We start from the raw sequence: 143,342 nt of genomic DNA on the forward strand, positions 1-143,342 counted from the left end.
ATTATATCATCCATAATTTTGTTTCGCAGTAGTTAAACACTAAATAAATAATCTATTACCCATCAAGAGAAAGAACTAAATACCAGAACCAAGAATCTCCGTTATCAAACTCAGAAAGAACGCATGATAGGTAGCTTCTTTTTTTTGTATATTATACTCTAAGGCAATAGTGCTATCCTCACTCTAATCCACCGGAATCTCTACTTCCATCTTCAAACCCGAATTGCCAAGAATCTATCAGCAAAAGGGATGATGGTCAAGAATTTTCATATGAAAGAAGGCACGCTAACAAATATCGAACTAAGAGCAGTTTTCAGTATGCACGGTGTAAACCAGCATGAGTATGAGGATGTATGACCCTCAAACAATCATGAGCTAGAATTCTGTTGTATGACCCTCAGACAGTCATGAGCATGAAAATGCAATATCCAGTGACCAAGAGACAAGCACGAGTTTTATGCTAATTGTAACCTATGAACCAAAAGAAGATACTAAGTTGGTTTAACATATTGGCAGGTTAAAGTAAGAGACCTTTACCACTACAAGCTAATATATATGTATCATATGGACAACTGTGCCTTCTAATTTACAGGATAAATCAATAAAATAGAACTCTCATTTGACATTATCAGTTCATCATTGCATTGCTACTTAATTTCCTTCTTTAAATCTTTGTTCAGGCCCTAACAAGCGTTAAAATCATATTAAGGTGAAGGCTTTCCATATGTTTGAAGTTAATGGTAAGATCACAATAGATATGAAGGAGAAACAACAAAAATAATAAAAGACTCGGTGCTTAGTGTGTAGCCTATTAAACGATTGTATAAATTAAACTTAAGATTTCTAGTGAAGCAAGTCATGCTAATATCAGTACCTTCACGAAGTCAGACAAGACTAATGAAGAATCCTTTGCATAGCCAGCTTCCTCAAGGACCTGTGTAAGAACTTCCTGTATGTACAAAGGAAAGAGAATACATTATGCTGTTATAAGCAGATCACATCATCCTTTTATATATTTGGCAACTGAGATATTACAGGACATACATGGAAGATACACTTCATATAAAATACTTTTCTTGGTTAATAAATGATTGTGCTTCTATGTTTTTCATAAAAGAAATATAAAGATGTTTTTCACCTGGTAACATATACACGGATACAACTTGAAAGCTAAGAAACGCTCTTATCTTAAAAGGATGAAAAGTGCAATTAGAACTACAAGTTGAGAGCCTTGTAAAAGATAACAAGCTTTCAAAGAAAGGTTTATCTCATCTCTTAGGCTACATATTGTCTTTTGCTTAGTTTGCAGCTTACGTGGCTCATACTCTTGTATACAAGGAATATTGTTATTGGCACTGCTAATTGCTTGAAACATCCAATTCCAAAACTTTATTTCAAAGGAACAAAGGTGAGAAGTAACCGGTAAAGTGTTTCCCCTCATATTACGTGGGCCAAAATAATTACTGAACACAAGCACTGGTTTGGTAGAAAACTAGGAAGGTGACCCGTGAAAGGTCAATACCGCTATGATCTGAGAAATGTTTTCACCACACATTAATAATACAAATAATTACCAAAGTATCATGTTTTGTTTTGATTTCCTATACAATCTTTAACACTGGAAAATAAAAGAGCAAATAGCATCTTTACGGATAGATTGTATAAAGACTTTTTGCAGTGTTATTTATATCACAAACGGCCATATATAATAATTTGGTGATTTTTATATTTAGAAGTTTTTTATTGTTTACAAGAATGGAAAACACACTGAAGAGTTTATAAGTCAATCAACACTCCCTAAAACTATTTTAAAAGTCATATCAATAAGAATTTGTAATTGATAACAGAGCACTTTCTATACTCAGTGGATAAAAACTAAATTCAACACAAAGTGAAAACAACTTTTTAATTATGTATAACCAACTTTTATCGAATAAAATAAACAATAAATTGTAATATAGTATATGAAGAGAAGAAAAGAAAAATTAAACAGCATGAAGCAGCAAAAGAAAGTAGTAATTATATAAAGTGACCTCTCTCTGTTGCTCAGAGATGAAGGATCCAGACAAATCCCTTAAAGCCCTGAGCATGTCATGGAAGGTCACTTTTCCATTGCAGTCGGTATCATACACCTTGAAAATGACTGCAAAAAGAATAAGCAAAATTAAAACAATGATTTGATCTATCCGTGTCTATGGTTGAAAATAGGGAAAATAAATTGATAATGTTGATAATATTATTTACATTGAATTTTGTGTTGGAGAGTGGCGCGGGGACTGAAGGCAGACAAGAAGGCAACGAATTCTTTGAAGTTCAATCCGTCCAGCATCCTCAACAAACTCTGCAATGTTATAAATGTTAACACCGCAATTGAATTGAATGGAAAAACTGAATCGAGAGAGAGAAACCTGAGAGAGAGGATTGACGGCGAATTCGGGAATGGAGAGGAACTCATCGGAGGAGATGAAACCGCAGTTGTTGCGATCGAGCTGACAGAAGCGTTGGTACAGAGAAACAATCTCCTGCTGCGTAACTACACACGCGGAAAATCAAAGACAAGTAAATGAAAATGAAATTAAAATTAAAATTGAAGGATTTGTAGTTAGTTAGTTAGTTAGTTAGTTACAAGCGTGTTTGCAATGTTGCTGAACCTCTTCGATGTCGTATTGGGTGAGCATGGAAGATGTGTTGCCCATGGCTTCTTGGGAAAGTGTGTGTATGTGAGAGAGAGAGAGAGAGAGAGAGGGAAGAAATGAGCACTGCATGATGATTTTCCAACTGCCCCAACTACTTTCTTCTGCTATGCATCAATGAATTTGAAAAGGTCTATTTTCGCCATGTGGAAGCCCAACACCTCCACACTGCACATTTTTCCCCTTTTTCTCCACTGTATCAAACTACATCTTTAATCACTTAAATCTTACCAGGTGTTTGTTAAGATCAATTTTTAGATTTTTCAGAATCGAATTTTTAATTTTATATTTGGTTTTATTTTTGTAATAATAATAGTGCCCTCTGAAAATAATTTTTAGTTATATTTTCCACACAATTTTTTTGTTAGAAATAAAATCTAACTTTTCTAAAATAAAATATATCATATTATTTTTACTATTCCGTGAAATAAATAACTAAGTTTGTTCATGTTACTCTTGGTTTAAACAAAGTTATACAAATATTTCTAAAAGTAATATGAACAACGAAATTTTCTAGTAACTTTAAATAATCATTAATTATGAACATTCATACTTTTATTCCCTACAATAAAAAAATCTTACAGTAGACACCCTCTGTCTAAAATTAAGTTACATTTCTTCAAATGCGTATATTATGGTATAAAATTATTGGTAGGTTAAAATCATGTTCTGGCCTATATATATGCCCCAATATTTGAAGCATATTAGTATTTAACTAAGTTTGTTAGAAATTGAGATGATTAAAGGAATGAGAAAAATTAAGTTATTTGAATTAAGATAAATAGGGTAAAAGATGAAAAAAAATGAAAGAAAAGTTTTCCAATGATAAATGTGATTGAAATTTTAATTATTTTAATTGATAACAAAAATAAAATTATAAATTTACTCATATTTATTTGTGTATTTCAGTTGTTTATAATTAAAATATTATTTTTTATATTGTTGAATAAATGATTTTGAAAAAATATAAATTATGTAACATTGTCAAAACATACAAAATTATCGGATATTTAATCTATTATGGTACAATACATAGTACCAATAGAAAGAAAAAAACATATTCATAATAATAGATAAAAATATATATCATTCAAAATTTTCCCTAAAGTTATTAATTTGATGTTAAGTAGAAGTAGTCAATTATTTTATTAATTTGAGATTGAGAGTGTGCTCTACCATCAAATTTAATGTATTCATTTGATAAAGTTGTAAAAAACAATTATTTAATATTAGCATATACTCACACCGATCATGACACTCGATATCTCAATTAAAAGATATGAACTATTAACTATCAATACATAAAGATTTCTTAAATAAAAATAATTTTTATTTAAATATTTATAATTATAAAAACTTTAATTAAAAATAATTTTTATATTAAGTTTAAATAATAATATTTTTATAATTAATATTATTATATAAATTTTTGTTATTATAATAATTATATGCATTTATTATTATTTTATTTTATTTATTAAATATTATATTATATAATCGATTATATATATAATTAATTATATGTTATAAACTTAACATATATAATCAATTATATATATATATATAATTATAAGTTAATATTATAAAAAATTTAATCGATTATAATCTTAACATATAATTAATTATATCTATATATATAATAAATAAATATTTAATTATTATATTTTAAAATTAATTTAATATTTAATCAGTTTTAAGTAAAATTATTATATTTAAAAAATATTATAAAATTTGATTCAATAATATAAATTATTTATTTTATATATTTATAAATAATTAATTTAATTAGAAAAAAAAATTGAAAAATATTAAATACAAACATAAATTAAAAAATAATTAATTATGTGTAAGAAATAATCGAATTATCTAATAAAAAATAGTGATATAATCGATCATGTAGTTACACTAATCGATTATATCAACTTATTTTGGTAAATTGAACAACACACTAATATACATACGAGAACAAATAAGATAATTTTAAATATGTCATCTAATTTTATTTTATTTTATAGTTGAAAAAGAATTCATCGTTATATATCTATTATATTTTGTTGCTCATAAATCATTAAAGTGTTTGATTTAAACAAAATCGATTCACTTTAATACATTGTTCTCTATTGTAAATGCAATATAAATTATCAAAAGTTAAAATCTTGATAATATTATTTAAACTATAAATAATTTATATTAGTACTATATTATTAAATAGACCACCCTTCTTCCACTCTAACCATTCCTCTCCCACCCTAATACAGTTTATGTCTAGAAAGATTTACTAATTATGCATTGTAGCTTCTTACATGAACAAAACAAGTGTCTATTATTTGAGACATTTTTGTGAATACAATTAATACCTATGTCAGGGAATTTTAATACCAAATAGAGGGATAAAAGTAGCAGGTTCTTACTCGCAGTTATATCTATGGTGGGGTATTTGGGTTGCGACCTTCTTCATCATTCATTTAACTCGTAGATTAAGCATCTTATATAAATTAAAGTTTCAATTATTTTAAACTCACACTTACAAAACAATAAATTTAAATTATTTATAAATATATTTCTATATTTAGATTTCGTATTTAACTTTAAAATAGTTATTATTTAGAAATATATAAAAGGAATTTCTTCCTTTTTTTTGGTATTGATATTGTACTTCTAAATATACCATTTAATCTATATAAAATAATTTTATTTTGTTCTCAACCACGGCCTTGTTCGATTTATTTTTTTATAGCTTTTAAGTTTTCTATTTTCTCAGTTGTTCTCTTTAACTAATAACTTAAATTTCTTTAATATTAAATTTCAATATTTTAAATAATATCTGAAATTTAAACAAAACAACATACAAATAAATAAAATTTAAAATATTAAATTTAAAATTTAAAACATATATTTATATGTAAAATAGTCAAAATTATTTCAGCTAGATGTGAAGTTGCATAGTGATACTTAACATGAAAAATTTTATAAAAAAAAAATAGTCAAAATTATTATATTAATTAAATTGTAACTAAATAATATCACAAAAATGCGGAGACTCATTAGCATATGTATTTTTGGTGGTTTACATAAATAAAGATATATAAAATTCGAAATATTAATTACTCGTTTGCTAAAATTTTAATTAAATAATCATTTTTTACTTTAAATAAATTAATAAATAATTTTTAAATATTATTTATATTATTAATTATTCTTAATTTTATATTTTTTAAATATTATTATATTCCGTTACATTAATATATTAATATTATATAGTTCAATTAAGGTGAAACAAAAATTTCCACACGCACACAAAAATCTTACAAATAACTTACATAATTAACTTCATCATATTTTTTATTTTTTTTTAGTATTTACACATTAATGACAATCTTTTATACAACACATTATGATACTGTAAATATGGTAGTGCAAATGGTACAGTGTTTTAAATACTACAATATATAAAATCAAGGTACAACTACAAAAATTCAGCGTAGTAAGGGAACACCGTTAAAGAATCCTTTCTAATCTGCCACTTTATTAAAATTTAAATGAAAATTTATTTTAAAAAATCTATAAGATATACCATTTATTAAATTAAGCAACATGATGTTTCAATCTTAATTCCTATGAGCATTAATAGTTATTTTATTTTATCAATTATTTTTTTAAAAATGACTAAATTTTAAAAATAAAAATATTGGAGTGTAAATTAAATTTCAACTTACTAATTTATATATATAATATTATTATTTTATTCAACGAATTAAATTATGAATTATTATATTTTTAAAATGTAATTATAATTATATTATTAATTTTATATAACAAAAATTTAAAATATTATTTTTAGAAAAAAATTAGAATTCAGTTTCTGCTTACCTGTTACAAAATTAGGTCGACTTTTGAATCTATTTGCTAAAGAATTATGTTTTTGTAAATTTTTTTGGAAAAGAAGATTCTGGTATTAAATAGTATTATAATACCAATACATTTCTCTTTGTTGAACGGAGAGGACAGAGGGGTATCTATTTTTCCGCGTTTGGATAAATTTTTACAGGAACATCTTTTTGTTTATATCCATTAACATGCAAAGAGAAACAAACGCAAAAAAGCAAGAAATACGAGATTGTTTTCTTCACTGTTAAGTTAGAAATACACGTTATAAACTTACATTTTATTTTTTATAATATTTTTTATTGACAATTATCACATACATGAACACGTTTAAATAAAGAATGTTAAATATGTTTTTTTTTTCTATACTATAATATAAAATTAGTTTTTGTTTTTTGTCCAAAATTTAAATCATTCAAGTGTTTGTAGTATGAAAGTAACTCAAATAGGTCATTTTGTATATAAATTTGGTTCAATTTGAGGTTCAACTTCATGAACCCATTGGAAGTAGTTGTAGTGAATATTAGTTTACAATCAAAACAATGAATCTTGAAAGAAAAAAAAAAAACTATCAATCTTTGAAAAACTAACAATCATTTTTCTTAGAGAATGATCTATTTCAATTATTTTCATACTATATGAATGGTCTAAAATTTGAATCAGGAATAAAAACTAATTTTGTGTTAAAAAAATATTTAACTCAATAAAAAATAAATAATCAATCACCATATTAACTAAATTATACATTATCATACAGATTAAGAAAATTATGTTTAGTATCTAAAAGAGTTTCTATTATTAATAAAATTTATAAACAATTTTATAAATTGATATTTAATTAGCTACTAAGATTTTAACTATTAATTACTTTAGATTTTAAAGTTGGTAGGTAAGACGTTAATAACTAATTAAATACCAATTTATAAATTAATTTATAAATTTTATTAATAATAGAAATTATTTTAGATAATAATATAAATCTCACACATTTTAAGGCAACAAAGAGAGCATACTTTCACACATTTCCACACAAAAAATCTCAAATATAAAATAAAATAAAATAACTTCTACTTCCAATCAGTCTCTGCATTCCATTTTTTGCTTTTTATTTTTATATGTATGTTACATTTTTATCTTTGTGAAAATTGAGTAAAAGAGGAAAATGTGATACACAAGCACAATCACGCCTGTATTTCTACTAGTATAAATAATAATTATTCATCTACCACCATTAAACACTCTTAAACTTCAATAAAATTTCGTTACAAATTTACTCCAAACATACCAAAATCCAAAGAACTTCCTCATTTTTTTCACACTTTTCTTTCAATTAACTTCAAATTCACTCTCTCAAATCCTCTTTCCAATCCAAATACATCCTAAAAATAAGGAAAGAAAATAAAAGAGCAAATGAAATTTTTCCATAAAAGAAAAAAAATACTGCCTATAAAATATAATTGATTATATATGTTGTTTAAACAAAAACAAAAGAGTATTTTTTTAATGACGATAATTAAATATGTAATATTTATCTTTGGGTAAATATCTATACCTTTTAAAAAAATTATTATAATAATGAATAACTAAAAAAAATATTAAATATTAGTAAATGATAAATAAAATATTATTTTTCTATTATTTTTTCATAAAATATTTTCTCCCTCTATTTATTTTCATCGTGCATTACATTGTCGGAGTGAACAAGTGTCTAGTGCAACCTTCACCATATCATAAAATACCCATAATCAAATAAGTGTCTATGACCCTAATTTCCATTTTACATGCTCATGGTAATATATTTATTACTAATATTTTAAACATTAAACCCTAAATAATAAACTTTATTTTGATTGAAGAATGGATTCATGGATGAAGTTAACAAGAAAGTTCATATCATTGCGTGTTTGTATAGCTGTGTTTTTCATCCTGTTATACTTTTCCAGAAAATAGAGCTAAAGTTTGGTGAATTCACGTAACAGAGTTGACTTGAACATGTTGATAATATTGTAAATAGAAGATGATGGATTTGAGTAATAATAAATGGTGCAGGCGAGTTGGTGATGGTCACGTGAAGAAAGAATGGTGAAACAGAACCCATGTATACAAATGTTATGGCTTATTGTCAGTAATCCACTAGGTCAGTTTCTCTTTTCCTGCTTTTGAAATGTAGATAAGTGATGGTCACCCCATGCGTGAAAGCCGACAACTCATGACTGGTCTCTCTCATGTCCCATCTCACGCCTCTCACTGCCTCAAAAAACCTTTTAATTATTATTATTATTATTTTTTCAACAATTACTATCTCTTCTCAACCTATGTTATTCACCATTCATAATTGCAATCCCTTACACCACTTAAGCTAACAAGAACGAGAGCCAGGTGCTTCAACCTTTCAACAATGGAAGCTTATGAGAACGAATCTAAGAAGGGGTTCTGAGAACACATACTTCTGACTAATCACGTAGGCATTGTCTTTACGTAACTCCTTTTACATTTCGTTTTTTTCATTCCGTCATATTTTATCCTACCTCTCACTAAATATTAATATTTTAATATTTTTTAATTTTTTAATTTTTTCGATTTTTTTTATATTTTTTTTATTATAAATATTAATATTTTATTATGTGTGTAAAGTGGAGCAGAGTGTCAAAATATCATCATCCTACTATATTCTTCTATCACTATTAATATCTTATTTGTAATGCACTCAATATATGAATAAAGTGTTTTTCATTCTCATCCTTTTCTTTTCTCTCTCCTCTCATTCTCTTTCCTTACATAGTTATCATGAGCTCGTGATTTTTTTTTTCATCATGACTTTGTCTTCCTCCTTTGTTTCAACCTCCATCCTAACTTCGTCTTCCTCTTCCAATTCTTCCACACAACTCCACACTTTCGCCACACCTCTCACTTTGAAACTCACTAATGAGAATTTTCTTGTTTGGCGCCAACAAATTCTTGCTCATATTGAAGACCTTGATCTTCTACATTTCTTGACTTCCTCCTCTATGTCTCCTAAAACTCTTTCCACTGATTTGGATTCTGTTAATCCTGCTTTTCTTATGCACAAACAACAAGATCATCTTCTCGTTACCTGGCTCCTTGCGTCCATGTCTACATCCATGTTAACCCAGATTGTCACATCTCATATGGGACAAATTGAATGTTTATTATGCATCTCATACTCGTGCCAAGGTGTGTCAACTCAAACTTCAACTTAAATCCAAGAAAAAGGTGATCGCACTATCTCTGCTTACATTCTTGTTATCAAACAAGTCGTGGACTCTCTCACTACCATTGGTTCTCCCATCTCATCGGAGGACCATATCAATGCCATTCTTGACAGTCTGCCTAAGGAATATGACAATTTCATCACCTCTATCACCTCGCGGCTCGATCCATATACGGTACATGATGTTGAATCTTTTCTTTTAGCTCAAGAAGATCGTTTTGATAAACATAAGTTTCTTGATTCATCTTCTACACAAGCCAACCTTACCTCTACAAATTGGGTTCCTTCGCCAACTTCTAAGCATTCTTCTCGCGGTGGACGTGTCCCATTCCGACTGCCTTACAATTCCAAACGACATAACTTCTCTCGTCCTCCTCAACCAAATTCTTGGTGGGCCTCTGTTCCTGTTTCAAATCAGCACCAGCGTGTTCAATGTCATTGTGTTTCAAGTTTGGGCACACTGCTTTAACTTGCTGGACAAGGTTTGACTATGTTATTTCTTCACCTATTTCTTCTAATACCTCTTTTTTTTTTCAGCCTGTTCTTCATGACCTTGAACCATCAATCTTGGGCACCCCCTCCACCATGAGTGATCCTCTATGATACCCGGACACTGGAGCTACTCATCATATCACGCATGATTCTACTGTTTTCAACAAGAAAAAAAATTACACTGGCCTTGATGTTGTTCAACTTGGTAATGGTTCAAATATGCCCATTTATAATGTTGGTTCTACTTCTCTTTACAATGCTTCTTCTAATCATATTTTTACTCTTAATAATCTTCTACATGTTCCATCTGTTGACAAAAATCTTCTAAGTGTTTCTCAGTTTGCTTGTGACAATGGTGTCTTTTTTGAGTTCTTTCCTAATCATTGTTATGTCAAACATCAGGTTACAAAGCAGATTATTCTTCAAGGAAGGATTCATGATGATCTTTATTTTTTCCATCATTACAACGCTCTTTATGTCCTTTTGTTAATGTTACTTCCTATAATTCCACTGTAAACAATTTTGAACTTTGTGCTTGCTTCTGTGGATGGTTTTTTAGTGCGGATGGACGAGCGAGTGAGTAACATGTTTGGTTCTAGTGAGTTGAGGGTATGTGTGAGAATGGACGAGCGGATGAGATGAATATTGATTTCTTCTCTCATGTGCGAGGATTAGCGATGATGGAGAGTAGAACAAATGTTATTTTACATACAGACCCTCATTGTCATCTCATGTTTTCGTGGTTCAAAAAGAGCAACCTTGTCATAAAAAAATAAGATTAGAATCATTTTCTATTTCCAAGAAACCCAACGAAAATCAATTTTATATTATTTATTTTTTCGAATAAAATCGATTTTCTTTCATATTGTTTTTTTTTTAGAGAATCGATTTCAGGCCCACTATATTTTGTTTAAATGTTTGAACCAAAATCGATTCTTCCATATTTTGGGTAAGAAAGAATCGATTTAGTATTTTTTGTGTTCTTCACCTTAAAAATCTTTCAATTCTCTCACACCACCAACTTCAATTCATTCCATTTTCCATTTTCGAGTGCTGCTTCTTCTTCTTCAATGCAAATTAAATAATCATAACAATTTTATTTTTAACTAAATTTATACATTAAAATAATTTTAAAATATATTGACTTCTTTATAATATTAATATTACTATATATAAATTATTTTTATTACTATTATCATTATTAATATAATTATATATATACAATATACAAAATTAATATATTAAATATTACATAAATTTATGTAACAAATATATTTAATTATACTATTAATAATAACATATAATTATAAATAATAAATTTATATAAATACTTTATTTTAAAAACACATGTCATAATTCATTATTCAAAATATTTTTTAATAGCAAAGATAAATTTGTAAATTTATATTTTACACATTTAAAATAATTTATAAATTCCCACTCAACTATCAAATCATTCACAAACTTCAATAAATCATCATCATAATTCACTCTAACATCCCTAATCCAAACAACCTCACACACCCTCATAAATCCTCTTAAATCTTCACCTATCCACTCCTTGATCAAATCCTCACAAATCCTCTCCTCAATCCAAACACACTAGTTAATAAGCATGGAATGAACTGGAATCGGATTCCTAAAGTAACAAGTATATATGTACATTCATATATATATATATATATATATATATATATATATATATATATATATATATATATTTGATCTCGTTTTGAAGAAATTGTGTTTACGAAACACACAAGAAAAGTAATTAAATAAAAAATAATTTGAAAAATTAAAATATTAGTAATTAAAATTAAAGTAATTAATTTATATAGTAATTTAAAAGCTATTTTATAAAAATTATATTAATGATAAAAATCACTGTAAAATCAAGTGTTATATAAAGACAGTTCTGGAACCGTTGTTATTACGGGTGTCGTTATAAACCCACATTAACGTACAAAATTAAAAAAAAAATACACTTATAATGACGGTTTTAGTCTGCAATCGTCGTTATAAGTGTCTAAGGGCTTTTAAAGACGGTTTTAGTGAGAACCGTCGTTATAAGTACATTTTTTTAAAATAATTTTTTTATTATATAATGTCTTTAATCCTCCATAAAATATCAAATTCACAAAACATCCAGAACATATCAAATTCCCAAAACAATAATACACGTAATATCATAATTTAAATATGAAAGTGTACAAAAACTTCTATAACTATATGAAAAATATTCATGTCATTCTAAAGTGTTATATATGTGATAAGTGCCTAACTTCAGTAATGTTTCATATTAAAATATAGGCACTTATGAATTTATACCTTTTTACATTTTTATGAGCTTTATTTGAATAAGAACATTTTATTCCTAAATTTGGTGTTAATTGCAGATTTCTAGGGAAGATTGAAGATTTGAAATAAAGGAGAATAATTTGAGCTAAAAAGATAAAGCCGGGAAGGTCCCAGAATGGAAAAAGATGCAAAGAAAGATTGGGTCTTTTTTATGTTTTATTATTTAGTCCATTAGCGCGACACATGAAGCAACCTAACCCTAGAAAACTAGGATAAATAGAGGGCTAAAGGCTTAACCCTAGGGTGCCAGATTGAGAGGAAAACACCATAGAGTGAATTGTAACCAATTGGGAGAATGGAAGGTGCTAGAAGTATGCGTAACTAATTCTACCATTTGGGATTGAGAGTAATCTGCTCAAACTCTTATGTATTGAGGTGATATCTTATATATTAATATTCAGTTCTTGATTGATTATTGGTATTGTTGTTTTACTTTTAACTTTCCGTGACAAATTGAGAATCTTAAATCTGACCGAGAGGTATTTTTAGGGTTTGGACCTAAACATCAATACTTAGCATATTTGAGTGTTAGGGATAGACTTGAAATGTTAATTGTCATTAACGTCTGAGTGTGATTCTAAGTTGTTTTTATAAATATGCGAGGGATCGATATTTAGGAAACATTCTTAAGGATTTTATATGCGAGAGGTCGATATAAATGATTTTTCTACGGGCATCAATTTCAATCAAAGAACTCAATATTAACATGTTAATCAAAATACATGAGAGTGGGAGAGATGAAACCTAATCCCTATTTTTCCAATTGAAGCAACTAATTCTTTGTTTGTTTTCTTATTGATCAGTAGCAACACAATCACTTATAAACTCTTTTTATTGTTATGTTGTTATATTTAGCGAATATTGTACTTGATAATTTACTGTTCCTTGTGGGATCGATATCCGTCCTTAGGGACAATTATTACTTCTGACAAACGCGGTGCACTTGCCGTAAAAAGTCATCAATATGGAACCCTAAAACCTAAATTTATCACTTTTCTCCTCAATTTCAATACTCCTTAAACTATTAACTAATCAACACATACATTCAAATATTTATTAAAAAATTTAGAACTCTAAACCCTAAAAATACTAACCCTTTGGAGCCAAGTTCGTGGTGGCAGCGTGTGGTGGAAGTGTTAGCGATGCGAAAGGTGTTGCCGACGTGCGGTGGATAAGGGTTGGCACGCAGAGGCAGAGAAGTCGCTTAACGTGTTGGCGAGTCCTGGACAGCTGGACAAGGAGCAACGGGGCGGGGTTGTGGCTAGAGTTGGAGGCGCAGAGCAGCGGAACTGAAGGACGACGCAACGTGCAAGGAGATGACAAGAATAGGAGAAGAAGAGTGAATGGAGGAGGGGTCATGAGATGAGAGGTGAGAATGGGAGAAGAGGAATAATGGAGGAGGAGGGCTTTGACAAAATGATAGGCGCGAATGGGAAGATGAGTGAAAAAGTGTGGTTTATGTAGCGAGATTTTGAAAATTTAAAGCAAACAAAGACAGTTCATTATGGAACCGTCATTATATGTGCCTCTGAATGACTTATAAAGACGTTTCCTTAGGGAACCATCATTATACGTGTCTCTTAATTACGAAATTGCCACCACGCATTTTATATGGTTATTTTTAAACTTTATATGGTGTCATTGATGTATGTTTTTGTACTAGTGACTCGTGTATTGAACTTAGCATCCAGAGACCTGCACCTGTCATACTACTTGTTGTGAAATCCACACAGTCATGCGCATACTCATCTCAATGTCTCGTCATCTCATATGACAGGGTAAATCTATTTGATCTACTCTGATAAGATCTTTAAAACTTCAGACTCAGCCAAATGGACCTCATTCGACTCTCACCAACTGAATAAATTCATTTATGTGATTTCATTATATCAGTAGAGTCAGTATCGTCTCATTCACAGAGTACTCACAGATCAATACACCCTAATAAAAGTGAAAAAACCTAGATACTAAAAAAACAAAAATGACTTCATTCACGATTAAACCCTAAAAAATCCTACAATGAAAAATCGATGCGCATAAAAGAAGGAAAAGATCTTACCTTGGAGCTTAAACATATAGGGGATTCAGTTTCACAAAGATGGAAATGAAGAAAAACCTATGGGAGTAGAGGTGGCTGTGAAAGAATATAGAAAGCCAAAATGAAATAAGAGAGAGAAAGGAAAAAAGTAATAAAAAGAGGGAGACGCAGTGAAGGAATTCAAAATGAGAGATGTGCCACGTGTAGACTATAGAGAGTGCCACTTATCAATCACAAAATGCATTTGAGATTCCTATTTTTGGTAAAATTTGCATTGTTTTAATTTGGATTTATTTTGAACTTTTTTTTCTGGTGCTGCCATTTGTCAAAAGTTTACCTGAAAGTCCCTTCCATTTGTATTATAGATAGATTAGAACTTACATATGGAAAATTGTTATATGTAACTTTATGGTGGAATTACATAGGATAAATTTGTATGTAATTACATACAGATTTATCAATATGTAACAGTTACCTACGACAGTTTTATATATGGATTTTTTTTTCCGTATATAACTATATTTTACATACAGATTTTGTCTCTTACATACGGATTGACGTTGTATGTAATATCAAATTTTCTTATAATTCAGATGAAGTATGCATCAAATTTAAGTATAAACATATTTTTGAAAACCAAAAGAACTAAAAAAAATATAGAAAATAAAAAATCTAGGTGTTACAAGAAACATAAAAGGAAAGGATTTGGAAAGACATCACATATTTCTGAAATCAAAAAAATATTTAAGTTTATAAGGGTAATCTTCAATCTTTTCACCCTTCTTCAAAGGAAATACTTTTGTATTAAAATGCTTTTATTCTTTGATAAAATCTTGAAAGGTAAAAATATGTATTAATTATTAAAAAACTTCATTTCTAATTTTCAGATAAAGCATATAATATTCATAAAACAAAGTTAATGAATTGTTGTAAATGATGAGTAATTATTGTGATATTAATGTGAAAACTCATTGGAAAACAATATATTAATTATATCAAGTGAATATTGATTATCTTTGAAAGCAATATTATGAGTTTTACTCGAATTTATCTTAAGATAATCAATTATTGAATGTTAATAAATGCTGAAAAGTGTAAAAGATTATCAAACCAAACTATGCTTCCAAGAAGGGTGATCTTAGATGTTTTTAGGATGGTTAAAGGTGATGGATGGTTTGTACTAGGGTAAGTAAAAAAGTTGTCTTTATTATTAGTTATAGTTTTTTACTTTAAGGTAAACTTTAAAATTGAATCCACTAACATTAAAGTTAAGTTCACCGGTTGCATTCTAAATTATACAATTATTGAAGTTGTAAAATGACGAGAATCAAATAAACAAAATTATATAAAACGTGTTCCATTTTTAAGGAGACTATTAATAAAGCTTTTGGTCTAAGTAATTTTTTCTTAATTGAATGTAACCAAAAGTTTTTATAAATACTACATTAGGAAAACAGTATTCATTATTAAAAAAATATACCTTTTACACAATATAAAAACTTAGAAATACATTTCACTTCATTTTTTATATTTTTTATTACTTATATATATTCATGCGAAAGAAAGGAAATGAGAACGAGCAGAGAGCAATGGATACAGACAAAAGAGAAAAAAAATCAGTGTTGGATGTGAGGGACATGTTGCTTGCTATCTTTCTTCTGTCCACAAAACAAACCATACAATTTCTTCTGTCACTGCACATAACGACACTTCTAAGCCCTGTTCTTGTTTCTTGCCTATTTTGTATATGTTTTTATTTTTTTATCTTTTATATCTCATTCAATTTTTTATTTCTTTCTCTTTAACTAAATATATTTAGTCTTCAAATTCTTTTCATTGTTTTCACCTGAGCCAATTGCTCACTACTATTGCATGCTTGAAGCCTCAAAGATGATACATCTTTGTGTTATATCCTGTGATTGATGTATTTATCGATGAAGATTTCAAATAACATAAAAATATTTTATACTAAGGTGTAGGTAAATTTCACTTTATAAATTATATATATTTATATATATATATATATATATATTTATAAATATATAGTCTCATGTACAAGTTAATAGGTTTAGGTATAAAATGGTGTTGGAGATTGTACATCAATTAAAAATAAAAATATTTCATGATAGTTTATAAATAATGAGAATCTCACTTTATAAATTAATATTATAATATGATTAGAGTTAAACTTCACTTATTAAATCTTCTTAATATTTAATAACAAGAAAAGTGTGTGTTTAGAGATTAAAGGGATTATTGAGGAATGAAAGTTTAACTTGTGGGGTTTGTGATCAATATAGAATTTAGATTGTATATTATGAAAAATTAATTATTTATGTGATCTACATAGAATTTTTAATAGGAACATTTAACTTGTGGGGTTTGTGATGGTGAGCACACATGGAGTGGTCTCCAATGTCCCATCTCATGTTCCTCGTTGCCTTTTATTATTATCAATAATGTCTCTATGATCATATTTGAACCTATATTGTTCATCATTAATTGCTTGTTTTATCTACATGGCTGCATATTAGAAAAGGTCCTTTTTAGAATCAGATGTTTTACCCACTCTCATTCCAAATCTAATAGTAGGACATTAATGGTCGATTGGTAGAGGAAAAAAAATTAGAAAAAGTGAAAAGAAAAAAAAAAAGACAAAACGTGAATAATGAGTGAAAATATAAATTATCTAATTAAAAAATGAAAATAAAGATATTTTATTAAATAAAGTAATATAAAAACGACCACAATAAGTATGTTATAACTTTATTTTTAAATATAGTTTTTTATTATGCTGCTATCATAATCTTTACTTTTAAACATAATTATTTTTAAAGAATACATGGATCTTGCTTGAAAATAAAGGTATAATTGAATAAGATCATTTTTTTCTCAACTTTTAGCATTTTTCTAAGCTTTTCTCTTTTACATAATCTCCATTGTTTGAAACTTTATAATTTTCACTCAATTAAATTCTCCGCATTCTTTCTTCTTCTTCTTTTTTTCTCGTACAAAACTTAACAGTAAAAGAAAAGGAATATAAGAGAAGGACTAAACTTTCTAGACAAATGTAATTTTGTTTTTGTATATTAATAATAATAATAATATTAATAAAAATAATAATATATTTCTTGTCAAATAAATAAATATTTTTACTATCTTTTTTGTATATTTATTTTACCTGTTTTTTCTATCTAGTGAAGGTTTTATTTCACTGTATCCATTTCTTCCTTTTATTTTCTTCTTTCTTTTTCTTTCTACCAAACGGAGGTGAGACAAACAGTGGTTTGCCTCAATTTTTTGTTTTTCTTTTGAGTTTCCCAATAAATTTAAACTTTTTTTTATAATATTGACATAATATATATAAAAAAAAATATTTGAAATTATATTTTTTATGTGTAATTAGTGCATTGGTAAATAGTACATTTATTTTTTAATTCTCCTAAATAGATGAGTGTGAATTTTTTTTCACTTTAATTTCATACCACAACTCCTTACTGTATATTAAATATATCTCGGAAGTTTGTTTTTATAATTATTTTTAATATGTTTTTTAAAGTACAATAACACGTTTATGCTAGAATAATTTGCTAAAAATAATTACAAATAATAAAGTTCCTGAAAAATAAAAAAAATAAAAAAATATATCACGTTGGGATTTACGGGCCTAAAGAATTCACCCAACAACGACACAACCTGGAGCTAGTTAAGGTTCGGCCCAGAACATGGTTTAAGTTAATGATATTGTTACACATAGAAAATGTGCATCAGATTTTGCCTTCAAATATTAAAAACCATTCATTTTAGTTTTTTATTGTTGTTATTTTCTGACTTAATATGATTTTCGTAAGATATATGACTCTCGTATGATGGTAAAATTATTAAATTGTATTTATTCTTATAATATTTATAAAATATCAAAATAATTTTTAAGACAATAAATTATAAACTATTTTAGTATTGTTTTTAGTGAGGTCTTCAAAAATTGTAGTGAAAGTCAATAAAATTATTTTCAAAATAGGTCCATAAAAAAAAGTAATGAATTGTGATCACTAACAATATCATAGAATTGTTGAATGCAAATGAGTGTTCATCTCATTGAATTTTTGGATTCAACCGTTCATTTTTATTATTTTTTTAACCTACGCATTAGAGAATTTTTTTTGTTTCACTTTGTATTTTTTTCTTTTTTTATTTAAACTCGTAATAAAGTTGCTTAAGTTAGAATTTTTGTATTTTTTTTTACATAAATTTGGTCTATTCCCCTTTTTTTTTTAATTTTAGACTATTTTTCATACGACGGCATATGTTTGACATGAGTTTTTCTAATATATAACTGAAAATAAAATTAATCTCAAACTTCAAATGACTTAAAATATGTAGTAAGTTATTTTGTTTCAAATAACTTAAAATCTGTAATAAGTTATCTTGTTTTGAAATGACTTAAGATCTGTAATAAGTTAAATTTAACAGAACTTAAGGAAAATTTAAACACACGTATTATCTTCGAAACGTACAACTACGTCAACCATGCATGAAGAAGCAACGAATGCTATAATATGATGTGAAATGGTTTATTTAATCGTTTCTGCACTCAAGTGGTAGTTTTACAAGTGCATATGTGGAGAATGATGAATTAATAGAAAATTATGAGCATAATGGAGACCCTTTGGCTTAATTTGAGAGATGGTAGATTCTGAAAACTTTGATTGATGTTTATGGACACACTGCAAAAAACAAAAGTAGATAACTTAGCTGAGAGGAAGAGAAATTTCACTGTTGCAGACAGTGACCCATTTCGATCACCAATCATTTCTTCTGTACAAGAGAAAAATGGCAACAACTCTCATATCTAACATATACTCATCAATAGTGTAATTTGAATGAGAGAACTTATATAAAAACAATGAAACAAGTGATCATAATAGATTAACACCACACTTGTAATACTTTCTAAATTAGAACAATAAATAGATAAGTGTGGTGTCTCTTATGTGTGATTTACATGAAATGTTAAGAAATGAGGTGTTGTTCATCACTCATTGTCCAACCTCATAGGTGTTATACTTTTATATATATATATATATATATATATAGATGTAATAAGTGTTATATGTTAATTAGTGTATGATTACTTTTTAGTCTCTTCATGCTTAAAATTGAGTATTATGTGAGTATAATTCCTATAAATTTATACAAATCCACATAATTTTAATAAAGTTATAGACATATATAATTCTTAATTACATAGAGATAAATTAGACCACCATAACTAATATTTATGTAATTTGTGAATCAAAATCTAGAACTTGATTTCAAATTAAAAAATAGTATAATCTCTCGCCTTGGAGTCCAAATACAAAAAAGAGAAAGGTAATTAACATGAATCTTGGTTTAAGATATGTCATTGGAAATGAAGTTGAAGTCTTGGACTTATTATTTGTAGTACATATTTTTAAATTAAATAAAATAAATTAAAGAAATTAATATATTTTTAATACAACAAGAAAAGTTTTATTAAATAAAATTTTGAAGAAGAACGAGTTAAAAACTTAAAAAACAGTATCAAAAAGTGGTTAAAACAAAAAATAATCCTAATTAAAGTTTAAAACGGTTGTAATTTTTAAAAATTTGTAACTTACAACTAAAAATTATTGCATATACATGGCTTTAAGTAGTAAAAGTAACGCGTTTAATAGATATGTATAGCTACTGTGAAATAAGATCTCATCAGTTTAGGTTTAACTGATTATGATTATATCCTTAAATTTGAGTTACATCGCTTAAAAATATACTCTCATTTTAGAACTTATTATATTATTATTTTAATCATAACTTTTCTTAATATATATTATTATATTATTAAAATTGTAAATTCAGAATGTTTTGCTTTATATGGTGTGGAATATATATATATATATATATATATATATATATATATATATATATATATATATATATATATATATATATATATATATAGAGAGAGAGAGAGAGAGAGAGAGAGAATGAATGTTAAACACTCTGAAAAATTTGTAATTTTCATTATATGATATTTTAAATTAAGAAAAACTCGTGAGATTTTTTTTTTATCAGTAGTAGAAATTTATTGATACTCCACCGTATTGGTGATGAAACTTTATTTAAAGTTAATAACTTTTGATGACACGATAATGTGCTGGATTACAACGAAAACGTATTAAATAACTTGCCAAAAAATTTAGCATTTTTTTTTTATGGAATTCAACTAAGGATTAGCAATTAGATTTCTATTGGTGAATAATAGTGATAAATTAGAAACCCAAATTTGGCGACGAAACATTCCCTCACTGATACTAATGTCTAAGATATCGCAGTGTAATTTCTTTTAAAAAACACAGAATATTAGGTTTTATTTTCGTATTTTATTTTTCTAATTATTTATTAAAATATTCATCAAAACAAGACCTTAGTGGCTGTTCCTTTTATTGTAAGAACTGACTTTTTTTTTTGTTTGCAACATAAGTCTACTATATTAAGCAAATACATTGGAAGCAATTAGTTTGAAAATTTTGAAAATTTCCTGATGTCAAAACGTGTTATTAAATTTTGAAAATTTCCTGATATCAAAACGTGTTATTATGACCGTTTTGGTTCATCTACCATTGGCTCACTAAGGTGATTGAAATTAGTATTTTGTCCTATTAAGAATTTTATTGTAAGAAAGATCATAAAATTAATTCAAACTTTAATATTTGAATAAAGAAATGTTTGATGTTTAACAAAATAAAATAAATATTAATAATACTTTAATAAATTAAATAATTTATAAATAAAGTTGTATATAAAACATTGATACCACCCATTTAATTTTAAAAATATGAGATTTATCTTTAAAAGTACAAAAAAAATAAAGAAAGGTGGGTTGACGGCTTATCCCGCTTCGCCTTTGATCCATCAGATTGGTGAGTTAAGCTAATTGGACCAATATAGGTTGACGGATTCAAAAAATTTAACTCATCTAGTCCAAATGAGAGCAACCGAATATGTTAGACTCGCCTAACTTTATCATTTCTTTTGTTGAATATAAAATGTCAAAAAATAGAACACGAATTAAAAAGCGTTTTATATTATAATTTTTATTCTTGATCATATTAAAAACATAATAATATAAATTTGAGAGATTTCATAAATATATAAATGAACTCACTTTATTAGTTTATTAGTTGATTTTGTAAAATTATGATAAACTTAAAATTTATTTATTAAAATGATATAATAACCATTTAAAGTCTATGATAATAACAATTTTTTATCTTAACAAGTTATTATTGAACTACCTATAAATTTATAATTTCACACAAATCAATCAAATAAAAATATTTTATAATATATAAATATTACATTAAAATTCAAATTCAGTTGTCAATAAAATGTTTAGAAGGTCCAAATGTTCCATATATCAGAACCTGTTTTTTCATTTGTATGGTTGGAAGTGGAAGTTTTATCTAAAAACATTAATTAACACTTATGTTGCATTTACCGACACAGGTGACCGTTTTATTTGGTGATAAGCCACAAATTTATTTATCAAAAAACAAAAGAAAATGTTATACTAAATGAATACAACATGACAAGTTATATATTTCATATTGGACAAATTAAAAAAGATGATGTACACTTGAAAATACCTAGACGGCATAATGCGCCGAAATATGTTGTTTTTATACGTCATGTCATTACACAGAATTATTGTCACCTAGTAATATTTATATCCAATGAAAGCTAAGTGAACAATTAAAATTAAAAGCAAACCCTTTTTTTTAATAAAAAAGGTCGTTGGTGAAACAAGTAATTGATTAAATCGTATAAATAAAGAACGTACATAAAATAAGAAGAAATTAATGAAATTATTATATTAAATATTTATCCGTAGTTTTGATCGAGATCTTAAAGACTAATTAATCGAAACTAACTCATTATATTATACTTTGGAAATAAATAATATTTAAAAAAAGGAAAATGATAACAAGGATATTTGCAATTTTTTATCATAAAATAATAGTCAATTTTTGGATAGTGATGTAATTGACAACGCGTCCTTAGAATGGTTAACAATGTAAGCAATTTGACAGAACATGTTCGTACCTTTTATTTAAAGAATAAAATAATAGAAGATTAGTTATATAAAAATATTATTAAAATAAATAATAATTACGGCATAAGGAGCAAGATGCAAGAACAATCAAAAGTAGGTGGCGCGAAAACAACCGTCCCCACTTCTCCCTCCTTTTTCCTAACTGAAACCGTTTTCTAGTATTCTCTTTAATTCCTAATTTTATTTTAATTAAAACCTTTTCTGGTAACGTGAATTCGTTGTTTCTATTTATTTTTTAACTCACTTTCTCTCTCTGCTTCAAAATCACGAAACTGCCATCTCCGGCGACCGGAATCTGAGTCCTCTTCGTAACCGGATTTTGTTTACAGGTAGGAAGAAGGTGTGTAAGTCGTTGTAAATTGTAGAAATAGAATAAGTTAGGTTATGACTAGATTTTGCATTATTCGGTTTGAAATTTGTTTACGATGAGTAAATTTAACTTTTGGTATACTTTAATGCTGTTGGATTTTGTGGGAACTTGAAACTCGTTTTTGTAGATTGAAGGAGGAATTTGGGAATAAGAATCATTGAATGCACTGTAGTACTAGCATTGTTTCTGTGCGGTTACATGAACAGTGAAACACTTAAACGTGTCTTCAGTGAGCGAGACATGAACCTGCCAATCCACACATCTGTCATGGATCTCTGTTCAGAACTGTTTGTTTCTTTCAGGTAAAAAGGGTTTTTCTTTCCCTCCTTGGATTTTATCAGAGATATTCCTTCACGTCAGTCAAAATCCCAATTACTACTACTACTACTACTCTATATCATAATTTATTTATTTAATGAAATTGCAGGAAACAATGTCTCTGAATCATGTTAGGTTTTCACAATAGTTTTATGGGGATGGACAATGATCGTCCCTGCACGTGGACCTCCTTGTCTTTACCCATCTCCCAAACAACAATACCACCATTGAATTCAAACTTTAGTTAAAGTAAGGTAATATATATTATATTCTGCGTAGCATACAAAACAAAAGAGGCTCCATTGAAAATTATGTCTGCATATTTTAATAGAGGAAACTCATGACGACCCAGTTGTGTTAGTATTATTGTATGTTATGGTAATTAAGCCTTCTATTTAAGTTTAATTGTTCTGTCTGTGTGTCTTTGGGAAGAGGAGAGAGTGTTGTACTGTAAGAGATATATTAGATACCTTTTTTCTTCTTTTTGGGCATGCAGGTTATGGCATCACTTTCATTGAATTCCCTTTCATGAAAAGGAGTTGAGAGAGAGGAAGTTATAGGACAGAGTGGGTTTATGTGGAGGGAACCCATTGCCAGCCCACTCGACCATGGCATTCTCGTGAGAGAGACAAAAGGGGGAAAATTAAAGCCTCTCTTCTTCTCTTAGCCTACGCACTTACGCTCTCTTATCCTGCGCCCTCTATTATTCATTGCATTGACTCCACTTCCCAGTATCCCCAATTTCCGAGGGACCCCCTTCCCCGCCAATTCAACCTTTTTTTTTTCTTCAGTTAACCGTAAACTAACAACGTTTTCATGATAAACGTTAAATGTACGTTGAGACAGTTTCCGCGAGTTTCTCTCACCCGTTACACCAAATGTTGTTTCCCCTCTCTATATTCTTCTTCTTCTTGCTCTGTCATGATCTTGTTGGATTCTGGCCTTTTTGTGTGAATAAAACATACCCACTTGCGTTTATTGCCTGTGATTCTCAGATTCCTTCTCTAACAGATCTGAGTTTCTACAAAGATGTGCGCTTTTCTTATTCTCCCTTTACCTTTTTTGATTGGGGTGGGTTTATTCTTTGCTTTTCTTTAGTTTCTCACTCTGTAGTATCTTTACTTTATTTTCATTTGCTGGCAGATTTATTGCAGGGAAAAGGATCTTCTTTCTTTCTGGATAACCTGTGCATTACACTTATTCTATTGAGTGCACACATGATTGCTGAAGAACCAAAGCCACTGAATTTGGTTTAGCTTTATGGAAACTTCGATCAATGTGGTCTAATTGGAATAGAGTGGATGGATGTATGCGAAGCTGAGCAGACATTAAGGAAACACAGAACAAGAACAAGACAACCCTTGGTTATTGCTGAAAAAAACAATGCAATCACCACCAGACGCTTGGCAACAAGAGAAATTACTTCACGGTATAGGTCACCTTCTCCTACTCGGGCAACCCCATCTGGTTCTCGGCGATGTCCCTCTCCAAGCCTCACAAGGCCAACGACACATGCATCATCCAAATTGTTACCCAAAAGAGCTCAATCAACGGAGAGGAAGAGGCCAGCAACTCCACCTTCCCCATCACGTCCTTATACACCTGTCGAAGACTCATCGATAGATGTGAATTTATCAACGAGAAGGGTGGCTGGTAGCGGAATGCCAGAGGCCCTTTGGCCATCCACAATGCGAAGTTTGAGTGTTTCTTTCCAGTCGGACACTATTTCCATACCTGTTATCAAGAAGGAAAAGCCCGTGACCAGTGCCGTTGATCGTACACTGCGGCCCAATTCAAACGTGACTCACAAGCAGGTTCAAACACCAAATGTAAGAAAGCCGACACCTGAGAGAAGGAGGAGTCCTCTCAAAGGGAAGAATGCTTCTGATCAGACTGAGAATTCGAAACCTGATGATGGTTTGCATTCCCGATTGATAGATCAGCATCGGTGGCCAAGCAGAATCAGTGGGAAGGTATGTTCTAGTGCATCAAGTAGAGGTATTGATCATACTGATAAGACAACCAGAACGTTGAACTCTTCAGTTCCAGGAACTAGTGTGTCTTCACTGAGAAGATTGTCTTTACCGGGTGAAGCTAGTAAGCCCTTGCGGAAAGCTTCTAGTGATGCTTCAAGACTAATGTTGCTCGTTGAAAGTGGTAGACTGGGAAGCGAGGTGAGACCAGTTGATGACTGCTTTCGAGTGTTAAGATCTCATAAATTTGTTCCCGCAATTACATTGGATAAAATGGGATTAGTCAGATCTCAGTTCTCGCCTAATCCAGGATCGAGGCTCCCATCACCAAGTAAAACTTCAGTGTTATCCTCTTGTAGTTCAAGAGGTGTTGTTAGTCCATCTCGGTCAAGGCCTTCGACTCCTCCTAGAGGAGTTAGTCCTTCTAGAGTGAGGCCAGCCAATTCATCCAACCAATCCAACAATGCAATTTCAGTACTCAGCTTTATTGCTGATTTTAAAAAGGGGAAAAAGGGTGCAGCCCTGGTAGAAGATGCTCACCAGTTGAGACTTCTCTACAATAGGTACTTGCAATGGAGATTTATCAATGCGCAAGCAGAGGATGTATTTTACATCCAAAATGCAAAAGCGGAGGTATTTCTTACTGTCTTTCAAGCTGGCTTATTCTTTTGGTGTAATTCTTTTGCTTTGCAGAAGATTGTGTATAGCAAATAATTTCCCTACATCATTTTACAAGAACTTGTCCAATGGTTCAGAAATCACTATACAATGTATGGCACACTACTCTGTCTATACGGGAAACAATTATTAGGAAGAGGATCAACCTCCAGCAGCTGCAGCTTCAGCTGAAGCTGAATTTTATTTTGAATGATCAAGTAATACTTCTCTCTTGCCTAAAATAGTTATCATTTTTATGTGCCCTATATTATTGTTGATGATAAATTACAATTTTTTCTGGATTTATGGTTTTGGTTATTAAACTTGAGATAGTTATTGTGGAGTTTATTAATGACGCTAATATACTGAGCAAGATGTTGGCCCTACACCACATTGAAAAGTTAAGTTTAATTGTCTATGCTAGTCTGTCATAACAGGTTATTCATAATTCATATTAATGGCTGATTTTAATGATTACAATACATATGCAATGCTATTTCCCTATTTAAATGTTTCGACTTTCTTTAGATACTTTATGATACTTTTTTTGATCGTGGTCCTTTTACAATTAATGAAGCAGATGACCTACCTTGATGACTGGGCTGTACTTGAAAGGGGCCATATTGATGCTTTATCAGGAACTGTAGAAGACTTGGAGGCAAGTACTCTTCGTCTTCCTCTAACTGGAGGGGCAAAGGTATGTATGGTTTTTGTCTTTTGGTTTGATGCCTACAAAGAGACACTAGCATTCATTGCTATGTTTACACTTTTACAGGCAGATATTGAACATTTGAAGCTTGCAATTTGTTCGGCTGTTGATGCCATGCAAGCAATGGGATCTGCTATTTGCCCTTTGCTCTCACGGGTGAGTTAATTGTTTAGGAGTTCTACTGGTTTGATTCACTTTTATCACCTAAATAATTGTTTAGGAGTTCTGCTTCTGATTTCATGTTTTCCTTCCTAAATAATTTTCATTTTGGACTCAATGGTAAATCCATAATGCATAAAGGTTGACTCCATGTTATTTTTTGTCTGTATAGGTGGACAGCATGAACAATTTAATTTCTGAAGTTGCTGTTGTGTCAGCACAGGAAAAAGCGATGCTCGAGGAATGTGAAGCGCTACTGAATTTTGCAACAGCTATGCAGGTAAGAGTCATGATATATGGCTTAAGAATTATGCACAACAAATCTCTTGATTATTTTTTATGTTAAGAACGAGCTTAAATTAGTTGAAAATAAATTTCACTTGCATGTATCACAATGTACATTATGTTTGATTTTATTTTATCACTTACGGGAATTCAACCTCAGGAACCACATGTGTGATTAGAGAACCATTCTAGCATTCTTGATCTACAAGAATCTAGGCTGATCGTAAATTAGTGCAATTTTTGCTACTTAGTCGCTGCTTTTTATATGCTGGGGCCTTCCTTGTATATCTTTATTATTACATGGTCTAGCGGATGATAGTGTCACTTTCAGCAGCATAAGGACAGTGGGAATTGCGGCCGTAGGGTTTTCCTGTTTTTGAGCTGTAGTCCCTTATATCCACTGAATTGACTGAAGTAATGAATTAGTCGTTGAGGAAAGTTGAGCATGTCATCATGTGACATGATGCATCTGAAGGTCAAAAGTTTATCTCTTTTCTATTTTGGTATAACTTCGAAGGAACTTTTTGCTTCCGACATGAAAAGGTGAAGTTTTGTAGGTCTTCTGCTCCTCTGCCGTTAATATCAGAAAATTATCAATTTAATTATCTGGTAAAAGTTGTTGGTAATGCAAACGCAAATTTTGCCACCAGCTGTTGTATATCTTATAAAAGAAAATAACAAATATCAACAATGAATCTTAGTTTGCCAGTAGCATTAGTGCATTTATCTGTAGATGTTTTGGTAAGGGAACAACGATATCTTCAGTTGAATATCGCCTCAAGTATAACATGTTTTAATTTCATTATTATTTTGGAGTAAACAGGTTGAGGAATATAGCCTTCGGACGCATCTCATGCAGATAAAGCAAGCTTTTGTGGTGCATAAGTAACCAATCTCGGAAATTCAAACACGCCAGACCTTGCCTGCTTCTATGCTAACAAGAAGTCTCTTATGATTTCTGAGACGTTACAAGAATGTTTAAAAGATTCTTTGGAATGTAGTCAACACACCAGGGATTCTTTACCATTGTAAATTTTTGTATTAGGCTTCTCCCCCTCCCCCTGCAATTTATATTCTTCCATCCTCTTCATTTTTTCCTTTCTTGTCAACACTATCAAGCAAATCAAAAGAAATTCCAGATTTAATTTTACTGCATCCCAATGAGCCAATAATTAGAGATTAATCTCTGGACCTACAAAAACTCATTAGTTAACAAAACAAAATCAAATCTACAAGTTCTTACAAGAAACTAACAAGTTTTATTTTATTTTAAATGAGTCTATCTATATCATATCATTTTTAATAAGACTTCAAGTCTTCAACTTAAGATATAATTTTAAAATGAGACATTCCATATTAGTATATTCTAATTATTATTTTTTATAAAATTTAAACTTGAATTTTTAATTTTTTAAACCACTACATGTGAATTAAAGTGTCACAATTTCAATTTAATTTTTTTCAAATTAAAAAATATTTTTAATGAAATATTGACTAATTTATTCAAAATTTATGCTCAAATAAATTACATTAATATTCATATTTGTAACATATAAATGAATATATTATTAAAAATTATATTAATTTAATAAAAGTAATTAAATAGATAATTTATCTGCTGTTATTTGTAATTTATGCCAAGGAAATTTTAAATTCATTTAGATTTAATTTAGTTAGCAAACCAACCGTATGTATGATGTTGTGGTGAAGATCAAAGGTAGAAGCGGTGGTGTGTTGCATTCAGATGATTCGTGGGGACATTAGCCGCAACACGCTCTTGGCCCTCATCAACAAAGCCTGCACCTTCCCTCACCTTGCCGAAACCCACGCACAACTCATCCGCAACGGTTACCACCACGACCTCGCCACCGTTACCAAGCTCACCCAGAAGCTCTTCGACGTGGGCGCCGCGCACCACGCACGTGCCCTCTTCTTCTCGGTTCCCAAACCCGACATCTTTCTCTTCAACGTCGTCATCAAAGGCTTCTCCTTCTTCCCTAACGCCTCCTCCGTTTCCCTCTACACCCATCTCCGCAAAAACACCAGCCTCTCCCCCGATAACTTCACATATGCCTTCGCCGTCGCCGCCTCCCCCGACGACAAGCTCGGCATGTGCTTGCACACGCATGCCGTCATCGATGGCTTCGACTCCAACCTCTTTGTGGCCTCCGCGCTCGTTGACTTGTACTGCAAGTTTTCCCGCGTGGGGTATGCCAGGAAGGTGTTTGATAAAATGCTGGAAAGAGACACCGTGTTGTGGAACACCATGATTACCGGACTGGTGAGGAACTGTTGTTATGATGATTCTGTTCAAGTGTTTCGGGACATGGTGGCGCAAGGGGTGCAGTTGGATTCCACCACGGTGGCGACTGTGCTTCCGGCTGTTGCAGAGATGGAAGAGGGGAAAGTTGGGATGGGGATTCAGTGTTTGGCTTTGAAACTTGGATTTCATTTTGATGACTACGTGTTAACGGGTTTAATTTCGGTGTTTTCAAAATGTGGGGACGTTGACACGGCCAAGTTGTTGTTTGGGATGATTAAGAAGCCGGATTTGGTTTCTTACAATGCCATGATTTCTGGGTTTAGTTGTAACGGTGAGACTGAGAGTGGGGTGAAGCTTTTTAGAGAATTGCTTGTTTCTGGGGAGAGAGTGAGTTCTAGCACAATGGTTGGGTTGATTCCTGTGTCTTCTCCCTTTGGGCATTTGCATTTGGCTTGCTGTATTCATGGGTTTTGTGTGAAGTTAGGTATTATTTTGCATCCTTCGCTTTCAACTGCACTCACGACTATATACAGCAGGCTCAATGAAATAGATTTGGCACGGCGGTTATTTGATGAATCATCGGAGAAAACCGTGGCTGCTTGGAATGCTATGATTTCAGGTTATACACAGAATGGTTTAACGGAGACGGCTATCGCTCTTTTTCAGGAAATGATGGCGACTGAATTTATTCCGAATCCAGTTACCATCACGAGTATTCTTTCAGCTTGTGCTCAATTAGGAGCACTAAGTTTTGGTAAATGGGTTCATCAGTTGATTAGAAGCAAAAACCTTGAGCCAAACATTTATGTTTTGACTGCTCTGATTGACATGTATGCCAAGTGTGGGAATATTTTGGAGGCTTGGCAATTATTTGACTCAATGAGTGAAAAGAATACCGTCACTTGGAACACTATGATTTTTGGTTATGGGCTCCATGGATATGGGCATGAAGCACTTCAGCTTTTTAACGAGATGCTGGAATTGGGGTTTCAGCCATCAAGTGTTACTTTTCTTTCGATCTTATATGCTTGCAGTCATTCTGGCTTGGTAAGAGAAGGGGATGAAATATTCAATGCTATGGTTAATAAATACAGGATTGTGCCCTTAGCTGAGCACTATGCATGCATGGTGGACATTCTGGGACGAGCTGGACAGTTAGAGAAAGCCTTGGAATTTATAAGGAGAATGCCTGTTGAACCAGGACCTGCTGTGTGGGGTACATTGCTTGGTGCTTGCATGATTCATAAAGACACGAAAATAGCCCGTATGGCTTCAGAAAGGCTATTTGAACTGGATCCAGGGAGTGTAGGATACTATGTCTTACTTTCTAATATATACTCTGTAGAGAGAAACTTCCCAAAGGCTGCTTCAGTACGGGAAGTAGTTAAAAAAAGAAAACTATCAAAGACTCCAGGGTGCACTCTAATTGAGGTTAATGGGTCCCCACATGTCTTCGTATCTGGTGATCGTTCTCATTCTCAAACAGTGGCTATCTATGCAAAGCTGGAGAAGTTAACAAGCAAGATGAGGGAGATGGGGTATAAGTCAGAGACAGTTACTGCTTTGCATGATGTGGAAGAAGAAGAAAAGGAGCTCATGTTTAATGTTCATAGTGAGAAATTAGCCATTGCTTTTGGCCTTATTACCACTGAACCTGGAACTGAGATCAGGATCATCAAGAATCTTCGAGTTTGTTTAGATTGTCACACTGCAACTAAGTTTATTTCAAAGATCACAGAAAGAGTAATTGTAGTTAGGGATGCCAACAGATTCCACCATTTCAAAGATGGGTCTTGTTCTTGTGGCGATTATTGGTGAAGCTGAGCATTTTTTTTAAGTTATATTTGACAGATGCATCATAATCCAACCTTTTGGTTTCATATTCTTTACCTTACAACAATATATGATCTGGAGTCTGGACCCTCTTGTGGCCGTCCAATTGAAAAGCAGAAAACATCAAGAATTGGTTGAATAGAGCTTTCTATAGTAAGTCAAACCAAATGGGATCCAAATTCTAGCATTCTTTAAATAAGATGCATGTTTGTCTATGGTCCTTCACTCACTTCAACATCACACAAAACAGTGAATTCAAATCAAGTAACCTTCTCGAATTACATTCTTTTGTCCAGCAGAAGGTGACGTTCTCTTTTGCCAATTTTTGTAACAGCTGTTCATTAACCTTTTCAAATTTAAATTCTTTCCACAAGTGAGAAAGTTACTTTGTATCTCATATATAATCATCAAGTTCTCTCAGTATGTTTGTTATTCTTTTCCTTTTTGTGGTGCTTTACGAAGTAGTAGATAGTAGTCATTCTAATTACTGTATTGCTATTTAAAGCGTTGACTGAATAAATGTGAAGTAATATTGAACTAATGTATGTGTTTGGCTCAAAGGAAAACAAAGGGGAAGGAAGGAGGAGTTGGGGGTATTTTTTTAATTTTAGAGATGACGGGGCTAAAATCCCACATTTCCCATTTTGTCTCCCCCTTTTAGTGTCAGAGGGAAAGTGATTTATAATTTTAATGTGTTGATTATATTAAGAAGTGAACTTTAAGTCTAGAGTGAGATTTATCTTCTCCTTTCCATTAATACTTACAAATGCACAACTTGTGCAATTATTTTCTCTCTCCTCCCCTGGCCAACGAAGGAAACTCTCCGCCCCTTCATCCAAACCAAGCAAGAGGGAAGCTCTACTTCCTTTCTCTGCTCGCCTTTGAATCAAACATCAAAGTATCACATGTAGCACTTTTGTTCCCAAATTTGTTTATTATCCCAAGATATTTTGCATTAGGTATCAAATATGAAAGTTCTTTTTTATCGGCAAATGTTAGTTGTTAATATGTTAGCTTTTGTTAATAGGAGAGCTTAAATCCATGCTATCACTCCCTCCCTTCCACTTTTACCACCTAGCCTATTATAACTTTCATTAAACATGAAAGTAACTGCTTTTGGATCACTGTTGGTAGAGAAAAGACCTGAATGCAATCCAGTCGTTTTCATCCAATTTTGCACTGTCTGTTTCATGGAGAATATGCTTCTTATAATAAGGAAGTGCTCGTACATTTCTCTCTCTCCTTTTCATGTTATTTACTTCTTGTAGCAAGAGAATGTTGATGCTCTTGCTTCCTGGTTCAAGACTATCAATGATTTAAATTAGCTAGCATATTGTCGTTCAGTAGGTCAATTTATGCAGTTTTTATGCATCATTTTGTATTAGACGTAATGTGCTAGATGCCCGTGATAGAACATTCTAAATATGCTAACTTGCAAGAATGTACAGGTAAACCTATAACTTTGATTTACTTTCCAATCTGCTGCGGGCAACTTGAGCCAAAACAATCGCTAGCAAGCATCCAATACTTTGCATCATTTTGGTGTATTTTTATGGTTTTGTAGCTGCAGTATGCAGTGCTTATAGCAGTCCAATACCAGCAGGGTGCTAGCTGGTATAAGGTGTTTAGCTTATGCAACAAACATCATCTATCTACTGCTTCTAGGGTGTTTGTTCATCTCTTTATATTTGAAGATTTCCTAATGTGGTTTGGTTTATGTAAAAGGGTTGAGATATCCCTTTTATACCCCTCTTAATTTAATTTCATTTTTTTTCTGATAAAAAAAAGTTTCTACCTCCAAAACTAATACCAAAAGTATTTATAGTTTAAACGGCACCCTTAAACCATCTAGGCAAATATGCATACCACTGAATATTAGCACTGGTCGTATATGATTATAGTTATTTTATTAAGAGAAAAAAAAGACACGTTTTCCTGATTCACTGAGATCAAGACATTGTTTTCTGCAGTAAAAGTGTACAGAAAAGTTAGACCCTGAAATGCTGCATGACATGCAGGCTGGGCGATGCTTTTGTTTGTATAACACATTACATCCACCATAACATATTTGTTTTCAATCTGAACTATTTATATTTTCCCACTTGTTTATTTGATTGAAGGGATAAAGTTCATTTTTATTCACCAAAATTAAAACATCAACTTAGGATATTCTACTTTAGTCCCTAAACTTTGTAAATTGAAATGAATATGTATTATCAAACTGCCCAGAAGGCGACAGACAGTCGACAACAATTTTGGTCTTTCAGACATGACTTACAAAAAATCCTAACACGTCATTAATTTAGAACATGTCAAATTATATGTAAAGCATGATTAAAGTGTAATGAGTTTTTTTGACCTTATGGGAGTCCATAACACCAAAGGTATAGCCAGAAGGTACAAATAGGAGAGGACAATTACTTCCTCCACCATATTACTGCAATTTCACTAGAAAAGACGAAAATGTCTTGGATAAAATGGAGGTATGTATAAAAATACATTTCGGATTCCCTTTTATAGAATATAATAATTATTTTACTAAACAAATTTTTGTATTACGGATTTTTTTACTAAAATGTGATTTTGATTTTTGTTTACGATTTTTTATTTTTGGAATACAATAATTTGTTTGGATCTATTTTTTTAAATGTATTATTTTCAATTCCAGAATTTTATTTCTGGAATAAAGAACATTTTCGAAAATTTAAAATTATACAGGTTCAGGTTCAAAATTAAATATAGGAAGAATTTGTCATAGAAAAAACACTCAAAAAAACAAAGATAATGATCAACTCCATAAATTAAGTTTAAATTATATTTATCGCTTATATTTAAGATTTAAATATTTGATTGGACGTATAAGTGTAATATTTTAGTTTATAACTTTTTTAATCCTTTGACATGATACATATGTGATATTATTACTATGTGATATTATTACTGACATACTTTCATTATATTGATGACGTGATGGTATATAAATATTGATGGCAATGAACATTTTTAAGAGAAAAAAAATAAAAGTTAAACAATAAGATATGTTTAATTTTTTATGTAAATGTAAAAGAAAAGCAGTTAATAATTTATTAATATTTATATTACATTACATGTTTTACGTGTTTAGTATAATTGATTACATAGTTAATATTTTATCACTATTTATATTTTCAGTATAATAAATAAATGTATTGCTTTCTATATATCTAATATTTTTTTCTACTTCAAAATATGTTTTTTTTCATATTTTTACTTTTTCATTTTTCATCCTCCATTTAAACAAAGGACGAAAGAAAATTATAGAAAACTAAAAATAAAGAGACAATAAATTTTATCAACACTAGAGGGAACACAGGCGCTCGCGCCTCTATATCCGATTTCTTATTTTTTCATTTATATATATATATATATTTATGTTTAATATTAAAATTTGAATAAATAATATTATTATTTGCACATTTATTTTAACAATATAAATTTATAGTATATTATAAATAAAAAATGACATTATCATTATTATGTAAAATTATTATATTTTGGGTGAATTGGCTTAACCAATGTATTTCAGACTTAAATTTCACATTATTATTGAATTTATTGAAAGAATACCAAAATTGAATTTGCGCGCACTTGGGACTCTGTATAAAGAATATCAAATAGCATCAGACAATAGATAGTTTTTAAGATGTTTCTATATTCTTCCTCTCTCATAGTTTTCTTATATATAATTTGTTTTGCCTAAAAAAAAGTAACCGTGCATAAACCCACATTTCACCCCTCTCTCTCCACTATTCTCTAATAAAACGTATCAATCTCTCCACTCTCCTGCCCATTAAGTGAGAACAAATAAAATAAAATTTTAAAATTAAAAAACGTTTATTTAATAAAGAAGAATATTAGTTTTAAAACAGAAAAGTAACCAATTTCTCCAGCCCATGAGAACAAATAAAATAAAATTTTAAAATTAAAAAATGCTTATTTAATAAAGAAGAATATTAGTTTAAAACAGAAAAGTAATCAATTTCTCCTGAGAACAAAAATAAATTAACATACAAATCTCTCCACTCTCCTGTCAGTGAACAAATAAAATAAAATTAAAAAATTAAAAAACTGTTTATTAACTTCTAAAATTATAAAATGTCCAAATAACCAAAATAAATCGATAAAACAAAATATTAAGTAAGGATAAAATAGGAAAACAATTTAGAGCAGTTAAAGTGGAGAATCTAAAATATTCAAATAACCAAAATAAATTGATAAAACAAAATATTAAGCAAGAATAAAATAGAAAAAAATTAAGAGCAGTTAAGAGGGAAATCCCCTTTATATATAGATATAGATTACAAGAATATAAAGATATAGCCCCTATGTCGAAACTCACACTAAGGAAACACAAAATAAAATAGAAAAATTTAAGTGCATTGAGCGGATACTAATGTGACATTAAAAATAAAACAAAAATAAAATAAAATAGGTTATAGGTACATAAAAACAACATTAAAATAATACTTTTATTAATTAATGAGAGAATAACGTTGACCTAACCGATATGATGATTTATTTAAAAAAAACAATAAAAGATCGAGTAGGATGAATCCACGTAAAATAACAAATTTTTAATATGATGAAATCCCTAACCTACATAGATATTAATTTAAAGTAAAAAAATGATAAAAAGTTGAATGACACACAAAGTTAATTTTTTTGACTAATTCTCCCTGCACCATTTTACTTCTGACCTGCACCTAATATAATCTCCGAAATTCCACATTTGTCCTCCATCATTTAAAATACATAATTAGGTTAGAATTTGGTTAAGACAGCTTATGTGGAGATTGAGGCAGCGACGAACGACGAGTGTTGGGCGAGCGGCGGTGGTGCACAGTGGACGAGCGGCGGTGGTGCACGGTGGATGAGCGGCGATGGTGCACGGTGGACGAGCGCTTCGTTCTTGGGTTTTGAGTGGCTGTAGTGGGTGATAGCATTGGACATTGAATTGGAGTGGTAAAGCGGCGGTGGACTTTGATCGGTTCAACAGTGATTCTAAGAGGCACAGTCGTCGTTGTCGAAGAAGAATGTGAGTTTTTGCTTCCTATGTACTCGTCCAAATATCGTTGTTTGGTTTGTATTTTTGCGAGGATGCTTTCTGGATATCCATATCCGAAACTTTATTCGTAACACAATAACACATCCGGATATGAATATCGGTAATGCATCTGAATAAATTTATTTGTAACGAGATAACACTGCCGGATATAAATATTCGTAAGTGTTCCGGATATTCAAATCCGCAAATATGAGTTGAAAACTTTTGTGCAAACCACCGACAATGTCGTCGGCGCCACCACCGAAAATGTACACCACAGCTTCACAACCCAGCCACTTCGCGCGCGCACTGCTTCAGTTTTTTTTTTCCGAATATCAAATAATTATGTGGAGGGAAAATGTGGAATTTCTAAAATTATGTTGGGTGCAGGTCATAAGTGATATGGGCAGGTCAATGAATTTTATTTAAGTGAGTTTTAGAATTGATCATGATCAATATATACAAAGACTTATTTAGTTGTCATTAGTATTAAATTTGGTTAGTTATGATGAATTAGAACCAGTAAAGTTATGGAATTAAAGATGCTGAGAAAGAGAAACGAAGTCCAGAGTTTCAATTTATCTACTGAAACAACCTTTTGTAATTACATAAGCCTACAAGAATGAATTGGCTATGTCAATTGTAGTTTAATTTTCTTTGAAAAAAAAGAGATCAATCACAGTTTAAAAGAAAATACAATGTTAAGTACTGTGGCCTTTTCATGTAATCTTGTAGTTTATCTTAAAATTATTATCTTCATAACTTGCACATTAATTAAAAACTGGACAATTATTCTGGTGCTATTTTAGCTATTGCAGCTGAAGTAAATTCTGTTTTGGTGGGAATGATGGTCAGCTCTTTAGTATACGGTGACTAGTATAATGTTGTTTTGTTGTGAATCACAGTTTCTTTTTCCTTTAGATTCTCCTGCTAGGATGATGATTTTGACATAACTAGTTAAGTAGAATGCAGTAGCTTCAAGGTTTAAAATCCTAAAAAATGACCTTAACTTTCCAATTTGCCTTTTGTTAATTGACATAGAGAACATTTTATGTGTGCAATACAATTATGTCGAGAAGTGCTAGTTGTGAAAATGCATGCGTGAGTTAATTGATAAGCTGAAAAGGATAGAGACCTGGTGCACTTTCTATTTGTTTGTTGTTAGTACAGGTGACTTTATCTTGTGGTCAAAATTAAAATTGCTTTAACTATGTTATGGTGCTTATGAATTTGTAGTTGTTTAACTCTTTAGATACTTTGTTTGCAAAAGTATAGTCACTCAACCAGATTTTAGTTAATTAGGGTTACTTGAGAAACTTGTAGTCATAGATATCTTTGTTATCCATTGTAGACAGAGAATGACGTGGAAGGATTAGAAGTAAAATGTTTGATTAGCTCTCTGCATGTGACCTATCTTAACACATTCCTTTAGGTGAAGCCTACTAGACTTGAAATATGGATAAAATACAAACTTCTATCTTCTACAGAAGCTACACAGTAGTCAATCACGTGATTAGAAAAGTTGGGGGCAGTAATACAAACAATAGTAACTCTATAGGGTTATCCAATGATAAAAACATGGTTGAGGAACCAACCACCTCACTCAAAAAACAACAATGAAAGTGGTGGGAATAATGGTAGTGTGAAGACTCTATCACTCTCTATCCTGTTTCAAACAGTCTAACTGAATTCGTGACATTGAAAATTAACATATAATGCGAGAGAAAAATGTTCATAAGTCAAACAGTCTTGTGCCTTGTTTCTTCTATTTCTTATTTGTAGTGGGATTAAATTCATATTTAATTATTATTATTATGTAAACCAAATATTTTGTGTGTGTTGTGGCTCATGTATTTTTAATTTGAGTTAGGATGAAGGATGTTTAGAGTATAATCCATCTTTTAAAATAATTTAAAATGTTTTATAGTAAAATATTTTGTTTGAATAAAAAAACTAACAAAGGAAATTCTAAGAATTTATAAAAGTAATTTGAATATTTTTTATATTAGGGAATTTTAAATTTTATATAAAAGGTATAAATTTGAAATTCTTTCCACTCTTTTTTTCTCTTAATTTTATATTCTCGTTTTGGTTGAACTTTGATTGAGATTGAGATGTCGTTAATTCAACTTTGATTAAGAGAGATAAATTTTCAACACATCCTTCACGTTGTGATCTACTAATTCGTACTTGAAACTTTTTATATTTATGAGTGGTGACAGCCCCACAATCTACATTATTTTAATTTTTTATTGTTGTATATTTGTGTGTTGAATATGACCCAATATTTTTCATTAATATAATATATTTATAAATTTAAATTTAGTTTATATATAGTTCATATTAATATAATTTTTCATAGTATATTATCTTATACGAAAGAGCGTTAGATCTATTAAAACGGAAATCTTATATGCAGTTCTAAAGATAGGAAAACAGTTGATCATACTCTGAACTACTTAAAGCAAATAAAATCCCTGTAATCATCCAAATTAAGGTGACTCAATAAGGGGTGTTTAGGTATTTACAGAACTTCACGTAAACATAAATCACTAAAAGATATATACACGCTTACAGTGTGATATGATCCGTTAAGAAGCAGCATAGGAGAGGGTTCCACTGCCACAATGTGTCTATTGGACCTTGCTTTGAATGTGATGTGCCATATTCGTATCCCTTAGTAGCATACAACCCAATCTTTTTTTGTTTCGGTTCAGTCAGTGGTACTAAATTGTCGGTGTATAATACCCACTCAACTTGCCTTTGTTTTTTTTTTTTTTTTTTACCCAATGTCATGATCAAACATACTCACAAAATGTTTTTCTTCCATTCTACTAATAAGGGTGTGAGCAAATTGATTTTGGCTGGGGATATTTTTCCGTGCCGAAATCCAAGTCTGACTAATGTAGAATACAATACATATTATTCACAGTCACTGCCCTGCGTCTCTACCACTAAATTTCAAAATTGGTTTTCTGTGATCTGAAGCTTGATTATATCAGTGAGAAGGAGGAATGGAATGTTCAATTCCGGAGGTAGCAGAATGCGATCTCTCCATTCCAATTCCAAGGGGTGGACCCATTTATGTTCCCAACATGGTCGGCCCCTCCACTAGGGTTTCTCACTTTCAGACTTCTCTTCTTTCTGAACTTCAGGTTAGCTCATTATCTCTCATCTCTCCCCTCCCTTTCATCTTTTTTTTCTTCTAATTTATGCATTTTCTTGCAGGATCTTGAGGCCGAGTTGTCTGAAGATTTCTCTCACCTTGATATCTCGTATGGATTGTTCCTCTTTACCACTACTATCTTTCTGGGGTCATCATTAATTTATGATGATTGTCTTTGCAGGGTGGATGACCTTAAAATATTCACGGAGGACCAGTTGATGGATATGGCTCTCAAAGAAGTATTTAAGGTATTATACACATGCACAGTCTCTACTGTTTTTTTTATTTCATTGGTGTAGTTCTTTAGGTTTCACTGTTTGGGTTTATTACTTTAGTAATGGAAGTGATATTACAGGGTAGGGAGAACGATGAAAATCATCCTCCTCTTCTGGACCAATCCAGTTCAAGGTCACTCTTTTTTCTTATTTTTTTTGTTTCTTGTTTTTCTGTCGTTGCTGCTGCTGCTCTTGTTGCAAGGATGGCTAAGTTTGATTAGTGGGGAATAAAAATAGTACATTGAGAGAAAGTAGAAAATGTTTTAGATCTCAATTGGAAATTGTCATCTTTTGGGATGGGGAAAAGATCTAGCTAGTCACAAGGTGTGCCCAGTCTTATGTCATCTTGCACCTAATCGCATTGATGTTACACTAAGTTTACCCATCTTTTCTTGAAAAATTAATTATGATATGTGTCTAAGTTTGTCCATCATGTATGCATACTCGGTACATGGCCATTATGGGTGCGACTCAATGAAATCCTGACACTCCAGAGGAAAAAGTCTAGTATTATAAGACATACACTTTCCATTATGCAGCACTTTTTTTCCCGTGTTCTATTCTATTCTTTCTTCCTTCTATAAACTTCCTAGTTCACATTTTGGTATTTTTTATATAATTTGTAATGTGTTTTTTCCCATTAATTTCACGATAATCTTTCATTGTTATGCCCTTATTGCTCCCATAATGACTGTGATTATGTGTGTAAACTGACTTATTTATTATTCATCAGGGATTTCTTTCTTTATTTTTGTTTTTGAGTATTTGTATTTGTAATATAAATTTAGTTTGTATTACAATATTTAAAATAGTGACCTGCTTTACTGTAGCCTGCTATAGCAGTTTTAGAATTGACCTGTCAATCAATACTGCTATCTAATATTGGTAACTTAGCCTATTCTGTCTGCAATTTCCTGCAGATATGGTTGCAACTTTATGTATTTGTGATCTTTTATCAAGTGATGGAGATTAGGTAGTTTTGTTATATACTTGTATTGAATCTCTTAAAGTGCTATGCTGGAAATAATGACAAAGAGTGTGCATCCCATTCATTCCATTCTCTGTCTGAACTTCTCTCAGTTAAGATTTATTGTTGAATTTGGCTGCAGGTGTGGTGAAAAGAAATCAAAACGAAAGAGAAGTGGAACAAATAATTCTGGTCTTGATGTATGCTAATTCTCTAAAAACATTTGTTTCCCTATAACTATTTGATACTTATATTATATTGCTCTTGTCAGTTTAATGTCTGAGATAAGATAAATGTTTATTACATGTATTAGAAGTTGAGAAATAGTCATTCAAACTTGTGAATTTAAGTTTTTAACAGTTTATTTTGGTTTATGAAGAAAACTATATCATTCAGTTTCAATTGTTATTCTTTTGCCCCTACCAAAATGTCAAAAAACTTAAATTGCTCCTAAATAATTGAGACAAATAAAATGTGGTATTGTCCAACATTCTTTTCATAATGCCTGCTACACCAGAAATACATGGTGAAAACTAAGAAAATTATAGAGATTCCCCTTCACAAACCACCAAAACTCCAGAAATGATATATAGTCTCTGATACCATGTCAAAGATAAAGTGATATCATGACAAAACTGAAGAAAGGTTTTGGGTATGCTTCTCTGGCCTTTTTGTCATTAAATTAACAAATCCAGTTCTTTATTATTATTATTATTATTATTATTATTATTATTATTATTATATGTCAGTAAATCCAGTTCTTTATAAATAAATACAAGAGCGATCACAAGATATTTTGTCCTAAAGTTTAGCCTAGAGAATATTCTGTTAGTTACAGTCTATTCATGGTAAGAATGTAGGGGAACATTAGTGCTATAATATGCTATATACAAGTTATAAACACGTGACAATACTTATTACAACTTGGCCTAGTTGATGGTGTCACATGTCTGCTGAAAACAAAGTGTCCTAATTTAGGATAACTGGATAAGCATAAGTGTGTTCATGATTCATACACCATAACCATAACCATTTTCAATTTATATTTATGATGTCATAATTTTGATTATGTTTGCTGTTAGAATAGTTTAGTTAGATTATGCAAATTGTTTGAAACTATTTCATACACTAGGAGATGAATGTGTCCCAGATCTCTGGGCTAGTTAGCTAAAAATTCCAAAATCATGTTTAGCGTCAAGTCTATTATACAGTCTTAACAAATCATGTATCTCTTCTTATGTATGATCAATTTTCAGAATGACTGTATTGAAAAAGTGGAGCAAGTGGTGAGAATTAAACAGAAGCAGGAAGAAGACAAAGCAGCAGTCAAACTTCATTCATTCAAGTTGGTATTGCTAATAGTTTGGTGATTATTCTATTTTGTATATAAGATCTGATTTTATGTATCCTGTCTTTGTTTAGTCCTGATTTCAAGATCAATGAAGCTGCACATAAATCAACTAAAACAGAAAGGATGAGGACCCTTAGGTCTACGAGTTCTTCTAGAAAGGTTACTTGAAATTCTTATATGATTATTGTTGCTAATGAGATTGTTTGTTCAATTTGAAACATTTTACTGATGAATCCAACTTTCAGATGAGTTAAAGCAGTTAGTTAAAGACGTATAAAGCATAAGAGTTCGTGAGAAATTATATTCAATTAAAACATGAAAGTCAATGAGAAATTATATCAGGAGTTACTATGGGTTCCTTCTATTGGGTGTTACACAAGTTGGTTTTGCCATGTCTGAATGGCTGCAAGTGCCAAGTTGATATTTATAAACATGTCCAAACAAGAATGAGTTTTATGCATTTCCCACATATTTTCTTATTTAAATTCCCCATTATATTTTAGATTAATGTTTGGCAGGTCAACACAGTCAAGGAACACATACCTGTGCAGTATCCTGAAGTTATTTTGTCTGTGGAGGTTTACCATAATGTTAGAAAGGGTACCAAGGTATTTCTCAAATTTATTGTATAAATTATGATACTTTATTGTATAAATTATGAGGTCATTGGACCTATAAATACATGACTCTCCTGATTAATTTAGGAAACATGGACAACTAATTCTAAGGAGACAAATTAAATCCCTGTGATTATGGGATTGTTTCTGAATTCATAAACCTAGAATTAATAGTTAGTACCGCTGTTATAAAGAATAAAATTACAGCAAGGATAAGATATAAAACTTCCTAAAATACACAATGAGCACCACAGTTCTGACAGTATTGAATACCGATGCTGATATCAATGAAAATGAAATTTTATATGTGATTTGCTGAAGGAATCATGAATGGCCATTATGAAATAGCTGTCTAACTAGTAGGATATCTGTTCTTTAATTTTTGAGTAGATCCAGGAGTTATTAGTTCTTGGAGGACAGATGTTAACTGCACTAAGGGACAAGATCTTTTGCTCAACAGACCAGGTGATGCACAAAGCTGGGCAGCATGATCCTTCTGGTTATTTTCTCATCGAAGTATGCATGACCACTTATTCTTATTTTCTTATGATGCTAGTATGTTAATTATTTCTTCTTTGAATCTGACAAGAAGCTATTTCTTTGTAGGATGTATTCTGCCCTGATATGAGGGATCCATCTGCTATTGATCTTGCAAGACCTATACTGGATTGGCTCCGAAACTCTAAGGAGGAGGCACAAAAAAAATGGGAATATATTATAACTGGGGAGCTGCAGAAGAAACAAAAGGCAATCATGGGTGAACAATCTGCATCACAGTTGCCTCACTTTAGATCCATTGAGATGCAGAAGTTACGTTTTTGTGACTTAAGCTTTCGACTTGGTGCCGGATATCTCTATTGTCATCAGGTACATTCTTTTTTCTGTCTTATATTAATAGGTATGGAAATGGGGATTTTTTAAAATGTCAAATAGCATGTTTCACCTTTGTCTCTTGATGGATGTAGTCTGTTGATTTTATTGAGTAAAAAACATGTTTTTTAAATAAGTAGCCAAACAGACCATGCAAAAGATGGATTAAGGTGACACAAGGAAGACCATATATGCAAGTCCTTTTCTGGGGTTTAGGGTGGAAAAAGAATTTCTAAAACCACTACCTATTTTCTGAACTTATAAGTGGCTGCTATTGCTTTCAATATTGGTTAAATGACAAAGGGGCAGGTCGCCGTAAGTTTTACCTTTTAAAGGGAAACGTATTATATTCGTATGGGAGCTAATTGATTCAATTAAACATGGCCATAAATGCTGATATATAAATCAAAAGTGGAGATGGTTTATTAAGCTTTGTCAGGGAGGAAACGTGACCTTTTGTTGAGTCCCAATTAAGATACTTGAATAAATAAGTTGGAGAAAATACAGCGTATTCAACTTACACTGTTTTACCTTTTATTGATGTGTATATATATGGTTACAAAAAGAGGCAAGGCACTTTACCTTAAACCCTAACAATTGAAAGAAAAAGATTGAATATATTTACAAATGTGATTACAATCTAAATTTATAGACTATTTACAACCTAATTAAGAAAAGAAATAATAGATAATTAAAGTTATACAAATCAAATCATCAAAAGATATCAAATCCGTCATAATAAATAGAAAACGGAATCTACACTAATTGTGGAATAATTATCTCCTAATTACGCAACACTCCACTTAAGCTGGTGAATGTATATCTATCATTCCCAGCTTGCAAGTAAGATCTTTGAATTGTTTTGTGGGAAGTCTCTTAGTGAACTTATCTGCCAATTGGTTGTACTCGGTGGCTATAAGACCATCATCCAACTTCTCCTTAATGAAATGTCGGTCTATCTCTCCGTGCTTTGTTCAGTCATGTTGAACTGGATTGTGTGTAATACTGATGGCGAACTTATTATCACACATCAGTTTCATAGGAGCTTCATATTTTACTTTGAGGTCAATAGTTCACAAACCCCTCGAGCCATGACTCTAAATTCTTTTTTTGCACTTGATCTTGCAACTACATTTTGTTTCTTGCTCCTCCATTGATATGATTCCAAATAGAACTAACAATAGAATTGGGAATTTAGGGTTAGAGAATGAAATCAATTAAAAACAGTAACAATGAAACCTTGGAAAGAGGGAGGCGCCACAAACAAGGTTTAATAAGCCTAAGGATGATCGCCACAAGAATTGGTGAATTCTTGATTAGATCGCTAGATGCATGGAAGAAGCCTAGCAGAGATATGTTCTCTCTATTAAATTGCCAAAACATTCATCCTCATTATGAATTCCAAAAGTGTATAAATACAAATTTAGTTATAGGTCTTGTCTCGTTTGTATGTAAATAAAATAAAAATACAATCCTTATATTTCAAGAAAGAATCATTTGTCTCAGTGGTTAAGTTGATACTTTCTAACTAGTTTTGGGTTCAAATTCTAACTCCAAGCAAAATAATAATATTATTTTATTCTAATACTCCAAGTATGCTGTGCATGTAATCAGCTTAGTCTTTTTAAACTGTGGGCCATTCAACAATATTGTTTCCCAAAATATTTGTCCAAATTATTCTTCTTTAGTAATGATGTTGTGTAGGGTCTTTGTCATCCTCCATAAGAGTGAAATCCTACAAACAAGGATAAGGTGACAACTCAAGGACTTCGACTTCTTGAATACTCTCCCTCTGAAGTTTGAGAACTAGGAAAGAAGGATCAGTTTCATGAAAGGTGACATCCTTGAAAACATTAACTTTACAACTTTGAGGGTGATAACATTTGTACCCTTTTTGTTGGAGGCATAACCGATGGACACTTCAGAATACCCCCAAGTAACCCGAGTACAATCATCAATAAATGAAACAAACCATTTTGCACCTGAGATATTAGGAATAGGCAAGGTTGTCAAACTCGAGAGTCTACGTAGACTTGTGAGAGTCCAGTAGACTCGACTCGTAAACTTGTAAGAGTTTACTTTTACATGAAAAAAAATATTTACATCAAATTTTCCTAACTAAAAAAAAAGCACTGCAAACAAAAAAAATAATTTGCACCTCATCTAAATAAAAAAAATCCAATTTAGTGCAGCCCAGTAAAAAAACCCAATTTAGTGCAACCCATCAAAAGAAAAAACCCTAATTCCCTAAATCACACCATAGAGGAATGCAACCCTAATTCCAGCACCACCTATAATCTTATATGATGAAGGCACCACAGTTGACCTACCACCCGTGACCACCACAACTGCACGAACCGCCACCACCGCGCGACCTCTTCTACACAATCGCCACCACTACCGCACTTGTTCAAAGAAGACCGCACGACCTCCGCACTTCAGAGAAGATGTAACACCACCAAAACGAACGTCAAACAAAACGAAACGTGAACCCACCATTTTGGGTTAAAACAAAAATCCAGTTGAACTCGCCAACTCGGAGCAGACTCGCGAGTTTGAACGATTTCACCGAATTCACTCTGAGTCTACCGAGTTTACTCAAAAATCAAGTCTACTATCGAGTTAACTCGGTAAGGGTATGTGGACACGTAAACTCGGACTAGTCAACGAGTTGACTCGTGAGTTTGACAACCTTGGGAATAGGTGAAGGTCCCATACATCTGAATGAATAAGATCAAAAGGTTTAGAATTTCTATTATTCTTGGGAAGAAAGATTGTTCGATGGTGTTTAGCAAACTGACAAACATCACAACGAAAAGACTCAACAAACACTTTTGTAAATAAAATAGGAAATAAAGACTTTAGGGTACTAAATGGAGGATGACCAAGATTTAGCATGTGAGACAGATTAGGGGGTGGCACTGTAGCGTAGACGAATTTGAGGGTGCCACCCCCGTTTGGTTCTGTGAGAGGGGGAGGGTGAGGGTGAGATTGAGTGGAAACATGGGTGGTTTTCGGTTGCTCTCAAATATGAAGAGAAAGGAGAGTGGTTAGAGAGGAAAGTCGCGTAGGATGTAATGAAATACCATCGTGCCCTTATTTTCCTTCACTGATTTTGTTCTCACGCGTCTCATGCTTCTTCTTCCTTTGTTGTGGCTTCTCTTCTCTCTGTCTCTTCTCTCAGAACTCTTCCTTCAAATTTAGGTTTTCATATTGACTTGGGCTTTTTTTTCACTATGGGCTTCAACTTTTCAAAAAAAAAAATTACATTACTTTGTTTCTTCCAGTACCCCTTTATATTCTTATATCACCCTTATAATTTAAAAATAAATAAGATTTATATTATATATTTAACTACTTCTAAATGTCCATTTACTTTTTAAAATATATTAATTTTGTTAATAATAGTTTTATAAATATATATAACATAATTTAAAGAATCATAAATAATATTAAAATTATCTAAATAAATTAACTTAAGTAACAAAATTAATTTAAATTAATAAAATGAAAACAATATAATTATATTTAATTATTTCTTTGAATTTTACATTTTTTTCTTTTATTTATAAATGAAACTTTAAATTATTTTAATATGCACAAAATTAATAATTATTTATTCTTTTCTTATATACAAGGGTAAATTTGTAATCTTACAATTTATATTATTCAAAATAATTTAAAATACTTTTACAACCATCATATCACTCACGTATTTTAATAAACTTTTCTCACACATCCACTCTAACATATCCAAATCCAAACAACCTCAACTTTCTTCACACCACTCTCCCACAACCTCTAATCCAAACAAAGCTTTAGGGCCTGATTGAAGATTAGAAGTGAGTGCCTGCAGTCTGGCACACTCGTTATTTTCTTCATGCTATAAGTAGTATAACTCGCCCTACTCTTTAGCAATTTCAATCGTCTTCCCCCTGGTAAGATCATGGAAAACACAATGGGAATGAAAAGATACCACTACACAGTTTAAATCTTAAGTAACCTTATGAATAGACAAGAGATTATTAAATAGTTTAGGAACATGAAGCAATTTTTTAAAAGAAAGGAAGGTTGAAGGCGGATGTCATACTAAGGGAGTCCATGAGTGCTCAAAACCGACTAAGCTTTGCAAATCAGCGAAATCGATTCTAATGGTAGTGGTCCCGAACACAAAACTTGTTGGAAAATTTTCCTCGATGGCAGTCAACGATCGTCGTCAACGATGGCGGTTGGCGGTCAACAGTGCAAAGTAGCGGTCAACGGAAAAAAGATTGCAGCAATGAAGGCTGCCCAAAAAAATGCAGAAGCGGAGTTTCTCATAATGGGGAACTTTGATACCAAGTTGAAAGAAAAAGATTGAAATTGAATGTCTTTACAAATGTGAATAGAGTCTAAATTTATAGACTATTTACAACTTAATTGAGGAAAGAAATAATAGGTAATTAAAATTATACAAATCAAATCACCAAAAGATATCAAATTTGTCCTAATAAATAGAAAATGAAATATGCACTAATTATGAAATAATTATCTCCTAATTATGCAAAGATGATAACCCTAAAGCTAGGCGCATACAAAAGAATAAATAATTAAATAACATTACATTTCAACAAAGATGATTTTCATACCAAATTGAGAGTATTATTTATATATATATGGTGTGTGTGTGTGTGTATATTTATAAAATTTGTATGCGATACACTTTGTAGTTTTTCTTTTAAGTTGCTTTAACTTAGAAGACATTTAATGTGGTTTGTTCTCTGCGTGAAACCTGCAGGGTAACTGCACCCATACCTTAGTGATACGAGATATGAGATTAATTCATCCCGATGACGTTTATAATCGAGCTCTATATCCTATAATCACGTTTCAACTGAAGTTACGTTTTCAGAAGTGTACTGTTTGCAAAATATTCAGAGCTACAAAAATCACTGTGGATGACAAATGGACACCACAAAACCCTTGTTATTTTTGTGATGAATGTTTTTCCCTACTTCACCAGGCAGAAGATGGTACTGCATTATATACTGACTTTGTAGAGTATGATTACAACCATGATTGATTGCTGTTAGGACAAACACCAACAGGCGATTAAAGTTACATACAAAAAGCTCTTTCAAAATTGCTTCTTTCATTCTGTATTGAATTTTGTATCTTTGAAAGTAAAATCTATAATGTGGTGTACAGGGTAGGAGAAAATTGCCAGATGCTTACTTGAAGATGCTTATGTACAAATGTTATTTACGATAATGTTTTTCGGATCAACAGAAAGTTGAACTAGAGAAAAAAGTGGGTATGCTACACAAAAATATAAAATACTCTTCAGTTTCTACCTCTAAAGCTAATGCTAATGTATTCAGTTTCTACCTCCAAAACTAATACCAAAAGTATTTATAGTTTAAACGGCACCCTTAAACCATCTAGGCAAATTTGCATACATTTGAATAATAGCACTGGTCGTATATGATTATAGTTATTTTATTAAGAGAAAAAAAAAACACGTTTTCCTTATTCACTGAGATCAAAACATTGTTTTCTGCAGTAAAAGTGTGCATAAAAGTTAGACCCTTAAATGCTGAATGACATGCAGGCTGGGCGATGCTTTTGTTTGTATAACACATTACCTTCACCATAACATTTGTTTTCAATCTGAACTATTTATATTTTCCCACTTGTTTATTTGATTGAAGGGATAAAGTTCATTTTTATTCACTAAAATTAAAACATCAACTTAGGATATTCTACTTTAGTCCCTAAACCTTGTAAATTGAAATGAATATGTATTATCGTACTGTCGAGAAGGCGACAGTCAGTTGGCAATGTTCATGGTCTCTCGGCATGACTTACAAAGCATGATTAAAGTGTAGCAAGAGAATGTTGATGCTCTTGTTTCTTGGTTCAAAGACTATCAATGATTTAAATTAGCTAGCATATTGTCGTTCAGTAGGTCAATCTATGCAGTTTTTATGCATCATTTTGTATTATACGTAATGTGCTAGAGGCCCGTGACAGAACATTCTAAATATGCTAACTGCAAGAATGTATAGGTAAATTTATAACTTTGATTTACTTTACAATCCGCAGGCAACTTTAGCCAAAACAATCGCTAGCAAGCATCCAATACATTACACCAGTGAGAAAATTGCATTTGCACTAGCCAATTTTCTCTCCTTTTTTTTCATCCTTCTACATGTAAACTTTGTAGATTCACGCATCATAGAGCACAGCAAAGAATTTACATTCATCTTCAAAAGATGCCCACAAAAGGATAGTGTAGGAAAAACAGTCTTTCAACAGTTGATTCCACATAGCTTGGTATCAGGTCCCTTAGTTTTTAATACGAATGGGTCAATTCTTACCCAAAGCAAAGAAAAAATGGAAGCCAGTAGTACCGACCATATAACAACTATGGTCGGTGTGCGGTTTTGGCGACCCATCAAACCTTTAAGGAATGGATACAGATGGACAATCACCCAAAATGAAAAGAACAGTTTTCCAAATAGAGGTCCCCAAGATTGGTACCCATTGTTTATGGCATCTGAGATTCCAGCAACAACACCAACAATATTGATTATTAGGATAGTGGTTGGAGGAATCAGGAGAGTAGTCCACTTAAAGGTGTATAATTCTGAAAATTCTTCATCATCTGTTGCCTTTGATGTAACAGTGAAGTTAGTGTCAATTCCAGCCAAAACCTTCAGAAGACCTTGTATGACTGCAAAGAGGTGAGCTGACACACCACCAATGACCCAGAATTGCTCATTTCTCCACCATTCCTCAATGCTCACTCCACTCCATTTCAACTCAAGAAGGCCAGTTGCAATGATTGAAGAGAATAGAGCAACGAAATACAAACCCGCAAAAGTGCTTATCTGTATCATCGGCAACCAAAAATTATTTTTATAAGCAAATAAGCTTGGCATCCATTCTATAATTATGGATTTAAATCCTTTTCTACATACCAAAGTCATGAGAATTCATATTAAGGTAACATTAAGGAAATTTGGAATGTTATAATTTCAAAAGCATGTCATGTCTAACTAATTTTTCAACATATGAGAATTAGAATGATGTTGTTACCGGTGGCATGATGAATTTATCAGTGAGTAAACAGACAGCAGGAAGAATACAGTAGGCAACTAGAGGTATGGAGGTGAAGGGGTAGACAGTTGTGTTTGCATAGGCAAATCGCTCAAGCCACTTCAAATTTCCTTCCTTAAAGCCATACCATAGAGGACAATGGCGACTGAAGAAGATTTCAATGGAGCCAAGTGCCCAACGAAGCACCTGGTTAAGCCTATCAGACAAGTTGATAGGAGCAGTACCCTTGAATGCAGGACGCTTTGGCATGCAATAAATGGACCTCCAACCACGGCAATGCATCTTAAAACCTGTTAGAATGTCCTCTGTGATAGACCCATAAATCCAACCCAGCTTCATAATGGGAAAGCAAAAATAGCATGGATGAGCTGATTTTCATAGTGTGAACAATATGTGGTAAGATATCAAGGAGTCTCTAGGCTTTTGGTGTTACCTCAATTCCCCATTCAGTTTTATCTTCATATCCACAGCTGATTACGTGAATGGCTTCTTTAAGCTGGCTAGCTGGACTTGAAGAAGGAGGCACACCACCCTCTTCCATCAAGGTTGAAGTCACAAAGATAGATGACTGGCCAAATTTCTTCTCAAAATTCATCTGGGACATCAACATCTGTTTATCATCGTCCGGTCCTATTTAGACATGGGATAGGACGTGGGTTAGAAAAGGTTAAAGAGAAATATATTTTAATTGAAGTTACTGTCAACATTAGTGATCAGAAATATTAGAACCTCTTAGGCTTGCAGCCTCTCCATCTGCACCATTCCCTTCATACTTGACCTTCTTGCGCTTTCCAAAACATGGGCAGCAGTCACAGCTTATCATTTTTGGACGTTTGGCATCCTTGGGAGGATTATAACCGTATAAAGCTTGCCTCCTAAATACACACCCAGTGCCAACATATGCAGGACCCTGAATTCCATCTAGACCCTTCATATTTATCTGCACAGAAACAGAAAGAAGTGGAAATGGTTAATACTAGCTTACACTACTTAACAAAAAAGTAAAAATGAAAAAAACCAAATGTTCAAGAAAAGACCAAGCCATGCATGATGTTATGTTTCTTGCAGGACTTACATCAAAGAAAACTGTGTTCCTATTGGCATAACGATCGTGCGTATCAATACCATCAAATCTTTGAGGAAACTGGACATAGCAGACCTTCTTCCCAGTTTGGGGGTCCATTAAGAAACACATGGCCTCTCGAGCAGCTTTGCTGTTATTGACATAATGATCACAATCCAAGTTCAGCATGAAAGGAGCATTTGTAAGCACAGCAGAGACCCGAATCTGTGAATTACAACATTAATTTTAAAAGTCAAGTGTTTGTGGCTCATAAAGGTGGATGAACATCATAAGAACAGAAAAAACTGCTAAAAAAGCTCTACCAAAGCATTCATAGCCCCCGCTTTCTTGTGGTGTTGGAATCCTGGCCTTTTCTCTCGGGAAACATAAACAAGACGAGGAAGCTCGTTTCCTTCAGTATCATGACCTCCACTGTGACCAAGAAAGACTTGAATCATACCAGGATGATCCTTAGTATTATTTCCTGGCCATGGTGTCCCATCCTGCATAATCCATCCTCCTTGTGGAACCTTCTGAGCTTTCGCTACAAGTGCATTGATCCTAACCTTAAACTCTTCATATTCTCTCTGTCAAACACCCAAATACTAGTGAATAAACTTTAAACTAACTTCTAAACCCATATTTTCAAGTACCAGATAGATATGATACAAACCTTCATAGCTCGACGCTCCTTAACAAAGGTGGGCTGCACCTTGTCCTTGAGGTAATCAATTTTCTCACAGAAGTACATCTCTGGTGCACGAGGTTCGATAGAAAATTTCTTGCAGAATGGTACCCACTTCCTAGCAAACTCTGCAGTTTCTGACAGGGCCTCAAAGGTACACATTGAAGCTCCGTCATCAGAAATGTAACATGATATCTTCTCAACCGGGTAATCCATGGCCAAGATTGAGAGAACAGTGTTTGCTGTAACCAATGGAGGTTCCTTCATGGGATCCACAGTACTAACAAAAACATCTACAGGAGCAAGCATGTTTGGTTCACCTTCACGCTCATACCTAATAAACAACTTTTTAGTCAGCAATGTAAGTTGGAGGTTTTGGATTTCAAGTTGACTTCAGAATGATACTAAAGCAAGAGTGAAGGAAGGTGCATTCTTTTACCTTAATGAAAGACGATCAAGGTAGGTCTCTCGATCAATGGGAAACCATTTGGGAAACTGATCAAGGATCCATGAAAAAGCAAACCAGATTTCACATATAATAGAAGTTAGCCACAGCCCCAGTGCATCAGGTACAGGATTCATCAGTCTATAACGGAGGAAGAAGGCAAGGATAACAAGCCGCGCCACGATCACCATCCTATATGGATTCACTTTGCTGGATGCTATTGGTATCTTCCTTGACAGTGGTTGCCTTGCTTCATCCAACCTGCACAGTTAATTTGTTCCCATCATTACTATTAATCAAAGTTAACCACATAAAATGCATCCCAGTTTCCTATTTATTGCACTGTAAACATACATGGCTGCATCTGGATCTTCATCAGGTTCAGGCCCCAAATTTCCTTGTTGCAACTTCCAGTCATCCATTCTATCCTCTTTGTTTTCATCCCATTTTCCATTTCCTGCTTCGGTAACAGCAGGCCACAAAATGTAAATAAAAATTTAATCGTGTTGAAGTATACTAAGAAAAACATTTCAGAGTTGTACTTAAACAAGTTCCAAAAGTGAAAGTCTCTATAGGTAGTAGCAGCCTGAAACTAACACCAGCATAATCCGTTTTCAAGTGTACCAAGAAAATTCTAAGAGAAGGCTATTAAATTCTTTCAATCACTCTCATCAATATATAAAAGCTAAGACTATAAGCTACATCTTACTAGGATCAGATGCCAGATATGGGTGCACACGATTATGCAGTGAAGGGTTCTCCCCATAATGAGATGATATTGGCAACTCTCCACTAACCTGCATGCATACAAAGTTAATATACGATTTTTTTTGGCAAATACATGCAAAATTATTCTAAGTCTATTGAACAAGGAAGTTTTGTTGAGTAAAATGAAGTAATGATTTGCAAATCTTACAGGCCGAGAACGACCACCGGCAATAACAGCTGGGAACTGAGAATTCTCATCATCTTCAGTACCTCTTCCATAGCTCATCTTCCCATGCAGCATGGCCTCAGCAGAGTGATTATGCTTGTTCATTTGGTCATCAATGTTGAATTCATGTTCGATATCATCCACGTCTTCCTCATCATCATCTCCCTCAACCCGCGCGCTCCCTTAATTAGCAAAATCAGAACACGATGAATTGACACTTCCCTCATTTTTTTTCCATTTCAATCAAACCAACTACACCAAATACTACTATTAGCTAATTACAAGTACTAGCAACTAAATCCATTGAAATTAACGTATGTGGCAAAGGCTTCGTTTGGATGAACATGTTTTTAGTGCTTATCATCTCCACTTAAAAAAAAAAACTCAATATTTTTAATAGAGAATTTTCGAAAACTCTTTTTAGTAGCATTCAAGTTGATCCTAAGTGTTTATTAAACACTTACATTTCTATATTCTAGCTTAAAGATATGAAACCTCCTAAATTAGAATATTCAGTGTAGTTTTGCCGTTTCATGGATTCTAAAACTCTTATTTATACTTCGATTATTCTTCTCAGAGTCATATACCGGTCCAAATCAGAAGGCTTCATCATAATTTTCCTTTAGCAATTAATTTATAGATTACATTAATTCCAATATTTCTTCTAAAATTAATCACTCTAATAAAGTCTCGTTAATGGTCCACAAATTGACATTTATACAGTATTGAATACTTTTACTTGATATTTATTTTCATAAAAACTCATAAAAGAAGCTGAAGATCATGGGTTATTTTCATAAATTTTCTGTTATGGGTAGACTACTATTACTCCAGAGATATCTATACTCACATAGGAAATAGAAGAAAGAAATAGTAAAAGGTATTTTTCATTTATTGTTCTAACTTTGCAGTAGAGAGTAATACATGTACTTTCATCTGTACTACTTTTTAGCCCAATAGAAGAAAAAAAAGTTCATAATAATTATAAATTCTAATTAAAAATGTAATCATTCATCCAACTGTGTTTTAGGGTGTTGTGTTGGTTAGATCCATGATTTTATGGGGTCCATGAGAAAGTACAAATTAGATGTAAAGAAGTTTTTTCAAACACCTTTAAGACGCTTGTATCTGGTTTTGCACTGTGGACAAACTTGTCTCCCTTCTCTTCGTTCATACTCATAGCAAGGTCGGCATGCCGGAAAACCACACTCATTGCATGCCACAAACATGTCTCCATCCACCGTGACTCCCACATCATCGCCACATATCTCGCACACTTGCCCATCCAAGTTCTTCAAAGGCTTGTGCTGCACCAAAATCACACAATGTTATAAACTGATCAATGAACTTTTTTTGTGAAAATGAGAACACCCTTTTGAATTTTATCCAAGTAGTTTTCATGCATGGTTAGTGATTACCTCTTCATGGCCATGAATGACAACGAGCTCGTTGCGATTGTGAGAACCAGCGACCAGTCCAGCACTGGCTTCCATGTTGGTAGTGGTGACTGAATGGACAACAATGTGACACAACACAACAATAGTGAGTGGTGAAGTTGAGAGGAAAATTTATGTTTTATGAAGGAAAACTGAGGGTTGCAAGTTTTGGTGTGTGCACCTAATATGTGCATGTTGTTGGTTGCAGGGTCTCCATTGCCTTGAAGTTAAGCTTCTTCCTTTTGTTTTTTTCAACCACCGTCGCCTTCATGCAATCATCAACAATCACTACACCTTGCTGAGATGTATGCCTTTCTTTCCTCATTATTTTTCAAGAACTTTCATATTATATTGCATAGGATGTTTTCTTCTTAATTACTTTATATTTCATTTGTAAGATGAGAAATTTTTTTATTATAATGAGAGATTGTAATTGTACTAAAAAGGCTGTTTTGTATAATTACGAGATAAAAAAAATAAAAATACGACTGATGAGAGAAAAAAGAAAACTAAAAAAAAGTATCATAAAATTAAAAGTGTTCATGAATAGTATAATCCTTTTTATATCTTTCATGCACTTTGTATTTGTGTTTATTGTTATCTTTCTTTTTCAGGAGTTATCTTATTATGACTTTACAATTTAATTTCAATGCATAAATGAAAAGAGTGTCAAAGGAGGAAAAAAGACACTGATTTTTTTTTCAATAATCCAAAATTTATAAGTTTCAAAAAGAGTTATAACTAGTTCGACTTAATTAGAAATATCATGTTCATACAATAAAATTATAAAGTAAAAAAATTATACGGTAGTTTATATAATGTAAGAAAATTATATCACAGAAAATCATGAAATATAAACTAATTTTTAAATATAAAAAATAATTAATTGTTATAATGACTAAATTAGATATCAGACTACACAAATTTTGATTTCTAAACTAATTTCTATTATTATTAAATGGTTTCTAAATTGGTATCTAATTAGCAATCAAGATTTTTGCTACCAAATTTAGAAACTAAATAATTGATAGTTAAAACCTTTAACTAATTAGATACAACCATTTAACAATAATAAAAATTAATTTATAAATCAATTTTTTTTAATTTCTAAAATAGTCTCTAATTTAGTTACTATAGCAACTAATTATTTTTGGTATCTAAAATTGATTTTTATTTCATGTTTTTGTTGTAGTGTAAAATATTTTATATAAGTTTTCTTATCTTTATTATAATCAGTCATTTGTATTATTTTTTATTTTTTTTTTAAATTGATTTGTGTTTCTTTGTACCTGTTGTTCATACATAAATAGCGTAACAAATGAGCAAGAACGGACAGATGCAAACTCTGGCGTTTTTATTTATGACTTTAACTTTTTGAAGAATGTAAGAAACAAACCAATAAAAATTGGAGATAGCACAAAAGTAGCAATAAAATATTTAAGACTTGTGTTTTCTGTAGAGTATTGACCATTGAATTTAAAAACTTATTTGATATCATAAAAAACTTGTATTAAATTTACTTTATTTTAGGAATTTTTTGTATAGCGATACTTTATATTTTTAGGGACTAGAATAATGTTTTATCCATAAAAAACACTTACAAGAAAAGAATTAAAAACTATTCTTATATAAGCAATCATTAATTCCAAGAATTTGAAACTTCCATGAAAATGAATGAAAAGCTAATTTGATTTTAAATAACGTGGAAATATGACCTTGTGTTAGTTACTCTATTGCTTAAAATGTTGTTTTAAAATAGTTTTTTTTCTCTCATGGTTGTTAGCCAACGGAACCACATGTTTATCTGAATTTTAAAAACAAGGGTCTTGTTAATTACTATGTTCAAGATAATGGTTAAAAAGTTAATAAAAAATTGTCGAATATCATGTTAACATAATACATACCTAAAATCTAAGGCGATCCAATAGCAATATGATAAGATAAATAGTAATGCAATCTCAACCACACAATGTCACATAATGGGGTTTTTTTTTATATATATACAAAAAGACTTGCACTTTTTTTATATTAAACGAATTATATAAGGTAAATTTGTTATTTTTTATAATCGTTATTTAAAAAATTATATTGACAATTATTTAACAGTATAAAATTGGTTTACACTTACTGTGAATAATAGTGAAAACACTATTTGTAATTTCAAAGAAGACCAATCCCTTTACGTGTACGTTATTACATTAGCCTTTTTTTTACACAAATGCAGTAGTAGTTAAACTTGTTACGTTTTTGGTTGTTTGATAATAATGGCAAAGAACTCTGCACTTATCTATTGGCCTTCTCTTCTGCATAAGAAACTCCTGAAGATTAGGCATATAATTGACCAGAAAAGGGGCAATCAACATCTTAACAACAAAACACGTCACAGCAGAAAAAAAAGGATGTTACTTCACTTCCCTTAAATACAATTTCTATTACTTTGCTTAATTACTTAACTTAATTAACATTTTTAGTCACTGCTTTAGACTTTTTAGGATTTTTTTAGCTTTCAATTTTTGGGGGTAAATTAAGTCTCTGTCAAAATTAATTAAAGTTAATCCCCCAGATAGATTTCTTCTATGTAAAACTTATCAACCAAAACATCAAATTGCACTAAAAATATCCCAATTTTTTTCACTTTAAACCGTAATTTTATTGCATAAAATATTTCAAATTTTTATTATTTTCTTAGTATTAAACTTTTAATCTCAAATAATCCTAATCCACCTTAATTATTTAGATAAAATAGCAATTTAAAATTATAAAATAGAAGAACATCTGCAAATACTAGTTTTATTTAATTTCTAAAATAAATGCAAATAGCTCAAGTGTTTGGATTTATCACGTCCAACAGAAAAAAAAAATGTCAAAGTACCACGTCAATTGCAGTTCTAGAATATGATTTAAACACATTGTAAAAGAAGCTTGAAGGTTTAAGATTGCAGGTAAATAAATTAGAAGGATCAAGAATGTAAAGATAAATTTCATATATCATTTATAAATAAAATAAATTTCATTTTTATTAGTTGTTTAAGGATATGTATAAACTTAAAATATATTTAAATTATTAAAAAATAAAATAAGGCACAGGATGACGTGTTGCTTTCAGGACCAGTGAACTACGTTGTACTTATGCGAGGAAAAAGATGTGGAACATTTTAGTTTTCTTGGGACGTAAGCACTTCAGAACTAAGCTACCTTCAAATCGTTAGGTCCGTAAGTTGCAGCCTCTACATCTTTAGTTAAAATAACAAGCGTTTGAGCTGAACCTACACATAAGCAGGATCCAAAAAGAGGTACTTAGCGTTCTCTTAACCATATTAGGCAGGAACAAACCCCAAAATTGACGGGTTTCCTTCCAAATCAATCGTTTGTTAGGACCATGTGCTTCTTGTCTTCATCAAGGTATGGACCCTTCGACCTGTCACCAACTTTACATGCATTGGATTGGAACACAAGTATGTAAATATTACTGTCAAACTCAAATTAAATGACCATATATTACCCACATGCCATTGTCCTTTTATGATTAGTCTTGTGAATAGCAGTTAGTGGTATACTGGTCTCTCTTCAGCAACTTGTGTTCGAAAAGCCAAGGCTGCCTCTATAATTAAAATTCTCGAGAAATTATATGCTATTATTGCACATGAATCATAAATCATATAACTCAGAACAATCCGTGTTACTCAATTCATTCTACAATTAGAAACTAGCTTGGAAGTTTTCGGTTACGCTTGGACACTGGCGGATACTTCATCTTTAGCTGTCTTGTCTTTTTTCTTTGGTGCCTCTTGAGTTTTCTGCGCAGCAGCTTTGTTTGGAACCAAAATTATGAAGATGTTTCTGTCACGGAAGTTTTTCACCTCCTCTAGTCCAACCTGCACATAAGTGTGGTTTGGATATAAAATTCAAACAGGTAATAAGATATCTCTCCAATGACCATAAAATTGGATATCCGGACAGAAGACTATGAAATGAATTCAATTCACTATGAGTAAATCCCAAACACAAACGAAATCAAATGGAAATAGCAAGTGTGCTAAGGGAGAGAACTCAATAAAATACCAGTATAACATATCAGGATCTGCTTTTCTTGTAAACAGCATCATTTTGTATGGAAATAGTCAGGTTTTTAATACCAAAGAATATGATAACGCACGGCAAAGTGACATGACATACCTCGCCAACATCATTCTGAAAACGTGTAATAAGCTCAATAGCCATATTCCTGAATTCATTCTCACGACCCTTTAGGTTTACTATGACCTTAACCTGCAGGATGGATCCAGGTGATCTCAATACATTAGTATATGTGTGGGAGCACCATGCTTAATATGACATGACAATATAATTCATGCAACCTTGTCACCATCTTTCAAAAATTTCTGTGCAGCTCTCAAACGCACTGAATAATCATGCTCATCTATGTTGTATCTGTTAAAATAGAGTACAAAGAATTAGTAGCAGAAAGGCATAATTACAAGATTGTTCTAGTAAAAATAACTGAGCATAACTAAAACTCAAACTAAACCACAGCTCATAATAGCTGTAACTGCTCTCTAATTATGGGAGAAAAACGTAAATTACAGCATAAGTTTTATGCATTTAATTGATACTGCAACAGCCGTTTCATATATCTTTACAGTGTGATGCATCACATAGAACTTCCTCAGTTCATCGGTGAGCAAATAGGGTAAACTAACTCCTTTTAGCGCATCTTGGCCTAATTCATACCATGTTCACTAGCAAGAAACAATATATTAATAATAAAATGCCCAACATACGCATTTTTTTCTATATTACTCATCTAATTTCCTAAAATAGTAGACAACATGATTAAGAGCAGAATGAATTGTGTCTACAAGAAGAAAAGTTAGTAGGAGAAAACGTGAATTACGGATACCTAAGTTTTAAGTTGTGGTGTTAATGACAAAATGGGAATAATTATATACAAGTATTGAGAAATTATGTTGTGAACATACAGAGGTTACGAGATAGGATCTTAGTTCTAAAATTTGTAAAGGCTAAATATGTTTTTATTTCTTATAAAATGAACCAATTTTGGTCTTCATTCTTATAAAATGAACGAATTTTGGATTTAGTCCCTAAAATATTTTTCCTTTGGTTTTCATCCCTCCAAATTTTGAAATCATTATTTTCAACCCCTATCATTCATCTTAGAACAAAATAAATAGCATTCATTTTAGGGACCAAAATAATTTTTGGGAGTGAAGTGTTGACATGACACCACATACACACTATTGGATGCCACCCAGTTTCCCATTAAACATGTAAATGGTTAACTAATGTCGTATGGCAATAGGGATCAAAACTATTAATTTTAGATTCTAAACTGCTTAAGTCCGAGGGAAAACTTTTACGGGAAACAAAAATTAAAAAAGTGCTCATTTTACAAGGACCAAAAATATTTAACCCAATTTGTAAAGGAAAGGGAGGGCTTTAAATGTGATCAATGTTTATGTAACCACAAGAAGGGTGCCACAAGATAAGATTTTGGGAAGATTTTGAAGCTTTAGAAGTAATATTACCACTAGGAGAACAAAAAATTAGAGGGGATCTAAATGGCTGTGTAGAGAGCACATCTAGAAGTCTAGAAGATACATGGAGTTAAAATGGGGGTTATGATCTAGTAGAAACAAATAAAGAAACTCTTATTATTTTTCATAAGGAAATCAGAGAGAAAACTTTACATGGACTACAAAGTCACACCTAGTGAGAGCTTGAGTAGCCAACATTTGAATCTCGATTACGGACATAAGAGATGAGAAGAGAGTATGAAGGAAAAGCCAAGATAGGATCAAGTGGTGACAATTGAATTGAAAGAAGAAGAAAAAACTAAGTGAAGAGTTATAGAAGAAGTGAGTTAGGAGCCACATGGAAGAATAGATGATATGTAGGACTGCACCAAAGGTCAACTTTGAACCCTTACCCCTTTACCTTACTCTTGAATGTGTTTGTTGAGCATATTGAAACATTTGATGCCATGATGCGTGCTTTATACCGATGGCATAGTTCTAGTTGGAGAATCAAGAGAGGAAATAAATAAAGTTAAAGATGCAATGAGGAGCTTTGAAACCTCATTGATTTTGCTGACACGATAACCATAGAACAGAAGTAAAACTAGGAGACATAGTACACCACAAGTCATGTTATTTAAGTATCTAGTTTCCATCACACGGAATAACAGAGAAATGGAGGGGGATATATACAATAGAATTCAAGTGCGATGGAGAAAATGGAGGAGTGCTTTGGGTATCATTTGTGACAAAAAGGTACCAACCAAGCTTAAAGGAAGATTTTATTACACAACTCAGTGTTGTATTGTATGGAACTGAATGTTGGGTGGTAAAAAGCAAAGAGAATAAATTCGATGTAGCAAAAAAGAGTGGACACAGAAAACAAGAAAAAATTAGGAATCTATTAGAGAAAAAGTAAGAATAGCTTCTATTGTAGAAGAAATGGTAGAAATTCACCTTAGGGGATTTGGACATGTGTAAAAGACATGTAAAATCCCCAATAAGGTGAGTAGATTGGATGAAAGGTAGCCTGATCAACAGAGACAGAGGAAAACTGAGAATATATGTGAAACCATGTGATATCATTTGGTCCATGTAGTCAAATTCACCTAGTGGGAAAAGGTTAGGTTGTTGTCGTTCCTCTAGTTTCCTGAAAGTAACAGAAATAATTAACTTGTGTAAATGTGTCTAATGCCTTTCCCGAGAACACATAGTTAACCAAAGCCAAAATAGATTGCTTGAAATAACAGAATATACTTCTTCAAATTTCTACCCCTTATTAAAAATATTAATAAAAGTAGTATTCGATCCATAATTAAGAAATCTGAAGAGCAAGAGTCCAGAATTAGCTTAGGACATTACCCCATTTTGAGCTCCTTCAAATCCATCCGACTAGCTACATTTAAAAGACCATTTGGTTAGTAATTATAGTTTTTCTGAGTTTTTGTAAATGATTTAGAAGAAAATATCAACGCTTACCAGCACTTTTCTTCTGCTGACCTCTTTTCTTCTTTTGTTGTTCATATCGATATTTGCTGTTCAGAAGAAAATATAAGGATCAATTACATGGTCCAACAATTCTTAAACCATAAGTATACAAGTGCTTAATCATGTCAAACAGATGTAGATCTAGGCACGTCCTTTCATGCAGATTCATCTGATTTAGTCAAACGCACATCAAATGCTAAAGTCTTTCTTGAAACAACTACACCGGTGTCAATTAATCTCCCCATTGATCCACTGTTACTTATTGCTCTACCATGTCTTCACAACATCCCACCCCAAAAATACATAGAAGCACAGCATCCATTTACAGACAACTGAATGCAAACAATACTCCCACCTTCAACACCACTGTTTCCTAACTAGTAAAAATTGAACACAAGGCCAGAATCAAGAGAACATGGAAACCAAATTGTATTGTCATCTATCAACCCAATTCAAACTACTTAATATTAAAGTATTGTTAAACAAGTATACACACATAGATCATTTACTGCTAAATTGATTGAAAAATGCATAAATATTTTGATACCGACATCAACCATCAGCATTTTGATACTAGAAATGCAGAGTTTTTTCTCTCGTGATATACAAAGATCATACCTGTAATTCATTATTCTAACAACAGGAGGATCTGCCTCTGGAGATAGTATTACCTGACCAAAAAACGAGAGTAAATAAGCTTACACATTGATGCACAAACTTCCCACTAAATTGACAGTGAACAGTCATGAATCAATTAGGTTTTCAACGCCATATTAAAACAGACTTCATTCACGTTTATTTTGATATCTGTCCAAAGCTATGTTTGGATATATTTCTCTGTAATCATTCATGGGGAAGATAATAAAAAGGCAAAATGAATTGAGATTCTACTATAAGTTAAAACCAACTTATCACCTGTTGTGGAAATTAGATGAGAGAACTTCTATAAAAGTTACAGTACTTAGTTTATCTTAATTTATGGGAGAAATTCAATTCTTTTTGCCTTCTTATTTTCCTATGAGTGATCATAGAAAAGTTTATTCAAACATGAACTGGGTGAAACTATAGGAAGCACTTTCGCTTTCTATTTACTGTCTTTTCCATCATCTACCGACACGAGATATAGTAAAAATAAGTTATATTAATTAAACCGAAATTATATGGTAAAACATAAACAACTAAAGATTATACTTTCCGAACTCAGACAATAACACAAGGAGGGGGAAATGTAAACGAGAAAACCACGACATTGTAGCCAACAAATAGTGGAGAACTTAACACAGAAGCAGAAATCTCAGGGACCAGACATCATACCAAATCAAGTTCGACATCTTCAGCCATTTTAATGGCGTCATCAATTGACAATACTCCAACCTACAAAAACACAACAGCTTCAGCAACCTCTGCTAGCTTCAGACCGAATTAGAAAGATTCATAACTCAAAGAATAGAATCCTCGAGTCAATTGAACAAATAAAACTTCTAAACGTAGTAGCTTAGTTTAGACGTGCTTCTTTAGCGAACAGAATTAAAAGCATTGAAATACAGGAGAAGGAAAAAAAGAACAAACCATATTCTGGTTCTGATCAATAAGCCTGACGGTACCTGACCTATTTCAAATCCAAAGCATTCTTAATGACGAAATTCCAGAGGAAGCATAAGAGAGAAAGGAATTGACGAGGAGGGAGTAGAGAACCTGAGAGTGGAGAGGTCGAGAGCTTCGTCGTCGTCGGGTTCGGTCTGGCGTCTCCGGGAGTCGCCGGAGCCGAAGGAGCGGGAGCCACCGCCGTAGCGGGCGGATACGTAGAAGAGGGAGGTGGAGAGAGAAGGGTCGTATTTGAGGGAATTGGGAGAAGAGAGGGAAAGACCGAAGAGTTTGGAATGAGAAGAATTTAAGAGAGGAGAAGGTGTGGTGTGGTGGTGAAAGAGTTTGAAGGGGACGGTGGTGATGCCAGCCATGGCACGCGGACCCTTCCTTATTCACGCTTCAACGCTGCTGCATATCTCTTATCCTTAACTCTCACACACCTTTTACTTCCACTCCCTCCTTTCAAACTCCACCAATGCAATATAAATCCTACAAAATCACTTCTACAAACGCTACTATACAAATATGCGTTTAAGTCTTAGAAAAATCACTTCTACAAAATCTACTATTACAAATAAAATAATGCTTACACGTTGACCATTTTGACCCAATAAACACCACAAAATATTCACCTCATACATTATGAATTCATAGACTGTTTTCTGACTTCTATATTAATCCCACTTATCCATTTTTATACAAGTTTACACCTCAATTTAATTTTTCATTACCAAAATAATTTTTCATACAAATAGAAAAAAAATTACTAGATATAATGTAACTAAAGAAAACATTAAATATATCTTATTTTGAATAATTTAAATTGCTTAAAAAAAACACGACTATTATGCCAGATACTTTTTAATAAAAAAAACAACTTTATTTCTTATCATATTTCTATAGTATGTAATAGGGAAAAATTGATTTGTAATCCATTGTAAAAAATGTTTATTTTAACAATCGTTTATTCGAATAATCAATTTTTATTATAATTGATTGTGATTTAGAATTAGGTTTTTAAGTAATTTACTGAAATTATTTATGTTTTTCTAAACAAATTGAGACTTGCTTAAACTATTTAAGCATTTAAAATTCGAAGATTGTGTATTGAAAAACTATTAAAAAAATCATCATAAACTAGTTACAAAAAATCAGCTTTGTTTTTTCAAAAAAATATTGTAAGTTTGAAAATATTTTCAAACACTTGTAAAAAAAATCTGATAGAAACATGTAAAATCAATCATTTAAGCTATTCCAATAATCATCTTCCATGTATTATCCATTAATTTGAAGAAAACATCTTATATAATAACGCGTTTATTATTTTAATATAGAAATTATTTTTAGAAATGTATTGTTTGATGTGAAAATTGTAAATCCCTGATTTTAATTTTTAGTTTTGACGCTTCTTTGCACCTAAATAATATTCAATTCTTCCTGAGAAAATAGGCAACATGTTCCTTTGGGGAATTGATCAAGAAGAGAATCGCAAACTCTTTCTGAATCAAAAGGTTTATTGATGAACGAAACTGTAAAAAATTACATCAATATCAGGTCCAACTGAAAGTACAAAACAAACTTTTATTCACTCTTGATGAAACTTCACATCACTAAGCTTACATTTTTAGACCAAAACAATAACAGAATTCACAGAGTACACAGTAACAGGGATCCTAAGTCTTGATTCACACTGCAACAGAAGTTGAAGTTAGTGACACATCGAGAATCTCAGTCAACTTCTTCAATCTTAGGTCCAGCACCAGAACCAGCACCAGATCCAGCACCAGGCATGTCATCAGCCATAGGAACATCTCCAGCAGCACCACCCTGATACATCTTAGCAATGATGGGGTTGCATATCCCTTCCAACTCCTTCTGCTTGTCCTCAAATTCATCCACTTCCGCCATCTGGTTCCCCTCCAGCCACTGTATTGCATCCTCCACAGCCTTCTCAATCTTCTGCTTATCATCCGCCTCCAACTTCCCCCCGATCTTCTCGTCCTTTATCGTGTTCCTCATGTTGTACGCATAATTCTCAAGGGAGTTTTTCGCATCCACCTTCTTCTTCACCTCTTCATCCTCTGCCTTATACTTCTCAGCATCCTTCACCATCTTCTCTATCTCCTCCTTGCTCAACCTACCCTTGTCGTTGGTGATAGTAATCTTATTCTTCACACCCGCGGTTTTGTCCTCCGCAGAGACATTCAAAATCCCATTAGCGTCAATGTCGAAGCAGACATTAACCTGAGGAACTCCTCTTGGTGCAGGAGGGATCCCAGTGAGCTCAAATTTCCCGAGAAGATTGTTGTCCTTTGTTCGAGCACGTTCTCCTTCGAACACTTGGATCAAAACCCCGGGTTGGTTGTCGGAATAAGTCGAGAAAATCTGCTCCTTCTTGGTGGGAATCGTTGTGTTCCTCGGAATCAACACTGTCATTACACCACCAGCAGTTTCAAGCCCAAGACTAAGTGGAGTCACATCCAACAGCAACAAATCCTGAACCTTCTCGTCCCCTTCACCGCTCAAAATCGCAGCCTGAACAGCTGCACCATACGCAACAGCTTCATCGGGGTTAATACTTTTGCAAAGCTCTTTCCCGTTGAAGAAATCCTGTAATAGTTGCTGAACCTTGGGGATCCTAGTGGACCCTCCAACAAGAACAACTTCATGAACGTGACTCTTGTCTATCTTTGCATCACGCAGACACTTCTCCACCGGCTCCATGCACTTCCTGAACAAGTCCATGTTCATCTCCTCGAATCTGGCTCTCGTAATAGTTGCATAGAAATCAATCCCTTCGTATAAAGAATCGATTTCAATAGTTGTCTGCGCGGTGGAAGACAGCGTCCTCTTGGCTCTCTCACACGCTGTCCTCAACCTCCTCAACGCTCTAGCATTCCCACTAATATCCTTTTTATGCTTCCTTCTGAACTCTGAAACAAAGTGATTCACCAACCTGTTATCAAAATCTTCACCTCCAAGATGAGTATCACCAGCAGTAGCCTTCACTTCGAAAATCCCCTCCTCGATTGTCAATATGGAAACATCAAAAGTTCCACCGCCCAAGTCGAAAATAAGCACGTTCTGTTCACCTTTTCTTGAAGCCTTCTTGTCCAACCCGTACGCAATAGCAGCAGCAGTGGGTTCGTTGATGATCCTCAACACATTCAACCCCGAAATCGCCCCTGCGTCCTTCGTGGCTTGCCTCTGCGAGTCGTTGAAATAAGCAGGGACAGTGATAACAGCGTTCTTCACGGCATGACCAAGAAACGCCTCTGCCACTTCCCTCATCTTGATCAACACCATGGAAGATATCTCTTCAGCAGAAAACTTTTTCTCCTCGCCCTTGTAGGAGACCACGATCATGGGCTTGTCGCCCGGGCCCGCCACCACCTTAAACGGCCACAGCTTCATGTCGTTTTGAACCGGCGAGTCGGAGAATCTGCGCCCGATTAGACGCTTGGCGTCGAAGACGGTGTTCTGCGGATTCATCGCGACTTGGTTCTTGGCAGCGTCTCCGATGAGCCTCTCGGTATCGGTGAAAGCCACATAAGAGGGCGTGGTTCGGTTGCCTTGGTCGTTGGGGATGATCTCAACGCGGTCGTTTTGCCACACGCCCACGCAGCTGTAGGTGGTGCCGAGGTCAATGCCTATGGCTTTGCCTTCCTTTGCCGCCATTGATGACAGGATTTCTAACAGAAATGAAAACTCTGAAAGTTGGAGATATTTGTTGTGTGTAGAGCAGTTTGTATTGTGCACAAATTATGAGTGAGGAGAGAGAGTAGCCACAGCGGTTTATATAGTAGCAGTTACAAAGCAGAGAGTGAGTTCCAGAATTTACTGGTTAATTTGGAGGGAGAATGTTTGAGAGCGTGGTAGACTCTTCTGGATTCTTTCGTTAACATTCCAGAAGGGAAAAGAATGATGAATCCAAAATTATTATTTTCTTTAGCCACTTAATTCATATTCTTTTACAATTAATTTTTATAATAATTAAAAAATATATATATGTTCACATTCCAATAATGAAGTACTTAATGTTATAATTATTTAAAATAGAAGATTTTTTATCCAAATGTAAGTTTATGTAACTGCGTTAATTACTCTGAAAGTACATTTTAATTTTATTATTTAGTCTAGTTAGGAGGGGAGAATTGAATAAATTTTATTAATTTAATGCAATATTATCTTTTAATTATTTCAAATAGATAAAATTTCAAAAAAGTAACAAAATAAATAAGTTATATTATTAATCAAGAAGACACAACTTTAATTAATTTGATGTTTAAATATACAGAAAAAAAAAATATTTGAATTATTAGAAGAGAGTATAAAAAAATCCTTGGAATTAAAGAGTTGGAGGGGCGGTGGTTGGTAAAACAGGTGTTGAAAGGAGGAGGATTGTAAAATGAAAAGCAATGACTAGAATGCAGAAGAAGGACAACTATTCATCGTCTCATCTCAATAACATCATCTTCAAGTTTTGGATTTTCCTCTTCCATAAGCTCATGTGCTCAGACCTTCAAATATTCTAATGCTTTAAATAACTCATAATTTTAAAACTATTAAACATATACGTAATATTTTTAACTAATATCCAAAGCTGCAAACTTATATGAAATCACTCAGCATTTAATATTCATCCGCAATATCCATTTCCACTTTCTTTTTATTTTTCTTTTTCTTATCACTAAGTATAAAAACATCTTTTAAGAATAAAATTAATTTATATTATTTTAATCTATAAAAACATTTTAAGAATAAAATTGATATTTTTTAATAATAAAATTATGAGAGAGTTTTGAGTTCTAAAGTAGATAATATCTTAAATATAATGTTTTTTTACTATTATGGTTTTTTTTCTTTTTACTAAAATGGAACTTCTTTTAAAAAAATACAAAATTTTGATAAGTCGTATCAATTTGACACGACTTCATATGTAGAAGTCGTATCAATTTAACACGACTTTGGCTCAACTTTGTCATCTCAACCTTAAGTCGTGTGAAGTTGACATGATTTTTGCCACATTAATCTAAAGTCGTGTCAAGTTGGCACAATTTTGTCAATGTTATAATTTATTTATTTTTTATTTTTTAAAAGAAATTATTGTTTTTCAATATATATATATATATATATATATATACTATTAATTGTTTAATTATAATTAAAATTGAATAGTAAGTTAGGTAATACTTTAAATTAATTAAATAAATTTTTAAGGAGGAATATTTGTTGTTGGTTAATTTAGGTTGTTAGTTGAATAAAATAAATTAAGACATAAATATATAGAAGCTCATGGAACCACAACCACAACCGCCTTTAGGGTTTCCTTCTTATGGTCATGGTTTTGATGTTGATCAATCCATTCATTCGGGTCTTCCACACCATCCACATCCACACACATGGATCATCTTCGCCACCTTTCACTTCATCATCCACACCATCAGATTTCTTACACGTATAATTTTTTACCTTCTCATTCGGGTACTTTTTCCACTTCGTCAAATACTTTTGGAACTTCAGCATTCACCCCTCCTCTTGCATATAACCCAACATAATTCATGCACTATCGACCCACAATGCTCTCACCAAAATCTCATAATGAAGGCAATAACGACGATGACGGACATATTGTTGATGATCCTCTTCCACCTCCACCTCTGTCTAATCATCACCCTCCACGAAGGCCTCAACGACAAATACGAAGACCACATTGTAGCATTTCTTCCCATAAATAATTTACTTCCAATAGTTCACCTTTTTATTTTTATATTTATATCTTGTAATGAATCTTACTAATTTGTCTAGTTATGATTAATGTCTTCTCATCATTAGGTGTTATATAAAACCATTACTTCTCAAGGTATTTATTTTCCAAATCCACAACAATAATTCTCTATTTATTTTTCAAATACAACAATTCTCATTTCTTTATTTATTTCCAAATCCAATAACAATTTTCTTCATATTTTTTATTAATCGAATAACCAAATTAATATATTACATTACCATCAACACATGATCCATATATGATTACCCAATTTTTTGTCGCTTGAAATTAACACCCTTAGAAAATTATTTATCAAACTAGTTTTAAATATTCCATAACTTACTACTCAATTTTAATTAATTTCATTTGTAATTAAATAATTAATATATATATAAACAAGAAAAAATAAAAACAAGAAATCAAAAGTTGTGTCAACTTTACATGATTTTAGGTTGACATGACAGAAATTGTGTAAACTTGATACAACTTCAAATTGAGGTGATAAAGTCTGCCAAATTTAACACGACTTAACCAAATTTATAAATTTTTAATTAAAAAAAAACAACCTCATTCTAATAAAAGAATCAAATATAATGATCGAGCCTTATCAATATTATCACCTATACACCAATAAATCCCACATAATAATAATAATATTTTACTAATAACAATTGCTACCATAAATCTAAACTAGACTCATATTTATTCACAAAACTCAACAATCATTCAGAATTCAACTTGGATATCATACTAATGATAAAAGAAGAAAAGAAATATATTTGTTATTTTGTTTCCCTCTTTTAGGGATTTATGTAAAAGGATTTTTGTAGTGTGTGTTTTAGTAAATATAAAAGCTTCTTTATCATATCAGATTTGTACAGTTTACTGGTGAATGTAGTTTATTGTAATACAAAAAAAATAATATATAAAGAAAAAAAAAGTAGAAGTGAGACAAAATATTAAAAAAATAGTATAATAATTAGAATTAATATTATTTAACTATGAATTACTTTCTCATTAAATAAACATATAAAAAACAGCTGGAAAATAACTTTTAATGACGATTACAATATGCATACGCGTACAAAAAAACACATAATTTAATGCACTTCTTCTAATGGAATTTAGTATTAATTAAAATTTGTGAATTACAAAAGTATACATGTACATTGTCAAATAATTATTAAGAGCAGTTAGTTTTTTAATTTATCTTAATAGTACTTGTCAGTCAATAAATAAAATATAAAAAATTATTAGTTTAAATTTAACAGGATGAGTAAAACTTACTCAAATGATTATTGTGCATCAAAATATCAATCTAAAATGTACATGAATTTGATTTTAATTTTTTTAATGTTTTAACGAAAATGTCAGACTGTTGTGCACACTTTTACTTGCTAATTAAAAAAAAATTTCAATACACGACCTTTTTTTTCTTTTTTTTTAATGCAGTTTTTTAATAAAAATTCTGTTTCTTACAAAAAAAATATAATTAGCCTTTTAATTTTTTTCTGTACATAGAAATTATGCTTACATTTATAATTTTTCTTTACATTGTTTTATTCGATGGACGAAGAGGTTTTTTTTAATAAGATATGTAAATGTTATGTGTGCATTCATTTCTTTTTCATAATTCAATGTGATTTTTTAAAAAAAAAATTAATATTGTTTATTAAGGATCGAATTTTTTATATAGTTTAAATTTTTTAATAAGTTATATGTTTATGAATTTAATGGAGCTTTTAGAAAAATAAATTATTCATCGTCAAATTTATTGTAATTGAAAAAGTTGATTTAATTTGATTTAAATAAAATTAAAAAATTAAAATAAATTTGATTTAGTTAAAATAATATGAATTTTATGTCCAGTTTATTTTATTGAATATGTATTGGATTTGAATTTTGAAAAATCCAATCCATCATCACCTTAAATTTAATGTATTTCTTTTATGCACTCAAAATTCAAATTTCAAAAAGGCCATGAATAAAAAGCCCAAATTAATTGAGGGAGAATAAGGTAAGAAAGAAAATAAATGTATTAGTGTAATATAATGGTTGGAAAAGAAGAACACGACAATGATTACCTGTTTTTGTTGATTAATTCATTAAAATGGTGCAGGAAAATACAAATTAGGAGATGAAGAACAAAACCCTATATAAATAAAAAATTATAAGAATGATGCTTTCAAAGAATAAATATGAACATGAAACCAAGTGGAGTTGAGTTAGCCCAAGTCGGACCAAGTTTAGGTTGAATTGAGTTTATCCAAGCCCACGAGCCAAGTCAGCCCAACCATGGTTGAGCTCAATTGGTCCTAACCCAAGTCGAGTCGAGTTTGTCCAAGTTCAGACTGAACAGAGTTGGTCCGAGTCCAGGACGAACTGAGTTGACCAATCTCGTTTTCGAGCCGAATTGACCTGACCTTAGTAAGGTTGAGTGAGCTTCATCATATGTTTAGACGAGTTTTTAACATATTTGAAAATATTTTATTTTATATTTTTTCTTTTATGTCTAGTGAAATTAAAAAATTATTTTGATAAAAGAACCGATTTAAAATCTATTGATTTCTTTTGATAAAAGAAAATGTTCATGTTAGGGAGATGAGACCTATAGAACTATTGATTGGCTTCGTCTTCCTCCTTCTTATTGGGAGATTGATTCCACACTTCAGCCTACTCTTTCGGGTCTCGATTACTTGATCACTCTATCTCCTGGGAAATGTCGAATGGGAGGTACCTGCAAAAGGCACTCCGACCCTCGAGTTAGCAAAGGGTGTTCGACACTCAGTTGTCAGAGTACAATAAATTAATGACGTACATTATTCTTGGTTGTGGGAGCCGAGCCTAATATTGACCGTTCATTCCATACTAGTACAGAAAACAAATAGTTATTTCAAAAAAATCAATTAAATTTTTCACAAATTTCTCTTACTATAACTAATCAAATTTAATTAATACATTTGTTTTCATTAAATAACCATACCATATTTGAAATTATTAATACTTTATATAAGGAGATAATCTTATCATTTTAAACTAATATTTTTATAAAAGAGAAAAATACAAAGTTTTAAAATTATTCTTGGAATTTTTTTTTTTCTTGTATCAAAGAGGTTTTTTGGGTTTGAACTTTTTTTTGATTCATCTGTATAATCCCCAGTGTTCAGAAACCTTGTTTCTTACTCTGTATTTTATCGTAGAATATTCATATAGGGTTTATAAATTTATGTTGAGTGGTTACAAGTTGTTTTCTCATAGGGTTCAAGATTTATACTCTTGATTATATCTTTTTATAAACTTTGTGTTTAGTTTAGTAAGTTGGTCCAGGTCCACAAGTCGAGTCATTCTAAACTTAAGTCAAACTGAGTCGGTCTCGATCCAAGTCGAGTTGAGTTTGCTTAGGCTCAGATCGAACAGAGTCGGTTTGAATCCAGGATGAGATCATTTGGCCCTTCCCCCAATCAAACCGAGTCAGCCCAGTCCAAGTGGAGTTAAGTCGCTTTTGAGTGACTAATTCCTCGCTTTTGAGAATGAACTTAATCGTTTCAAACTCTAACGAATCCTGGTAATATTTATATATGGTATTTTGTTCTTATTTGATATCATTATTTTCATTTTATGCTTAAAACTATAATTTTTATTCTTGAATTAGATCCTTGTATTTAAGTGGGAAGTATTTATGATTATTTGTCCTAAATGAAAATACTTGATATATTTTAATGTTAAAAATAGATTTTAGTATATCAAATGTTGTATAGCATATTTTCTTAGTGATAATAAATATGCTAAATTGTTAAGGAATCAATGTTAGGATATGATATTAATATTTTCATATTTGAGGAATTAATATGAATCACTATTTTTGTTGCATTAATATCAATTAAGTCAAAATATTGTATGTTTTTTATTTATAAAAAATATAGACGAATGAGAAGGATTAACTTCAATCTCAATCTTATTAATTGAATTCTTATAATCTTTTACTCTGTTTTATTTAATTTACATGCAAAATTTATTCAAACAATTCCAATATATTATAAATTAAACTTTTGTACATATTTCGGTATTTAAGGAATGTTACACATTAAATTTTTAAGAGAATTGTTCTTTGTGGGTTTGATATCTTTTGAGACAAACTATTACTTTTGACTCGATACACTTGTCGAATTTAATCAACACTTGTTCACAATTCTTAGGCTCAATATTGGATTAAAACAATATTTCAAAATGTACTGACTCATAAGATATAAAAGATTGTATAGGATACTTGTTACCAGTAACAATAGTAGATGTGGAAGAATGCACGTTGGTTGGTTTGAAAATCCTTAAAATAGGTAGGTAGGCAATTTTCGAATATAAGTAGAATGACGTAGAGTGATATCAATGTCAATATCAGTATGCAATGAATGATGATCATTGTTGTTATCTAAAGCCAACAATTTAATTATTTGCACCAATATCATCAAGGCAACAATCAATATTACTAGGGATAGGTAAAGAAATGTCATTATTATGTAAATTGGTGTCATAGTTTGAGTGATAAGGATAAAAGTTTTATGAAAGATGATACATTTAGAAATATCTATCTTATGAATTTTAAGACTAAGAAACATATATGTCCATTAATATTAGATATGAAATCAAAAAATATTCCAAGATAAACTCTATTGTCTATCTTCTTCATATTTAGAGGGATGATGCTAGCATAACATAGGCGTCCAGATTTGTTGAAAACAAAAACATCATAAGATTTTCTATATAGTTTTTCTTACGGTAAGATATTATTAAGCAAGGGTGTAAGAATGCAATTTATAAGCAAAGTAGCATGTAAGGCATAACACTAAAAATTCAGAAGCAAGTGAGATTGAAATAATGGAGTAATATTAAGAAGATGTTAATGTTTTCTTTCAACAATTCCATTTTGTTTACGGATTTTAATGCAAGTGGTTGGGTGTATTACACTGTTAGAAAAGGATAAAATTGTTTCATAATTTGTTTCCGCCATCAATGCTTATAACCCTTACATTATATTAAAATTAATTTTCAATTTGGATAATGAAATTTGTTATGATGTTTTGAGTTTCAAATTTCTTATTCGTTAAAAAATTACACTTAATAACGTTTGTGATCATCAAGAATAGTAAAGAATAATTTATGATCATACCTAGAGGTATTCCGAATATTTATATGAAGTAAATCAAAAGTGTTTAAAACATGTGAATTACTGAAATGGAAAGATCATTTATTTTATAAAATTCTTAAAATAATTTTAAACCACTAAATAATAATTTGATTGATCAAACATTCCGATTTTATTACATTCCAATATTACTCTAAATAAATACTTAGATTAATTAAATTATTTTTCTAATGTATGTAAAAAAAATAAAAAATATCTTTAACGAAAGATAAAATAAAATGAATACTGTTAATTTATTTATTCATCTCTAATATGAATGTTGTTAATCTCATATTCATCAATTTCACTGCAAATTAAAACTCAACAATAAACTCAACAACTTTTAAGTTAAATTGTTTACATAATTCTAAATTTAATCTTATAGTTGTTCAAACACTCTTAAGTTTAACCAAGTTAATCTATGAGGGAAGAGAAAGTCACGTCATAGTACGTGAAATACTATTGTGTTATCTTTTTTTTTCACATTTGTTTGAATGAATTGATTTTACAGTGCACTAGTGTCATGCATGACACCTCTTCCATTTTAGAGATTCCTGACTTTGGTATGTGGAATCTCTTTGACCACCATGAACGTAATGAATGCACTGTCTCAGAGTTGTTAGCTCATAAATAATGTTGTTCATTCACGAGTTATATAAAGCATGGTTATGGGAAACACACAATGCATTTGAAACAAACATTTCATTCAAACAGACTTCTGCATTGCTTGAGTGGCCTTGGCGAGCTACATGAGTTAGTAAAGTGCAAAGACAATGAGTTTGTGATTGCATCTTCGATATCAGGTTAGCAATTGAGTGAGTTTTCTACAATGCCTAATCGATTACTAATGAAAAAGAACACAACACTTAATCGATCATGTGATTCAAAATAGTTGATAATCGATTAGGTTGAATACAAAATCGATTATATGTTGTTTTTTGGGAGCATAATCCATTATCCTTTTGTTGATAATATATTATATAACACTAAACAAATACTTTTACTTCCAACTATTTTTGTATTTATTATATATATATATATATATTATGAAAAATGTTTTAGGATTATATTATTATAATATGAATGACAAATGTGATTAAACAAATAATTTTCCCAATTATTATAACAAAGTATAAATCTTAAAATAAAAATAAGTGAAAAAGGGTGATTATAAAAGTTTTCTTATTTGTTTTATTCACAATCAAGTACAGACATGCCAAATATAGACAAATTAAAAAAAAAATCTTAATTATATTTAAAAAAAAATTAAATATATATTTTGTTTTTAAAATTAAACTAAAGCACAAATCTCTACCTTAAATCTAAACTCTTAACTACCATCACAAACAAACAATCTTTAAATTCATAGTTTTACCAAACTTAAAAAATATAATTTTACTAACCTGTAAGTTTTTTTTTGAATTGAACAGATAATAGTAAAACAACATGTATATAAATTTATTATTCCCATCTATTAGTGTTGTATATATTTTATTTTAAAAGGGAAACTGGATTAGTATATAATATTTTCATATTTCTTTTATCCTATCATATTTGTTTAGAATAACTATTATTTTAAAATGAAGTGCAGTCAATAAGCAACCAAATATATATATATATATATATATATATATTTATAAATGATAAATAACTGACAGAGTTATACAATTTAATGATTTATTGTTTGAAAAGAATTTAAATCTGAAATATTTGATTGAGTTACTATTTTTTTTTGAAGTTACAGATGTAGAAAACAAACCTGTAAGTAAAAAAAAAAAATCAATCTTATTTCCATTATATCTAGAAGGTGGGCCGTAACCTACCACCAGGCCCACATACATTAGGATGTGTGTAAATGAATGTGTATTTTGGGAAAAAACCAGTATATGTGAAACATGATTGGGTGTTTTGATTTGAGCACAGTAAATAGAAATTAGGTCTTCTATAATAAGAAGAGAGCAATTGTGAAATTTAGGGTTATTGCAGGGGTGTGATTTGGTAAACCTAATTTTGGGAAGAAAGAATTTAAAGAAAAAGTGGGGGGCGATTGGAAATACGTATAGATACGTACGCAAGGCTGAACACAACTCTAAGAAGGGTTTTTTTTGACCCCTCCGTTCTCACTCACGCACGCAGTTCTCTCTTCTCTTCTCACTCCGCAGAAGAGAGAGAAATATCTAATACCTAGCGCACCCCCAATCCAATCCTTTCAATCTACCATCTATTTATCCCTTCTCCTTTTCTCCCTTTTCTCCTTTTACCCTTCTCTTCTCCTATTCGCTGTGGTTCGGCGTCGCTGAATCCATTACCGCTGTGTCGAATCGGACGGCCAAGATTGCATCGCGAGGCATGCAGCAGAGTGATCAGACGGTGTTGAGTTTGAGGCCCGGCGGTGGAAAAGGCAGCAGACCCCTCGGCCCTCGATTCGACTCCTCCACCTCGTCTTCTGCTTCCCCTGCTTTTGGCTCTTTTTCTTCTGATCTTCCTCTCCTGCGTCCCCATGGCGGGGCTCCCTCTCCTTTCTCTATCAAGGTATCAATCCCCTTTCCCTGGATCTGCCTTTTTGCCTCTTCAATTTACTTTTTTCTCACCACAACTTGCTTTTTCTCTCTGTATTTGTTGCTTTCTATTGATATAATCTCATGGTCATGCTGATGAATGATTCTGTTCATTTTTATGTTTTATATTGATGTTTTTTTGTTTATTTGTAATAGCTGGGTGTGTGTTTCTTAAATGTTTTTTGGTGGGTATTTTTGGATCTCGTATCAGCTTGATGAATAATGTCAAGGCTCAATATATGAGTTTTTTTGTTTTCCATTTATAAAGTTTAAATTTTGAGATGAATTATTTGGCTGAACTTTGAATTTGGAAACAGTCATTGACACTTACTTTTCTAGGTTTTTGCTTGTTTTGTCCTATATGAAGATTTGAATGTAGATGGATTTGATGGTGGTTGTTTTGAAATTAAGTACTCAAATTAATTTGTCCATGGCTGTGTGGGTGCTGAAGCATAAAGAAAATCCTTGGGAAAAATTAAAAAAATCTACTAATTGAAACCTAAAATCGGTTTTTTTATGCTCATTAGACAAGGGGCAAACTGAATTTGAATGTCCTAATTCTTGGCTGGGCACTAAGTACGTGTACCTGCTGTAAATATGGACAAAAAGCAATATGTGGGCTTTAGGTGGGATTGACTAAATTTCATGTTATCCATAAAGGTCCCACATACACTGAAATCTTATGATTCTGAAGGATTTGACAATTTCTATGTGTTTTCCTACTTTTGTTAATGGGTCATTCTTCTACATTTTTCCTTTTTTAATGGGTAATTCATCTACATCTTTACAATAAATGCATCTATCATTGACAATCATCCTGTGCTGTTTGAATGATGGATAAATTGTGTGTGTCATGTTTTTTTTTTTTGTATCTAAAAGCTTCTAGCTTTTCAGGCTGGAGATTCACGGTTTGAGGGCCGTGAGCGCGTGCGATATACCAGGGAACAACTTTTACAACTCAGTGAGGTAATTTATATGTTATTGCTGCTCTAATGCAATGGTTAATTATACTTTTTCTCAGGATATTTGTTTATTCCATCTTCCATGTGATTATTTTCCTTTTAATTTGGAAATTGTGGCTAATTAACGTTCTGCGACGTCTACTGATCTATTGGATTCATCTTTAGTAGCCTTGTGTATTGATTGTCTTGTGTCTAGTGTTATGTTATAAATTTACTTGTATTTAAACTTAAAGAGATGCTGCCCTGTTTTCTACAGAACTCTATTGTTCCTTGAAAGACAACCTACATTGTTCCCTATGTCTCTGGATAAGTTTTAACATATGATCTTTTGTTTTTTTTATATCTTGTCTCTTCTCTCCAGACAGTCTCTTTTGAAACCTAGTGCTCCAGTTTGTATGATTAATGATTCATCATTGGTCTAATTGTTGAACCTTTTTATATTCAGGGAGTTGAGATTCTTGATGATGTTTTGAAGATCAAACAAGATATTGAAGCTGAACTTTTTGGTGAAGATCAAAGTTGGGCCCGCCCAGAAAGCAATGTATGTGTGTTTTCTGTCTATTATTTATGTTGTTAACTAAGAAGACCCTTTTCCTCTTCCATTCTGTTGGTAAATTGATTGATAAACTTGTTTAAAAATATTTTATTTTTGGGAGTGATTATAATTGTATCTTACAGAGACTCATCAGTGATCAGTGAATGGTAAAATTAAATGTCTAATTCTGTATGTGATGCTGCTATTTTTATTATTTTTTATTAGCTCAATTAAGTGTTTCATTTTAATGAATTTAATTTGTGACATTATCAAAATTATAAGTTCAACTATTCAAATTGTGTAATGAAGTATATATTATCTTCTGCAGCCCTCAAATCAATTTCAAAATCGATATTCTGAGCCAGATAATCGTGACTGGCGTGGACGATCTGCTGGCCAACCTTTTGGTAATGCAGATGAGAGGTCTTGGGATAATCTCAAGGAGAATAAGGAGTTTGGAAATAATCGTCAAGACCAAATGAATTCTCAGTTTGCAAGGGCACAGATATCTTCTAACCAAGGGGTACTGATAATTGGCAGAGATGCATGATATATATCTTGTACCATTAATGTTTTGTATTTAAGTTTGATCAAGTGTTGTTTAAAACACCTTACATTATCATTGAACAAGAAAGTGAAAAGTAAAAGCTTTTTGAGCCTTTAGTATGGCGGCATTGAATGGTTCTCTCTATATACAATGTGGATTGAATTGTTTTATCTTATTTTTAATTCTTCTATCTCTATTAAATCAGGGCGGACCTACTCCAACACTAGTCAAGGCTGAGGTGCCGTGGTCAGCTAGAAAGGGAACTCTCTCTGAAAAGGATCGTGTCTTAAAGACAGTTAAAGGGTAATGTATTTCTACTTTTTAGTACTGGTTAATAGGTAAATAGGGATTTTTGAATTATGAGAAATGCTAGCAAATATGTCAACTCACCCTTTATTATTTGGTGAATTTCACATGGGTCCCACTTAGAGGTCTCATGAATTTCTCTCAATAGTAAAGAGTGTATTAAAAATAGTATGTTGACTAGTCAAGACAACAAAATACAATTATATGTGAAAAACTGACTTGGATCCCCTTAATTGATAAGTAAATTATGAGATAAGGTAAGGGTTCCTTTGATTTGAGTTGAAGAACTCGTTTAACTTACCTCCCTTAAATCAAGAGTGGATGCATTCTCTCTTTCTCACTTTACATATTTACTCACATCACATAAGTTGAATATTTGAAGTCAATATTGTGAGTTTTGACTAGATTAATTTATTTATATTTTTTCTATGTATCTAATGAAAGTTAGTTTTTTTAACATTTTGTATTTTCTTCTTCACCCATGTAACTGGTAAGATTCCTCAGAATTACATGTCTTCTGATACTGATATTCAGTGTTGTGAACCATTTCCATGCAGAATACTAAATAAGTTGACTCCTGAGAAATTTGATCTCTTGAAGGGTCAGTTGATTGATTCTGGCATTACATCTGCCGACATATTGAAGGTTCATTTTATTTTCTGTTTGAAGTATTTTTCTATCACATCCTTGTTTTTAATTGATTTTGTTGGAAATGCAGGGAGTTATATCACTGATATTTGATAAGGCAGTGCTAGAACCAACATTTTGCCCAATGTATGCCCAGCTGTGTTCTGATCTTAATGAAAAGCTGCCTCCATTCCCATCTGATGAGCCTGGTGGGAAGGAAATCACTTTTAAGAGAGTACTCTTGAATATCTGCCAGGAGGCTTTTGAAGGTGCAGATAACCTGAGGGAAGAAGTGAGACAGATGATTGCTCCTGAGCAGGAGATGGAGCGAAGGGATAAGGACAGACTTGTCAAGATTCGAACCCTTGGAAACATTCGTTTAATTGGTGAGCTGTTGAAGCAAAAAATGGTTCCCGAAAAGATTGTTCATCACATTGTTCAGGTTCTATCTGGACTTGTTGAGACTTGATTGTTATATAATATATTGTTGTTTTGGGAGTTTGCACTTACCTTTGTGGTTGACTGATACTTGATACAGGAGCTTTTAGGTCCTGCTGACAGCAAGATCTGTCCAGCAGAGGAAAATGTTGAAGCCATTTGTCAATTTTTCAACACTATTGGTAAGCAGCTTGATGAAAGCCCGAAATCACGGCGTATAAATGATATGTACTTCAGTCGTTTGAAAGAATTGAGCACCAATCCCCAACTTGTTCCACGGCTGCGGTTTATGGTTCGTGATGTTCTAGAGTTGCGTTCTAATAACTGGATTCCTAGACGTGAAGAGGTAAATTAACTCTAATGAAAATATGCTACAGCTCAAATGTTGGAAGGCATTCACTGCTTTTTTTTATCTAATAATTACTATTTGTTTACTAATATAGGTGAAAGCCAAAACCATCACTGAAATTCATTCAGAGGCAGAAAAAAATCTTGGATTGCGTCCAGGTGCCACTGCAAGCATGAGAAGTAGCCGTGTAGTTTCTGGTGTTCAAGGAAACGTCAATTCAGGAGGATTTGCAATTGCCCGACCTGGTACCGGCGGTATGATGCCTGGGATGCCGGGGACGAGGAGGATGCCTGGGATGCCGGGAATTGATAATGACAACTGGGAGGTGCCTAGGACAAGATCAATGCCGAGAGGAGACATGTCAGGCATGCAAACTGGTGGACGTGGTCAGTCTCCTTTCATTTCTAAGACATCAACTGTTAATTCAAAGTTACTACCTCAAGGTAGTGGTGGTACTATAAGTGGGAGAAGCAGTGCCCTGGTACATGGGGGTGGTGGTGCTCCTTCTGCTCGTCCACAAAACATTGGTGTTAGTGCCGAGCCCCCACCTCAAATTCCTTCACCTGTACCTGTTAAAGTTGTTTCTGCCATACCCTCTGAGAAGCCACAAGCTCCAGCTCCAAAATTGAATGTTGAGGAACTTCAGCGCAAAACTAGTTCTCTTCTGGAGGAATATTTCAGTGTTCGGCTTTTGGATGAGGCATTGCAGTGTGTGGAGGAACTAAAAGCTCCAACTTATCACCCTGAGGTTGTGAAGGAAGCCATTTCCCTTGGACTAGATAAAAGTCCGCCATGTGTTGAACCTGTTGGCAGTCTTATTGAGTATCTGTATGTTAAAAAGATTCTTTCAGCCAGAGACATAGTGACTGGGTGCATGTTATTTTCTTCTCTGCTGGATGATATCGGCATAGATTTACCTAAAGCACCAAATAATTTTGGTGAGATAATAGGGAAACTAGTTTTGGCTGGGACTTTGGATTTTAAGATGGTAAGAGAAATCCTGAAGAAGGTGGAGGATGACCGGTTCCAGAAAACAATATTTTCCTCTGCATTGCAGGTAATTAGCTCTGCATCTGGGCAAGCTGTGTTGGAATCGCAAGCATCTGATATTGAGGCCTGTCAGAGTCTGTTCAACTGAATCAGATAAGTCTGCATGAGAATATTGATCTCTGTAACTGAACGAACATCAACTTCCCTTTACGCCCTCACTTTTTAGAAGCACTTTGTATTACAGTATGTTATAAAAGTGGGAGCTTCCAGTTATCAGGTATTTTCTCGAGTTGTATAATTTTTTTTTTGTTTTCATGTCGTAGAGGTGTTTTTTGAGGGAAAAGTTAAACCATAAAGCTACGGATTTTGTTTTCCAGTTGGCTAATCATGTGCCAAGAGAGTGGCCCATCCTTCCGGGGGTCCAAATGTTTTTGTACTTCATTAGTTTCATTTTTTCCCTTTATTTTCTTGACAGAGAGTAATTGTTAAACTGGTCAGTTCATAAATATCATTGTCGTTACTGTGGCATGTATTTTTTGAAGGTTTGAATTCATCTTTGTGTGGGTGCATGTCCAGGTATCTCACTTCTTTCATTCCTCTACACTCTAAATTGGAGGAACGTAACGTTTGATGTCCCAACAGTATCAGAGGGGACTATTAAATTTAATTTCGAAATGCCAAATCCCATGTTTTGAACTATCTCATCTTAAAATGGTTTTTTATTAAAATTAAATTTCAAGCCAAGTGATTAATATTTAATTTTTGTTTGTTTGAAAAATGCGTTTATAACATTTAAGGTATAATTTGTAGTATCTTCAGATGTTTGAAATTTAATCGGAAAGAGAATTAAAGATAATGATTTATAACTTGGGTATTTTTGTCTGTCAACTTAGAGATCTAACTAGGATTAACTTAACATTTTTACTGCAAGATCAAGATTTTGGTTATTTTATTACTTAGCACATATTTGAGACTTGTATGGTTTTTGTGATGGATGCAGAGTTTTACTGACTTTTCCTGACATTTACTATGTGAACATTAAACAGGTTTAGTTATCTCAAATCAATTATATTCAGTACTAAATTATTTTTGAAAATGTTTAAAACTTGAAACACTATTAAAGTATTATCCTTTCGAATCTAAAATGGCATCACGGGATTCCCTTCAAATGTTGTGCTTTTGAAAAACAATCTTGAAGACATGAAATTGTTCATAAAGTGACCCAATTCAATGCATCTATTAAATCGATCTGAAAATAGTTAAAACTTGAATAAGCCAATAGTCCACATAAGATATTTTTATCGGGTTAACTTCGATTTTGGATGTAATTTTTATAACTGATTCAAAAATTCAAATCACATTCATATATGTTATTTTTATTTACCATATTATCCATATTTATTAATCTAGAAAATTATAAAATTATTATACTTTTTATATGTTAATATCTAAATTTTATCTTAATATTATAATTTTTATGCATTTATTGGTTTAATTTGTTTTTTTTATCTCTTATTATTTATTTTTATTATACAATTTTTATTTTAATATTAAAGAATTAATTTTAATAAAAAATATATTAGACAAACAATATAAAAAATAACGAGTCTAAGTCTAAATTTCTTAATACATTTTTAACTAATAATTTTCATTTTTAGCGAGCATGAATTTAAGTAATAATTTACATTTTTAATCGTAATGTATAGAGAAAAGTAAAAGATTTAGTCCTTTACTCAAAATTTGTACAAAACCATGAATTAAATATTTTATCTAATATATATTACCCATAAAAAATGCAACATATATATATAATCCTTCAGTAATAAAAAAATCGAATATAATCAGATTATAAATCAATCCGCAGTTTATCTTTATAAATAATAAATTAGCTTAAATATGTTTTTCTCCTTAATTTGGCACAATTATTATAATGTAGTTGGTCATTCCAATTTTCCATTCATTAAAAAGTAAAATAATACGAATTTACGAAAAAAGTAGTTAGAAAAATAATGTCTTCTATAAATGGTATAAATAACAATTTATTCAGAAAAATTAAAGTTAATGTTATGAATTAAGTGATAACTTTATGAAATAAAAAGCTTAAATGACCATTTAAGTAAATATATAATAGGTCTTTGATTTTTTTTTTATTAGAGTGCAGATATATAAACTTTTTTAATATCGATTTATTTATTTTAATATAAAAGTCCAACCGCTTTGGCGCCTTTTTTGATTTGGGTTGGTGTTCATCTGAAGTGAAATAAATGGCAGAGAAGGAAGATGCAAGAGGGAGCGATGAATCGCTGAAGCTAGCGGTGGCGATTTCGCTTCTCAGATCAAAGATTCTGAAAAATGCAAACGAGTCCAGTGCGCTATCTCCTTCGCAATCTGATGCTCTTCTCCGTTGGAAGCGAAAGGTAAAACACTTCTTTCGTTTTCATCCCAATCTAACGCCTTCGAATATTCACTTTTATTTCATCTTCGGATTCTCAGGCCAAGGAAAGAAAGCAAGAGGTCCTGAGGCTCAGAGAAGATCTTAAGGACGCTAAAGGTTGGTTCTCATTTCTCTCGCATATAAACTCACGTTCACGCGAAATGGATTAATTCTGAGTTTCTGGATGTAGATGCTTCGCACTGCGATCTATTCCCGGAGAGTGCTGCTTGCAAGTGCTATTTCTTCGACAAAATCGGAGAAGTAAACCCTACGGTTCACGGAACTGGTTGTGACACTAGATTCAGCGATGTCCTTCGACGCAGATTTCTAAGACAAGGTATAATCATCGTCGTCATTATTATCTACTTTATTACATAACTACGTTTTTTGCATTGACGTTGAAAATTGGCTTCTGCAGTGCGATTTATGGAAAGGAGGAGAAAAATAGGTTCTTCTTCTCCTTCTTCTTCAAGTCAGCAGCGGCTTTCTTTAGGTACATATTAACAGCGTTTATAGTTGTAAACAAGTGAGCGTTAGACTCTGTGGTGAATCACGCGGATTATTTGTGTGTTTCATAATTTGTAATTAAAACGGTGTTTTCACAAATAGTTCAAGATGACGTGTCTAATATCTGGGAATTTTGATGTTAAGTGCAAAGAATTGTACTAAATTTGTTTTCTAATTTGAAACTTTACCCTCAGGTTTAATCAAGGAGGTTGAAGCAGAACAGCTTAGGGCCTCTGTTGATTTTCTCGTGGACTTGTGCAGCTCTCAATCACCTGTTAGGATGCTTCACTGTTTTAGTATTTTTTTTTCCTAAAATGATCTATTCAACATTTGAATAATGCAGTATATAGTTTGTTGGTTTTTGGTTATCTTTAAGGGGTTAGCATTTTTTCTATTAGCTTGTTTTGCAGCTATTATGTATAGTTATCTTTGTTTTTTTTTCTATATATTGTTGCTCAATGAATTCATGAGCAATTCACCATCTAAGTCTTTTCTTCCTTCTCTATCAGGTGTTTTTCAGCAGAGTTCATAGATACTAGTGATATTGAATAGAACATAGTTACATAACCATTAATTTTTTTAACATGCTTTATTGATGTATTTTTTTGGTCATGTGGTGTATTCAATTTATTTTGCAGGTGGATGATTCCAAGTTTTCAAATCTAGCACATCAAGCTGTGGATTTTATATTAGGTACTCTTCTCGTTTCACTAATGGAAAAGCTTTTCCTACCTTTATTTATCTAATTATGTAATTGAAAATACTATGTCTATTTATTTGAGGACCCAGTGCATCAAGCTGTAGAGTTTATATGCGGTATGCTGCTTTTGTGACTATTGACTTTTCCACTTCTTTTGGTTTCAATTCAATAAATGAATATTGTGAACCCAAAACTTTGGGCGTTCGCTATCATTCTAATTAACTGCACTTCATAGTAATTTATGTTGTAAACATGCAAGACCATGATCAGTCTCCCACTCAATGATGAACTGTAAAGTAACTTAGTTCTGGCCCCTATTTCCAGTCCCGTTCTCACATGAAGTTGTAATTTGAGTTATGAGCGATTAACATCAAAATTTAGTTTTTGAGCTATACTAAGTTTAACTTTGATTTGTAGGGTTTCGTTATGGATCACCATTATACATGTAGCCCACGATCACATTTATTTGTTATGTGCTCTGAAGATTATATTTGTATGTCTGTTTTGAAGTTGCGTTGAAGAATCTTTTATCTATGGGAAGGAACCATGAATTTGTTGAAGGAGTTGTCAACAGCCTAGTTACACGTTTGAGTAGGCAGATGTGCACGTCCTTGTCAGAAAATGGTATGCATAGTTTGAGATCATGTCAATAATCGTAGATTACTTTTTAAGTTCAATGTGTAAGACGGTAAACTTGTATAAAATTGTTGCCATTGTGACCTTTATGCTATAGCTTCACGCCCTCGCCATTTTATGACCGTTTATTTCTTGATCATTCTAACATTGACTTACTGTCTCTTTTTTTGCCGTTTATCTTCTAGGGTCTCAACACACGGGCACCAATGCTCAATTTTGTGTTCAGCATTTGATCCGCAAACTTGGAAGCGAGCCTTATATTGGTCAGCGGGCAATACTTTCAGTGTGTCAAAGACTTTCGGTTCTAGCAGAACGTTTGCTTTTCTCTGATCCTTTTGATGATGGCTTTCCTGAAATGCATGAATGTATGTTCATAATGTAAGTTCTTTGCAAAAGAGCAATAGTATAATATCCAGATTCATAAATCATATCGAATGGCTAAATACAGGTTTCGTGGAAAGGAATGATGTTTTTGAAGACATAACAATTTATCTATTTTTTATGTGATTGTCAGGATCCAGCTTATCGAGTTTTTGGTTGCCGACTACTTATTAGAGTGGTCAAAAGCTGAAGATTTTGACAACAGTATGCTTCATGCTTTATACTGAACTTAACTAATTAGTTGACATAGAATCTTGATTTCTCTGACCCAAAACAAATACAAGTGAGCCAACATTTAGCATTTTTCTCAACTATTACGTTTTTACTGTATATTATTGCTAACTGACTGTAATCAAGATGAACCAAGTTTAAAAATTTAAACTGAGCGGTAACTTATGGTAACAATGACTTTTCAGTGCTTCTTGAAGATTGGGTGACATCAATTGTGCAGGCAAGAAAAGCATTAGAACTTCTAGAAAGCCGAAACGGACTATATGCGCTCTATATGGACCGAGTCGCAGGTGAATTGGCAAAACAACTTGGTGGTGTCTCATCGTTTCTGAAGCTTAAACCGGATATAATTAATTGCCTCCTTCGTTAAACATGATTGAGAGTATTGGAAAAAAATATTATGGATGGGAATGAAAAAGCGAATACGATGCTGTTAATTGAAATTGTGGCGAGAATCTGCTCACGGGCGCTGCCGAAAGGGTCCTGCTCGTGTACATGGTGAGGAGTATTAGCTCTTCTCGGCTTTTTTATCAGGTAACTGTCAATGCATCAGTGTCATGTTTGGATTATAATCTGTACTCTGTTCCTCTAAATTATCAGACAATGGTTGGTTTTGTTTGGATTGACCAACGAGAAAAATACTATCGATAAGATAATCGAGTTAAAAAGGTAATACATAAAACCAAGAAAATTATAAAATTTAAATCCCTTCACCTGAATAACATACTTCAACATGATTTTCTAGTACCAATTTATGGATTGAGTAAAAAAAGTTACTTTTTTTAATTACACTAAATTAAAATTTTAGCATATATTTAATCTTACTTTTTGAGTTGAATTTTTTTAAGGATCGAGTATTCAAACATTAACTTGTCCTACAATGGAGAGAAAGAATTTGCCCATCTCAATTTTCCTTATTAATTACTGATTTAACATGTGCATGCCTCTGACTCAATTTTTTGTTTTATTTTTATTTAAATATTTATATATTTCATTGATTAATTTGTATAAACTAATTTCACAGGCAATATGTCTACTGTGTTTAAGAATTAAACAAGATTTGGAATAAGAGATTTAATTTTAATAATATGCTAATAATCAAAATTAAAATTATCATCAAATTTACAAACTAGTATTGGAATTTAATTTTCCTGACATAAAGGTTTTTACATTAATACTTATTAAAAATTTCGGATATATTTTTTAAAATAATTGAAAGTTAACAAATTTACTTTAGCAACACAATTTGATGTTAGTGTGGCTCACTAAATTCAAGAAAATCCGAATCAGTGTTAGTTTGTAAGCTAATATTTTGTGTGAATCATAGCAGGGTAGAAAATAAAGCAAAAGAAAAATTGAAAAAAAGAAAGTGAAAAAAAAATAATAAGAGAAAAAATTGTCATTAATTTAATTGACGTAATTAGAATATTTTTTAGTATATATTTAAAAAGTAATTTGATATAAAAGACACTTCAAAAAATATAAATTAGAGTTAAAATTATTTTTAAATTAAAATAAAATACTATAAAATTTAATAAATAAAAAGTTATATTTCAAAATAAAAATATATTAACACAAATTAATTTGCAATATTAAAAATTTAATTATTTTATTTACTATTTATTTATTTTTTATTTTAATTATTTATCTTATTATAATATATATATATATATATGTGTGTATATATATATCAATAATATAATTGTTAAAAGGATTACTGATATTCATAATTAAAACGTAAACAATAATAAAATATTTATTAACATAATTGATTTTAACATAAATATTTTATTATTATTTACCTAAAAGCTGATAATATATACTTTTATTGCAAAATTTTCTCATTTACGAAGAGTTCATCATCCAAAATTCCCTTCATTTTCCGTATTTTCAATTTTGTATTTTGCATTTTTCCGTTGTTCTACGTATGTGTGAACAGTTAATAGTAAAAAATACAAACCCACACGGTATACTAACTCATGATGTTCACGACAGACTTTATTACCTATCATAACCATCAATAGGTTTTCATAAAAAAATACTTCATGACTATAGATATTTCATGACTATAGAGATTATGATATTTTATTATAACGTGGAAATCTCATTTCATAAATAAATTTTATAAAATTAAATTAAGTTCACTTCTTATAATATATCTTGCTATTCTTTCTACCGTGCTACATTTTGTTTTGCAAAATTAGCATTGTCTCTTTTGCAACAACGAGATTAATTGTTCACTTGGGTAAAGAACAAAAAAAAGTTCTCACCCTCTTTCTCATTCTCTCCTTCATTTTCAAAATGATTGAAACAAACCTGCCAGTAAAAAGTATTTATATAGACTCGAAATTGGCTCAATAGTTAAATTTTAAAAGTAGTTTTCTGAAATGTTTTTTTAAATGATTAAATCGTACACAATTTATTCAAACAAAATTCGTCAAATCCATTTATGATTTAAAAAGAAAATCATATATTTAAGTTACTGGATTTAAGAAAATCCATTCGCTTATGAAATATACGTTCTTAATTTTAAAAAATAATAATGTGTAAAAAATAAAACAAAAAATTAAAAAAATAGAAAATAATGTATTTAAGTTTACTGGATTTAATAATTAAAGAAAAGTAAGTTTTATAAAACATTTTTTTTAACTAAATAAGTATTTATAAAATATATTTATATTATATAATTAAAGAATGACTGAATTTTTAAAACATAATTTTTTATTATATTTAAATTAAAAATAAATATAAATTTTTAATTTTAATACATTAAAATTATTTTAAATTATTAATCAAAGTAATAATGTAATAATTTAATAATATAAGTAAATTAATTTTAAAAAATAATTAAAGTAAATTTAATCTATAATATTAAGTTGGTAAAACTCTAAATTTAAAATATTAAAAATAAATTAAAAAATTTAACCGGAGAAATAACTCTTTTTGTTGTCTTCGAAAAACTAAAACCTATTTTTCTTTAATTATATATAAAAAAATTAAAGTTGTTATTTTTTTTATTTTATTTTACATATTATTATTTTAAAATTGAAAACATATATTTCATATATAGTTCTACATTAAAATTGTATATGAAATATAAGATTTTTTAAAATATATTTGGTGATTTTTATTTGAAAAAATTATATATTCAATTTACCTATTTTTGGGAAAAAAAAGATTTTTCCTATTTCAAGAAATTGCTTTTAAAATTGCACTTGGAACAAAAAGAACCTAGAAATTGATTATAAATAAGGAACTTGGTTATTAGTAGCCACATACAACTTCACTTTATGGTATCATGTTAGACATGAACAAAACACTAGTTGTGTACTTCTTTTTGTTCGCCTATTTCGCTTACGGAAACACACGCACGGAAGATACTGCATATCATGACACGGACTCTAGTCGTAATCAACTTTGATATTTTTCAGTTTTTTATTTTCTTCTTTCTTTTTTATCTTATTTCCTTTGAAATTGTATATTTGAATGATAATCCATTTGTCTCTTACGTGCATGCAGCAATGCAGAAGATGAGAAATGAATCAAGCAAACCTTGCATTGAAAGAGAATTTGAAGAATTGCATGATGCCCAACAAACAATGGTTTTTCGTGAAGCAAAGGGAACATCGAGCAGACCAATCAAGCTAAAGCCAGCACTCGCCTACTTTTCAAACTCCAATTCATTCAAACCTTCATCTCTATTCATTCCACCACTCGCCTACTTTTCGGCTTGCTTTTAGTTCCTTAGACCATTTTCTAACTCTTTCTTTATGTATTTATAAATTTATGCGGATCTCATACTTTTTAAAATATTAAATTATTTTATTGATTTCTTTTATTTTGTAATATTAGTAAATTTTTTGGATTATAGTTGAAAGCATTCTCCATTTATGGTTTCATTTCGAACGTTAACTTAAACGAATATGGGAATAGAAAGCGACAACGCTTTTTCACCGTTGATAAGAGTGTCACGTGTGCGCCTACGATTGAGTATGGTGAAATGTCACCTAAAAAACGCTTCGTGTGCTGTGCCACACCTGCCCATTGTGAGATGACATGTAAGCCACCATAGCACACAAATAGTCTCTTTGTTTAAGCAAGCTCAGCTCGAGTCTGGAGGCTTGTGTATTGGACCAGGGCGCTCGGGGCTCAGTATTCGGTGACCGGATCTCGGTGCGTGGCACAAGTAGGACAGCTCCGTTGTTGGGCCAGTGTAATGAGCCATGTGCTTGGGTCCAGTTTGGACAGTAAATCTATTTTGGTATAACTAAGGTAACCTCTTGTACGTAAATGCAAGACAGTTAATAAAGGATATTTGTGGACCTAGGGATGCGCTTAGTGCGTATGGGGTCTAGGTCAAGTAAATGTTTTCTTTTAGACCTAAGCTCGTGTGTTTTAGGACACGTAGTGGTTAGGTTGCATGTATAATGAAAGATAACGTAGCACCATGAGTAGGGTGTCCACGTAAGTACCCCTGATGTTGGCGCATGAGTTGGTGCCCTGGTGGTTGTTCTGTTATTATTTTATGCACTCCTTGGAGATAAGATTCTTCTCAATTGTAGCACCTCGAGAGAAGGCACCCCTGAACAAAATGTGTTTCTCCTATTAAGTATGCTTTCAGTTGAGATTAGATTCTCGTGATAGAAAATGGTTACAAGAGGTAAGCTATAAAAGGGGCTTGAGACCCCAGGTACGACTGAAACTGAATACTTCTTTATTTTTAGTCCTTTACTAACTTGATCGTCGGAGTGCAATCAACAGATAAGAACCCTCTGTTTCAACGGAGCCGTGTTCCAGGGGCAGATCGAGGCTAGAGTTGGAAGCCAAGGTCATTCGACGAAGAAGTCAACCGACAAGAACACAAACTATACAAATCTTATCTTAATTAATATTCATCTCAAACTCAAACATTTAAAATATATCTAGACAATATAAAACCATCTATAAAACTTAAGATATAAAACCATGTCACCTTCACATAGAGATCATCTATCCTAAGGTTCTATAAAAAAATATAAATAGTTTTCTTTACGTGTAATTCTTTACTTCTAAAGAAAGTTCTAGCCTTAACAGGATAATTATTCAATACCTAGAGACCTAGAACAAATTATTTAGATATAGTCAAAGTTCAATACGAGCTTAACCAAGTTGAGATAATCATCTTTTTCAATTAATCCTAACAAGATTGATGACAAATTCACGAGGAAAGAAAGAAATAGAATAAAAAAATCTTTAAAGTAAAGAAAAACTTAATTTAATCAATTGAAAATTATTCTTAACTCATAAGCTACTACGAAGTGTGATCAGATTCCTAAAGAATTGAGTTTTGGAGGAAAGAAATTTGAGAGACTAGAGAGAAATTCTTTTTGGAAAGAAAAAAAATGAGAAATGAATAGGATGGAGAAAGGATCTTACAAATCCACCATTAATATTTTTACTTAATTTTATTTTTAACTCTAATTGAATTTTCTTAATTTTCAATGTATCACATTTTATGTTTAAAAACATGTAGATTTCATTTAAAATATAATCGAAAAAATTTCCTAAACAAAGCATTTACTCAATAAAATTTTATTGATTTGAACCTAAATCTTTATTATCTAAATTCGAAGCAGACATAATTTTATATCAATATTTACTTTATTGTGTGCTATTTAAGGCAGTTAAAAATATTTTATCTTATATCACAATACTTTTTTCAATATTTTACAAAATAAAGTAAAAAATATTCCTCGACATCGTTCTAGAATACTAGTTATTATACAAACAAGTAGTCCTGCTCTTAGCTTTAATACAATGTTGATATGTTTGGATAAACGTTTCTATAAAAGTTTATGGAAAACAATAAAAAATTATCTTTGAAGTCTGGAAAAAACTACAAAAAAAAAAAAATTGAATTCATCTTATTAGTTAATTTGTAAAACCAAATCGCGATTTTGTACTACGGATCATCTTCTACATAATTTTCTTGGATCATCTTTGTAAGTTTTCCATGGTTGAATTAAAATTTGAATGTCTAGAGACATTTCTTCATCGAAAACGAAATCTTACACAGTGGGATAGCATTCTGAATAAAAAGAGTGAACTCATCTCAAACATCAGAATCAAAACTTACCCTAATGATACTAGCTTCAATAACAAGGCAATTATCCACTCAATGATTACCTATTCAAATTCTAGCTGTAGATAAATGTCCTATAAGCATACATCATTACATTACATCAATGGCAACGCTGAGGGTACTCTAATTTAAGAACATCAATTTCAGAGACAATACCGTACAATGTTAAGAGAAACATAAAAGAAGTAATGCAGCAGCATCAAACTAGAATATTATCAGGTAGATCTATTATGAGAACCTGACACAAGGCAACACATATAGTCAAATAATTCTAAATACATGGAAGGCAAACAACATATAATTACATAGATTATAATTTCTACAATATATACTTGACTGTGACAAATTGACAATGACCATAGAGACTCAACTAAGATCTCCACAAAGCAGCAGAAAGAAGGTGAAGTGATGAATTCAGAGTGTTTATATCTTGGATCAATCTTCCCCTCACAGATCAGATTCGAAAAATATCTGTTTGAAACCTCTCATCATATAAACTCCAATGTCCATACCTTTCAGTGTGGAAGACAGACCTGGGGATATAGAAATTTGGCTTCTTAATTTCCTTCAAGTGCACCAAACTAGAAGAAGCATTTGCAATGTCTCGACTAGTTAAGTTAGCACACCCAGACACATCCAGGAACTCAAGGCTAGGACATCCCTGGGAAATGGAATTGAGACCCTTGGCTGATAATTTGGAGAACCTAATCTCAAGATGCTCAAGACCAGGCATGGAATTAGCAATTGCAACAGCCTCATCGTCTCCATCTTGTGGGCAAGCATTTAGATACTCATTAGGAACAATGCCTTGGTGTTGGGAAGGATCAAGCCAATTCATGAGATTTCTTTTCAGAACCTTAAGGTTGGAACAGTTTCTTCCAATCAGCACCAATGACTCATGGGTTATCTCATAACAATAGCTGATATCCAATTCTCTAAGCTTCTTACAACTCAAAGCTATCTTAGACATAGAATCATCAGTAACACGAGGACAGCTTCTGATAGACAACACCTCAATATTCGGGCATCTGAAATGCAAATATATTTTAAAAAGTGTTAAATTCTCCAACGTAACGTTGTATTCACAATAGAAGGAACATATAAACACACAAATTAAAATATTAGAATTTCATAATCAAAGCCCTAATTTAAAAGAAAAAACATAGCATATATGATATCGAAATCTTAAATGCTACCATAACTAATTATGACATGTTTGATTCACGTTAAATGATCCAAAATCACGTGAAAATACCAGCTAATACGATTTTAGATGTAGGTAACATGATTAGTTAACATTGAATAGTTGATTCTGGATTTTAGTTGATTTAAAATCAAATGATCTTCTGGATCCTAATTATCCTAAGTCGCTTTTACAAAGAAAACATTAATCACTTTTCATTCAAACACTCAAACAAATGGGTATGGGAATTTGGGAGAAAGTTGGAACCTTAGGGCGACGAGGGCGAGAGATCGATCGGAACAGTGGCGAATGCGTAACTGTGTGAGAGAGGATTGGGTCCATTGGACGACAGATTGAAGCATGGAATCGATCTTGGCCTCGAACTCGGAGGTCCACCAGCGAGTTGACTCGAGGGGCGAGTCGAATTGGGGATCGAGGTCGAAAACGGAGTGAAGAGAGGGTTCCTTGAAGGCGCTGAACCATGACTTGCAGACCAACATGGCGCCGCGCCATCGATCCTCAACGCTGAGTCGAGAGAGGATGTTGATGAGTAACTCGCGAGTCAACTCGCCCCAATCTGACTCGAATTCCTTTGGCTCAGTTTCTGCTTTCATTCTTCCTTTGGAATCAGATTTCACTCAACATTTCAATTCTGTGTTTATTATATTACACGCTGTTTCCATTTCATACCCTTTTTCTTCTTTCTGAAATATGTCTACGTATATTTTTTAAATTCTCTATATTTCTTTTTGTTTAATTCTTGTTATATTATTTAATTTCTTCATATTATTCTTTTGTGTTTGTCCTTGTAATATGCAGATTGCTTTTTTGGTCCTTATTGAGTGTTTTTTTAAAGGGACCAATACAAAATTTTAAAAAATATTATACGCACTAAAAAAATATTTTATAGAGATTAAAACATAATAACAAGAAAAAAAATAACAAAGGAAATTTAACAGGGATCAAAAGTAAAAAAAAAAGGAAAAAATAAAATACAATAATATTTAAGGGATTAAAAGTATGTTCAAATATAAATTGTTAAAATATAACTTGAATAAAAATATTGGAAGAGAAAAGTAGATGAAAAAATAAAACAGAAAATATATATGCATTAATAATAATTCCTAAAAATAATACTATTTTTTGCTCAGTCGCAAATATAAATAAATTAATATTTGAAAGGATAAACTCATGTTTCTAATATAATCGCTAGCAGATTATTATAAAAGAACTTAACTTCATTACAAATAGTAATTTTTTGAAATGTTAAATTTTAGGTTCTTATATTTAATTCTTGCTTTATTCTTAACATACTTATCGAAATTTAGTTTAACTATTTTGTATCTAAGGTAGGATTTTACTAGTACCTTTTATTTTTTTTATTTTTTTGTAAGAGAAGGTAGGTTTATATTATCTTAATTTTCTTTACTCTTTTTATCTGATATATATATATATATATATATATATTTATTACCTTTACATACATAATAAATTACAATTGTAGTGTTTATGACAAAAAAAAAGTTTAAAGTATTCAATTAAATTTTTCTATTTGAATCTTATCTTGTAATGATTAAAGAATTAACTTTTTTTATTGGAATTTCAAGTTTATAATGAATTTAAACTAATAATATATTTAGAAATTATTATTATTTTTTAAAATGTGTGTAAATAAAATTTAATCACACCCAATTAAACTAGACTAGAATGTCTTTCTATTTATAGTCTCATACTAGATATAAATTTTCTCACGTTAGTCTTTTCACTTAATGTTTATTATTTTCAAGATATTTGATTTTTTTTAACTTTCTTGATTAAATTTCATAGTTTTCAACACTTAAAACTATAATTACAAAACTTTGGAATCACCATCACATCATTTACCAAAATTTATTCATCATATTCTTCCATCAATTAAGAAGAGATTCCCAACATAATAAACTAACTTTCAATATAAAAAAATAAAATAAAAGTTATTATAAATGTATCTTTTATAATTATAATTGAGTAAGCAATTATGATTATCTGAATTGCTATAATGTGATTATAAGAGTTCAAATATATTTTCTTACAATAACTCCAGTATGTATAACTGAGTAAGCAATTATAGTTATGTGAATTGGTATAATGTGATGATGAAAAAATATGAACATAATTATATGCAAGTTGAAGACTAACTTTTAACAGTTTACAATCAACAATACAAATTCTAATAATATTAACCATCTTAGATAAAAGGATAACTTTCTTGATATTCAAAAATCACATTTTTTTCGAGATTATTATAAATATGATTTGTTATTTTTTTAATGAAATGATTTTTTAATATGGATATATGCAGTCTGCCTTTTGTTTTTCCATGAAAAAAGAGATGACCCCAAGAAAAAGCAAAAAAACGAGTAAGACTAAATCCTTGAAGTTGAGGAGCTGAGCTTGCAAGGAAAAATAAAGCTTTTCCAGTGTGCATCCTTCTATCTGAGAAAGCCACATTGCTGCTAAACGTTGAAGGATAGTTCGAGACTAAAAATTGGCTCTAGTGACTCCCTCTGTGGATATTTGGCCTTGTACGCGTGAGATTAAAGAGTCTCCCAACTAGTCTTCAACATACACTTGGATTGGATATATACAGTTTTTTCCAAGCAATTCATTGGGGTGGAAATTGGCTAGACAGCAAGAGCATATTCTCATTTGAAAATATTGATTCCTTGTTGAGACCCGACAACTTCAAAGCCAAGGAGAAATTTTGAATTAACCAATATCCTTGAGGCTATGTTTTACATTCAACAATTCCTTAATACGATTCATTTAAAAGAGGTTATTACCTAGAAGCCCCAAATTGATAATCGCAGAGTATACAACGATTACTGGACATATTATAAACATTTCTTATGCTTGTGAGCTTGAATGTCTCAAAAAGCTAATAAACTTTAGTCATTTTAATAGTAACTTCAGAAAATAATGTCCTTGGGAATTTTAATGTTTTTCTTGAGTTTTTCCCATGTAGTCAGGTTAAGAAATTGAAAACCTCGATCGGGTGGAGACAGTCAGCAGTAAAACAAGAAAAGGCTCACTTAAACAAGGGTTCCAGGTCTTTGAATGAGAAGAGTTAAAAAGTCAAGCATTAGGGACACCAAGTGATGAATTGTCCTGGCTCAAGAAAGTAAAGTTAGAAGTTGGTTTTAAAGGTACTAGAAGGCACACTTCAGCAAGGCTAAATGATCACCCAAGCAAGTAATATCAAAGAAGGCCGCAGCTTGGCATGACATGAAGACTCCCTTAACTGAATGAAGTCAAGAAATACCCTAAGACTAAATGCTCGCTTAGGTGAGCAAAGATGAAGGCAACAACCATGTGACATTGGTCAATGAAATAACTATCATATAAATAGGTCAAAAAATAGAAGTTAACCATGTTAAAAGTTTTGGAAACTATATAAAGAAAGGAAAGTAACAATCGAAAACATTAATCAAAATTTTCAACATTGATTTTGGTCGTTAGATTATTAAGAAAATGAACTTTAAACCTAATTCAACTTTACAAAACTGAATTATAATTTAGTTATGTCTTTAGATGATGTGAGATTTTCAACACACTCTCTCACGTCAAGAACATAAAGCATGGGAATAGAAGGGGACCTAATAGCGGGTGGCAAGATATGCCCAACTAATCTCGTTAGAATGGGTCCTTAATAAGCTCTAATAGTGTTTTAAAAAAGTAAATTTTAAGTCAAACTCAATCTTACAAAATTGACTTGATAAGATGAGATTTGCATCCAATATATATTATATTTTGGCCATATCTCTAGATGTTGTTAGATCTCCAACATAGATTAATGAGTGACTAAATTATCTATGGTTAAGGTTGGATATAGCCAAACCAAATTTAGTGTACACTCTAGTTTAATCAAGTTTGTATTTAGTAATTATTCTTCTTTTCTATGCCTAATGTTTATTTTAGATTGATCACACTTAAGAATTCATAGAGGTTGAAAAACACTTGAGAATCCTATAAAAAATAACAACAGATTAGGATTGCTCCTAGGAATAGTTCAAAATTAATTAGGCCGCTCTTGGCTTCTAATCATTCGAGCTGGTCTCTAAGCCTAGAAGACGCTGCATACATACTTATATGTGAAGATCCCCATATTGAAATCTACTTGGTCCAAATGCCAATTGAATGTGAAAGCAAGTGATAGAAGCTCTCCAAATTGTCATCCTGGCCATTGGATTGAGTCTCTAAATAATAAATTCCACAAGTATAAGTAATACCCCCCTTAGCAACTAGTCAAGTTTATACCTTTCCATTGAGCCAACCTCATTTTGCTTCAACTTGAAAACCTAGTTGTATCTTATTGCCATCTTCTCTGGTGGGTGTCCAGGTTTGGTTCTTTTCCAAAGTTAGCGAAACTTATTTTTCATAGCATAGGTTTGGGAGAAAAAAAAAAATCTGCGAGTTAGACATTGGATACCTAGCCTGTGACTCCAAACACAAGGGTTCAGTTGTAAAGTTAATTAAGAGCAATGAGTCGTGGGCATATTTTAGTGCTGGAATATTTTGATGAAGATACTGATGTAGGTGGTGTTGAACCCAGAGGATCAATTATGGAAGGGTTGGTATTATTTGTTGTTGACTGATCATATTTTTTTTATGGTTGCATTTGTTGTAGGGGTGCAAATGAAATGTTTTAAAGAGATAATAAGTAGGCTGATCATTGGTTGAGATGTACAAAAACTTCTTCTCACAGAATTTCACAACCCTTTGGAAGAAAAATTTCTCCAATTTTAGATCAAACAAAAAATACCCTTTGTGCTTGACTAGAAAAACCAAAAAGATGCATTTTCTAGCTAAGGTCCAATTTCTTCCACTTGGAAGGAAGACTTCCATCAACAAAAGCAGCTTGTTCTTTGAATTTAATCTTTAAAGCCATAGTTGAGACTTTTGACCAAGAAGAATGGTTATCTCTAACATGTGGAGCAGTGATGAGAACCTTGGAAGGTTGCTCCAAGAAGTGGATAAACTATTTCCAGCTCCAATGGAAAAAATCCATGGTTTAAGGCATCAGATTTCTAGCACATGCTTTGGTTTGGATTGTAAGAAGTTTCTTGATGAATTCTTGGATGTTTATTGGTTGGGTTTTGGTGAAGAGGTTTGCGAAAGCTTTAAGGAAGAGAGGTTCAAGATCTTGATTGAATATTGATAGTTGTTTGTAGGTGTTCTTTGTGGTGGTTATGATCGAAAATTAATTTCAAGGGTGGATGTGTTTTTTGTGAATTTAGATGGTGTTTCAAGGTGGTGTTTGGTTGGAGCATGGATGGCCAAAGCTATTGGTGGTTATGCACAACCTATAAAAAGAATAAACTAAGCAAAGAACAGATGTGATTAAAGGAAAGAATAGGAAACAACAAGATAGAAATACCTAGGATGAGGTTAACTTATCTTGGATGTTAACCAAGATCATAAAAAACTAAGAATTAGAAAGAAGCTTCTGCCACTCAAACTCAATGAGATAAGCAAGGATTAGCCACTAGACCTGGTTCTCAAGATAAGAATCTAAAAATTTGAAACTCTCAATTTCTTACAAGCACTCACTACTCTTGCAAACAAATGACTTTTCTCTCCCAAAGTAAAAGTGTCTACAAAATGGACTAAACACTTTTATGTAGGAGGCATGTAGGAGGGGAAGGAAGTCAAACACGCCTCCTCTTATACATGTGACCAAACAGTACGAAGTCTTCTCCTATATCTTTCATAGCTCACCTTATACACAATCAAATAATTTATGACATGAAAGCTATTATCTATTTTTCTTTACAAGTTGTCTAACTAGTAAAACTCTACCTTTACTCTGTTTCCTTTAAGCTTAAGTATTTCCTTTCTATCTATGACAACATCAAGAAAAAACCAATAATGCTCCAAGATTTCGTTTGGATGCACGTAGAAAGGGCTAGAAGGACCCGGAATCCGATTTGGATTCACCATGCTTACTTGAATATGAAGATTTCAATAGTCAAATAGAGAAGAAAGAGCTCAAGAATCAGAGACGAACGATCTTGTACAGCAGTAGCAGAGCACCCTAGGAAAGGAGCTCTATTGCCATTCCAGAATTAAATCGAGAAGGTGAAACTTTCAGAGAATGAAAACTTCTTCTGAAATGAGAATAAAGCACCAGTGAAAGATGAAAGGGATTTCTCTCATTGCTAACTAGATCTTCAAACAGCTACTAACTAAATGAATCAACAGCGCAGAGACATAACATAAATGAATCAATTAACTGACTATAGTATCAGTTATCACTTCCACCGTAAACAGCTAGTAAAACAGAACATTCCTCTTATCCGTTTGAATAACTTCCAACGGCCCCTAAAATACGTAGTGTTGATTTAAAAAGTCAAACCCCTCAAAACTAAAGAATCTCGATGCTCCTATATTACTTGAGTCATAGATCTACGCAAAATCAAAAGGCACAACACACACGGAGCCTCACTGAAGAATCATGATTGCATAAAAGTTGTTGAAGCTTCAAGAGCGAAAACAATTGATTCTACAAACCATAAGCAATTTCAATTTTGAACAAGCACATGAACTTAATTCTGCAGTAGTTACGCACACTAGCACGACATAAACATCAATAAGGCATTCGAACTTAAACTATCAGTATTGCGAATAGAGAGGACGCCTGTATTCATCAAAGTACTGATCACGATCAACGAAGATAATGGCATAGAGAGCATAAATGATGCCAGGAATATAACCTAGAATTGTGAGGAGCAAACAGATGAGGAATTCAACCTGCAAAATCGAAATCACAGACTCAGATCTCGCACAGAGAGAGAGAAACAGAGAGAGAGAGAGAGAGAGAGAGAGAGAGGAAACTCACGCTGCAACAACCGTGGCGAAAGCAAACTCCGAGTGGAGGAAGCAAGATCGCGATCATTAACTCGCAGCATAGTTCACACCGTGTCGGCATCTTCCACTGTGATGAATGCTTCTACGCTTCTAATGCGTTTCTTCCTGATCTTCTAAATCACTATCAGAATGGAAGCTGCGTGGTTCGCGTGGCTTTCCCTGTCATTTGATTGAGTCTAGTTTTGATATGCACATGACAACTGTACTGATACGCAACTAATTCTCTTCCGTTAGATTTATTATTTTCTAACTAAGGGTTGAGATTTTTTGTTTCTTCCTTTTCCAAATTTGTCCTTCAATCCATCAACCCTTCACTTCTCCTACAACTCTTGACACTGTACAAGTTCAAGGCAAAACAATGTCGTTGAGAGGGGTAACTGTATCCAAGTTACCGAAGTTGCTGAGAAGAGCGCGAAGCTCCATCGTGAAAGTAAACATTGACGGCGGAGATTGCCTCCGGCAGTGATGTACGGTGGTGGAAGAAGGAGGAAGATGAAGTGATGGAAGCGATGTGAGATGACAGATGAATAAAATCGCAACTGCTACACTCTTCTCTTCTTCCTTACGTTACTTCCCACACCATCAATCACACACCTACAGAAAAAAACTTTCCACACCATCAATCACACACCTACAAAAAAAAGTACATCGATTAACTTTATAATAGATATAATTTCTTTCTCTGAAAATCATCACCATAGTTTCCATCTTTCAAAAAAAATTTAAATTGATTAATGATTCCAGTTTTCAATAAAATATTATTTTTTTATTTGTTTCAAATTAATTATTATTTATGTATCAATAAAATAAAATAGTATTAAAAGGTTACGAGGCTCGGACATTTCTCTTAAACGTATAGAAACATTTCTCTTAAGCGTATCGGTGTTAATATAAGTATTGAACACTAATACTCGTATAATATTAGTAAGACACCCGTGAAACTTGAACATTTCTCTTAAGCATATCGGTGTTCAATACAAGTATCGAACACTAATATTTGTATAACATTTGTAAGACACATATCCGTGAAGTATCAAATTCAAAAAATATTTATTAAATTTTTAACAATTTTAGTCTTAGCACAATTCTAACATAATTTTAAAAAGAAAAAAAATACTCAAATTTATTTAATAAATTTTTATTATGATTATAAAAATAATAAATAAATAATTATAAACTTTTCTGTTAAAAAAAATTTAAAATATACTTATACACATAAATATTTATTTTCAATTTATATAATTTATAATTATATAATATATAAATTTGTGTTTATGTATTTAAATTTTAAAGATTATATCGTATTCATGTAGCATAAGTGCTCGTGTCAATATCAATGTTACGAACCATACTATTTTAGTAAAATTGTTTTAAATGAAACTATATATTCATTACTGTTTTTTAATACTTTTCGTACACATTCTAATAATTTTTTTTTTAAATAAGTTTTCTTACATGAGAGAAAAAATTATATTTAAGAATATTAGTTCTAATTTTTATATTATTCGTTTTTCTTATTTTTAACTCCCCTTTTTCTCATTATTTCTAATTTCTTATAGTTTTTAATTACTTAATTGTTTAAAATATGTATAAAATTAAATTTTACAAAAATATATTACTAAATTGTTAAAGATTTAAAAAATTATGTGAAATAAGTTGATATTTTTTAAATATATCTTACTCTTTCACATAATATAAAAGCTGACATTCCAAAAACTGTTTTCAATAATAGTTAAAATGTTACTAATAACACACTCAAAATCTTACGTATAAAACTTTAAATTGCTGTAGTTATATAAGAAAGACATAGTAACAGTATAACAATGTTTTTCTTATTAATCACAACTAACTTGTTATGAGTAATGTGAAAATGTTAAAATAAAGGAGAATATTATATAACAATATCAATAAGTATTATTGAGTGTATCATCTAGTATCGAAAAATAGTGACTAAATAATACTTATTTAGGGACTATTAATGTTCGCACAACTCATATTTTTAAAATTGATTTTGGTTGTTGTCTAAATTATAGACTCTAAATAAAAAACTATGGAGCTTAGAAAATATTTACTATATCTTAATATCTGGTCTTGCATAATCATAATTAGTTTATGTGAGGCAAGATGGATAGAATTATATAGATTGAAGTAATATTTTATCTTCATCGATTATCTCACATAAATTTTTATGTGTAATCGATTATGTCATTAACATAATCGATTATCAACTATTCTTTTCCACATAATCGATTATGGCATATGTTCATTTTCAGTGATGATCGATTAATAATGAAATTAAACTCACACACAGCTCATCTGACGTTACAAACGAAGAACCAAACGCACTCACGACCCTCTCCCAGCTCTCTAGGTATGTGCTTTGTGAATAACCAAATTGCCTCTGCTTTGTGAGGTTTGTGAGTTTGGGAACCACATATATATTGTTGCACCTCTTTATTATGCTCATCTAGTGTCTCACCAACTTGCCTATGCATTCATTTAGCTTTGAACTTGGTTAAACAAATTCCTGAACAATGCTCAGGAATCTTATGTGTTTGCTGCTGAAAAGCTTCTTTTCACAGATGCACATGCATGCTTCACGTCCAATGTCCACATACATCCAAAAATCTAGTGAGGGCATAAATGATATTTCACTCATCCTACTTGGCACTCACTCCCTCACCCTCTCCTTTCTTTTCACTTCTGAATGCTCTCTCATTTGATCTAACTTTCCCCTCACCCACACCCTCCACCATAACTGGATCCAAACGGGAGTGACACCCCACATTCGTCTGCAACTACAATATCACTCCAATCCAAACAGGGGCTAAATGTTAAAGCGTCTACTTTTAAAGAAAGATGAATCAGACTTCTCAAATAAAATTTTAATACACCAAACCTTTGAGTTTGTATATGTTCAATATGAAATTTACAAAAGCACATAAGAATAAGAAAAAACACTCAATTTTGAACTATGTTTTTAGGACGTATATAAATAAAAGCAAACTCATGAAAAAAATAATTATTACTTGATTAGTACCACTTTTTCGTGGTACTGAATATGTCAGGTTGTGACGAATCAATACAAACTAAAATGTTAACTGTTGTTTTCTATTACACATGTACAAATCCTTATTGATTTTTATCATAGATCTGTAAACGTATCTCAAAACTATTAGAAAACTCTATATTAGTGTCTCATATATCTGAAAAAAAATCAAAATGTTTTAAAGTTCTATTAAAATATTTTATTTATAGAATGAATTGTTTATTTCAAATCACAAATTTGTTTTTGTATTTTTAGCATGATAATAATGGATAATGAGAAGTGATATTTCATTTGTACATTAAAAATATAATAAAAATACTTATAATTATTATTTTATTAGTGAAACTCTTCGTGACTGACAAAAGAAAATTGCATATATTTTAGATGGTGATGAACCATTATAAACTAAAAAATAATTTAACATTGTGTACGTGTTTGTATGTTAAAAATGATAATAAAAATACTTATAATTATTATTTGATTAATACAACTCTTTGTGATCAACAAATAAATAAAAGCTGAATATATCTTACATTGGAATGAAGTAATATAAACTAAAATGTTTATTATTGTTTTCTATTACACATGTAAAAATCTTTATTGATTTTATCATAGATATGTGAATGTATTTCAAAATTATTAAAAAAATCTACATTAGTGTCTATAGATATGGTATTCTATAGAAAAAATCAAAATGTTTTAAAGTTCTATTGAAATATTTTATTTCTAAATTTAATTGTTGATTTCAAATCACAATTTTTTTCTTTTATTTTAAGAATGATAATAAATAAATATTTAAACAAAGGAATTAGGCTTTATTTTGTACCTATTACCAGATTATAGAAATAAAAGAAAAATAATTAATCTTGGTTGGAATCATGAGGTGAGAATATATATTTCAAAAAGTGATGGTAGAAAATTCAGTTTCCTGTAAAGGGACAAAAAGGTGACTTCTTTAATTGAAACTAAATGAGAAAAAAAAAATCACTATCAAAATACCACATAAGGAAAAACAAAAAACTAAAACAAAACTAAAAAAAATATAAAGACAAAAAAAGGTAAATTGAATATATGATATAGATTATACACGTATGTATACAATAAACGTATATTTTAAACATTTATTTAATTAAATAAATAAAAAACAAAGTGATACAATTTTAAATAAATACAAAATTAAACTGAAAACAAGATACTTATAATTTAATTAGTATTGTGTTAATTTTTTAAAATAGTATTACAATGTGATGGATGTAGAATTTTATATATGTTAAAAGTTTGTAAAATGATATTTTATTATACATTTTAGTGTTAAAAATTGCTATATTATATTTATTAATACTTATTGAATTGAAACATAGAAAGTATTGTTGGGAAAATATAAATTGGAAAATTGTTATAGTGATTCTTGAATTTAAAGAATCTTGAATTCCTAACCTATGAAAAAGGGTTATTGACTCTGCTCTGAGGCAATATTTTCAGTAGTGATTTTGATGCTCTTACAAGTGACCACCACACCACTTCTTCAAACCAATAACCCTTTTTGTCTCACATCTCAATGCATCATAATTGAGTCAACTTGTTTCATACCATTATCACATAGAGAGTGAAACAAATTTCAATTATTCTTAATTTTAAAAAGTTAATTTAGTTATTAAAAAGTATTATTTTTTAATTAGAAAAATTGTCCATTGTCACATTAATCTATTTTAAGAGAAATTTATTACAAGACTTGAGTATTAAACTTAATAATATTTTCAGTCAAAAAAGTAAAAGAATAAAAGTTATGCTTCTTTATAGAGACCATACTATATATACGTTGGAATGAAGCGTGAATGGCGTAACAAAGGAACAAAATAAGAGCCAAAAAAAGAATCAAATTAATTGAATTGCTACATCACATTTTCTCTCTGTGACAGTATACTCTACAATGTCGACACTGTTATGCAGAGATAAACAAATTTGTCTGTCGAAATTCGATTGGATTGAGGAAAGGCTTCAGACAGATAAAACCCTTTATTTGTCTTTTTTGTGTAATAAAAATGTTTTCCAATAGTTTTCAGTCACTGATAATTAGATGAATTAAACATCATTTTTTTATAATTTATTAAGATAAAATTATCTTATTTGCTAATTATTTTTAATAAGTACATTTATATCTTATTTATACAAATGATAAGCCTTTGTATTTCTTAACTGATCCAAATTTCAAATTCTAAAACAATGCTGTTTCAAAAATAAACTTCAACATATACTTATATAAAAAGTTAATATTTAATTATGTCTTTCAACATTTTACCCAAAATCATAATTCAAAATTCAAATTATTGAATCACCACTTCAATGAACTTCACAATCGCAATTCATTTAATTACAATTTAATCATTTGATTTTCATTCCAAATGCACCAAATTCAGTTACAACTACCAACTTTCTATTTTCACGTGTACATAAATATATTCATCCAATATCATACCTGAAATTCTAAATTCAATCAAGGCTCCACAAATTCTTATTCTTCTGATTATTTATTTTCTAAACAAATCTAAAGCAGAATAATATTTCAAAGATAACTCTCTTGTCTTGAATCCTATATTCTTATATTCTTTAAATAAATAAATACTTAAAATTTTAACGTATATTCTCATTGTATAATTTTTATTTATTTACACATATTCATTTAAGAAATGTGTTAATCGGTTTATTAATAATCTAGTTGATAAATATCAAGTCAATTATCATATTAGTAAAATTTTGTTTTTATAATAAGAAAAACTACATAGACATGTAAACTATATAATGCTTTATTGATAAGGTGAAATTAACATATTTTTAATTTTTACATTTGTTCCAAATTTCTAAAATAGAGAATTTTCAAATTAAATAAATTATTTACTTTTTTAAATTTAAATAAAAAATAATTATTACTTTTAAAAATGACCCGGTCCATAAATTTAAAATTCAGTCAATACATATTTAGACTTTGAACTAAATAAATCAGGATTTTTTTAAATTTTAATTTAAATTACAATATTTTGTTATATTTTTCCTTTTTTAAGAATTTGTAGAGTTGGTCTTTCATATCAAACATATCTTGAAAACTCTAATCTTAATCAATAAATAATTATGTGGATTTTAATTTTAAAATGTTTTATATCTTTTTATTGTTTAGATTTATGATTTTAAATTTAATTAACTTCGATATTTTCAGCTAATGTCATCATTTTTCATAATTTTAAATCTGAATCATCACTACTATATATAAACAAAATTTTCCTCATTTAACACTAGAGATTTTAAAATTATTTTTTGGTCTTTTAGTAGTAAAGATATCCTAAATATCTTTAATAAATTTTTGAAATTAATTAAAAGAATACATAATACAGTAATAAGTAAAAGAAATAAATGCAAGATATTAAACATTATTAATTAGTTAATGCTTTTCTTTTAAAATACTTTAAATTATTAATTACAAATATAAAATATAATAATTTAGTTATTTAGATTATGAAGACTCAATCTCTAACCATAGATAATACCAATCTTAAACCTATTAAATATTTATTCACATTTAAGTATTTTTTTTTTAAATCAAAGAAACTATATGAAGAAATTTGTTATACAGTGAGATTCCAATGAAAGTCCAACTGAGAAAAAGATATTCAGGTCCCATTCAAAATTGGAATAAAAGTATATTTTTTCTATTATTTTCAAAGGGAAGAAAGATAGGTTGGAATATGAAGAATTGATTATTACACAGACAAAATAGAATAAATTTTATCTTTTTGATGAAAAATAAAAACCAGAATGAATGACACCCTTAAATAACGCGCCAGGAAAGCGCGTGTGAACATCCTCTGCCCCTTGCATTCTATTTAACCACTCTTTCAAACTCATCACTGTACTCGGCCATTTACTGTCTCTGATTTTCTCTGCACAGTTTTCTTTTTCCTCTCTCCGTTTTCTTTGTTTCGATGGAATTCAAGTTTCGTGATGGCGAAAACCGAAGCATTCCCCTCTCTCCACAGCAGCGCCCTCTCTCCATTGTCCCTTTAGTCTCCGGTCACCCATTACGAGGTAACGTTCACTTCACTTTTTTCTCGTATCAGTTTCTTACACCGTACCCATTTGTGTAGCTATTTGAAAGACGATGTTTTTCTCATATGGGTTCCTTTTATTCTCCTCTTTGCAGGTGGTTTTCCAAGTCCTGGTGGTTTTCCGTGTTCTGGTGGTTTTCCGAGTATTGTCCCTTCGTCGCCGAGAGTATACCCGATCAATGCCGAGGAATCGATCCGGCGAGAGATGGTAAGGGAGCAGATAAGGCGGGAACTGGAGAAGGAGGAAATAAGGAGAGAGATTCTGGCCAGGGAGATGGCATGGCGACGTGACTTGGAGGAGGAGGTTAGGAGAGAAATGGCGTCGGAGAGAGCACTGAGAATGCCCATGCACAGGATGGAAGGAGTCACATTTGGTGAACGAGTCTTCTCGTATTCTATGAACCCAGGAATGAGACTGAACAACCCTGATCATAACAACAACATATTTGGTGGACCACAACCTCAGTTAGCCCCTAAAGTTGATATCACACAGTTCAACAAGCAGATACCAGATGAAACTAACCAGGATAAAATAATAAAATTGGTTAGTGAGGTTTATTTCATGTTTTCTTTATTTATTTTTTCCTGTCTTCTACAGTGGTGTTTGGATTATTAAAAGCTTGTTTGTTTTAATTTTTGGATTAAACAATAGTAAGCCATCATTAGGATCTTCACTTGTTCTTTCTTTCTTTCTTTCTGTTAATAGTAACTAGAGTATTTTAAACTGCACAAGTAATGTCTAAGGTGATAAGTATCCATGAATTTGGTTTCTAAGTTTGATATATTTGATTTTGTGTAGGAAATAATTTAATTTTTTTTCAATACTTATGATTTCTTTACTTTGAGATTGTTTAGGAAAAACAAAGGTGATAATGTGGAGATGAAAACGATGATTTATTTAGTTAGAAGTTGTCGCTTGTTTGAGAATTTTCTTTTGAATATATTGTGGTGTTTGGTTCATTTAGTGAGTTCCACAGCATCTATTCTGGGAATAATTTTTATTTTGATAGTTCAGATTTAAAAAAGTATTCAAAATTTGAGGCAACTTATCTTCATCTACCGATTATCATTTGATAAGTTCCTCCATACAGGTTGTATAATTTTTTCATTGCATGTACTCATTTAGCACTGATGTGACCCTGGGATGAAAATTAGAGGGTTGAAATTTTGAATGTTTACTTTATAAATTGAATGTCAGATAAAATATAAAGGTGTTCTTAATCAATGTTTTGAGGACACTGATTAAGTAATAAAAATATAGAAAGTTTATTAAAATAGTTGAATTGGGTTAGTATAGAGTATATTTTTACATTTTTCAGTGAAAACTTCTTATTTTTAATTCTTTAACAAGTGATTTTGGGACATATTATTTCATATTACATGGACTTGTTTGATTGTGTTTTGAATAAGATAAGAATAAACAGTTTCATATTACATGGACTTGTTTCATATTATTTCATTTTCCGTAGAATAAACACTTTTTTAGGATAAGATAAGATCAAGGACCTGTTTGCAAAGCATTGAAAATGGTTTTGGAGATGAGAAAGAAGGAAAACTTATTTGGTATTTATTTTGGGAATATGTTTTCTTGTTTTCAAAATTAAAAACACAGGTGAAAACAACTCATTGCCGTCTTTGTTTGAGTTATAAAAGCAATTACATTGAAAATAGTGTTCTTGATTTTTTTCCCCAAAAGAAACTACTCAAAACAGATATATTGCTTGATGGATAAAAATTAAAGTATCATTTTTAGTGGGCCAAGTCACAAGTGCATTGGAAGAGTGTTTTGTATTTTCTTCTGTTCGTGAACAGTGTATTTTCTTCTCCAACAAAGGTCTCACTAGACATCATTTAGTTTTATCTATCAAACAGTAAAGAAGCCCTGCTGTATTCAATCCATAAACACATGATTCAGCCTTTGGTTTTACTGGTGCTCATTGGCTTTTGCATTCTATCACCTTCAAAGAAGCACACACATACCCAATACATTTCTTTGTAGTATATTTGCATCACTCTGTTAATTGAGAAGATGGAGTAAATATATAATGAATGCTTAAGCTCTTAATGAACTAGTTATTATAATATATTATGTTGTTTATCCCGTTGCAGGCTAAGCCAAATGCTGATCTTCTTAGTTTGAAGTGCAAAGAGGTGCTAGATGTTAATCATGGTGGTGCGAAGCGCAAACTGGTTCCAGGTGATGACAATCATGCTGGATCTAGCTCGCAGAAGAAACCCAAGAAGGAGTGGAGTTGTGCATTATGTCAGATTGTTGCCACAAGTGAAAAGGGCTTGACTGATCATCTTCAAGGGAAAAAGCACAAGGTTAAAGCAGCATCTCTTACAACTAAAAAAATGGGTAAGAACACCAAACTACATTGTCCTTATGAAAAGTAACCAGTGTGTGAAATCTACTAAAGTGTTGTTACCATGAATTCAGGGTTGGATGCAAGACAGGATGGTGAAACACTTGGATCTGGCATTAGTCCTGCAGACAAAGACAAAGGCAAAGTAGAACTCAGTGCATTATGTCAGATTGTTGCAACAGGTGAAAAGGGCTTGAATGATCATCTTCAAGGGAAAAACCACAACGTTAAAGCAGTGTCCCTTACAACTCAAAAAATGGGTAGGAGCACCAAAACTACATTGTCCTTAATGAAAAGTAACCAGTGTGTGAAAGCTACTAAAGTGTTGTTACCATGAATTCAGGGTTGGATGCAAGACAGGATGGTGAAACAATTGGATCTGGCATTAGTCCTGCAGACAAAGACAAAGACAAAGTAGAACTCATAAAAATGGACTTGGCTGTGCAGAAAAGTCACGATTCAGGTGGCATAGATACTAAAAATGAAGCAACCATTGAGAAAGAAGTTCCGAAAACAAAGGCATCAACAACAAGGAAGAAGTTTAAATTTTATTGTGCATTTTGTCAAGTTCGAACTCACTCAGAAGTTGTCATGGAAAGTCATAAAAGTGGAAAAAGGCATCTGGCTAATATTACAAAACTTAACCTAAACAATTCTGCTGGTGCTTGTGCTGCTGCAAATTCGGAGTAACAACACATGTTATATGTTTTGTGCTTAGATTCATGAATACTTGTCTCTTTATTAACATAACCCATTTTAGTATGTTTGAGAGTTTGAACTTGAAGACATTGTCCTTTTTGTTTGGATTGAAATGTAGAGGAAAGAATAGAAATTAAACAAAAAGATGTATTGTTTAGATGAATAGAAATAAGAAGAAAAAAAAGTGCAATATTTTTGAGTTAACGTTTGTTTCAAGCTGTCTAGTTTCAATCTTGGTATTTAAAAAGTTGTGCTGGTTTATAATTAAGATTTATAGGATCATGGGAATGTTTATTATAATTGTCAAAACTCATTAAACATTTATTTTTCTAAATTGTTATAGTTTAGTTTAAATAAGATAAAAGATTAATATATTGCATAATAGAGTGAATTTTTAAATGTAGAAAATGTATTATTTTGACTTGTTAAATTTACAGTAATGAAAAACTAACCCAGGATAATTTTGTTTAGTTGTAAAAATAAATTTCTATTGGGTAATTGGTTAATAATTAAGGGTAGTTAGTTGTGAGTAGAAAAAGAAAAGAAAAAAAATGGAATATAGAGTGATCCAAAAGAAAAGTTTCTTAACAACCTTTTTTTTATGGATACAATTTTACAAATAACACGCTAGTGAATAACATGTGTTTGAAGATTTAAAATATTAGATATTTTTTAAATTTTATAAACAAATTATTGTGGATATTTTAGGCCAAGAAGTTTGATAGATAATTTTCTGTGAATTTAAAATTAACATGAAAGCCTTTTTTTTATTTTAAAATTATGTTTTACAAATTAATGTTTTTTTATTTAAATTATATTGTGATTTTTTTTCTTCTCCAATTTTCTTTTTTCAAATTAAGATAAAAAATAAATACTTATAGTGTTCAATTCAAAAAAATATTTGTTGAATTTTTGAAAATTCTAGCACGGTTCTAACACAATTTAAAAGGTATAAATACAATAACTTTCTAAAAACTCAAATTTATTGTATAAATTTTTATTATAATTATAAAAATAAGAACTAATTCTTTTGAACCAGTCGTCCTGTTCCCAAAAAAATCTGAAACATACTTTTACATATAAATATTTATTTTTAATTTATATAATTTAAAATTATATAATATATAGATCCGTGTCCCGTATCCTAACAATTATGGCACCAACAATAAATGATGTTTTTAAATTAAAAAAAAAACTATTTTCTAAATGATGACTTCAGTATTTTTTTTCCAATAATTTGTTTTATTTAAAACTAGATCTTTAATTTAATGAAAAACTATTCTTAGAAGCTAACAAATCAATTTACAGAAAATTATTTTTAAAATAGTTTATATAAAATCAATTTTAGTAATAATAAGAATATCGTTAAATAAAGATTGGAAGAAATAAAAAGATAACCATCCTTCAACGGAAAAGATAAAGAAAAAAAATACAATCACTACCAAATCAATTGTCAATAAACTATAAAAACCAAAACATTAAAACTTCTATAAAAGACCAATATGGAAAAAAGAGACTAATAAAGAATAAATAAAAATGTGTACAAAATTTATCAAAAATAAAAATATTATAGTGTCAACCTAAACAAAAGTAAAAGACTAATACGTAAGCCAAAGATATTTGACAGATTTCTCCTTAACAGAAGAAAATGAAATAAAAAAAATTAACTAAGATAAATCAGTTTCTCAGTGTTTCATTTCAAGACAAAAAAGAAAGACTGAGAAAAGTGGTATTACTCCACATTATTTTCTTCCAAAATTAAGCTTCAGCTAAATTACAATGAACTTAAATTACAAGAACAAAATCAGAGACTTTGTTCTGTTTGGTAATTGGTCTTGTTACTATCCAACAAGACAATAAAATATAAATAATTCCCAAGTTAAAAACCACAAGTCACCAACCATGTGCCCAGTACTAGGCACATATTTCAAGACTTCTTAACAACTTCTGCATAGTAGACATTCAACTACTATTTTGATTTTGCAGCCAAGGTCCCAAATTTGCTTAAATTCTGGTAAAATAGATAGTATTCTTTTTTACTTACATTTCTAATTATGGTTGATAGGTTAGGTAGAACTCAACCAAGAAGAATCTTATGACAAAACAAGTCTCTATCAAGTGAACTAATGGATAGACATAGTAAATCCAACCACAAAGCACAAGAAACTATGTTCAAACTAAGATCACCAACTCAACAACGATTTTGGTGTACTTTTTTCCATGGAAAAAGATAATCAAACAACTCAAGTGGAGAAGAAAGATATGATGAATTAGGAGAACATAATTCTCCATTTCATCTCATATATATATATATATTGAACATATGATTCTATAATGTATGTTTTATCTTTACAAAGGAAAACATAAAACTAGAATGGAAGGTTAAAAATCTGTTGCATATGAAGGCAGACTAGACATTCCAAAGGGGTAAGAATTCAGCCTACTGTACTTTTAAAGATCAAACCCTCAATGCCACCTGGTCTTGCCATGAAATCTTCCTCTTCCCTGCCCTATTTGATCCATCACCAACACTTCTACAAGCTGAGAGTTTGATATCGTTGTGCTGCTCATCACTTCCAACTCTATGTGTACTTCTCTTTGGTTCTTCAATCCTCATGGTCTCACTGTTGCCTTGCAACTCTTCTTCTTCTCTCTGCATCACACCAACCAAAAAAAGGAGAAAACTATCAGCATGCTTCAACTAAACATAAACAAGGACAGTGACATAAACAGTACGTGCAATTGATTACCGATATCTGGTTCAAGTCAAAAAATGGAGCTACACTCTTCTTTGTGGCTTCTTTGCTGCTGTGAAGCCTTTCTTTGTGATTCAAGTCACGTGCTGGTGAAGCAGAACAGTGAATAGTACTGTCTTTTCTACTAGAACTAAAATTCCTAGCATTCTGGTTTAGATCAAACAGATGGCTAGTTTTTTGCAATGGCACTTCAGCCACATTGGATATCTTTCCATTAGGGTTCAAATGAGATGCAGAGTGGGATCGCGAAGTATGATCCTTTCTACTGTAACTCTTTCCCTTCGAGATGATGGGAGTTTGAATTTTGAGCTTCTGTGACTTTACAACTTCTTTCTTTGGTTGAGGCTTTGGAATCGGATGTTTTAGCAAGTATTTGAACCGATGCCTCAAAAATCTGCAGTTATGAGAGTGACAGTGATGAGGATAAGCACTACGAATAACAATGAACTCCAAACTATGAAGATCCTCAATCTACTTTGAGGCATGAACCATTACCTAACTTCATCTTCCAGTATCAACCTTTTCTGCTCCGTAGCCTGCAATTTCCTTCTCACGGCTTCTGTTTCCTGCGTAGGTTAGAAATTCAAATTTGATGAGAACGGTTTTTGCAAAATTATGTTGCCAAAAAACCTTTGAAGCAAAGACTTGATGAGGAAAATAAACAAATAAACACACTAACTAGACGAAATTACTTTGACAAAACGAAAGTGAGCAACCATGAAAAAGAAGATTGACTAACAACCAAGTATTATTTATAAATGACATGAAACAAAAACATACAAAGCCAATTAGCATAAAAGACCAAGGGAATGACATGGATAAAGTTAGCAACCAGAAAAGAAAATACCGATATATGATTAAGTATGATTCAGTTCTTCACGATATATAATTAGTTCAAACAAATACGAAAAATAAGATTGACAAATCCAAAATCCAAAAGAAACAACAGAACTAAAAAGTAATTAGCAGAAAAAACAAGAGGCTGAAACTGAAAACTGTGCAGAGGAAAGGTTCCGAGAAGAGCTTTATTGAAAGTATGTAAGAAAAAAAACAAAATTAAGAGAACTCACATCACAAGAGCACACCGAGAATTTGGCATATAAAGAAATTGGTCGGAGTCCAAAAAAATGATATGTGGGGAATAAAGAAACGAAGAAATTAGACAGAGAGAGAGAGAGAGATGAGAACAAATACACAAAGATGAATGTAAAAACCCACCATTCATCAGATCGGAACATAAACACGGATCAAATCCAAACAAATGATCAAACAGGCGTATCAATCTAAACACAAGATCCCTTCATTATTTCCCCCGAAAAAAGCCCTCAATTTTCACAACAATTAACCATCACAAACCCGTTAGACCAAACAAACAATCATACATATGAAACAAAACACACGATCCCCTTACTGATTCCTCCAAAAAATCCATAATTTTAAGAAGAAAGAACCATCACTGCCCGAAATAAACCAAAAGCCCCAAGTACATAAAGGGAAAAACCAGATCCAGAGAACCCCGAACAGAAAATTTCAACCTTCGAGGAAAATAAGAAGAGAGCAAGACAAAGGCGTTACCTTGTGCAGGTCTTCATAATCCTGCAAGAGACTCTGGTGCCTGAACCGAGTCCTCTGACCCTGATACGCCTCGTAAGGAGGGTCCATGGAGACAACGGGTTTGATCTTCTTCATGAGATCGGAGAGAAATAGGAGAAGCCAGAAGACAAGAGCAAAGGAAAACTAAAGGGGAAAGGCAGAAAGAGAGAAAGAAGGTGGGTGGGTGGGGTGCGGGGTGATGGAACAAAACGTGAGTGAAAGAAATAGGAAAAGAGAGGCCCAAGAAAGAGAGAAGAGGTGAAGGGGTAAGAAGGTTCTCGCTTTCCTGTTTTCTCTGTGAGAAACTCTGACCGAGACAAAGAAACCCAAAAAGCCCACATAACTCGGTGAAAAATATTGTTCTTTTGAAAGACCAGTGATGAAGATGGGATTTTTTGGGGGCTTGCAGAAGGGCAATTCGGGGAACATAGTTGAGATGAGAGAGAAAGAGTGAAATAGAGAGAGAGATGTATGGTGGGTTTGGTTGGAGGACATTTGAACACATCTAACTTCTCTCTTTTGTTTCCCATTCTTTCTTTTTTGTTTTTCTTTCTTCTACATAAATTTTGGTCCAGCTGGGCCATTGATGAGAGAGAAAGATAGAGGGTGGTGTGGACTCTTTGGTTTTGATGGTAGGATGGATGCGTGGAGTTTCCATGTTTCTTCTTTCCTTGTGTGTGTCATTTGTTGTTGGTGTCTGTGTAGAGAGAGAAATAGGTGAAGGAACGTTAATGTGAATGGGTCAGAGAGAGAAAGAGGGTAGTGTAGTGAAGATAGATAGATAGATAGATATGGATAATAGATACATAGATTAGGGGCTGGAAAAAAAGGCAAAGGGATAGATAAATGAGATGATGGGATGATGCTGTTTCTCTGCTACGCTGTAGCAGTTGTTGGTTCCAACCTTATTTTTAGGCTTTGGTTTTGGCTTTCAGTACTTTGGTTTTTGTTGCCCTTGTCAAACCCACCTCCCTCATCGTGCCATGGTGGCTTTTAGGAATCATACAGATCCCCCTTTCACTTCACTCCCCCAACTCTTTCTATTTTCCATTTTTTTTTATTTCTTTCCAATAGTCAATTGCTCTGCATTTACCTGTCTACCCTTCTCATTCATTTTCATGCTTCTTTTTCTGCTTTTTCACCCCTGTCCTGGGTGGAGAAAAGAGAAAACCCAACATGGTTTGTTTTTTCATCATGAAGCGGGTAAAGTAAAGAACAAAAATCCCACACCCAATTGCCACATTACATCATCTCATGAGAGAAAGGGTGGATTGGGTACTTTGTCTTCTACACTCTCCCAACTCCATCCCTATCTTTATATTTAATGTTTCCTCCATCTTCATGAATGGAATTACCAAGATCCCACCAGCACCTACTTTCAGACTTTTGTGAGTCACACCAACCTACCTACTTAATAGCCACTAATTCTCTTCATTGAAAGCTCCATCACCATTTCTTTCTTTTCCTTTATCTCCCACATTTCAGATCCCATTTCTCCATTTCAACACCCCTTTTCTTTTAACTCGTTTTGCACATAAATCTAAAAGCTTTTCATAATTTAAATTTGGGTTATGATTATTCTTACATGCTTAAGTTTACTGCAACTAAAGTGCATGTGCTGGTGAAAAAAAAAAAACTTGTAATGGGGGCAATGTAGTTAATGTGTGTGGTGATAGGGGTAGTATTGGCTGTAGAAAAGGTGAACCCACCCACTACCCAGCATCCACAGAAAGCATGGTAAGAAATTTAAAACTAGCACACGCATTGCAGAGAACTCTCCTAACACAAAGATTCTGAAATTCAGCAGTGAACAGAAGTTAGGGTAAAATAAAGCTGCCGGTGCCTGTTGATGTTGGAGTTTGGTTTATTGGACTTGTTAACATTTTTGTCGGTCAATATTTCACCATCAACTCTCCACCACTGCTACTGCAACTTGTGAGACTCTACTCTCTGTTATCAACTATCTCTGTTCATCAAAAAAGTACTAAACTTTTTTTTTCAACCCTAAAAATTGGTGAAAACCCCCAAAAATATCGTAAAATCAATCAGTCAATTAGTAAAAATTCACGTCGGTAAAAAAAAAGTTACTGTAAATTAAACATTTATTTTAAATTATAAACATTGCATTCGGATCCTTACAGAGATTGATGGAACAACAGCTCTGCATTCATGGTTGAAGAAGACTACAAAGTAATTACTCATTTTTTTTCTCTATTTTTATATAACGCTGTTTAAACTTTATCCTATTTTGTTAAAAAGATAGATATTAAAAACTTAAAATTGTCCTTTTTACAAAAGTAATTAAACTCCCCTTGACAAGCAATAAATTTAATATTTAATAATATTATAGAAGTTTATATTTAATAAATATACCTTATACATAATTTAGAGAATAATTTTATTTTTATGAAAAACTGTTATTTAAAGAAAATAACTTTAAACACCAAAAATAATTATCAATTAATTTACATAATCATGTATAATTACGTAAATTTATGAGAAAAGTTTGAAGAGGAGAGACTTACACAGATGCTACGATTTTTTTTTAAAGAAAACGAAAAGTAAGAAAAATGGATAGTTCTTTCTAAATATTATCTTGTATTCAGGTTTATAACGTAAAACAGAAGTTCGAAAGTTGAAATTAAGGACACATTTATTCACCTTGTTTTGAATCATTGAAAGAAAAAGGAAGAGTGACCAATCTGATGAGGTGTAAATTTGACAGTAGCAAGTGACAAACACATGGCATGCGACAATGAAACCATTTCGAAAGGATGACTTGTTTCTTACTTTACGATTGGTCCAATCTACCACTAATCTTAAACACAAGTACAAACCGAGTTTTCACTCTCATTGTCCAATTCATACATTTACAACAGTGTCTCTAACACCATGGAAAAACCTTTCCCTTCAGTCAATTCCTCCTCTCCCTTCATTCATTTTTCTTTGGGTTGCTCCTAAGTTCAATAAAGTTTGAAACTTTTTTCACTTTATCATGTTTTATGTGATTGGGGTGGAGGAGGTTTTTGTGTCAGTTTTCTTTATGTTGTTTGAGTATGTTAAAGATGACTTCAAAAGCCCGTCTAACTCAGTTGGTAGAGCAACCTTTGTGGTCGTTTTTGTTTTTGTTTTGATCTGGATCAGTGCTAACTGACAATGAAGGGCATCATCAATCACAGAACTTCATTCATACTAGTCACAGTAGAAAACAGATTTTGGCTTTGAATTGAAAAAGGGATATGGATTCTTGATCTGAACCTCAGGATATTTGCTGGTATGTTTCTATCTCCTTTTCCATCATTGACCTCATCTTTCTATGCTCAGTTTATCTTAAAGTTTTATTGCCTTCTAAGTTGCATAGTTTATTACTCATGTGTAATGCAGAGTAATGTTTGAAGGTTACCCTGAGGTAATAAAGCTTTGGTGATTGATTATTTGCTCTCTTTCTCCTCACTGTTAAACAAACTTTTTTTGTGCTTTTATGACCAGATTCCGTTTAATTTTTCTTTTTAAAGCTGCAAGACAGTTTTTATGTGCATCATCAATGTTTGACTGCATCATCCAACGTGAGTGATTTAAAGAGCTATACATAGATAATACTATATAAGTCAATGATATTTTGATACATAATTAATAAGTAATTAATAACTAGTTGTTAATTAATGATTATTTTGAAACATAATTAATAACTAATTATTAACTAGTATTAATGATATTTTGTATTAAGGAGTAAATTTTAAGTTAATTCAATCCCATAAAACTAATTCTTGTATACTATAAAATATATTCATCTTTAGTTCATATATGATCTTCAACATTCGGTTAAAGCTGTCAACTCGTACATGATACTATATAATGAATGGTTTTTATTAAAATAAATTTTAAATAACTTTAATATCATATTAAAAATTAAACTTTAAATCAAACTCAATTTTATAAAATTTGGTATGAAGTTTGCGTATTCTTATATAATATATTATGAAATATTTTTATTTTTCATACGTAAAATATGATAATTTTTACATATAATTAATAAGTAATAAGTAAGTAGTTGACTTAATAGTTATACTATTAATATCATATTGATAGTAGTTGTCATTACTTTTTTCTTAAAACATGAGTCTCACCAACTTTCCAATTGTTTCGTCAACTCAGGATGAACATGGATACATTTTGAAAAAGAAAAATCTTTAGCAATGGAGTTTTCTTCTTATTCTTTTTCCTTCACATAGTTACTCTTTTAGTGGAGTTGCTTTTTTATTTTACCATTTTTCCTTTCTGAAAAAAAAAATCAATTCATTTTTTTTGTAATTTAAAATTTAAAATTATTTTCTCACGTAAAGCACAAGCTGACCCAATAAAAACTATGGGCCAGATTATTCGGTTGTTTATTCTTTGACTTTTTTTGTTACAAAGCAATATTTTTTCCATTGTCTCTTATTTTCATCAATGAGTTTTTTTTCCTTTTGAGACATGTTAAAAGTACTTTCTAATCCACTTTTACAAAGTACATTATTATTATTATTAGTTACAATATATTTAAAATAATCAAATTTTACTGGTTTTATTTATTTAATATGCACCATTAATGTTTTATAGTATTTAAAACTTTTCGTTCTTATTTATAAGATCTAAAATGGTTTTAATATTGGTACCACTTTAAATTAAAAATAAAACACTCTTAATAATATACATGAAAACAAATTACTTATGATGTACTGTTGTATATATAGGATTTTTAATTTGTCTAATACATCATTTCTTATTGAGTAAACAAACAGAGACATAATTACAGTGAAAAATAGATTTTATTATGTTGTGAAGAAAAGGATGAAGTTGGTAGTAGAATTTGTGTGATTGAACAAGAAACTGAGATATATTAATGAATGGTGCATTAATTTAACATGAATAAAAGTGTTACAGTGCATGTGTCAATGTTTTGGTAGTTCCTTTCCTGCCAAAAAGGACTTGAAAAGGGTGTAAGCTCGCTTAGGCTGAAACAAAGGAACTTCATGGCCAGCTCCTCTTACTGTTGCAAAAGTTAGACCATTATACACCTCTGTCCATCCACCAACCTAATAACCACATGAATTAACCTTAGTGAGAAACATGGTAAGTGTAATATGCTTATGTTTTATGGTCTTCAAATTTAGTTAATTAACTATAATACCTGTCCACCAGAGTACCATGGATACCAACGAGTTTTGATGCTGAGGTTAAGGTGGTTCAGAGAAAACCTCGTGGCAGTCACTGGAACCACAGAATCTGTGTCCCCGCTGCATTATAGCAAAACCAGAACAGTGTTTATGAGTTTCTATTGTGCAGATATATAAAGTATGTATGCATGATCATACAAAATTGAATAGAGTTATAAATAAAAATTTCTATACAAAAAGTCAAGAATAGTTATAAATCTTCTTGTAATGTTTCCTGATTTCTTTTGTATTGTAATTTATATTTTAAAGACATTAAATGTATTTTTTTGTGTAATATAATTTTCATATAGAGTAGTATTTTTTTGGGTACATTTTATAAAGTAGAAACTTTGTAAAATGATAGCATAGAGACTGTCAGCAATGACAAATAAAACAAGTTGATGAGATCACAGGTAATTATGTTATGAGGACTTAGAATTTCCTATTTATATTTGACTAAGTTATGTGGTTGGTTAATTAGTTTTTGAAAACGAACCAGAAAAAAAAAACCTTAGGTTATAAGATCAACTTAGCAATATAAGAAATCTATACATGTTTAAATAATTTTTTATTAATTATTATGAAAGTATCATAATATTTTTGTTTTATATTTTGAAAATTAAAGTCTTTAGAAATAAGAAATATAATTAAAATTAAGTTTTCTACTGAATTTCAAAGGATGCCAAACTTGAATTGGTTGCGAATGTGATAAAGATATATACTTTCATAAAATAAATATGATATAATTGCATGTAAAGAAACAGTTTAAAACTATACCTGAAAACCCATATTTTCAATCCTGCAGCAATTAACTCTTTGTATATAGGCAGCACAGAAATTTCAGAATCCTTCCAATTTTTCAGGAGCACTTCACTGTCAACAAACCAAAGGCATATTTTGAAACTTGTAAATTCATAGAATTTTGATTTCAATTTATTAAAAGCAAAATATGCAGTTTCTGCTAACAGTAAAACGTAGTGAAAAAGCAAACCTGCAAGCAGTCCATTTGTAAGGAATGTTGGTAAGATTTGCATGCATTGCTTTCTGCACTTCTGGGAGGTTATAGTATTTCTCTGCATAATTTTCAGTACACGGATCATATCCTGAAATCATATGAAGATTCTTGAATCGTATGTGCCTGACAGTTTGTGATGTTGTGCACGTTGGGGTATAGATGCTGTACTGATCTATTTTTCCAAATTCATAGTTAACCGCGTAACTATAAGCATCATCACATTTTTTAGATGTTTCTTCTGATGTGAAATTGCAGTACTTGAGGATAGATTTGTAGGACTGATCAGATATCATAGAATGGCTCCACCAATATGTGACAGTTCCAATTCCATCATTGTAGCTATCAGTCACAGCATTTCCCACCTGTAGTTTTCATATTGCAAGCAAAATGCAAAGTATATCACTAACACCAAATGATGTAATTTTGATCCTTAGCAGAGTTAAAAAAAAATTGACTTACAATGAACCCTTTGAGATTAATAATCTGGGGATTCTTGTTATTATAATCATGGATTTTCTTAGCCAACTGAGGGACGTAATGCCCTAAAACATAAAATATTAACACCAAGTGTCAGATGAAAATTTTCAAAACATAATCAGAAGGTGCTAGTTCAAATACCTGCATAGCTCTCCCCAGCTATGTAAAACTCCCTATACTTATACTGTGGAAACCTTGACAACCATCTAATTAGAAAAATCAGTGCATCCTGAGCTGTGTAACAAATTTGAAATTATTAGGATAGAATAAAAGTAGTTATGAAAATGGTGACAATTCAACTAACTTCAACAACCCTTCAGGTTTATATATATACCTGTCCTTTTGTCCCCTGAAGTTTTGAGATCAGAGCTGGTATTTGTGTATGAGAAGCCAACACCAGCAGGCGATTCAAGAAAAAGAATATTTGCTTCTGAAAGAAACCAATTTGAAAAAAGAAAGAAAATTGTGTTTTCATATATTGTCATTCTGAAAGGTTGGTGACATAAATGAAAAGAGAAATCTTAATAAAAAAAAACACGTTATAACACTACTTATTGTTGTGTGATATATTTGTAAACGATGTGAATTAGCCACTATACCAAACATAACAGTTGATTTGATGCGCATTACCTCTGTTCCATGCATTTGGGTTGAGATATAGAGAAGATCCAGTTTGGTTTACACGGAATGGCCCAATTTCCTCTGATGCTCCGTATGCTACTGATGAGCATCCAGGCCCTGAACCAGAAGTACCAAAGTTATCAGTTCACTGTGATTTGACACATGCAAGTTTTATCTAATGGTCTTTTTTCAAAATACTATAAGCAATTATATTATACAGATGCCCTTTTGTGTAGTGATGAAACTAATGTTTGATACTTAGTTTCCTTGTCATGTTTTACTTGAAGCTTTAAGGTTGATTATCACTCTCCTATGCTTAATAGACATTCACTGATACCCTTTTCATCCTAATTTGAGAACTGATATGGATATGCACGTGCAATGTGGAAATCCCTATCATGCCTACCACATCACTATATAAAGCCATAAAGTTTCAGCCTTAAATTTCAACCATTATAGTTTTTTGGTTTGTTGTCTAATACAGTTTCAGAGGGGTGTTGATAAGGATCTCAAACTGTCTGGTCCAGGAATTTGGAAGGGACCACAGTGGCATTTTGCAGCATCACCATGTCTTGACTTTCTTTGAAATTTTTGTCTTTGTCAGATAAGGTTATTAATGATTATATTAATACTACCTTTTGATTACTTAATATTTTGGTTTTAAAAAATTGCTAGAGGTCTTAAGGATACAGTTAAATATAAAAAAAGTAATACTTTGTTCATATTGACTAGTATTTCATGTATTGCATGTATATTAGTTTGCATACACAAAGGTTGTTAAAATTATAAATTAAATATTAAAAAATTGTTTTAGTTTAACTTCTATTAGATAACGAGATAATCCTATACATGATTTAAGTCATTATTAAAAAATGATGAAGTTAATGCTACAACAATAATTCATGAATTAATCAAATTGAGGTAAACTTTATGATGGACCCCAATTAAATTATGAAAACATATAATTTGAAACGTAGAAAACAAATGAAAAAGTCAAACAACTCTGGGATGAATTGGTGTGATTCCAAGAAAAATGAGAATATCCTAAAAAAATTGAGAGAGACAGGTACCCAAAAAGGGAGAATTAATGAGAAAATAAGCATCTTTTTGGAGGTACAAAATGGAAGGTTAGAGTTCACTATGCGTTGAGTTGCTGTTGTTTCTGTTTGTTTTTCAACCTAAAATACAAAGAGGGAACAAAAAGGTTTTGTTTTTCTTGGATAAATCATGGAATAGGTTCTTCCAAACAGGGAATATATGTCAGAAATGGAACGAATATGGCACAAACAAGATACAGACAGAGTTAGATCACGCGGTCACACATGGGCCACCCTAGGGTTTTTTTTTTCTTATTCTTTTTTTTTCTTTGATTTTCTCCATCTGTGCAGAAAGACTTGTTCGTTTTTTGAAACTGGTTGTTGTCAATTTTTGTTCCTCCGAATCAGTAGAACATGGTAGAAGGAAACACTGTTAATTTTGAAGAGAAAAAGAAGACGGAAATAGTGAAGTGTGGCAGAGAGGTAGATGGGTGCATTAATAGGCCAATGTAGATAGGGTTGGTCATTTCAGAGAACGGTCAACACTCAACATGTGCAATAGTGTAAGGTTTTTGCTTAATGGTTCAGCAAGTACCAAGTCACGGAAACACAAACCATCAAGATTTAAAAAATGTTCACGCTTCAGGGAAATACTCAAAAACTTAATTCTGCAAACCTACCTGCAAACTTCAGTTCTAAATGTGCATACACCACAGTTTCTTTTTCAAAATCCTTAAGAAGTTACTTAAATTTCAGTCAACTTAATTATCTTATAAACTTTAGGAAGTGATGTTGCTTACTTTGCTTTCTTTTTTTAAAAGAGAATAACAAAATGTTCAATACCCTTTGGCTTTTACTAGATTTATACCAAATAAATATATTCTAGAATTCATCTGTCAAATGAAATGTTCAATCCCCTCTCTCTTTTCTCTCGTTTTGGTTGGAAGAGCCAGCTGTACAGTGTGTGTTCTTTTGGCAGTTCTTATGATTCCTAGCTGGTGCATGCAGCACAATTCATATCCTCATTATAACTTGCACAGAACCTTCTCCTAAGCACATAAAATTAACAACAATGGATCGCTACATAAATATAATATCCTTCTATGGTAATATATATATATATATATATATATATATATATATATATATATATATATATTTAGACTAAACACACAGTTATTGTTTATGTTGTTTTTTCCAATGACAATATTAAAATTTTATTTCTATCATTTGTGTGATATAAATTAACAGGATGAAACTCTAATTTGTGTTATAGTCAAAGGTGGAAAGAAATATACATATATGTTCAACAGACAATGCCTTGTAAAGACAAAAAGTAGGTAGAATTGAAGGTGAGGAGTTGAAGCTCTATCTCTCACACAATATATATGTATGTATATATGTGTGTGTGTATATATATATATATATATATATATAATCATAGACTAACCTCCATTGAGCCAGAGAACAAGAGGCTTATTCTGAGGGGAAGAGGGAGATTCAGTGAGCCAGTAGAAGAGTGCTCGACCATGTTGCTCATTCACACTGACATAACCCGAGAACTGAGAGAATGCCACACGTGGCTGCCCTGGAAGTGCTGAGATCCGATCTTGCTCTTGCTCTTTTGGCACAGCAACAGCAAAAAAGGAAGAAAACGCAAAGATAAATAATAAGCACAGGAAGAAGGTATGAACCTTCCTTTGGAATGCCATCATTATTGCACTCTAAAACTCAAACTATGTATTAATAACACACACCAAAGGGTTTAAGGGCAAGTAGAATATATAAATGCTCTCCCTTTCCCTCTCTATATTTCTCTACTAATAAAAGTCTAAATGTGTTGTTTGCAGAAGATCTATGGAGAGAGATAAAAGAGATGGGAAGGGTAGCAGTAGCTATAGCTAGAATTATATGCAAGACAGCTTATATATATGAATATGTGTATATACATGGAACTGTTGAGGATGTTGATGCCTCAATTATAAGGTACTCATAGGGTGGACTCAATTGCATCACTAAAGACAACTTGCATGCCAAGTTGGAGAGAGAGAGAGTTGTACAAGGAAATTGAAACTTTAATCAGATACTCATGCCCGATGAGAACAAATTAGAAAACAAACATACATAATATGCATTGCTTTCTCCGTCCCTCCCTCTCTTTATCTCAATCTCATATGACCACTCACAGTTTGGTTCAAATTAATGGCCATCAGCATCATACATACACTTCAAGATATTTAAGGTTATGCTGAGAAGTGGTAAAAATTTTAGAATAACTGTTTTTCAAACATAAGTTAGACTCAATGTGAGATAAATCAGTCATGTAAAACAACATTGTTGATGAAAACTCTTTCAATATCATGAGTTAAGAAACAAGTTCTCTCTCCACAGGTGTTCCTCTATTCACATAATCACAGAAGAAATTCTGTCTTAATGCTTTTAAAAACTTAAATTAGTAGTGAGTTTTGTCATGAGTTACGTCATGACTCTTTGTAGATACATATATTATATGGTTTGTTGAGAAAAGTTTTTGTCTCTTTCCTTTGCAGGCTGCAAATTTGGAAGATTCATGTGCAATGATATATCCAATATAGCCTGCTGCACTTGGCCTTGTATTTGACTAAAATAAACTAACACTAAAAACTAGAGACAGCACACAAGTTGATCCTTAATGTTAGCATTATTTGGTCAAACCATTCCAGTTGCTTCATTCATTAAGTTTCATTTTGACTTACTTTCAATGAAATCAATTTAAAACTTGGATTGGAAGATTGTGTAACATGAGGTAGCTTAGCAATGTCGCTATTCCCAACTTCAACTTCCTCAAGCCAGCTAAACTAATGCATACATACACAATTTGTTATCTGTGTTCTAAAATAATACTCTATATGAATCTGCATTAAATATAGAGAAATTTCAAAGTATGGTTTTGGAAGAGAGTGAATAATACTTTATTCTAGATCTTCACTAGCTAACTTGTGGTCATACTTAGAAGGAAAAAGAGGCAGAAGGTGATGTGGGGTTGCATTAATTTTTTTTCTTGTGAGCTTTAATGGAGGGAGCCATCGATTCCTTGACATATAAGACAGTGGTTGCAGCTGGCCCCAACTCTTTCCCAACCATTAAGATGAGGGCTCACAAGAAAATGCTAGTTCTTGTCGCCTCACTTTTGTTCCAGAGTGATGTTGCTGATGCTGTAAGAATCATAAATGCTGCATATACAATTATTTTCTCAAACAACAAAATTCCAATCATGCATTTAACACCAAAAGTAGTAAATCAATTCTAGCTTTCACTGCTCATCAAACTCATCATGCAGAGTTACCATTCACCAAGGACTTTTTTTTTTCAAACCCTTTTCTACTAAGTTCTGCAGAATTGAATCTTTAGGGTTCAATAGTTTCACATTTCATAGAACATCAAGAATAATTTGAATGCACAGTAACAATAATGTTGTCAAAGTCAGCTTCATGTAAGAATAGAAAAATTAAAAAATAAAAGTGTTCCTCCTAGGGAGATCTAGAAAACTGTTGACTGGTTTCGTCTTCCTCTCTCCTACCGATCAGTCAGCTCGCACCTCAGCCTACTCCATCAGTCTTCGTGCTACTCTTTTAGGTCTCGGTCGTCTGATCGCTCAGCCTCTGAGGAGAATGCCGAATGAGAGTACCTGTAGAAGACACTCTGATGTTCAAGTCAGCAAAGGGACGTTCGGCACTTGGAGGCGTACAGTGATTAATGACGTACTTTGTTATTTGAATGTGCACTTTTTATATTATTTTAATGAATTTACCTTATTGGACCAAGTTAGTGAAGTGGGTCGCACTTAGAGGTGTATAATGATGATTTAGCTTTGTTAACCTTGATTGAGCGTTAATTGACCAAAGGTGTTGGACAAACTACATGGATGTGTATCGTTCGGTCGGCGACTCGGTTGTGGGAGCTGGGACCTGGTGTTGACTGTTCGATCCAGTACAAAAAGTTATTCTAAAAAATTTAAATTTAAATTCAATATAATATTTTAATTTTTTATATGAATTTCATATTAAAGAACATAACATCTATTAAGTAATGGAAACTAATTTATTTAAATTTAACCTATAAATTAATTGTTAATAAAAGATTATTTTAGTTTCACTACTCCACTTCCAAGTCTTAAATATGTAATTCTTGAACAAATTTTACCTAATTTAAATATTATTTTATTATTGAACAATATTTTGGTCTATATTCCAGTACAACACGGCACGTGTTTTGATATATTATTAGTCTAATAAGTATTGGTACATATAGTAATATATAGTAATGGAGTACTAAAAAAGGTATTGCTACTTCTTAGACATGACTAATACCTGAAAATGAATTTCTAAAGTTAGCAAATATATAAGTATTACATTCTCAATTTTAATATTTTATGATAACACTATATTTTAAATTCGTGTGATGCCGGGGCTTATTTAAATTAAATATTTTCGTATTTTAAATTTGTATATTTTATTGAATATATACTTATATTTTAAAAAATTTAATATGTTACATATAAAATACACTAAAAGTGTGAGGCGGGATTAATTATAATTATAATTAATACATGTCTAAATACAACCTATTCAAATTTATTAGTATTTGTTACTGCTTCAATTAATAGCAACGGAATATCTATACGAAGTGCATAAATTTAAAAAAAAATCATTGATGTAATTAATAATTTTAAATATGTTTATTATTAAATATATTTTTAATTTTTAAAATTAATGTATTTTTTAATATAAAAAATATAGCCGTTAATTATTTAAAAATAACATTTTTAAACTATTTTAGTTATATAACTTTTAAGGTTGTGTTATTATCGTTAACAAATAAATCAAACGCTTGTAATGAGTTAGTTATTATTTAATTTTAAAATCATTTGGAACTTTGATATCCCTTATTTATAAGGATTATTATTTCTGAGTATTATTATATGGTTATTTTGTATAAAATTAGTGACATATAATAAAATCTTTTATTTTAATTTTTGTATGTATGTACATGTTTTTAAATATATACTACTTTAATGTCTTATTATTGGTACTTGTATAAGGCTTAGATAGTATGTGCTTTGACAATTGAATCTTCTCTCGGTTGTGTTTTCCTCTCTTTCTTTTTCGTATTCGATCTTCGACTCTTGGACAGGAGTGTACCTGCAAAAGATTATTCGACGCTCAAGTAAGTATTTAGTATTTTAGTATGGTTATTGTAGTGACCAAAACGTACCTTTTTCAGGTATAACATGCTTATTTATAGAGTTTGTAGTGTGTTGTATTTAATGTGTATATCATAACTTAAATGGAATTAACTCATTTGTCACATATCTTCTTATTTTACCTTGGTGTATTACCTCTCACCGGTTAGATTGTTGATTCGTCAGCCCCGACCAATACATTATTATTATTATTATTAATATTATTTCAAGTAATTTCATAAACACGATTATATACTTTATTAAAAAAAGTGTTAATGGTAATAATAACAAATTAAAATCTTATTCTTCAATATAAATTTCTAAAATTATAAACTCATAATGTCCCATATTTTTTTTATAATTATAAAAAATACAAAATTAAAATTGAAAAGTATAAATTTAATATGTTAAGATAGAAGTTTAAAAAATGTTTAATTTTTTAATATTTGATACTATAGGCCACATTTTCTTTTATTAGCAAAGAATAAATAAAATAAAATGAGATAATTCAAGGGTGCTCCAACCCTTATACAAAACACCCAAAACAAGTTTCCTAGCACCCAACCAACTAAAGATCCACCAGACATTACAACACACTAACCATAAACCTACCAAAAACATTTCCCAAATTCTCCAAGAGACCCTACACTCAAAAAATAGATGTATTACCGTCTCTTCTTCCACCCCCACAAAGGGGACAACGAACACACGCCATAGGTATACCACATCTCAAGAGATTTCCTTAGTGGCAATCGCATCATAACACCCTCCAAGTCGTAAAATGTGAAGATGGTAGAGTCTTTAATGTCCAAAACTCCGCAAAAGACTCCCCAAACCTGCAGCCTCCTCCCCCAAGAGAATACATATATGTGATGGAAACTTCATATCTTTTAGTTAATATAGATTTTGATTGTAATTTGCGTGTTTAAAAGGTTGTAAATAACTATTTTATATTTTATTTTACATATATAAAGTAGCTAAGTCATTTAAATTTTTTATTTAGAATGTTAAATTTTGTTTTAATGAAATAAAAATAGTCCTATTTGATTAAAATAATCTTAAGTTTGTTGGATTGTAAAAAATAATATTTTAATTTATTAAAATCGCTTAAATATTTCATGTGCACCAAAATTCATTATTTTTTTTAATTAAAATCACTTAAGAACTTGTAAGTTACACATCACTCTTTTAATAGATTGAATTTAGGTTTTAATCAATAAAAAACACTTATACATATACACACACAAGTACCAATGTTTTAATAAATAAAATTAAAGTTTTAATTTAAATAACTTCACTTAAAATTCAATTTAATGGTTTTAATATATTAAAAACATTTTTTTAATGAAATAAAAGTTGGAACAAGACACCATGCTTTTATCAACACGACATTGAGTAAACTGCGAGTTTTGGGAGTTTTGGAAGGTAACAGTGACAAATTTCATTAATAAATTGATAAAGGTATTTGAAATGTTATTGTTAATGATCCTTATATTTTAATTACAAAGTACAAAGTTAATGATGTTGAAGTTGAGAAACCATGGGTTGATTGGAATGATATGAAAAATAAAATAACTCTATGATTCTAAAATAAAAAATTATCATTACTTCTAGAGTAAAATTTGATGGATTTTCATATTTTTTTAATGTAGGAAGGAGATGGAGACACATTGAGATTACAGGAAAAAAAAGAGAATAAGGAAAGTTAATATTGAAAATGTGACATGTTAAAAATGCAATAGGAAAAGTTAATGTACAAAAGGAAATTCAAACATCATTGATCATGTAATGGGGTTAAGAACAAAAATTGAAAAAAAAAATTTATGTAAACATCCACTACAAGAAAATCATGAAATAAAAAAAACTAAATTTAGATAAAAAATAATAATTAGTTGTTATAGTAACTAAATTAGAGACCATTTTAGAAATTAAAAAAAAAGTTTCTAAATTAGTTTTTATTATTGTTAAATAGTTTCTAAATTGGTATCTAATTAACTACCAAAGTTTTAACTGTCAATTATTTAGATTCTAAATTTGGTAGAAAAACCTTGGGTACTAATTAGATATTAATTCAAAAATCATTTAACAATAATAAAAACTAATTTAGAAATAAATAAAAAAATTAGTCTCTAAAATGGTTTCTAATTTAGTCACTATAGCAACTAGTTATTTTTTGTCTCTACAATTGATTTTTATTTCATGATTTTCTTGTAGTGATCATTAATCATGGGTTAAGAAAAAAAAATTGAAAAAGAAAAGTTTATGGAAAAGTTATTGGGTGTCTTATATATTTTCACAGTTATTCTTAATCAAAAGATTTGTCTAGCATGAATTTTGTGTCACTTTTTATAAGTTACGAAAACACTAATTAATAATGAATAGATTTGTTGAACAAAGAAGTCACTCACAAGAACTAAAGAGGTATTCCACCGAAGACAACACAAGACTATTGGGCTAAGCATTTATCACTAGGCTAAAAGCTATAGTTGATAGTTATGGTATAACTCTTACATAAGTGCATAGCAACTCAAGTGCCACAATTCGATTGTGACTAGCTTACCTAACCTCCACCACGGGAAAATTTATCCAACATGCAATTATCTCCCCATCAATAATTGTGTCATTGGGAATCAAACTCGTAACCTTGACTTTGATACTAATTATTGAATCGAATGCCTATCACTATGTCATAAGTTATAATTAATAGTCAACATACAACTCTTTTTAGGATTTTGTTTCATGCACTCCTATGATTTTTTAAATTATCATTCTACCCTTCATGACATTTTTATTGTGACTCCTAGATTACTTATTCTAGAAATCTTCTATAACATATGAGATGTTTTCTAGAAGAAGTTTTTCGTAAAAAAAAAATTCAAAATATATGAGATTTTTCTAGAACACTACATAAACAACCATGTTCAATTTCCTAATTGTGTAATCTAAAAATATTACTAATTGACCAACCCATAATGGAAAATAAAATACAAAACTATATAACCTCCACCAAACCCAACATTTACTCCTTCCCCCTCTCTTCGCTCCCACTGTCTCTCATTTCTCCTTGACAAAGACTTCAAACTTCCTAAAGGTCTCTGATGGTGCCCCTACTAATGTCATAATTATCGTCGCGAGACTCGATGACAAGGTCACTTTTGTGGACATGTAATGATGAGTTTGGCCACACACTTGTCAGAATCTTAAAAGAGAATGAGATTCATATCGATGGGATCACTTTTGATCAAGATGCTTGCATTGCCCTAACGTTCAATTCCACTCATAGTTCCTTCCCTTTACCATCAACCACTCCCAATGTTTTTGACTTCGACTGACAATGGGATGTGGCAACAACATGGGTACAACAAGAATGTGGACACATCAAAGAAGAAGAAGAAGACATAGTGGTGGTAATAGATGTAGTAGTAGTGACGACATGGTACTACAAGGAGAGGTGGTTTAGTCTTTTGTTGTTAATATGGAGATGCATGTAGTAATCAAGGGGTGTAGGAAGAAAAAGTCATATTTTTACTTAAGAGTGTAATAGTCCAAACATCACGATTCGTTTATGACTTGACTCACCTCATCTTCAACATAAGACCATTGATGCCACTTGTAATAATGGCAAGAAAAGATACATAAAGAGAAACAAATAGAATGACATAGTTTTGAAATTTCATCTCTATTAACAAAGAAATTTGGAAGATTTTTTATAATAAGAACAAAGACAAAAAAATCACTCAAAATAGGTATTATAATAAAATCTTATTTGATTCACTTTACTTATTTTGGTACTAGAAAACATAGATAAAACTGAGTGTACAAATTTTCAAAAGAAGTATAGGCACAAAGAAAATAATAGAGAAAAAAAAATTAGCCTAAAAAAGTATATTTGACACCTTCTCGTGAATGATTTTTTTTTTAAATAAAATTTTATCTCAAGGTCAATCATCATAGAGGCGAAGTTACTCTCATTTTATGATTAACTATAACTATGATAATTTTTTTAATTCATTCAATGAAATTTATTACAAGACAAAGAAGTTGATCTAGTCTAATATTAAGCTAACATAGATGGCTTGAAAACAAAATAGTCGAATTATTATAAGAATTGGATAACTCAAAATTGAATTATGAAGTTTTAGAAATGATATATATATATATATATATATATATATATATATAAAATTCTCATATAATTCTATTTCTAGTTTTAAAGTTGTTGTTTCTATACACGAAGATTACATGAGTTTGGAAACTAAATTTAGTATTTGATTAGAAGAACTTGTAAAATTCACTATAAGAAGAATTAATCTTGATGTACTTCTTAATTCAAAAAAAGTGTATTATGAATAAGTTATACATTTTAGAAGAAAGAAAAGTGTTATAAAAATTTGTTTTAATTTTAGTAAGTTATTCAATACTCCATTTATAACATGTTTTTATTGTTTGAAGAAAGTACATACTTATATGTATTGCATTGTTGCATTATCAAAGTTGGAATGCTTAGTGGTAGATATGTTTTGATGACAAAAGATTCAAAAATAAGTCACTAATAATTTAGAACCCAAATTCTTTTACTAATTCTTTTCTTTAATATTCTTGAAATCAAAGAATCCTTGTGATTTCGACAGAAGTTGTTCAAGACATATTATAGAATATTAATTGCTTAACTAATGGAGTATTAAAAGGTATTAGTGAAAATGATATAATTTTTATATAAGTTATGAAATGTTTTCTTATAAGGTTAACTTATATTAGAAATTTACCCCATAATATTAATCGTAATTTCGTATACTAATCGTTTAAAACTAATAATAATTTCACACATTAAACATTTATGTGATTATTACGTGGCATGCAAGGCCAAATGAATTGTTTTTTATTGTTGGGGACAATCCATCTTCTAAGTGTCTTTCAATGATTCCCAATTAAAGGATGTAAAGTAATCATCAAATTGCTTCTCATATAATAAATTCTAAAATTTGCAATAAATAATAAACGGAGACCTATAATAGATTTTTCTGAATTATTTATTTATTAATGAGTAACGTACGACTATCATTATATTCAATCCCCATATACTTGTTATTCATTATTAATGATTCTATCTGAATTTTTCTTTTATACCATGATTGTGGGTCATGCTAACAAGGCTAAATGATTTTTCTTTATTGTTAGAATAATCCATATTTTCTATCATATCATAAGAAGTCATCACAATGTTTAAGAGTGATAAAACAAAATCCTTATTCATGCTGAAATTTGTAATAAATAATAATTTTATATCATTAATCAATACACATAAATAATATATATGAATATTTTAATTACTTATTTTTTAATGGGTAAATAGAAGAGTCATAATATTTAATTCGAATATACTTATTACTGGTTATAAGTGATCTTTAGTTGGATATCTTTTTTTATAATTAAGTAATCAAAGTTTTTTTATAAGAAAAAATAATAATTGAAAATTATTTATAATCTATTTTTTTTATTTAAACTTATAGAATTAAGTTATTTATAACAAGATTAATTTCATTTAAATTTTAGCTGTCACTGGTAGTCATGACACAACCAGAATACAACAAAAATAAATCAATAAGTCTCCATTTTTAATACTAATCACCCATATTTTTAGCAAATTAATTTTATAATATTTTAAATCTTATTTATCGGATTCAGTTTAATCTTCCATATTTTTTTTTATTTCCATCTTAATTTTTTAAAATTTGAGTAAAATTTGATTTTTTTACAAAAATAGTTCCGTGTTTAATTTAACATAAATTTTGACTCCGTAGTTCCAGAGAGAAACGTATTTGATTAGATTTTACATTTACTACATCAAACTATGAGACCTAACCAACGTTAAAACAAAAGATTTCATAACTTATATGTTGTTGAAAATAGCATGAAAATTGAATTTTACAAATAGTAATAAAAATTCAGTAAAATAGTGACTTTAAATGTTATCTTAAAATTGAAATATAACGGTTTTAAAAAGATAAAATTAAATAAAAGAGAATAATATAAGAGTATAACGAAGAGGGGTAGTTTTGAAAAAATATCTGACTAACCTTATTAGAGAAGAATCAACCTCGAAACGACGTCGGCTTAGACGGTCTGAGTCAACGGCGGCGTACGCGGTTTGCACCGTCCCTCGGATCAATCTAGCACGTGTCAGATTCCATCACCTTCTGCATTTTCCGTATCCACCAGAAAACCAAACCCACTTTTCCATTTTTTTCAATTTTCAATTCTGCGACTTTCCCAAATCAGAAAAAAACCTCTCCGAGACGGTGGCATTGCAGTGATCAAAGATGTTGGAGCAGTTACTGATTTTCACGCGCGGAGGGTTGATCCTGTGGACCTGCAACCACTTCACCAACGCCCTTAAGGGGTCTCCGATCGACACGTTGATCCGGTCCTGCCTCCTGGAGGAGCGATCCGGCGCGGCGAGCTTCACCTACGACGCACCTGGAGCCTCCTACTCCCTCAAATGGACCTTCCACAACGACCTCGGCCTCGTCTTCGTCGCCGTCTACCAGCGCATCCTCCACCTCCTCTACGTCGACGATCTACTCGCCGCCGTCAAGCGCGAATTCTCCCGCCTCTACCAGCCACAAAAAACCGCCTACCGAGATTTTGACGAGATCTTCCGCCAGCTGCAGATCGAGGCCGAGGCACGCGCCGAGAATTTCAAGAAAACGAATTCCCTCCCGGCGGTGGCTCCTCAAAGGAAACAGCAAAACGCCACGTGGCAGGGGGAAGGGAAAAACGCTGGGTCAGAAAAAAAGAGTGATGGTGATGGTGATGGGAAGAAAGGGCGTAGATTGGAGAATGGTGGTTTTGTTGTAGCTAATAATAATTCTAATGCTAACTTGAAGAGTAGTGGTAATGGTAGTGTGAATATTGGGAAAGAGAATGAGAGTGCTAATATAGGGGCTTTTGATGTAAATAGGCTGCAGAAGCTTAAAGGAAAAGGGGGCAATGGAAATGGGAATGGGAATGGGAATGGGAAGAAGAAAGTTGCTGTTGTTGCTGACAAGGCTGAGCCAAAAAAGGTGGTTAAGAAAAACAGGGTTTGGGATGATTCTCCTCCGCAAGCCAAACTGGACTTTACGGATCACCTTGATGGGGATGAAGATGGGGATAAAAAGGTTGACTTTCTTGCTAAGGAACAGGGGGAGAGTATGATGGATAAAGAAGAGGTTCTTAGCAGTGACAGTGAGGATGAAGAAGAAGATGATGATGATGATACTGGAAAGAATAGCAAGCCTGAGGCTAAGAAAAAGGGTTGGTTTTCGTCTATGTTCCAGAGGTGGGATTTCATTGCAGATGTCGTGAAAATATGAAATTTGTTTTTACGTATTATGCATTTCATTTGTTTTATTAATGTGTTTCATTTGCTTTATAATTGCTGCTTTATATAGTACGGGCTTGCTGTGCATTGGATTTTTCTACTTTTCTGTGAAGATTTTGTTGTTTGTCTCATTGTTACCTTAAGAGTCGATACCTGGAGAGAATTGGATTTTTCTGATGATAATTCCTGAGCTCTGGTACTGGTGACAAATTATGTGATAAATTTTATTCAATAGGGACCTTATGGATTTGGCTATGTTAATATGTACTATACGTGATCTCTCTTAAAGATATACACATTCATTGGCAAGATGCACAGTAATTAAACTCTTTGTGTTAAGAAATTTAGTAAGGGAGTTGGAGTTGGGACCATAAATTGGTGGCATCTTGAATTAAGTTCCATTTATGTAAATCTAGGGATGCTGCCCAGTTTGTATTTTCCTTTTGCTGGTATCTATCTACTGGTTGAAGCTTATTGTATTTGCTTTTATTTTTATTACTTCTTTGCAATTTCCTTCTTTGAACTGAAGTGGCTTATAAGAATATTCATGTACATCCTTGTGCCCAGTATTGCTGGAAAGGCCAATTTGGAGAAGTCAGACTTGGAACCGGCTTTGAAAGCTCTGAAGGACAGGCTCATGACCAAGAATGTGGTATGCATTTATCCTCAACATAACAATATCTAAATGGTTATCAATTGTTTTTTTTGCCTGTTATCAAGCTTGCTAATTTTGTTTACATTTTGACTCTCTTGTAGGCTGAGGAAATAGCTGAGAAATTATGTGAGTCTGTGGCAGCAAGTCTTGAAGGCAAAAAGCTTGCTTCATTTACAAGGATATCTTCAACAGTGCATGTCCGTTACTATCCTTTCACCTATCAACATGTGATGCTGGCTTCTTCTTTATATTTATTCTATAACATTCATACTGATGCTATGGTTCGAAAAATGAATGCAGACAGCAATGGAAGATGCACTTGTTCGTATTTTAACCCCAAGGCGATCTATTGACATATTGAGGGATGTTCATGCTGCCAAGGAGCAAAGGAAACCATATGTTGTTGTGTTTGTTGGAGTTAATGGAGTTGGAAAATCTACTAATTTGGCTAAGGTAAAGAAAAATCGTATTATTTTTCTTCTATTTATTTAAAATTCCATAGTTGGACTTGCTTTTTTAATCAGCAGGAGATATTCTACTTTGTGTATTTGTGTAGGTTGCTTACTGGCTTCTTCAACACAACACTAGTGTCATGATGGCTGCGTGTGATACATTTAGATCGGGAGCTGTTGAGCAGCTGCGGACTCATGCACGTAGACTTCAGGTTTATACTGATTTTACTTCTCAGAGATTAATGCATGTACACATACATATATATGCTGCATACCACAATTAGTTATTGGAAACAGGTAGTCTTAGAATGTTCCCTTTTCAGATCCCTATATTTGAGAAAGGCTATGAGAAAGATCCTGCCATTGTAGCAAAAGAAGCAATTCAGGAAGCTTCACGTAATGGTTCAGATGTGGTTCTTGTTGACACAGCTGGCCGTATGCAGGTAATTATTGCAGTTATTGTTATAGTCAAGTGTTTGGTGATTTTATGAGCGTACGGAGTACCTAGGGACTCCAATGATTTGTTATCACAGTTTACAGTCTTTGCAGTTTCCTATGATGAACTCTGATTTATTTTGTAATAGAATACCACCCTTGTTTTAGAATGAAATATGTTGATCTGCTTTATTTGGATGTCATTGATGGAATTTATTTCAAAGGTTTTACATGTTCATCTGACATGTCCCTGCTGGCTTTCAGGATAATGAACCATTGATGAGAGCCCTGTCAAAGCTTATCTACCTCAACAATCCTGACCTTGTCTTATTTGTTGGAGAAGCACTGGTTGGTAATGATGCAGTTGATCAGCTTTCGAAATTCAACCAGGTTTGGTTCTACATAATATTTGTGCTACTGTTTTGTTGTTTTTCTTTCTATTTGTCCTACATAATAGTTATTGAAAATCTATTTCATTGCAGAAATTAGCGGACCTCTCAACATCTACCACACCCAGATTGATAGATGGGATCCTGCTCACAAAATTTGACACTATTGACGATAAGGTATGCAAGTTCGACAACTACAAGGAAGTTAAATTTCCGCGGAACATTTGGATCTTGATGAAAATTTATTGACATCTTTCCTTTGTCAGGTGGGAGCTGCACTTTCAATGGTCTACGTATCTGGGGCTCCAGTGATGTTTGTGGGCTGTGGACAGTCCTACACTGACCTCAAGAAACTAAACGTGAAGTCAATTGTGAAGACGCTCCTTAAATGAGAGATCAAAATATAGCTGTCATGAATGTTTCTGTTTGATGAGTAACTTGATTATCCCGCAGATCCCACTGCTTTGTAAGACAGTTGTTATTGGTAAACTTGTTTCCTCTTTCCACCATGAGAATGACGAGTGTAAGACGGTTTAACTATGTATCATGTCTTATTTCATTTTCCTCACCTTAATAAGTGAATAGTCCATGCAGATAATTCAAATATTTATACCGTGTTTTGTCATGTTGTATTGATGTGATTTTCCTCTACCTACTTGTAATGTTATATTTGGATTGTTATAAATTGTTGTACTTGTGTTATAGACTTAAAAGCCCAAACAATTGATCATTTTGTGTCACTTGTGTTAAGATTAAACAACTTCATCCTAAGTGAAGGAACGGAACAGAACTTGCTCTATTTTCACTTATGTCCCAAAAATTTGTTTACACCGGTAAGCGTCTTCAATGAGCGAGCTCCTTTTTTGTTTAATGTATGAAGAAGAAAATCATACATTTTGATCCTTTATAAGAAAAGTACAAAGGCTTCTATTAATGAAAATCTCAAGAAACCAAAAAAAACTGTCAGCATTATTCACATTTTGTCAATTGAAACCATATTCCCACAACAAATAATTAAATATAAATTAATTTAAAAATATAAAATAATTAATTATTATATTAATTAAGTTAGATATTATTTTATAAACTAAAAATTATTAATATTTAAAATAGTTTTTTATTACTAATATAAAAATTCAAAGTAATTTTTAAATTAATATTAAATATTAACTATCAAGAATTTAGTTACTAATTATTTTAGATTATAAATTAACTGTTAATTTAATTAAAGATTAATTTAGAATTTAAATAATTATTAACTAAAATTTTAATTATTAATATTAATTAATTTAAAAATTATTTTATATTTTTTTAATAATTTTAAATATCAAAAATATTTTAAGTTAATTAATATAATGATTAATTATTTTTTATTTCTAAATTAGTTGTTATTTAATAAATTTGTTTAGAGTGATTGGACTTTCATATATTTTTATAGTGAAATAGGACTTTCATCTTATACTCTACATCTTTTAATTTTTTTAACTCATTGGATTATGTCCTGTTAATACTATTCTGTATCACTTAATTAATGCATTTCTCATAAATGATCAATATGGAAAAAAATATATATGAACATATAGAGGGGTGTATGAACATAAAAATAGACATTTACAAACTATAACACAAAAATAGTTGTATTAGGTTTTCGAATTTTATAACTCCATTTTATATCATCAATTATATTAAAACACATAAAAATAAATTAATTTGCACACATCAATACTACTACAATATTTCTAAAATTAAATTCCTAGTGCATAAAACTTTTAATACACTTCTAAATTTACCCTCAATGCTATAGTAATTTTTAATAAAATGCACTATGATTTGAAACATTTAATACATCGAAATTTTCTTAAAAATATTGTTTTGTTAATCTGTTTACAAACACATAATATTATAATAAATTTAACATTGTTAAAAAAAATAGTGTATTTAATTTATAAAATGTTATTTTAAAAATCAATCTTAAATGAACCTCCCTTTCTCTCTCATATCACTTTTCTCTCCTTTATTTTTTTTTCTTCATAATTTAATCACATCCCCCACTAATTGAGAATAATGTTTGAGTAAATTTTGGATTGTACTAATAATAACTTTAATTGTGTTTAAGAGTTGTATTTGATAATCTCTCTTTGGGTAAAACTTTGAAAATAGGTTTGTTATGTTGCATGAGGTTGATATTATGATGCTTTTGCTTAAACAAAAATAACACTTCAAATCAACCTTTTGTGTTCACCTAAGAAAAACAACATTAAAAATCAATTCTCATTGCCAAATTTTTACTCAAGCTAACTATTTTTGCTCAAGAAAGTTTTTTCCGATTTAAACTAAAATATTTTTCTCAAGCTAAAAAAATTAAAATTATTTTTGTTCTTATTTTAAATATGAAATTAATATTAAGTTGTAAATTTAATTGATTTTGTTTTTTGTTGAAATAAGTTATATTATATTACAATATTTATTGATATGATGGAATTGTATGAATCTATGGGGATAATATGTGAAACTATTGTTTGATTTGTATATTATTAAGTATTGACACTATGTTGTAATAGAGATTCTCGATGATCGAAGTCACATAACTAAGATAACAGGTGGTGAGAATCTAAAGGGAGAGTTCTTACATATAACATATGTAGAAACATGGTATAAGTTGGATTGAACTTTCCTTAATACCATGATTCTTGGATTCACTTGTAAATTTAAGTAATAGATTGGATCAGATGTCATTTTTTGATAAAAGGCACTTTTGTTATGTTTGTTGAATATCCTTGATGTATATATCCATGTGTAGTTTATGTATTTATTGCATATATTGTAGTAATTGAATTGAAATTGAAATGTTGTGATTTGATAATTGATTTTTTTTTCTATATACTTTTATTATATTAAAAATTATTTCAATATTCTACCAGAAAATCATGAAATATAAACCAATTTTAGAAACAAAAAATAATTAGTTGTTATAGGGACTATTTCAAAAACAAAAAAAATGGTTTCTAATTAGCTACAAAGGATTTTGCTATCAAATTTAGAATATAAATAATTGGTAGTTAAAACCTTGGTAATTAATTAGATACCAATTTAGAAACTATTTAACAATAATAGAAACTAATTTAGAAACCAATTTTTTTTATTCTCTAAAATGATCTCTAATTTAGTCACTACATCAACTAATTATTTTTTGTTAATTGATTTCTATTTTATGATTTTTTTATAGTGATAGTTTATCCGGATGCACATGAAGACCATATATATTTTTATTAAACTCTTACTTCTAAATATATTGTATTTATCTATGTTTTATGTGTATTTAAGCAGTATTTTGAACTATTCCATATTTTTTTTATAGATATATAGAGTTTACAACATAATAGTTACTAAATATTTGAAATGTTTTATAATAAATGTATATTACATACTATAATATATATTTATAACATACTTAGTAATATACTAATTATATTATTGCAATTATATGCTATAGCAACTTTTTTAAGCTAACTCTTAATAAAAAGCTTTCCATTTCAAATGTGTAATTTTCAAGCACATAAATTATTCTCCCAGCAGTTTTACGATAAAAAAAAAAAAACATATTTAATTGAAGTTGAAAGGTTATTATGATTAAAAAAATTAAATATTTATTTATAATGTTATAGTAATACTAATACACTAGTTCAAATTTATCTATTTAGAGTTTTCAATGGTTACAGTCAAATATAAACATTTTTTTAATCTTATTTAAAATTTTATTTATTATATAAAGGTTGATTTTAACAATGTTATCATCACTAAAAAAATCGATAAAATCGGATAGATATAAACTATAAAGATTTTGTTCAATAAAAATAAGAATATAATATAATATATAAAAGTTTTCACGTTTAAATACTAATACTATAAAATATTATATTATTAAAAATCAATTTATAATTGATAAAAATTACAATAAAATATAAATACTAAAAATATCATATTATATATAAAATATTCACACTTAAATACTAGCCATCCTTAATGTGATTAAGAGTCTTTTCTAAGAACAACCAAGATAACAATATTTATTTGAAGATAAAATTTATGAATTTATACTTTTAATTTTTTATTCATTATTCAAAATAAACCAAAATTCAATTCAATAAAATATAATTTTATAAATAAAACAAAATATGGTTTTATCATATACTTTATTTGAAAAATATTTAAAAAATAACCATGGATTCACAAGAAAACATACTAATTATTTATTAAGTTAGTAACTTACATTAATGTTCCTACAAAATATTTTAAGTACAACCATAAACTATTTTAGTTTACATAGAAATATACTTAATTTTGTCATATATTAAAAGTCTTTTGTAGAAAATTAAATTTATTCAAATATTAATCATTCTTTTATCTTAAAGTGTGTTATGTGCAAATCGAAATAGATAACTCTTTCTCAAACTTCGTATGCTTATGTTGTCAATTGAGTTTTTTAAGTTATATAACTCTTTTAATCTGATTCTTCACCATTTTACATAAAATAAACATTAAAACTTAGCCTTTTGAA

At 31.2% G+C, this 143,342-nt stretch overlaps 15 protein-coding genes and 1 non-coding gene across 29 annotated transcripts in view; 8 read left to right on the plus strand and 8 right to left on the minus strand.

The window, feature by feature from the left end:
• The window catches only part of LOC137807421 (uncharacterized), a 2,956-nt gene extending 45 nt beyond the window's left edge, over positions 1-2,911 (minus strand). The window contains exons 1-6 of the mRNA XM_068608057.1: positions 2,627-2,911; positions 2,409-2,533; positions 2,245-2,341; positions 2,034-2,143; positions 875-949; positions 1-234 (exon numbers count right to left, since the gene is read on the minus strand). The exon at positions 1-234 is cut by the window's left edge and continues 45 nt beyond it. Coding sequence (XP_068464158.1) covers positions 184-234; positions 875-949; positions 2,034-2,143; positions 2,245-2,341; positions 2,409-2,533; positions 2,627-2,765 — 597 coding nt within the window. The 5' untranslated portion in view covers positions 2,766-2,911 and the 3' untranslated portion in view covers positions 1-183. The remainder of the gene's footprint in view (positions 235-874; positions 950-2,033; positions 2,144-2,244; positions 2,342-2,408; positions 2,534-2,626) is intronic.
• Positions 2,912-22,821: 19,910 nt separating this feature from the next.
• Positions 22,822-28,461, plus strand: LOC137807422 (AUGMIN subunit 8). 10 transcript variants are annotated; one of them, XM_068608062.2, is made up of 9 exons: positions 22,822-23,164; positions 23,333-23,507; positions 23,633-23,777; positions 24,667-26,129; positions 26,252-26,371; positions 26,734-26,850; positions 26,929-27,018; positions 27,194-27,301; positions 28,130-28,461. In XM_068608062.2, the coding sequence occupies exons 4-9, from the start codon at positions 24,825-24,827 to the stop codon at positions 28,193-28,195; spliced, it is 1,806 nt and encodes a 601-aa protein (XP_068464163.1). In that variant the 5' UTR covers positions 22,822-23,164; positions 23,333-23,507; positions 23,633-23,777; positions 24,667-24,824; the 3' UTR covers positions 28,196-28,461. The 10 variants fall into 10 exon arrangements, 8 of the variants coding, with proteins under 8 accessions (XP_068464163.1, XP_068464159.1, XP_068464166.1 ...); XM_068608058.1 differs by having other exon boundaries at positions 22,917-23,164; positions 26,731-26,850; XM_068608064.2 differs by having other exon boundaries at positions 22,932-23,175.
• A 535-nt stretch (positions 28,462-28,996) lies between these two features.
• On the plus strand, positions 28,997-31,840 carry MEF29 (Pentatricopeptide repeat (PPR) superfamily protein). Its single transcript, XM_068608067.2, has one exon. It carries the CDS (start codon positions 29,051-29,053, stop codon positions 31,385-31,387), a length of 2,337 nt encoding a protein of 778 aa, XP_068464168.1. The 5' UTR covers positions 28,997-29,050; the 3' UTR covers positions 31,388-31,840.
• Positions 31,841-36,140: 4,300 nt separating this feature from the next.
• SRD2 (snRNA activating complex family protein) lies at positions 36,141-49,071 on the plus strand. Of its 3 annotated transcripts, none has more exons than XM_068608070.1 (12): positions 36,141-36,476; positions 39,474-39,640; positions 39,714-39,760; positions 39,833-39,899; positions 40,007-40,059; positions 41,036-41,093; positions 42,150-42,238; positions 42,316-42,403; positions 42,763-42,852; positions 43,252-43,377; positions 43,468-43,728; positions 48,509-49,071. In XM_068608070.1, the coding sequence occupies exons 2-12, from the start codon at positions 39,500-39,502 to the stop codon at positions 48,791-48,793; spliced, it is 1,305 nt and encodes a 434-aa protein (XP_068464171.1). In that variant the 5' UTR covers positions 36,141-36,476; positions 39,474-39,499; the 3' UTR covers positions 48,794-49,071. The 3 variants fall into 3 exon arrangements, with proteins under 3 accessions (XP_068464171.1, XP_068464172.1, XP_090156957.1); XM_068608071.1 differs by having other exon boundaries at positions 36,180-36,476; positions 39,488-39,640; XM_090300831.1 differs by lacking the exon at positions 40,007-40,059 and having other exon boundaries at positions 36,180-36,476.
• A 692-nt stretch (positions 49,072-49,763) lies between these two features.
• On the minus strand, positions 49,764-55,559 carry LOC137807424 (cellulose synthase A catalytic subunit 7 [UDP-forming]). Of its 2 annotated transcripts, none has more exons than XM_068608068.2 (13): positions 55,378-55,559; positions 55,071-55,266; positions 53,942-54,141; positions 53,735-53,822; positions 53,380-53,485; positions 53,020-53,286; positions 52,569-52,914; positions 52,219-52,482; positions 51,908-52,120; positions 51,562-51,772; positions 51,266-51,462; positions 50,812-51,165; positions 49,764-50,603 (listed from the first exon to the last, which is right to left on the minus strand). In XM_068608068.2, the coding sequence occupies exons 1-13, from the start codon at positions 55,450-55,452 to the stop codon at positions 50,022-50,024; spliced, it is 3,099 nt and encodes a 1,032-aa protein (XP_068464169.1). In that variant the 5' UTR covers positions 55,453-55,559; the 3' UTR covers positions 49,764-50,021. The 2 variants fall into 2 exon arrangements, with proteins under 2 accessions (XP_068464169.1, XP_068464170.1); XM_068608069.2 differs by having other exon boundaries at positions 53,380-53,482; positions 55,378-55,558.
• A 3,411-nt stretch (positions 55,560-58,970) lies between these two features.
• LOC137807429 (Translation initiation factor 3 protein) lies at positions 58,971-64,555 on the minus strand. The gene is made up of 9 exons (XM_068608075.2): positions 64,113-64,555; positions 63,987-64,026; positions 63,732-63,791; positions 63,036-63,088; positions 62,409-62,464; positions 62,292-62,325; positions 59,754-59,826; positions 59,572-59,664; positions 58,971-59,270 (listed from the first exon to the last, which is right to left on the minus strand). The coding sequence occupies exons 1-9, from the start codon at positions 64,373-64,375 to the stop codon at positions 59,121-59,123; spliced, it is 822 nt and encodes a 273-aa protein (XP_068464176.1). The 5' UTR covers positions 64,376-64,555; the 3' UTR covers positions 58,971-59,120.
• A 1,010-nt stretch (positions 64,556-65,565) lies between these two features.
• On the minus strand, positions 65,566-67,907 carry LOC137807426 (heat shock 70 kDa protein). Its single transcript, XM_068608072.2, has one exon. It carries the CDS (start codon positions 67,680-67,682, stop codon positions 65,733-65,735), a length of 1,950 nt encoding a protein of 649 aa, XP_068464173.1. The 5' UTR covers positions 67,683-67,907; the 3' UTR covers positions 65,566-65,732.
• An 8,941-nt stretch (positions 67,908-76,848) lies between these two features.
• On the plus strand, positions 76,849-82,806 carry EIFISO4G1 (MIF4G domain-containing protein / MA3 domain-containing protein). The gene is made up of 9 exons (XM_068608076.2): positions 76,849-77,485; positions 78,406-78,477; positions 78,919-79,014; positions 79,337-79,531; positions 79,761-79,858; positions 80,419-80,506; positions 80,580-80,930; positions 81,027-81,272; positions 81,370-82,806. Exons 1-9 carry the CDS (start codon positions 77,303-77,305, stop codon positions 82,411-82,413), a joined length of 2,373 nt encoding a protein of 790 aa, XP_068464177.1. The 5' UTR covers positions 76,849-77,302; the 3' UTR covers positions 82,414-82,806.
• LOC137808902 (small nucleolar RNA snoR103) lies at positions 78,083-78,186 on the plus strand. Its single transcript, XR_011080774.1, has one exon. It is a non-coding gene; the product is annotated as a small nucleolar RNA snoR103 (small nucleolar RNA).
• On the plus strand, positions 82,806-87,870 carry MPS1 (multipolar spindle 1). 2 transcript variants are annotated; one of them, XR_011080518.2, is made up of 11 exons: positions 82,806-82,841; positions 84,522-84,682; positions 84,759-84,816; positions 84,890-85,036; positions 85,118-85,192; positions 85,401-85,480; positions 85,845-85,899; positions 86,417-86,530; positions 86,728-86,920; positions 87,057-87,206; positions 87,340-87,870. XR_011080518.2 is itself a non-coding variant. In XM_068608077.2 (11 exons), exons 2-11 carry the CDS (start codon positions 84,530-84,532, stop codon positions 87,522-87,524), a joined length of 1,131 nt encoding a protein of 376 aa, XP_068464178.2. In that variant the 5' UTR covers positions 82,806-82,841; positions 84,522-84,529; the 3' UTR covers positions 87,525-87,870. The 2 variants fall into 2 exon arrangements, 1 of the variants encoding a protein (XP_068464178.2); XM_068608077.2 differs by having other exon boundaries at positions 87,057-87,127.
• A 5,607-nt stretch (positions 87,871-93,477) lies between these two features.
• Positions 93,478-95,192, minus strand: SKIP1 (SKP1 interacting partner 1). The gene is made up of 2 exons (XM_068608078.2): positions 94,726-95,192; positions 93,478-94,303 (listed from the first exon to the last, which is right to left on the minus strand). The coding sequence occupies exons 1-2, from the start codon at positions 95,070-95,072 to the stop codon at positions 93,730-93,732; spliced, it is 921 nt and encodes a 306-aa protein (XP_068464179.1). The 5' UTR covers positions 95,073-95,192; the 3' UTR covers positions 93,478-93,729.
• Positions 95,193-100,938: 5,746 nt separating this feature from the next.
• On the minus strand, positions 100,939-101,534 carry LOC137807434 (PMP3 family protein At4g30660). The gene is made up of 2 exons (XM_068608079.2): positions 101,336-101,534; positions 100,939-101,247 (listed from the first exon to the last, which is right to left on the minus strand). Exons 1-2 carry the CDS (start codon positions 101,423-101,425, stop codon positions 101,110-101,112), a joined length of 228 nt encoding a protein of 75 aa, XP_068464180.1. The 5' UTR covers positions 101,426-101,534; the 3' UTR covers positions 100,939-101,109.
• A 6,779-nt stretch (positions 101,535-108,313) lies between these two features.
• LOC137807435 (uncharacterized) lies at positions 108,314-111,780 on the plus strand. The gene is made up of 5 exons (XM_068608080.2): positions 108,314-108,490; positions 108,606-109,054; positions 110,620-110,869; positions 110,951-111,136; positions 111,220-111,780. The coding sequence occupies exons 1-5, from the start codon at positions 108,388-108,390 to the stop codon at positions 111,564-111,566; spliced, it is 1,335 nt and encodes a 444-aa protein (XP_068464181.1). The 5' UTR covers positions 108,314-108,387; the 3' UTR covers positions 111,567-111,780.
• A 2,043-nt stretch (positions 111,781-113,823) lies between these two features.
• Positions 113,824-117,102, minus strand: LOC137807436 (ribosomal RNA small subunit methyltransferase G). Its single transcript, XM_068608081.2, has 4 exons — positions 115,907-117,102; positions 114,827-114,897; positions 114,326-114,725; positions 113,824-114,228 (listed from the first exon to the last, which is right to left on the minus strand). The coding sequence occupies exons 1-4, from the start codon at positions 116,018-116,020 to the stop codon at positions 114,034-114,036; spliced, it is 780 nt and encodes a 259-aa protein (XP_068464182.1). The 5' UTR covers positions 116,021-117,102; the 3' UTR covers positions 113,824-114,033.
• A 3,512-nt stretch (positions 117,103-120,614) lies between these two features.
• On the minus strand, positions 120,615-126,684 carry BRS1 (alpha/beta-Hydrolases superfamily protein). The gene is made up of 9 exons (XM_068608073.2): positions 125,720-126,684; positions 123,242-123,349; positions 122,946-123,041; positions 122,753-122,845; positions 122,594-122,676; positions 122,111-122,496; positions 121,897-121,992; positions 121,095-121,200; positions 120,615-120,999 (listed from the first exon to the last, which is right to left on the minus strand). The coding sequence occupies exons 1-9, from the start codon at positions 125,982-125,984 to the stop codon at positions 120,856-120,858; spliced, it is 1,377 nt and encodes a 458-aa protein (XP_068464174.1). The 5' UTR covers positions 125,985-126,684; the 3' UTR covers positions 120,615-120,855.
• Positions 126,685-135,377: 8,693 nt separating this feature from the next.
• On the plus strand, positions 135,378-139,435 carry LOC137807428 (uncharacterized). The gene is made up of 9 exons (XM_068608074.2): positions 135,378-136,811; positions 137,421-137,505; positions 137,610-137,705; positions 137,809-137,961; positions 138,065-138,172; positions 138,284-138,403; positions 138,660-138,785; positions 138,878-138,961; positions 139,051-139,435. The coding sequence occupies exons 1-9, from the start codon at positions 135,811-135,813 to the stop codon at positions 139,174-139,176; spliced, it is 1,899 nt and encodes a 632-aa protein (XP_068464175.2). The 5' UTR covers positions 135,378-135,810; the 3' UTR covers positions 139,177-139,435.
• The last annotated feature ends 3,907 nt before the right edge of the window (positions 139,436-143,342 follow it).

Source organism: Phaseolus vulgaris, chromosome 3, assembly GCF_051622355.1.
Source record: "Phaseolus vulgaris cultivar YP4 chromosome 3, ASM5162235v1, whole genome shotgun sequence".
NCBI lineage: Eukaryota > Viridiplantae > Streptophyta > Magnoliopsida > Fabales > Fabaceae > Phaseolus > Phaseolus vulgaris.

Excerpts from the sequence above, each read along its gene's own strand:
- LOC137807422 (XM_068608058.1), top strand. The coding sequence starts at position 24,825 with ATGGATGTATGCGAAGCTGAGCAGACATTAAGGAAACACAGAACAAGA. Across the intron at positions 27,019-27,193 it reads TTTGCCCTTTGCTCTCACGG|GTGGACAGCATGAACAATTT; the intron begins GTGAGTTAATTG and ends TTGTCTGTATAG. Across the intron at positions 27,302-28,129 it reads ATTTTGCAACAGCTATGCAG|GTTGAGGAATATAGCCTTCG; the intron begins GTAAGAGTCATG and ends TGGAGTAAACAG.
- MEF29 (XM_068608067.2), top strand. The coding sequence starts at position 29,051 with ATGATTCGTGGGGACATTAGCCGCAACACGCTCTTGGCCCTCATCAAC.
- SRD2 (XM_068608070.1), top strand. The coding sequence starts at position 39,500 with ATGGAATGTTCAATTCCGGAGGTAGCAGAATGCGATCTCTCCATTCCA. Across the intron at positions 39,761-39,832 it reads TTCTCTCACCTTGATATCTC|GGTGGATGACCTTAAAATAT; the intron begins GTATGGATTGTT and ends TTGTCTTTGCAG. Across the intron at positions 42,239-42,315 it reads GTCAAACTTCATTCATTCAA|TCCTGATTTCAAGATCAATG; the intron begins GTTGGTATTGCT and ends GTCTTTGTTTAG.
- LOC137807424 (XM_068608068.2), bottom strand. The coding sequence starts at position 55,452 with ATGGAAGCCAGTGCTGGACTGGTCGCTGGTTCTCACAATCGCAACGAG. Across the intron at positions 52,483-52,568 it reads AGGAGCGTCGAGCTATGAAG|AGAGAATATGAAGAGTTTAA; the intron begins GTTTGTATCATA and ends GGTGTTTGACAG. Across the intron at positions 52,121-52,218 it reads CGGGGGCTATGAATGCTTTG|ATTCGGGTCTCTGCTGTGCT; the intron begins GTAGAGCTTTTT and ends TGTAATTCACAG.
- LOC137807429 (XM_068608075.2), bottom strand. The coding sequence starts at position 64,375 with ATGGCTGGCATCACCACCGTCCCCTTCAAACTCTTTCACCACCACACC. Across the intron at positions 64,027-64,112 it reads CTCGACCTCTCCACTCTCAG|GTCAGGTACCGTCAGGCTTA; the intron begins GTTCTCTACTCC and ends GATTTGAAATAG. Across the intron at positions 59,827-62,291 it reads TTGAAGGAGCTCAAAATGGG|ATACAACATAGATGAGCATG; the intron begins GTAATGTCCTAA and ends CTATTTTAACAG.
- LOC137807426 (XM_068608072.2), bottom strand. The coding sequence starts at position 67,682 with ATGGCGGCAAAGGAAGGCAAAGCCATAGGCATTGACCTCGGCACCACC.
- EIFISO4G1 (XM_068608076.2), top strand. The coding sequence starts at position 77,303 with ATGCAGCAGAGTGATCAGACGGTGTTGAGTTTGAGGCCCGGCGGTGGA. Across the intron at positions 79,015-79,336 it reads GGGCCCGCCCAGAAAGCAAT|CCCTCAAATCAATTTCAAAA; the intron begins GTATGTGTGTTT and ends TATCTTCTGCAG. Across the intron at positions 79,859-80,418 it reads GTCTTAAAGACAGTTAAAGG|AATACTAAATAAGTTGACTC; the intron begins GTAATGTATTTC and ends ATTTCCATGCAG.
- MPS1 (XM_068608077.2), top strand. The coding sequence starts at position 84,530 with ATGGCAGAGAAGGAAGATGCAAGAGGGAGCGATGAATCGCTGAAGCTA. Across the intron at positions 86,531-86,727 it reads CACGTCCTTGTCAGAAAATG|GGTCTCAACACACGGGCACC; the intron begins GTATGCATAGTT and ends TTTATCTTCTAG. Across the intron at positions 86,921-87,056 it reads CATGAATGTATGTTCATAAT|GATCCAGCTTATCGAGTTTT; the intron begins GTAAGTTCTTTG and ends TGTGATTGTCAG.
- SKIP1 (XM_068608078.2), bottom strand. The coding sequence starts at position 95,072 with ATGAAAGCAGAAACTGAGCCAAAGGAATTCGAGTCAGATTGGGGCGAG. Across the intron at positions 94,304-94,725 it reads CTCGCCCTCGTCGCCCTAAG|ATGCCCGAATATTGAGGTGT; the intron begins GTTCCAACTTTC and ends TTTGCATTTCAG.
- LOC137807434 (XM_068608079.2), bottom strand. The coding sequence starts at position 101,425 with ATGCCGACACGGTGTGAACTATGCTGCGAGTTAATGATCGCGATCTTG. Across the intron at positions 101,248-101,335 it reads TTCGCCACGGTTGTTGCAGC|GTTGAATTCCTCATCTGTTT; the intron begins GTGAGTTTCCTC and ends TCGATTTTGCAG.
- LOC137807435 (XM_068608080.2), top strand. The coding sequence starts at position 108,388 with ATGGAATTCAAGTTTCGTGATGGCGAAAACCGAAGCATTCCCCTCTCT. Across the intron at positions 109,055-110,619 it reads AGGATAAAATAATAAAATTG|GCTAAGCCAAATGCTGATCT; the intron begins GTTAGTGAGGTT and ends ATCCCGTTGCAG. Across the intron at positions 111,137-111,219 it reads CCTTACAACTCAAAAAATGG|GGTTGGATGCAAGACAGGAT; the intron begins GTAGGAGCACCA and ends CCATGAATTCAG.
- LOC137807436 (XM_068608081.2), bottom strand. The coding sequence starts at position 116,020 with ATGAAGAAGATCAAACCCGTTGTCTCCATGGACCCTCCTTACGAGGCG. Across the intron at positions 114,898-115,906 it reads ATTATGAAGACCTGCACAAG|GAAACAGAAGCCGTGAGAAG; the intron begins GTAACGCCTTTG and ends TAACCTACGCAG. Across the intron at positions 114,229-114,325 it reads TTGACTTGAACCAGATATCG|AGAGAAGAAGAAGAGTTGCA; the intron begins GTAATCAATTGC and ends GGTGTGATGCAG.
- BRS1 (XM_068608073.2), bottom strand. The coding sequence starts at position 125,984 with ATGATGGCATTCCAAAGGAAGGTTCATACCTTCTTCCTGTGCTTATTA. Across the intron at positions 123,350-125,719 it reads TGTTCTCTGGCTCAATGGAG|GGCCTGGATGCTCATCAGTA; the intron begins GTTAGTCTATGA and ends CTTCTGGTTCAG. Across the intron at positions 122,497-122,593 it reads TTAATCTCAAAGGGTTCATT|GTGGGAAATGCTGTGACTGA; the intron begins GTAAGTCAATTT and ends TGAAAACTACAG.
- LOC137807428 (XM_068608074.2), top strand. The coding sequence starts at position 135,811 with ATGTTGGAGCAGTTACTGATTTTCACGCGCGGAGGGTTGATCCTGTGG. Across the intron at positions 137,706-137,808 it reads GGATATCTTCAACAGTGCAT|ACAGCAATGGAAGATGCACT; the intron begins GTCCGTTACTAT and ends AAATGAATGCAG. Across the intron at positions 138,962-139,050 it reads TTGACACTATTGACGATAAG|GTGGGAGCTGCACTTTCAAT; the intron begins GTATGCAAGTTC and ends TTCCTTTGTCAG.